The 144179-nt window shown below is 33.3% G+C and overlaps 13 protein-coding genes across 16 annotated transcripts; 6 read left to right on the top strand and 7 right to left on the bottom strand.

Annotated features, from left to right (window-relative positions):
• Positions 1-1476: 1476 nt before the first annotated feature.
• LOC134282598 (adenosine receptor A1-like) lies at positions 1477-2499 on the bottom strand. Its single transcript, XM_062765000.1, has one exon. It carries the CDS (start codon positions 2497-2499, stop codon positions 1477-1479), a length of 1023 nt encoding a protein of 340 aa, XP_062620984.1.
• A 13858-nt stretch (positions 2500-16357) lies between these two features.
• On the top strand, positions 16358-30234 carry LOC134282567 (arrestin domain-containing protein 3-like). 2 transcript variants are annotated; one of them, XM_062764970.1, is made up of 8 exons: positions 16358-16457; positions 20606-20734; positions 22689-22835; positions 23504-23727; positions 24154-24333; positions 24947-25129; positions 25532-25733; positions 27766-30234. In XM_062764970.1, exons 2-8 carry the CDS (start codon positions 20617-20619, stop codon positions 27903-27905), a joined length of 1194 nt encoding a protein of 397 aa, XP_062620954.1. In that variant the 5' UTR covers positions 16358-16457; positions 20606-20616; the 3' UTR covers positions 27906-30234. The 2 variants fall into 2 exon arrangements, with proteins under 2 accessions (XP_062620954.1, XP_062620953.1); XM_062764969.1 differs by lacking the exon at positions 22689-22835 and adding an exon at positions 22485-22631 and having other exon boundaries at positions 16367-16457.
• Positions 30235-34536: 4302 nt separating this feature from the next.
• On the top strand, positions 34537-36922 carry LOC134282522 (uncharacterized). The gene is made up of 4 exons (XM_062764924.1): positions 34537-35890; positions 36084-36230; positions 36339-36447; positions 36532-36922. Exons 1-4 carry the CDS (start codon positions 34537-34539, stop codon positions 36806-36808), a joined length of 1887 nt encoding a protein of 628 aa, XP_062620908.1. The 3' UTR covers positions 36809-36922.
• Positions 36923-43055: 6133 nt separating this feature from the next.
• LOC134282566 (protein fem-1 homolog B-like) lies at positions 43056-45269 on the bottom strand. The gene has a single exon (XM_062764968.1). The coding sequence runs from the start codon at positions 45225-45227 to the stop codon at positions 43323-43325; it is 1905 nt and encodes a 634-aa protein (XP_062620952.1). The 5' UTR covers positions 45228-45269; the 3' UTR covers positions 43056-43322.
• Positions 45270-46933: 1664 nt separating this feature from the next.
• LOC134282521 (arrestin domain-containing protein 3-like) lies at positions 46934-51411 on the bottom strand. The gene is made up of 6 exons (XM_062764923.1): positions 51267-51411; positions 49853-50002; positions 49140-49360; positions 48403-48582; positions 48021-48203; positions 46934-47176 (listed from the first exon to the last, which is right to left on the bottom strand). Exons 1-6 carry the CDS (start codon positions 51397-51399, stop codon positions 47072-47074), a joined length of 972 nt encoding a protein of 323 aa, XP_062620907.1. The 5' UTR covers positions 51400-51411; the 3' UTR covers positions 46934-47071.
• Positions 51412-56376: 4965 nt separating this feature from the next.
• On the bottom strand, positions 56377-60306 carry LOC134282563 (arrestin domain-containing protein 3-like). Its single transcript, XM_062764966.1, has 7 exons — positions 60140-60306; positions 59479-59616; positions 59049-59272; positions 57972-58151; positions 57544-57735; positions 57035-57155; positions 56377-56812 (listed from the first exon to the last, which is right to left on the bottom strand). The coding sequence occupies exons 1-7, from the start codon at positions 60255-60257 to the stop codon at positions 56685-56687; spliced, it is 1101 nt and encodes a 366-aa protein (XP_062620950.1). The 5' UTR covers positions 60258-60306; the 3' UTR covers positions 56377-56684.
• Positions 60307-66246: 5940 nt separating this feature from the next.
• Positions 66247-73270, bottom strand: LOC134282562 (arrestin domain-containing protein 3-like). Of its 2 annotated transcripts, none has more exons than XM_062764965.1 (8): positions 73156-73270; positions 71835-71987; positions 69853-69987; positions 69496-69719; positions 69214-69393; positions 68386-68568; positions 67624-67771; positions 66247-66881 (listed from the first exon to the last, which is right to left on the bottom strand). In XM_062764965.1, exons 2-8 carry the CDS (start codon positions 71950-71952, stop codon positions 66757-66759), a joined length of 1113 nt encoding a protein of 370 aa, XP_062620949.1. In that variant the 5' UTR covers positions 71953-71987; positions 73156-73270; the 3' UTR covers positions 66247-66756. The 2 variants fall into 2 exon arrangements, with proteins under 2 accessions (XP_062620949.1, XP_062620948.1); XM_062764964.1 differs by having other exon boundaries at positions 71835-71962; positions 73156-73235.
• A 2935-nt stretch (positions 73271-76205) lies between these two features.
• Positions 76206-80863, top strand: LOC134282565 (peptidoglycan recognition protein 1-like). The gene is made up of 6 exons (XM_062764967.1): positions 76206-76230; positions 78189-78522; positions 78645-78673; positions 78790-78981; positions 79081-79194; positions 79996-80863. The coding sequence occupies exons 2-6, from the start codon at positions 78224-78226 to the stop codon at positions 80202-80204; spliced, it is 843 nt and encodes a 280-aa protein (XP_062620951.1). The 5' UTR covers positions 76206-76230; positions 78189-78223; the 3' UTR covers positions 80205-80863.
• Positions 80864-82433: 1570 nt separating this feature from the next.
• LOC134282532 (peptidoglycan recognition protein 1-like) lies at positions 82434-91733 on the top strand. The gene is made up of 5 exons (XM_062764935.1): positions 82434-82505; positions 84886-85129; positions 85257-85448; positions 89177-89290; positions 90370-91733. The coding sequence occupies exons 1-5, from the start codon at positions 82434-82436 to the stop codon at positions 90579-90581; spliced, it is 834 nt and encodes a 277-aa protein (XP_062620919.1). The 3' UTR covers positions 90582-91733.
• Positions 91734-93185: 1452 nt separating this feature from the next.
• Positions 93186-101414, bottom strand: LOC134282559 (uncharacterized). Its single transcript, XM_062764961.1, has 9 exons — positions 101285-101414; positions 98752-98839; positions 97504-97739; positions 97074-97201; positions 96694-96875; positions 96181-96279; positions 95941-96089; positions 94767-95839; positions 93186-93582 (listed from the first exon to the last, which is right to left on the bottom strand). The coding sequence occupies exons 1-9, from the start codon at positions 101412-101414 to the stop codon at positions 93454-93456; spliced, it is 2214 nt and encodes a 737-aa protein (XP_062620945.1). The 3' UTR covers positions 93186-93453.
• Positions 101415-103291: 1877 nt separating this feature from the next.
• Positions 103292-114139, bottom strand: LOC134282561 (serine--tRNA ligase, mitochondrial-like). Its single transcript, XM_062764963.1, has 14 exons — positions 114119-114139; positions 112891-113166; positions 112727-112762; positions 112421-112498; positions 112064-112118; positions 109670-109733; positions 109398-109551; positions 108911-109019; positions 108463-108502; positions 108239-108326; positions 106925-107028; positions 104874-104967; positions 104009-104104; positions 103292-103517 (listed from the first exon to the last, which is right to left on the bottom strand). Exons 2-14 carry the CDS (start codon positions 113119-113121, stop codon positions 103335-103337), a joined length of 1332 nt encoding a protein of 443 aa, XP_062620947.1. The 5' UTR covers positions 113122-113166; positions 114119-114139; the 3' UTR covers positions 103292-103334.
• A 39-nt stretch (positions 114140-114178) lies between these two features.
• On the top strand, positions 114179-117118 carry LOC134282560 (BTB/POZ domain-containing protein 17-like). Its single transcript, XM_062764962.1, has 3 exons — positions 114179-114283; positions 114825-115180; positions 115427-117118. Exons 2-3 carry the CDS (start codon positions 114839-114841, stop codon positions 116519-116521), a joined length of 1437 nt encoding a protein of 478 aa, XP_062620946.1. The 5' UTR covers positions 114179-114283; positions 114825-114838; the 3' UTR covers positions 116522-117118.
• Positions 117119-117402: 284 nt separating this feature from the next.
• On the top strand, positions 117403-129856 carry LOC134282558 (lon protease homolog, mitochondrial-like). Of its 2 annotated transcripts, none has more exons than XM_062764960.1 (22): positions 117403-117909; positions 118167-118255; positions 118544-118663; positions 118823-118887; positions 121112-121228; positions 121623-121762; positions 121938-121999; positions 122173-122240; positions 122502-122560; positions 123073-123156; positions 123253-123384; positions 123871-123959; positions 124259-124397; positions 124500-124622; positions 124885-125028; positions 125290-125415; positions 125655-125771; positions 126454-126594; positions 126991-127156; positions 127261-127475; positions 128757-128921; positions 129346-129856. In XM_062764960.1, the coding sequence occupies exons 1-22, from the start codon at positions 117427-117429 to the stop codon at positions 129505-129507; spliced, it is 3006 nt and encodes a 1001-aa protein (XP_062620944.1). In that variant the 5' UTR covers positions 117403-117426; the 3' UTR covers positions 129508-129856. The 2 variants fall into 2 exon arrangements, with proteins under 2 accessions (XP_062620944.1, XP_062620943.1); XM_062764959.1 differs by having other exon boundaries at positions 117404-117909; positions 121103-121228.
• The last annotated feature ends 14323 nt before the right edge of the window (positions 129857-144179 follow it).

The following is a 144179-nucleotide window of genomic DNA, read 5'->3' as shown; positions in this document are numbered from 1 at the left end:
GCATTTTATACAGGTGAGGTACTTGCGTACGTTTTGATCAAAATTATTAAATTTTCACATGGCTTATTCTATTAACAAGTTAAACTTTTTATATTATAAGTAGTTATATTTCTAATTTAGTATATTTTGTAAAATTATTTATTGAAATTATAAATATTAGAAATAGATTGTTTACTTTAATAAAAAGTGGAAAGCTGAATCTTGACTGTCTTGGTTGCATTTTATACAGGTTGGGTAACATCTCCACTCCCCAACCATGGCCGCCGCTCTGGTCCACAAATTTAAAAGGAATTATTTAATAAAAGGGGTAACGCAATTGAGCCATCCTGGTACCTCCACAAGACAAGCGAGTTTACGCGAGTTCCAGTCAATGATATCATCTGCTTATAGGGAAAAACAAACAAAGAACAATTTTCCTTTTATTTTTTTATAATAAATGGTGGAGAATCCGGGTATCGATCCCGGTACCTCTCACATGTCACGTATGTCTTGGCGTAAAAAACGATGAAGTCAATCGTGAGTTCTATGTATTAAAAGGGTGTAAAACATGTTATAGATATGTGTGAAACTTTAAAAAAGAATTTCAATCTCCCATTGGTTCCATTTGGGGATAGGAAAACTATGGCATGAACCATTAATCGTGGAATATCCTCAATATATTTAAAGCAATATGAGATGCATTTTTTTTAAAAAATGTGATTTTATGATAAACTAGTATGTAACTAATACATTTATGATCAATTAGACTAAAATAAAGCAGAAGAAAAACTTCTATAGGCAATCCAATATACAGTTATATACCGGGGGTAATGAGAAATCATTTTTGAACAGGACGCCAATAATGTGATTTTGATTCAATTGAAACTTAAAGATAGTTCTTTCATCACAAAAATGAAGAACAGAAGTTTTTTCTGTCATTGTAATAGTTATTTACAATTTTGCAAAAAAAAAAAAAAAAAAAAAAAAGGAAAAAAAAAAATTTCCCATTTCCGACATCAAAGTTGCAGCTAATATTGCTTTAAACAACTCCTCTCATTAGTTACAATGAGCTTGGTCGTCAACGAGTCAAAATCTAACTGAAATTCAAAACTATAACAACACACACAATTACACAATACTGAATTCATTATAATAAAATGGTGTTACCAAGCAGAACGTAACAACAGGCAACAGATAATAAGTATCTCACATGATGAAAATAAACATATATATTTTATCGAAGTAATATGTCAGTTCTCAAATATAGAGAATTTTCTATGGATGTGTGATACATGTGAAAACCTTTATGAAGCATCAGTGCAACGATAATACCGCAGTATAGAAAGCTGGTGAAAAAAGATATTTATACCACATAATCGAATAATTCTGAGAAAATGGAGATAAAAAATGTTTAGATGAAACATACTCAACATTTCTTTAACAGTATTGTTATAGGCCCATGTAACAAACAAAAAAAAGTTACAGGAAAGACGCCACTCAGAGTGTCTTAATCATTTGCCAGATAGCTTTCCATTCTCGCCTTAGTTTTTCCATATTAAATGCATATATAAAAGGATTAACAACAGAATTGAAGCAAGAGAGTGTAGCGACAATAAAGAGTTGTTTCTGTGTTAAGGACTCAAAGAAAGAAGCAATAACCATAGGCCCGGTACATAATAAAAGCGCAGCAATGATAATTCCAATAAGCTTCAAAGATCCAAATAACTTCTGATTCATTTTGTTAGTCAGCTGTTCGCCTCCAGAGTTCGATGTGGGCCCAATTTGGTTGGAAATGTTCGACACCGTTGTACTCTGATGAGCATGCCAAGCAAACGTTCTTCTGTATCTTTGACGCATTCGGCAAATTGTTAAACAGTAAAATAAAATTGTCAACGACAACAGGGATATTGTCGTAGACTGAAAATAAATTGCCATAATAGGGTACCGATGGCCAAATACACACTTAAACTTGCAAAATGGTAATTTTTCTGCCACGTGACGTATCTGAACCATAGATAAATTAAAACCAAGAACAATCAGCCAGAAAAGGATGTAAACTACATACTTTCGGTTGTTCTGCAGTAACTTTTTATCCAGGTCAGTTGTGGATATCTTCAGGAAACGATGAAAACTTATGAGAAAAGTTTGGCAAAAAGAAAGTGTAATGCCACTGATGAACAACACACTGGTCATGACGCATGGTACATAATAGGTGGCCCACTGTGGCCTAAACAGTCGGATACCACCAACACACATGCTCAGTCCGAGAACAAGATCACTGACGGACAGACAAAGGACCAAATTGAGGTGTGTGTTTTGGCGAAGTTCTTTGCTGACGATCAGAGTTATAAAGACTAGTGTATTTAGGATGAAGGCAGTCCCTCCAATAAGAAATCCTACAAGGGCTGATATTAAATTTCTCTGTTCCTCATCCGTCCCTTGATTGCTCTCATTCCATGAAGATGCTTGCATACCATCCTTCGCTGTTTCATTGATTGTATAATCAAGACAAGCAGACATCCTATATTCGAAGAATTAAATTAAAGATAATCCAAAAATATATACATGTATATCTTAAATGATATGGCTGGATTTATATTTTATTGCCTTGAAAAGACTTGAAAAATAAAAATCTAACGAAATTTCTTAATAAAATTTAAGATATTCTTTACATACTCTGTAAACTCGTTGACTGGCACACCCTTGGTAAGACAACGGGCTAAAACACAAAGGCAAAGAAGAGCAGGAGTAGTTCTTCTAATCGCATTGTCGATGAGAGGGAGTATGTTATATACGTCTTGTGACTGTAACCCAATACATGTTCACAACTTCTATTGTTAAATTCCATTGATTTTTAATAACACGATACTAATAACAGACATTAATTCCCCACTGATTTTAAATAACATCTACCTACTCTTATATACTGACTTTTAGTTATTGATCAGAGGAAGGGGGGGGGGTCCATAATTTTACTGTTTTTTTCTCCAAATCAGCGGACCAAAAGCCAACCATACAAAGCACATGTACAAATTATGTTTGAAAAGATATTGACTGAATTCCTTTTACAAAATTTTTGTGCTTTAGTGAACTAAAATAAAGAATTTCTATGAAATGGCGAATGTGTTTACTAGGTCATTGAGAATATGCACCAAGTTATTAAATACGAATTAATGTATGTGAACCTTGCGTTATGTAATGAATATATTTTTTTAGATTTAAGTCTGTTGGAAACAACACCACGCACTGAATTAGTCGAGTTCCAAAGCACTTTATTGTAATGTAATAAAAGGCAATATATATTTCCAAAAACAACGAGGCTTTCATTAGACAAATTGATTGGAAAGCCTGTTCAAATAATACATAGATCACATATCAGCAAGGGGAGAAAAAAAGGCCTCTGTCAAGACTATAGTTCTACTGGTTTGTACTTATAACAAAGAAAGAGAAAAGTAGGTGTTGGGCTTGAAATTTGCAACAGCAATAAGTAAAATAGATTTCGTCTTTTTTTCTGCCAAGATTCCTTGATTTAGTTTCTTTTTGTGGCAAGATAACAATTAGACCACAACTGTAGGAAGAGTAGCATTTAAAAGAATTTTGCAAATATTTTAATTTTAGTTATCGTGGCAACATCATTCATCAAAATAAAAAAAAGACAATTATGTATCTCAGTTTGGTCTACTTGCATTATATTAAAATCAGAACAAAACTGTGGGTGGAGTAGCATTTTGAAAGTATATGGCAGACATTCCTATTTTTATTAAGCATGGCAATACCGTTCATCCAAATCAAACACCGATAAAAAGATTTATGTATCTTATTGTAGTCTACCTGTGTGCCAAGTTATACTGAAATCAGATCAAAACTGTAAGAGGAGTAGCATTTCAAAAGTATTTTACAGAAATTTCTATTTTTAGTAACCACGGAAGCACTGTTCATTAAAATCAGAAACTGATACATATGGCACGCCAAATCCACAAAAATTAGCAAAACATAGTTTCACAGTCGATAAACTAGGTATATCGGTTGTAAACTATAGTTTACGGACTGTAAACTATAGTTAACAACGTTAATCTATATTTTACATCTGTAAACCATAGTTAACGCGATAATCTATGTTTCACAACCGTAAACTATGCTTAACATCGAAAACAATCATTTTGCGATCGCAAAACATAGATTATCTGATAAATATAGTTTCACGATTTGTAAACTATAGTTTACAAACCGTTAACTATAGTTAACGATCTGATAAATATAGTTTCACAATTCGTGAAACTATGATTAACAACTCTTATAGTTTATCGGTTTACGATTGTAAACTATAGTTTACAAACGTGAATCTATGTTTATCAACAAAATCTATTGTTAACGCTTTATTCAGACAGATAAACTAAGATTAGCATTCGTAAACTATAGTTAACGACCGTTAAATATAGTTTTACAGATGAAAACTATACTTAACGAATCGTTAACTATAGTTTACGGTTTGTAAACTATAGTTTACAGTCGATAAACCTAGTTTATCAATTGTGAAACTAGGTTTATCTCATTTTTGTGAATTTGGCGTGCCATATATAATTAAAGAATTACGTATCTTAGTGTAGTCTACTTGTGTGCCAAGTTATGATGAAATCAGACCAAAACTGTGGGAGGAGTAGCATTTTGAAAAATTGTTCACAGACAGACAGCTAGACGGACGGACGACGGACACATTACTATTGCATATCTAGGACAGATGATACAAACGAAAAATGAATGTCTGGATTGGTCGATAGTTTTTTGGCCTAATTTCATTGAAAATGATGCAAATATAATGATGAATATAATGAAATTGTAAACCTTCTATGATGTTCAAAAGACTGCCTCTCTGAAACCATCCTTATTAATCTATACAAATATTTTTCACTTCAAATCCCATTTATGCGAAAATTTGACTAAAAATTTAAAAACTACGCGGTGAAACTTGTTCATTTTATTCATTAAAACATGACTCAAGTCGTTATTTTCAATTTTGTTGACAAAAGTTTGTTTGTATCATCTGTCCTTAAGCTCTCCTGGTCTCTGACCAGTAGAGCTAAAAACTAACCTATGCAGAAGACGTCGACATGGAAACGGGGTATTTTTTTTAAATAGAAAATCAACACCTTGCATGACTGCAAATCGACATTAACTCTGTACGCCCTTTCTCTCTGAATCTCTTTTGACATTATAAAACAAGTACTCTATAGATGCATTTTATTTCTCCGTAGCCAGTTTAAACATTTCCTGGGTCTATATCAGTTTTTCAGAAGCAAAAATTTATAGAATGTCGGAAAAGGAAACCCCTCTCTCTTTTTGAAATCATTTTCAAGGCCTTATTTGTTTGGACACTCCATATAAAATTTACGATAAATTTTCATAGAACTTCAAGAGGTAAAAATTCCATATTTTATAGGACAATAGTGTCCCAACACAGACCTGGATGAACGGGATTTTTCGATGTCAAAAGAGTTTTTCTCAGTTACACTTAGATCGAAAAAAAAGATATGTACGAAGTTGCGTCGCCTGGACAAACCATTGCTTACAAAAGCATTACTAATTTATAAAAAACAAATAAAATTTATGATTTGTTTTTTATTCTATAGATAGAAAAGACGATGCTCGCTAGGTATTTCAAAATTCACTAATGTACATGTACCTATTTATGACGCTAGTCCACGAATTTTTTGATACCCCCTCGTACATATGGATGTTATTTCATCCAAGTTCCTTTGAATCACCATACTGAAGTAATTTTCATAATAGTAATTCAATACTACTTATTTCGAATCAAGGCAGGTTTTTAACAAAGATTTTTTTTTTTCGAAAATACTATAACAGAATTTTAAGAAAGTGAGCAATTTACTTTACAGCATCTAGAACTCTCGATCAATCGGTCGGTCTACACGGTCACAAAAAGGAAGCATTCTAAGAGTAATAAAGTACATGTATACGAAGAAATAAAGTTAATTAATTTGCTTTCGAATTTCAATGTTTTAAGCTATAGAAGACGACATATTCAATAACGTGAAGAGTTGACTTGTACAAGCCAAAAGTCTTTCACAAACTTCATATTTTACTTATATATTTTCTTGATGATATAAGACATGCATCTTGTTGAAATTGAATTAAGCCGGAGAAAAAAATCACATGATCTGTTTAAATTTTTTTTCTGAAATTTACAGTTTATGTTTAGAGAAGGAGATATGGTCATTCAATCTGCTATAAATAGAATAGACATTAAATAATTTATATATATTCATGGCAAGGCTTGAAGAAGCTAACAATGAATCATACTGAGATAAGGAACAGTTTTCAAGATCAAAAGTCCATAAAACAATACAAAATAGGAGCAGAGCAAACACGGACCTTCAAAGCATCAGAGGTGGGACCAGGTGCCATGGAGGAGTCAGTATTCCCTGCCGACCGGTCAAACCCGCCGTGAGCTCCTTGTCATGATCGGGAATTAACAGAAAAATCCGTCATCAATTCAGTGTACATAAATAATGGACTAATAATTAGTATGAAAAAAGTCAGTCAGCATTTGACTCCATGAATAAATTGTATCTGCTGACAAGGTCATTGTATCGACCATAGAACTTGATGACTTTAAACGAGACTGTTGAAATTCTAGTTTCATCAACTTGTTTGTCAATAATTTACCTCGTTTTAGACATTGTTCATACGTAGAGCATGGTCTTGGGTATCGAATCAACTGAGATATATAAACTCCGTATACAGGTGATGAAGGTATTTTGCTGCATAAGTAAGGGAAGTTGACAATAGAAAAGTTAAAATCATCACGTTTATCATAGAGCTTGGTTGTTAGATTACCATTAACGCCTTTTTCAAGTAAAATATCCAAATATGAAACAGATGTGTCAGACTTTGTGGTATCTTGTTCATTTTTTGACTACCATCACGGACAAATACCAAGCAGAATCTTGAAAAATAGTATAAAATATAAACTCTTAATTAATCTTATTATACCTCTACTGATTTTTTTCCTATATAAGAGTAAGGCAGTAAAATGTGAATAATTCCCTAGAAATCTCAGTGAATGGACTAATTCCCCCGTGCGTTAGTTAAATGAGCTAATCCCTGCTTCGGAAGCTAGTTCCTCGGTTATCCGTAATCCTCTAGATTTTACTTTTGTATCGGTCTAATATGTTAATGGACTAATTCCCGTGCGTTAGCCTTGAAGCTAATTCCCCGCATTTCGTAATCCCCTATTTGTATCGGAATAATAAACCGTTAAAAAGTATATCATTGACGGAGTTAGCAAGATTCCAGTTCCCCTCGACCAGGACTATTTCCCTCGGCAGAAAACTAAATGTCAATCAAATCAAAGTCTCCAATTCCAGGCTACATTTCAGATAATTGACAGGGGTTTTAAGACCAGGTAAATGTGAAGGGGTGCTCATTTCCTCCTGCTTAGGTTTCATCAAGATTCCATAATGCGGAAATCATAGTATACCACAGGCACCTGAAGTATGGATAATACCCCCCCCCCCCATTTTTGTTAATGAAAAAAAATGTAAGAGTGTATAATACCTCAAAAATATATAATTTCCCCGTCAAACACATCTATATGTCGTTATATGCAAGCAGATTATACTTTTTCTTACGTTTAAAGAATGACCCTATTCGGTATAATAAATATATACCGAATAGGGGTCATTCTTTAATGAGTATACTGCTTGTATTAACTGTTTATGCATGCTGAAACCTTACATATACTACATGTACAAGTTTCATCAGGTTTCAGTTGCGGAAAACATTTGGATTCGAGGACACCTTTAGTTTCCGCACTTTAAGATTCAGTACTTAAACTTTGCGGAAACTATTGGTAAGCTTAAGTTTCGCTGAGTTTCAGTAATGTTTGAGCCATGCGGAAACTGGGTATTTTTTCATCCATTGTCAGAGCATTTCTTTATTCATTCGTATGTACCGGGGTATCTTATTTTCTCAAATTTATATTTAATTTTCTTCCTTATTTTTAATACTGAGCATATTTCTTCAGTTGAAAGAAGACCTTTTACACAAGTTTGTCATTTAAGTGTTTATAAATACGGTACATTTTCTACAAATCCGATTACAGATTGATAGTCTTTTGAGATTATTGGAAATACACGACTGAATCATGTAGATTTTTTTTCAAAAATAACACAAAACTTATCACGCAGGTGATTTATCATAAATACAAATAACTGCATTGTCATACCTTTATCGTTTTTTTAATTATTATATATTTGGTACACAATACAGTATTTTAGGTCCATCCCTGACACACAGACGCGTGTCCTATTACACACCCTGTATCCCCACTCGTTATTGCTAGCCTTCTTATTAAAAAAGTTGTTTAAACTCAATATCAATTTTAATAAGAAAAAATAGAACGTTTATTGTTTGTGAATATGTCCGATAAATCGTGTTAAATAACTGTATTAAAAAAAGATGTGTTTGTGAAACACTAATATGTCCCCGTGTGACAGCCTTTGGCGAAGGTTGAAGTTTCTCAAATACAATCAAACTCCAAGGTCAAATGTAACCCCAAGACGGAGTTTTTCTCAATAAATATACCTATATCTGTGAAATATGAAACTTCAAGCACTAACCATTAAACAGTTATGAATAAGGTTAAAGTTTTTATGATGAGGGCTTATATAGGCTATATATGTCTGCTGCCCAATCCATTTATGACTTTAATACATAATATTTACATTTCCAATGTCTTTGTCCGAGATAAAATTACAAATTGTAAATGTACTTTATTTCCCCATCAATGTATTGGCGCGGTTCCAGAAAAACCACGTGCAGGGCGGGACAAACAGCTAGACAGAAGCAGGACTTTGAGCACGTGGATTGGCGGAATCAAAACATTATAAATATAACGAATAACTGTCTTATTTTTCAATTTCATGACGATGGTCAATCGATTGGCTTGCTTGATAATTTTATGCATAAACGCCTTCGGCGTTTATGCAAATTATCACGCAAGCCAATCGATTGATCACATCATGAATTCGAAAAATAAGACAGTTATTCCTTAAATAAAATATGTTCAAATCAAATCATTTTTACTGTATAAGAAACCGATGATATTGTAATTAAGAATATATTTAGTTAAATGTGGCACAATTATGTCCCTAAAAAGAAAATAGTTTTATTTACTTCAGTATTTTGTTGAAACCTAATCACATACTTTATATCAATTTTAGCATAATTTTCAATAAAAGCCATCGAAGATTAAAAATATTTTAAAATTTTGAATCCGAGAATACCACAATATAAAGAGATTATATTTCTAGAAAAATATGAAAATTGTGTGTCCTTGACAGAAATTCAATGCCTTTTATCGTTTTGGTGATTTATAAACATTATTGGGTGACATACCTAATACCTCTGTGAAAATCAATGTGTAGTATAAAGGAATAATTCTTAGGAATGATACAAATTTCTTTACTAGTATTTCGAAAGAAAAATCACAATCTTGAAGTCATTATTTACTGCTTGTATTTTCTTCTAAGGCGTGATTAACAACTGAAGATTAAATTGATTCCTTGAAGGTCTTCAGAAATCATATTTCGATTTACAGACACGTACCTCTGAGAAATCATTAATAATATTATACACTTTTATACGAAAATCCGGGAGGCCAGTTCAAAGAAAGAAATACTTTTTGTGTTTAAAGCTATTCATTTTTACGCTTTGAGTTTGAACGGAATAGGATTCGGTTTGCAATCAAATACAATGTTACGGTAGTTTAAAATCAGTCGAAGCTTAAATATATAATTACGACACTTCATAGATGAACCGTTTCGTTTTGCGTCTTTTTGCAAAAATTTCCAGTATTCGAAAATTGTGGTTAAACATTGGCATCTTAAGACCCCCAAAAGGTCTTAAACAAATCTAACCCAAAACTCAGAATGATGCCTTACATCCCGAAATTCGCTTCTAGGAAAAAATTCTGAACACGTTCTTATTTCCGTGTGAAATGATGTAGCAACATGTATAAGTCATGATATTATACAGAAAATGTGAGAAAATATTAACTTTTAATATGTGTCCAGGACCCTTTATAAGAGATCTTTTAGGTTAAGACACGTTTCGTCACTTTTCGTTCTTAGTCTACCTTTGCTTTAACAGCCTATTTTTTTCTCCTTTATATATAAATTCATATTAGTAATTTATCCTTGCAGAGAGCGTTTGCCAGGAGGAATCTGATTCAATAAAGCTATAGAAAATATACAATTCCAATAGGTAACAAGCAAATTCAAAGAATTTGGTCCCCCGCTTTCGGTGTCTTTGTGGGTAAGGTTTCATTTTTTATGACAAATTGTCTCAAATATGAACGCAACATCATATGTCATAAAGAAATTATCACTGAAGTAGGATTTTTTTAAAAAAATAAGGTCAATCGTGAAAGTCAAGGTCAATAGGTCACAAATCATAGCATGCTTGGAAGTATCTTGTCACAGGTAATGCACATGAAACCCATATCTCTTCTCAAGATAAGGAACAAGATGTGTTTGTGAAACACTGATGACCCCGTATGACAACATAGCAAAGATTAAACTTTTCTTAAATGCAAATTGATTGATTATATAGTAAAAATGCGTAAATTCTTTGAAAATCTTCTCTGCTCCTGGTTATTCAATAAACTAACCAAGTACGTAGTTATGTTGAATAAGGCTGCCTCTTCCAAAATTGTGAATTTCATGGCCCCATGCCATGCCAGGGTCCAGACGTTCTGATGTTAGGCCGGGCTCTGTTGTTTATATAGTGAAAATGCATGAATTCTTTGAAAATCTTCTCTGCTCCTGGGTATTTAACAAACTAACTAGGTATATAGTTATAATGATCAAGAATGCCTCTTCCAAAATTTTGAATTTCATGGCCCCTGGGTCGGAGGTTCTGGTGTTAGGGCGGGGCTCTATATTGATTATACATGTATATTGAAATTTCATTATTTCTTTTAAAAATCTTCTTTTCTGCTCCTGTGTATACATACTAGTAGTTATGTTGAATAAGGCTACCTCTTCCAAAATTGTGAATTTAATGGCTCCAGGCTCAGAGGTTCTGGTGTTAGAAGATCTCTTCTCCTGTGTATTAATTAAACTAATGAAATGTGTACATAGTCATGAAGAGGAAGGATGCCCCTACCAAATGTGTGAATTTCATGGCCCCTGGGTCAGAGGTTCTGGTGTTAGGGTGCGGCTCTAATAATTTTATTGTAAAAATGAATGAATTCTGTTAAAAAAAACCCTTTTCCTTTGCTCCTGGTTATTCTCCAATGATCTAAGTACACATTAATTATGAAGAAAGGTGCCTTTTCCAAAATGGTTAATTTCAGGGTCCAGGTTTTTTAGGTCTTAAAAACAAGAGCCTGGGCCTTTCCATTTGGGAAAAATTAGGGACATTTTTTGAAACTGGGGAAAAAAATCATATTTAACATTTTTCTAAATAAATTCAATTAAGATGTGTGTTTTTTTTTCATTTGCAAAGGTATTTCATTGTCTTATCTTACATTCAGTCGATCAGTTTTTGGAGAATGCCATTTAGAATTTTTTAACTACATTCTTAATACTAGTATACATACTAGTATTACTGAGTTTGGACATTTGTTAACCATATTTGTGTGTTTCGATTCTCTTTTGGGAATTTCTTTCATGAATGACATTATACAGTCCCCCTACGACCCCTAAAAAAACCCTCGGGCCCCAGGGTCAGGGGCACTGAGGGGAATAGTCTGAAAATAAATTAATGCTTTGGAATCTGCTCTTTGGTGTTAATCATTTATGATAAAATACAATTTATGATAAAATTTCCAAAATTTTGAAATATGTGGCCCCAGGTAAGTGGTTCCTGTGGGGTGGGGTGCACAACTGGTTATATTAAAATGAAAATGCATTTCCTCTTTGATCTTGATTTTGATCTGGGTATTTTAACGAAACCAGAGTAAGCATGCTAAATGTGCTAAGTGTTTTGTTATGATAAGCAATGGCGCCTCTTTCAAAATTGTGAATTTCATGGCCTCTGGTTTAAAACACAAACCAAGTTCAATTGCTGGAAAGTTGTTACATGATTTTCATGTGACCTATAAGGCCCGTGGGCCTCGTGCGTTTAAACGCAATAAAAAATATTTCTTTCTCTAACCTGGCCTCAAGCACAGGTGCTTGGAGATGGGAGAACCCCCCCCCCCCCCCACCCCCACCCCACCCCGTGTTGTGTACGCCAAGGGTTTTTTGACTTTTAAAAAATAAAATATTTTTTGTAAAATATTCAGAAAGTATAACGGTTGAAAAATCCAGAATTTAACCTCAAGCATCTGTGATCTGTTCATCTGTAAATCAGACTAAAACTGTAGGAGCCGGGGGTAGTGTTCTGAATGTTTTTCACATATATTTCTACTTTATATAATAATTAACGAACATGATAACACGTTCATCGAAATAAAAAAAAAACGATGTACAGAACTGTGTATCTTAGTGACGTTTCTGGTATTTAATTAATTTAGACCAAAACTGTAGGAAGAGTAGCATTTTGAAAGTAGTTCACAGAATGTTTTATCTTAAGTAACCATGACAACACCGTTCATCGAATTCAAAAACCTACTTGTTAAAATCAGACCAAAACTGTAGGAGGAGTGGTACTAGTATTTCAGGCGCGGATCCAGAATTCTTTTTCCAGGAAAAATTTCCAACCAAGATGTTTCTTGACAAGCAAAAAATAAGGGGGGTATCCACAGGCGTACTGTCACAAATAATAATGTTATTGTATAGTAGAAAATTAGCGTACTGTATGAAACAAACGCCTGTGGTGGTATCGTTGTCTTTTCATACCAGTTTCACATACATCCGTGTTTTCGACGAGGGGTGCGGTTTTTCTACGGGGGGGGGGTGTTCCAAAGTAACTATTTCTTGGTTTAGAAATAACTCTGCAAATTCCAGGGGTTGGGGGTAGTCTGGAACCCCCCCCCCCCCGACCCCTCGTGAGATCCGCGCATGATAACATGTTATAGTACCATTAGTCTTTTACACATACATGCATATTTGATGTATTCCTTTTAGACAGGATTATTGTTGAAATCATTTATGTCAACTGCTAATTGTATAATTGTTTTGCTATTCATTGGCTTATCTTTTCCTTATTATTGTAACAATTTCATACTTGTCTGTTATGGGCTCTAAATTAGAAATAAAATGTTCTGTTCTGTTCTGTTCTGTAGTCGGAAAATAGCTCTACAGAGCTAATGTTTTTTGTTGATGTAGCCGACTTTAAATAAATATTATCTTATCTTATTTTGAAAACTTGTTTACAGACAGACAGACAGGTGGACAGCTAGACTGGCGGATAGACGACGGACACCTCTCGCATAAGCTCCAGTGCTAGGGGAAAAAAATCTCGGGAACTCGTTTATTTCGAAATACAGGGTCACGTTGGTTAATCATTCCTATGGAAGCCCGTAACATATTTTCTGAATATTCCTCTGATAACCCATAGGGTAAACATTCTCTACCATTAGTCTCGTTCAACCAGACCCTCGGCTGTCTCCGTAAATCTCCGACCACCCACTCTGCTTGTCGGAGATTTACAAAAGCGTCTGGTTGAACGAGACTATCTCTACCATCGGCTCATGAGAGAGAAACGAACGACAACTCTGCATGGAGATTGAGGGTAAAATTGGAGTTGCAATCCATAGTCAAAATTGTGTAAATGGCATTACACCTTAATTGACAAAAGTTCTATTCATTGGAATGCTGATTTATCGGTGTTCATGGGGGTCGGCCAATGTTATTCTCTTTAGACAAGTGGACAGACTTAAGGTACATGTATGTCACTCGTGAAATTTGTTAAATCAAGGATTTATTGAAAAGTTGACTTGTTTGCACTTAAAATTTAACTCCTTGGTTAATTACTTAAACCTTAATTATATTTTATCAGATGTAACCATGGCAAAAAATATGATCTTATTTTACGTAAAATATATTGAATAATATTTATTATTGAAAAAATCATGCAAATTAATGCGCGTAAATTATTGTGTGACCTTTTTGCACTAAAAAGTAACATATTTTGGGGTATTAACATCTTCGCTAGCCAAGGGTTTCTGATACGCTACTCTCCTCATTAACCCTTGGCATACGGTGAAGTCAAAAACGGGATTATTTTCGTCACATGATCTTGAAGCTCTCAGGTACGCACAGATTGCGTCATCGACAGAAATAAAGACGCATGTTTAAAAAAATTAAATTAAAGTTTTTTCAAGAATAATTTAGAAGCAATAATTGAGTAATGTTTATTTATTACTTATAGTACAAATCGGAAGCTTCAATATAGATTCTTAATCACATATTTAGAAGACATTGGATGACACCATAGCTATTCATAGAATTGCATGTTATCTTACGGATCGTTGTTTACTTGCGTTTTTCAATTCCGAGATTAAAGAGTCAAGAAGTATCCCGAACGCAAACATCGTCATTTACAAAAACAATTGATGATTGTTCGACATGTGTGTACTGAAATCCAATCAGAACTCTGGAAAAAAATCCCGATTTTTATGAACACCGTAGGCCAAGGGTTTATGAGGAGAGTAGCGTATCAGAAACCCTAGGCTAGCGAAGATGGGGTATTAAAAAACTAAATAGGCAATAAAACATTTTCTTAAATCAAGCTTTTTACGACTTAAGTGCTGACCAGTCACAAGTATTGAGTACTTTAAAATAATTAAAGAAAAAAATTGGGTCAGTGATGTTAATTTTGAAATAATGGTCAAAATATGTGATTTTCAGGCCAAAACGGTGTAAATTTTATATTGACTTATTTGACTTATCTTCATTTTTTAGCAAAGTTTGTTGAAGAAAGGTGTAAAACTTGTTCTAAAAATATAAATTAAGACCTGTATTAAATATTCCCAGCAATATCATAATGGAAAATATTCTCCGAGTAAAAGTATGTGAGGCTAAAGTTCCAAGATATTAAATTTAATAAATGTGCAGATTTGCAGAATTATCTGCTAAATATCCTTCCATCACAAAAAATAGTCCCTCACAAATCTTGCTTCGTTGTAGCTTTTTGAGCAGTTTTTTCGTTGAATGTTAAAATATTAACATTGTTGAATTAAATATGTTATAAAAATTGAATTTCAATAAATAGTTTTAAAGAAAGAGGTTCTGCGTGAACTTTTCCAAAAAGCTGACGAGTGACCTACCTTAAATCAAATTTCATTTGCATTATTTTTATAACTGCTTTGATACAGTCTGATTTTCGGGGGGGGGGGGGGGGGGGATAATAAATTAACTGATAATTTTTATGTATGGAAAAATATACTTCGACATTGTTATGTAAGCCTATTGTTTTATCTTTCTTTAGACCTGTAGGCGAAGAAATTGCATAAAAGAAATGAAAACATAATATCAAAAAATATTTTATCAACGTATATTTAAAAAAGTTAAATTCAAAAATCAAAAACCCGATTGGAAGTAGAAAAGATATTTTTTTAGTTTATGATTTAACCTAGCTAAAGGGAAAAAATTATACTTGAGTTTTTCTTTATTTAGAATTCATCAGTGATTCAGAAAATACTTGGAGTGTTATTATCCTTTCTTAACAAAGTTAGAGGGAGGTATTAGCTCTCCATCTTCGCTAGCCAAGGGTTTCTGATACGCTACTCTCCGTTTATGAGGAGAGGAGCGTATCACTATCAGAAACCCTTGGCTAGCGAAGATGGTAGCTCTCTGGTTGAAAAAAATTGGATACGACAAACCAGGTTTCTCAAAAGTATTGGGTTTCAGAAAAATACAGGTTTTAGAATCTAAAAATTCTATTTTTAGAGAGAAAAATAAAAGTAAAAATAATTTCAGTATGCCCCATAACGAAAATATTGCTTTACTTCTTCCTCCCTATTGTACTCGTGCGCAGAGGAGTTTGAATAAGTTATCATAGTTACCATATGGTCTATAGTACCAGGGAATGAATGTAAGTAGACCAAGAATTCTGATGCAATATTTTTAAATTGACGTCATTTGATTATTCGGCATTCTTGACGTTATAAATGTGACGTTATTTGACGCCGAAAAGGTTTTTATAAAAGTCTGTCCACTTCTCAAGAGAGAATAGGTCAGTGGTCAATGCAATGTGGAAACACTAGTAGTCCTTATCGAAATTCCGTCAGATTTTATTCCAAAGTGACTTATATATTTCAATAACCACTCATGGACTCGTAGCTGCAATAATGTAGCCCTCTCCCCCCTTTTTTTGGGGGGGGGGAGACCTCTCCAGAAAATATCAGATAAAAAAATCGGAGAGGGCTACATTATTGCAGCTACGAGCTAATGGACTCAGAACGCCTGTCGTTGCAAGTGCGATTTTCATATTTTGAGAGGTTTTTGTTTGTTCAAGGCTGCCGTAGAAAAGAATGTGAATCCAGCTGAAGGTGTGAAGGAAACAAGGTAAATTATCATGTTTTTAATCTTAAAATGGTTTTATGTGCCTTTGTCTGGATATATAAAGTGTATGAAAACAGAAGCCATAGGGTTAAGTTGAAGAAATCTAGGCTAGTTCAGGAATGCGTACAGAATCGCCACCCAGCATCTCGATCGATGTCTGTTTTGTTTACTTTACCTTTTTACCAGTGTTTACAATGAAAATTTGACAGATAGGCCTAAAGCAAAAGTAGATTATAAAGCAACCCAAATAAAAAAGAGTTCTTACATTGCAACTTTTAGGCTTTTAGGATGTTTTCAACTAGGCCTATATGGATATCAAAATTCAAATGCATTGTTTGGATAACTGCACTAAATGTGTGTGTAGTTTAAATTTAAGGCGAGGCTGTAAGCAGGCATGAATAATTAGGCCAGTTAAAGTATTCAGTCTCTCAAGAAGATGTAATTTGATAGTGATTTGATAGCTTTAGCACTGGCACAGAATTACTTTAAAATACAAATATTTTACAAATATTTTATTGGCACAAACACAATTACAGTAATTGGTAAAGGCCCATAGAAAACATAGTGATAAGCATGAAAATACAGTAGAACACAACTAGAATACAAACAATTGGTGTAGCAAATTATGTATTGTACTCATAAAATACCCCTTACCAAAATATTGACCTTCTGGCAACATCTTCTGGCTTTATTGCCGCAATATTGCAGCAACAATCTGGCAATACATTGCTGCAATATTGCGGCTATATCGTTTTTCGTATGTAAATTAGTTTTGCGGCAATATTGCCAGAAAGAGGTTGCGGCAATATTGCTGCAAATCATGACCACAACATTGATCTTCTGGCAACATCTTCTGGCATTATTGCCGCAATATTGCGGCAATATTGTTTTTCGTATGTAAGTTAGATATAAATTGGTATTTAATAGAAATAATGATCTATCAATCTAACAATTAACAAACTGTGCTGAGGAATATATAAGGCCAAAATAAAAAATACTCCTGTTTCCTGTCACCCGACCTACCCTACATTTTACCCTCCGACCCTGAAAGTTTTTATTACATTTTCATTTTTTGGATAACTATTTTTCTAAAATACTGAAGTTGACCAATGATATTTACAGAATTAATACATCACAAGTGTACAGGTTACCTTTACTTTATAAATCTTGATTAACAAACTTGCTTTGAAACTGTTAACATATCATTTTCTTGTTATTACAGTTATTACATGCTATATGTTCTGCATTCATTAAATTTTGAAAATAAAATTTTTTCTCAAAATAAAATTTTTTCCCTACCTACCGACCCTAATTTTTTTGGTCAGGGGACAGGAAACAAGAGTATATTTTATTTTGGCCTAACAAACAATAGCAAGCCACAGGGTCAATAAGAAATAGCTACTTCTGCTATTCTTTGAACAGATAGAAAATTATGTTGATCATCATAATGAAAATCAAGATATGTTTGTGAAACACTATGCGCCTGGTGGCAATAAAGTTTGAAAAAGCTATTTATAGCATATGGGTCACAGTCAAGGTCACAAGGTCATTGATCTTGGTGTCATTTGAAAGAACTTAATTAGTGGAGTATGCATACTAATATATGAAGTCTCTATCTCTTATAGTTCAAAATTTATGGCAGAGGATCAAAATGGCTATTTTTAGCATATGGGTCACAGTAAAGGTCAAATTGTCATTGACCTTGGTGTTACTTGAAAGAGTTTAATTAGTGAAGGGTGCATACCAAATATGAATTCTCCATCTTTTATGACTCAAAAGTTATGTCGAAGTTTCAAAAAATCTATGTTAAGTACATTGTATATGGTGACAGTCAAGGTCCCAAGGTCATTGACCTTGGTGTTATTTGAAAGAGCTTAATTAATGAAGGGTACATACTTAATACAAGTTCTATCTTTTATGGCTCAAGATTTATGTCCAAGGTTAAAAAAAACCTATTTTAAGGATATGGGTCACAGCCAAGGTGTCAAGGTCATTGACCTTCAGGTGTCTTTTGAAATAGCTTAATTAGTGAATTATGCATACTAAATATAAAGTCTCTATCTTTCATTAATTTTAAGTTATGATGAATATTCGAAAAAGCTATTTTTAGCATATAGGTCACAGTCAAGGTCACAAGGTCATTGACCTTGATGTCATTTTAAAGAACTTAATTAGTGGAGTAAACATACCAAATATGAAATCTTTATCTCTCATTGGTTCAAAAGTAATGGTGAAGGTTAAAGTTTACAAACAAACGGACAGGACAAAAACAATATGTACCCCCAATCTATCGAGACGGGCGCATAAAAAATGTTTATAGAAACAATATTAATATGCCACTGTGAAAATGTCCAGCAACTCTGCATTAATTTTCAAATAACATACTTTAATTCATCTTTTCCTGCTACTCTAGGATATATAGACATACAAGTCTAGTATGCATGCATCACAAACACTAATTGAAACATATATAATTTTTCAAATTTTATCTCCATTGAATCGTTCATCTCAAAAAGAATATTGGTTTTGACTCACCAAGTCTAATGATATGGAAACAGAGTACACATTCCTATAATTCTGCTTAAATTCTTTTTTCTAGTCATTCCACACTATGCAGTCTTACTACTCATCTTGACTAATCCCACTGTACACAATTAACAACTCTAATTAACTTGATACAAGTCAGTAATGAAGCAAAACATGCTTGCCTTTGAATTCCCTCCACTTTATTTAAAAAGAGGAAGTAAATGACTGAGCATGCTCAACAAATGGCTCATGGGTAATCCTAGATGTTGCCAGAAAGTTTTTTTCTGGCAGTATTGCCAGAATGTCACCGGAAGTTGTTGCAGCTAGCGGTGATATTTCATTTTTTCTGGCAGTATTGCCAGAATGTCACCAGAAGTTGTTGCAGCTAGCGGTGATATTTCACTAACCCAAAAAGCTTGTTTCTGGTGACAAAAATGTGTTGCCGCAATGTTGCCGCAATATAGCAGCAATATTGCTGCAATAATTTTACTTTGGTAAGGGACTATATAAATACATACATATGATTCAGTTCAATGTAGTTACTCATTTATAGCTAAAATATTTTTTCTTATATCAGATATTTGACATAAAAATGATGAGAATATTTTAAGAACCTTTTTACAACTAGTTTTCATCAATAGTTTTAACAATTTGTCATTATTATGGATTGTTTGGTTCAAGTTAGGAAAAGTAGATAGTTTTGTTTTGAATATGTTTCTCTGTGCTTCATATTTTGGACATAGCAAAATGAAATGTTTTAAAAATATAGCATTAATTAATTCTCTTTTACTTGCATGACCTAAAATGTAACTGAGTTTTATTAGTTAAATAATAAAATGATTTCTTAATTTGGTTGTTGGGAATTAATGTCGCAGCTGTTGCAGAAAAAATACATAACCCAGGCTGCATCCTCAGGTTTATTTAATTTGTTTCTGCTATAGCTGCGAATTGACCTGACTATTACATGTAACAAACATTTAAGAATGAAGACTACTCCCTGGAAAATCAGAGCTACTCCCTGGGACTACTCCCTCATGAAAATTTATTAGTAGTTTTAACCAATCAAAATGTTCAGTGGGCGGAGCGTTCATTAGGAATCTCGAGTCTGTGACCTCATGTTATAAGCAATGTAACTATGACATCAAAACATTTCGACATGCGATGTCAAAATCTTACTTGAATTCTAGCAAAATGAAGACAATGATAATTTTTCGAAATGTCAGTGAATATACTTTTTAAAAATAATTTAATTGTTTTAGGACACGATGCATTACTTATCATACAATCTGTTAAACTGCATGCATTTGTAAGTATATGCCTCTAACAGTGTTTTTTTTTTGATGTCGGAATATCTGGTAAAAAAATTAAATAACCTATGATTGTTTCGGTATAATAAATCATGCAGTTATGGAATGTGAACTCAAGAAATAGCAATATAAATTTATGGTTCCCCGAGGGAGGAAACTATTTCCTATTTCCCTCGTACCCATTCAATAACTGTATAATGTACTTATTAGATGAAATGTCTTGTATATATACATAAATGATGCAACAGCCATTGTTCAAGAAATCTATATATTGAACCAACTTAATTAATTTAAAGTTAAAATACATATCATTTTCAGGATATTGTAGAATGGGGAAGTTGAGAGCTTTCTACATTGAGCTTGAAAATCCCCAAGGGGTTTTCTTTGCTGGACAGATTATAAATGGCAGACTTGTTGTAGAACTGGATGCAGAGATGAAAATGAGAGGTAATGTTTTAATTCCAGATTTTTAAAAATAATGTTATGGTAGTAATAATTTTGTTTAAAGAACATCATTCATCTAAATTGAAGGAAAATTAAGCCTTTTTCCTTGAGGTGAAGCTTGCAGGGAAATACTAAGGTTTGCTCAAGGGAAACTTGAATCCTGCTGACCCTGACCACCCTGTTTTATCATTATACTGATACAAAATCAGAACAGTTTCAAAACTCGTAATGTTTAGCACCTGTTTTTATATGCAGTACAAATATAGAAATATAGAAAGGTGGAAATATTGATCACACAGAATATAGATAATAATTTTCATTAATTGAATTAAATGTCTTTAAAATGCATGTATCTGCAAGAAATAGAGCCATTTCCAGTTTAGCTTGGACTTTCAGTAAGGCAAGGCATTCTCAATTATACATAATTAATAATTAGATTCTGAAACTTGATATAGAAATTCGGGCAAATGCCAAATGGCAATTAGTGTATCGAATAACCAATAACATTGTCTCTTCTGGCAAAGAGGTGGAGTTTAATTCGTCTCATCGTTGTTAACAACAATTTAAAGTTCCTGATGTTATTAATTTCCTAACCAATGACAATCTATTCGCCATTTGACAGATGCTAATTTCATAGCGCCGAGAATGCCACACCTTACTGAAAGTCCAAGCTTACCTGGAAATGGTTCTATTATTATCCTACAGAATTGTACAGTCAACCTGATTGGTTTAGAGCATATCATGTGAGGTGTGACAATTTGTGATGTCTCCTTCACACGCAGGGTGACAACTGTTCATATTTGAATGAAATAACAGAGGTTTAAGCAAAATAACTCTTATCTATAATTATAAATGTACAAAATTGCTAAAATATGCGAGATCGGTAAACAATTAATTCGAATGATGACGTCAAAGTTGTGTGTTGACATATTTTAAAGTATGAAAACAGAGCAGAGTAGGGGAACACAAGAGGTTTGATTACTATTTTCTACTTTATTTAATTGATAATTTAGATTCTTCAGGATAATAAAACTATTATGGACTGTTTAGATGGGACATCACCAATTATCAGTCTGAGTAAAGTTGTCACCTGAGGGCGCTTGCGCTCTCGGGTGACAACCCTACTCAGACCTGATTATTGGTGATATCATCCTTCTAAACAGTCCATAATTGTATATTATATACTAAATATTTTACATTGTTAACCTCAACTGCATTTATATACTATCACAAAGTTATTGATCTACCTAGCTCTCACTGCACTTAACATGCTGATGTTGATGTCATCACAACAAGACTCTCTTTCCCATTTTAATTAGGTCTTGCCTCATAATATATAACTATCAGAACTTTTTTACAATCAAAAAAAATTATTGCTAGGAGCTTCAAACTGCATGAACAGCGATTTTCAGCAAATCCACAAATTATATCAAATTGCTCTTCCAGTGTTTTACCTATGTTTCAAAGTAAAGGTTAGAGATCAGTTGTAACAGGCTAGGGGCTAAGGTTTTAATGAACAAAATCCCTGCCGACTTAACCATTAAATTTTGATTTTTTTTTATTTCAAAGCAGCATTTGTGCCATTTGAAGAAAGTCAGTTTGGCCAGTAGCCGTTTCTTGGGGAAAATACTGCTCTTCTAGCTGTATTAAAAACTCAGTAAAGATCGATGCACTTGTAAACTAATTCTGCTTAAATAGCAAGGGTATATAGTGATCTGGGTTAAATATCGTACAATTTAATTTATTATTTCAGAAATAAGACTGACATTTAAAGGATTGGCTTACGTGCATTGGACTGAGAGACACAGTACAGGAAGTGGAAAAAATAGACGGACCACAACACGACATTACAGCGCTACTGAGAACTACTTCCACCAAATTGTTCCCGTATTTGGACAAGGTCTGAATGATTTATTGTCATTTTAATTACAGCATTTTTTATCTTATATCATTTCAGAAATAAGTTTGAAATTCAAAGGACAAGCTAATGTACACTGGACAGAAAGCCAAACAGTCTCCACAGGAAAAACTACAAGCACTGTAACCAGACATTATAGTGCATCTGAGAAGTACTTTGAGCACACCCAGCCTTTGTTTGGAAAAGGTGGTAGTTTGGAAGTTAGACTTTAATAGCGCTCATTTAAACCTTAAAAACTTGTCTCCGACTGTATCTCAGATAGTTTGTCACAGCTTGTTCTTGTTTTCGCATTTTATAATTTATATATTCTAATTTCTTTCTTGGCATAAATTGACCGATCTTAAACGTACATTTATGATCAATTTTTTTTACACAATAAAAGTCACATATTCATCTCCAGTTTAGCCCATATCAACAAAGTCAAAGCATGTAAAGTATCTTTACTGTGTTTGTGTTAAAATTTTTACGACCCTCCTCCTTGCATACACAAGGTGGAAGTATTGTGGTCCTACACAAGGTGTTCAAAGTTCAACCCTCTTTTTTTCTTACATTTATTTTTGGTTGTACATGTATGTACTACCGGTAGAAGTTTTTATGACACCCTCAAGATCTGCTGGACAGCCTAGACTGTGTAGTTGTTTGTCAGTCTGTACACAATTTTTTCAACATGCCACTTATTCTGTTATAGTGTATAGTGTGCTTGTTGTATTAGAATTCTTTGTGTTAGTAATAAGAAAGGACTCTGTGTATACATATGTCACTAAACGCTCCAACTGTTGTGGAATGTAAAGGATGGAAATCTATAGAAATGACTTAACGTCAACCTATAGACAATATGTTAATTTTTTCCACAGGTATGGGAATGGGTGATGATAACCGCTTGCCCCCAGGACAGCATGTTTATCCTTTCTCCTTCCAGCTGCCCCCAAATCTCCCATCATCCTTTGAAGGAGGAGTTGGTTATGTCAGATACACCATTAAAGGAACCATTGACAAGCCGTGGAAATTTGACCATACTACCAAGAGACCTTTCACTGTCAATGCATTGTTAGATTTGAACACACAGCCAAATTCAGCAGTATGTATATGTTTACACATTCTGTTAGGTGTTAATTAGTCAAAAGAATGCTTCTACATGATTTAATATTGTACGTGCATGTGTTAGATAAGGTTATTTTGGCATCAGAAGTATTGAACAAACTTGATATGAAATTGGAAATGGCATTTTACAAAAGGTTAATAAAGTATCAAGAATATGAGTAAAATATACTGTTACTTAATGGACACCATGTTGTTGGTGAGGGAAGGCATGTAAGAAATAGTACCCAATATGAGCAACAAAAAACATCTCAATCAATCAAAGGTTTTCACAGAGTTTCAAACTGTAGCTCTCTGTTTGTCTAGTGAATTTCCTTACCTAAAGAGCTTCACTTCTGTAGATACATGTAACTTCAAAAAACATTTTTTAATGAAATTAATTCACATATTTTTTATTTTTATTCAGTGTGGGACTCAAAACCAACAAAGTAAATTCCTATGTTGTCTGTGCTGTAAGTCGGGACCAATAACAGGAATGTTAAAACTGGACAGAGTGGGATATGTTCCTGGAGAAGCAATAACCTTCAACGCGGAAATACAAAACATGACCAGCAGAGTCTGTGGAACTCATGTCAAGCTATACATGGTAGGTGAAATACTGTTAAACTGACTGATTTTAACCTTTTTTTTTTGGGGGGGGGGGGGGTAATTGTTCCTTCTTTTTCAACAGTTTATAAAATACCTCCATCTGAAGGAGAGGGGGATACATGTACTGTTTTACCTTTTTGTGTCAGGGAGGGTGTGTGTGAGTCTGTCTCTCGGTCCTTTTCAAATGTCAGTCAAGGTTTTCTCAGCAATTACTCAATGCAGATGCTTTAAATTTTAGACCATTCTTTGTTTAGGCATGCAATATGGTGGCATTCATTTTTGTAAATCAATTTCTCGTTTATCTGTTCCTCTATCCATACCAAATTCTCCCTGCAGTTTTCTCTGCAACTACTTATTGCTTTTAGCACACTCATTGTTTTGGCATGCCATATGGTATGATTTATATTTAAATGAATCTGATGTCATCTTCCTTTTTTCTGTGCCTTTATCCATTCTAACTTTCTGTCACAGTTACCCCTACATTTCTATCCATTGGGGGCATTTGTGTTATACTCATTTTGTTTCTCTTTATGTACTTCTGATCAGTATTAATGATGTTTTTGATTAAATTTTTATTGTTTGATCTTGCCTTTGATTATACATATTTTTAGACCACTGTGTTTCATGCTACAACAAAATCCAAAACTACAACTTCTGAGGTAGCAAGAGTAGTCCACCAAGACATTCAGCCCGGGGAAACAGAAACCTGGTCAGGAGACAGGCTGGTTATACCCCCCTTACCTCCGTCATTCCTGGTGGGATGTCAGATTATCGACATCAATTACTACTTTGAGGTATTATGAAGTGATAATAAATAGTTTTTTAGGAAAAATAGTGTAAGCATGATGTTTTAATTAAATTGCTTTTTGGGAGTGAGCAAACAGTTCATTTTCTAAATGACATCAAGCATGAAGGTTCTTGATTTTTGGTAGATCAAAATTATTATCCTTTCACAAAGGAGTTGGAGATGAATTAGTTACTTTCATCAATATTAGTTACCAATAATATTTCTTCTGTTTTGCTTGCATTACACTTACTCAAACACACACAAAACACTGCATGTTGTCATATTACCTCCAACTTCCTTTTGGGGGGATAATTTTTCGATTAACAGAATAATTAATGAATCATATTATGATGTTGTAATATTACTTATGTACTTACATTGTACATGTAAATTCTTTATTTTGATTCAGTTGATTGTTGACCCCTCTGGGCCTGCCATAGACCTGCATGTGCCTTTATTGATCATCATTGGTACAATACCCCTTCGGACAGTTGTTCAACAGTATCAAGCACAGTATGGAATCTCTAGTCCTGCACAACCAGCATTACCTGCCCCTGGCCCAGCACCCTCTGCTCCCCCAGTAGGAGGCGCTTCAATAATGTCAGATTTGCGTGAGTATATTTGAAAAAGACATGGAAGCAAATCTAATTCTATGCATGTTTTTATTTTATATTTTATTTTTAGAAATAATGCAACTTTAGAAACTTATGCTTATATATGCTATAAAAGGCATTATTCAAAACACAAAAGCTGGTGAATAGACTGACCTATTGATCAATTTGATGAAAATATCAAGTTTATGCATTTTAATTGAAGATTTAAGTCACTCAGATGGCCTTTTGCTATCCGTTTTTGTCTATTGCCCTGTATTGTTTGTCATTCCTTAACATTTAAACATTTTCAGCTTCTTCTCCCAAGGTGCAAAACCAATACCAAGAAATTTTGGTGTAAAGCGTCTACACAAAGTATATGTATGAGTAAAAGGGAACATTTTGAATTTTATGGTCCCTGGGGTCTGAGGCTAAAATCTTCAAAAGTAATGACATGTTTAAAAAATTCTTCTTCTTTACTCCTTCAGACATCAAGAAATTGAACTGTTTTTCATCATGACAAAAAGCATTAAGTCATTTACCATAATTTTGAAATTTATTGTCTTAGGATAAAGAACTTATGTTTAAGGGAGGAATTTTTTTGTCATATATTGAAAATGCAAGTGTTTTATTTTGGTAATAAGCAGATACATTTAGTGTTTGGGAGGGGGTGTTTTGATTACAGTATATAGTGAAGAATGTTTTTAAAAATCTTCTTTGATCATAATTAGCAAGCAAACTTGTACAAGTAATACAAACAGTAATTTCATAGTTTTAAGGACCAGGTAGGCTTGTAAAGAATGGATAAATAAAAGCGAGACAAAATATTTTACCTTTGTACAATAAATGTTCTACCATGACAAAGAGAGGCCAATTAATTGTGAGGGAATAAGATGATTTTACTATTGGTGTTCATTTGTCTTTCTTAAGCTCATTCGAGCCAAAAGCTCAAGTTAGCTTTTCTGATCAAAATTTGTACATCCTCTGTTAAGTTGATGAGTAAAGTTTATACAATTTCATATTCTTCTCCAGAACCACTTGTTCAGTTTTAACCAAATGTGGCACAGAGTATCTTTTCAAAAGTTTTGGTTAAGGGGATTCAAAATTATTTAAATGAAGGACCTAAGACACCCTCTTCAAAGTCAAGATTGGACCACTTAAAAATCTTCTCCTCATGAATCATTGGGCCAGAAAAGATTAAACTTATATGAATGCCTCCTGAATTATTGTTTATTCAAGTTTGTTCAAATCTTTGTTTTGTTTTTTTGTTGTTTGTTTACATAACCATTGTTACACAATATGGGGGCAAGTACAGGCAAGTAAATATTTGTACTAAAATACTGGTACGTGTTACCAAACACTATACCGATTATTTTGTTGACCTCTGATAATCTCATTTTTTTTTGGCTTTTGGACACCATATTAATGTTATCTTTCAGTTTATTTAAACAATAAAATGCTTTCTTTGTTTGTTATTACTGGAATTAATGGAAGCAGCTGTTGCAGAAAAAATACATAACCCGCATAAGTGGGTTATGTAAAATTTTTTCTGCAATAGCTGTGACCGTTAATTCCAGTAATAACAAACAAAGATATTTTATTGTTTATACTTATATTTGTTTAAATAATCATTTAAAGTAGGATTAAAAAGATTAATTATAGTATTAATGATGCGAATGTCTTAAATTTATACGTTTCATTGATGGAACAGCCACTGATCAAGAAATCTGTACAGATGACATGCCTGATGTAGTTCATGCAGTGATTAACGCAATGGGTTTTCTTAAGAAATAAAGGAGAAAATATTCAGTGGATGTAAATATATATTGTTTTATCTCATACCCTTTAGTGTTGTGATATACTAAGGTGACTGTTAAGGCCCTTTGGACCTCTTGTAAGAAAACATGACAGTCATATAGCGTATATGAATTTCATTATCCCCAAAAAGTAGCATTATGAAAGAAATGCTGTCCAAAAGGTTCTGTCAAACAAACAGACAGGTACCCAATCTTTAACCATCATGATTATCTGATTTTTGATAACTTTTTTACAGCACCACCAAGCTACAATGAGTGCGTGTTTGGTAAAACTAACATCCGGGAAGAAGATGACTCGGAGCACACCAGAGGAGAGATGGACTACGCCCCAGCATACACGTATTATGACTGGTCCAAACAATCACAATTTAAGTAATTGTGTTCTTTGTACTACAATGGACCTTCAGATATCCGGACGCCAGATATCCGGATGCTTCAGTATCCGGACGACTTTTCATCGGAACAAAATTTTTTAATGTTACATTGTCTTGTTTAATTAGTAATTCAGGTATCCGGACGCTTCACATATCCGGACAAATTGACAAGGAACCAAAGCATCCGGATAAATGAGGCTCCACTGTACATGCATAATATTAATACAATTTACATGTATTAACTATTAATATTGACATCATGACTTGTGTTCTCTCAAGCACTGTATTGCTCATTTCTTTAGCGGTTGTAAAATTTGGCATTTTGTTCACTCAAAGGTATACCAATGATTTTTGGCAAAACTTTTTTTGGCAGACAGAGTTCCAGTACATTGCAAAAGAGTGGAATTTCATCTTTTAGATAAGTTTTAGTGTACTGTGTAATATATGTTTGAATACTGATTTACACAGAAGTTTGAGTAAATACAATATCAGATTAATTTTTATTGCTTATTCAACAGTCTCATCAGAGTTATTTAAGGATTTTTTATCAGTATTGATAATGAAGAGGGCAAATCTGGCAATTAAAATTTTAGTGGTTTACTACAAAACCTCTAAAGGTAAGCCAAAGGTAGCAGTCTCTGCTAAAAATGCCCCTTATACAGTATAATTTTTTTTCATTATTTATTTAAGACTGGTTTTAAACCTTAGAGTGTTAGTTTTTTAGCCTTTGTTCTAATGTAACCAAATCAATATTAGTTGTTGTTGTTCATGTATGCTGTTTAATTTAATATGTACTCTTTCTTACCTGATTTCATTATTCATCAGAAAAGGAGACATTTAATTCATAATTTTTAGATGACATATTTTCAACAATTAATAATAGGTAATCACTATAATTTATACCTCATGCAGAGAAGACACAAAAGTTCGTCATATTTCTTTAGGTACTACCGGGTAATAATCAAGGGCTATGTAAATTTTACCTTTAATTATTTTCATATACCTTTCCATATTCATTAATAAATTTGCATGTTAACATATATTTATCAATTTGACTCAGGTGCAAGAATATGTACAGCTGTAGATCACCAAATTTTTGCGACACCATTTTTTGCAAGAAAGTCGCAAGGTACATACATGTATTTATAAGGGTTATGTAGTGAGGAACATTTTTTCCTCCACAAATTCTGGTCATTGTTGTAAGTATAAATCTTCATATTAAATACATGTATATGAGACAATGAATTTTTTCAGTGGTTTAATTTACCAGTAATGTACATGAAAATAAATACCTTGCAAAAATAAAGTGATTTAAAGTGTGCATTGCATACTTTAAATCACTTTTTATTTTTGCAAGATCTTTAATTACCTGGTAGCATCTGAATGTAGTTAATAACTAAAATAGATTTTTTGATGATTGGTATCCAGCTATTTTCTTGTCAGCTTAATTATATCACCCCGAATGAAGTCGGGGACGACATATTGCGATTGTATGCATGTTTTTGTTCTCCAGGCCGTTTCTCGGAGATGGCTGGGACAATATTCCTGAAACTTTCCTCAAAGGATGATCACTGGTTGTAGTTGTGTTGTGTGGTCATTCAGTTTCAAAATGGCTACCGTTGCCATGGAAACCTGCAAACAGCGACGACTTTTGTCCGCGAGTGTTCTCTCTTGTCCCTTGAACATTCATCATGAAACTTTTTATTTTAGTGATTAGTTATTGTAGTTGTGCGATTTGCATTTAAAATTTTCAAATAATCGATTATTGCCATGGAAACCAGGGGAAAGTGAAAATTCTTGAACTTTGATTTTTAAATCAAAGTACTGAAAGGACTGATGGTTGTCCAAGCTTAGCTAATGGGTATTGTTTTATTGATACAAAAAATGAAAGTCTTGTCCAGTTCGGGGCGACATACGCTATTGCTTGCAATTATAGCAGACTTTCTAGTTTTGTCTTGCAATCCATACATGTAAGAACATCAAAAATAGCCAATTAAGTAATGATATATACACTGTATCAAACATATATTTATAGTGGTAATGACATTTGTAAAATTAAAATTTTCAGTTGGTAAAAAAAAAGATAATCTATTTTTAATTCAGAATGGGGAATTTCATGACTCCCTTTTTAGAAAACTGAGAGCCTCTTCTACTCAGGAGATGTTATATTGCCTTTACATGTATATGTTGTCAAGACTTTCTTTTTTACAAAATAATAACGGGTATATTTTATTAAGATTCCATTTATTGTCATGATTATCCTTCTGTGTTGTATTTATCAAAAATTTAATTAACAAGTAATGATCAATAAATCCAAAATGTTTACTTTTATATATTTTCTTTTTGAAAACAATATATGTTACTTTATGAATACTGTGAAATCACTTTTCATGGGGGTTAATTTTCATTGTTTTGGGAGCATGGATTAGAAACCCACAAACTACTTACTAGTACCTTCACAAAATTTTAAACTCCATATGTATTAATTACTACTAAACATTCTCCAGCCACAAAGTCAAGTACCCACAAACCCAATATTTTTTCCTCCAACCTAAAAAATTTGTCCCCATGAAAATACATGATTTTACAGTATTTAACAGCAGCTGAAACTGAGAACACTTAGTGTGTGGGTGCTGGGGTTTGTTTCATTATGTTTTACAACAGTTAGAACAGGTTCTTTTCCATTAGGATGATCCAACACACATTAAAAGTAAGAACTGGGCTTAAACAAATCAAAATGGAAATTCCAAAATCCCTCTCTCTCTGTGTATATTTATATATATATCTTTTGAGTCTAAGGCTCAACCGGAAGAACAGGCCTGTAATTGAGAACTTGAGGTAGTCCCTCATTTTTATGAGAAAAGTCTTGCATAGTTGTTTTACATGTAATTTGTAGTCAACCCCAGGCCCTAGGATCATGAAACAAACTTAGACTTTAGTCAAATTTTCTATCACCTATAAAATATTCATTAAGGATACACCAAAGGTTTCCAAAGGGCAAAATTTAATTTGCTTGTAATTCTTTTATTAACAAAGATAACATATTAAAAGTATATATCATTTGAAAGCTTGTTTAATTTACTATTTATTGATCCTAATTTAAATTTTCATTTTTATCTTATTAAAAAATTATTAATATTTTAATGTAATATTAGTGCATTTATATTTTATAAATCAACTTTTTTGTATTCCACCTCTCAAAGTCAAAATTTTGCCTCAATGTAGATTAAAGATTGAACTTTAAAACCGTATCTCAAATTTTTTATAAATCTTCTTATTCAAAAGTTACATCCATTTGTCTTTCAATGTTACCAGTTTATTAGCCCAATTCTACATTTCCACCAATAATTCAAGAACTGAGCAAGATATCAAAAATCTGAGATACAGTTTTGTGAACACACATTCTGGCCAATTTTCAGAGAAATTGGTCAATAAATAAGGGAGCTGAATCCTTTGAAATAATACCACCAACTGTCTGATCTAACTTTACAGTAGAGGGCAAAAACCCATTACACAACAAAGTCTGCCAAAGCTAGAAATATATGACGCCTTGGAGATTCAGCTTTGGATACCTGTCACTATCCATATTTCCTATGCATATTCACAAGAATGGGAGGTTCTTTTCTTTATTTAGGTGCTTTTAATGAAGTAAAATAGGTTCAATTCTGAATCGGAAAGATTTCCCGGCAAAATGGCAAGAGCTAAGCTCCACCTCCTATTTCATGGTCATTAGTGACCTGTTAGATCTCCTTCCCTAAATCTAGAGTCCCTGTAGTTTAATTACTGATAACCTCTGTGTGGCTAGTGAAGAATTTCCCAAATGGTCACAATGATTTATTGCTCCTTTCAGAAGCAGGCAGTTACAGACCAAATCAGAAGCTTCAATAACGGCACATTCACATGTGTTAGTGTTTATGTTTGATTATAGTTAAATAATTAGAAAACCATTTAATAATCAGCAAGAATTTTTCATGCATTAGAAAGCAGTGATTAGCATTGTTTTCTTAGCCAAAAAATCTCAAAATTGACAAAAATCTTGAAAAAAGCCTTTGATGTATCCTTAATTGAGGAATTTAATTGGAAATTCGCAGTTAACAACTCTTTTGAGAAGCAAGATTAAATAAAGTGCCCCGCCACAGCATGATACGCCCGTCAAATATTGTTCAATAATCATAAATTGGTTAGGATGCAAGAAAATCAGGTAGCCTTGATTAACAGATTGACACAGATTTCAATTATCTATTTTCCATTTCTTATTAGGCCAAACAAAAAAATAACTTTGTTTACTGTTACATGCTGAAATAAAATAGGGTCGGTAGGTAGGAATTTTTTTTTATTTTATTGAATTTTTTTATACACAAAATTAATTCACATGAATTGGTTGAATTACAAAACAGTTTTCCCATTTTATGGTGCCTTAATTACTGTTGTTTGGGCTTGTAATATGGGTGTGAACAATATAATCTTTCTTGCAAACTGCCTTACAACTCAGGGGTGTGCAATTACAAAAAAATTACGTACTAGCCCACAGGCTTGTAACAGCCTCATCAGCAGTAAAGTTACTAGCCCGAAGTGAAAAGTGACCAGTCCAAATATAGGGGCAAAAAATTGTAAAAACTAATATTGTAAAAACTTCATTGTTGAGAAAGTCAGGGTCCTATGCCATTCCTTTTAAAGTTGAAGTTTAAAACTTTTAACAGGTCCAGCACAATGTCTTGATTAAGCTATATGGCTTTATAAAGCTATATATCTTAATAAAGCTATTAAAAATAGCTTTATTAAGCTATTTGGAATGTGAAATATTGAAAAAAAATTCTTAAAAATAAAAACGAGAGAGTCGCATTATGAGTACTTGTCAACAAGTTCACCCGTGCATAAAAAATACTCACTCACTCAAATCAAAGTATAAAAGCGATGCGTGTGGGGCGCTGACCTTAATAAAAAGTTTGTTGTTGACACTGAAATAGTCCAGATTATGGGATTGAAGTGTTTCTGTGATAAAAATGATGAAAACTAACCCTCTGGAACATCAGTAGTTCAATTCCATCCTGGGCGCTCTACACCGGATATGCTGTCTACAACGTAGTTGCAGAAGAAACACGAATAACGGTAATTTATCCGTCATCTTCGTATAAAGTATGGAACCTCATTATCAATATAAATACGTCAAATGAATCGTTTGTATGAAAGTTAAACTAGTAATCAATAAGGGATAATTTTCATTTTAGAAGCGGAATAAAACATTTGTATACTAGAAATATATTATGTTAGTGCATAAATGACAGAAAATGCATAATTTATATAACATATTATTTTATCTCAAGGGAAGGGGGGGTGAGGGTTGGAGGTGTGTTACAACGCGAAATGTAATAACAATGCGGAATGTAATAAACCTTAATTATTAAATTTTGCGTTATTACATTTTCCGTCGATATCAACGCAAAATGTAATAACAAAACATTTAATAACACAGTTATTGGATTGTTACATATTGCGTTGTTATATTTTGCGTCGAGATTGAGCAAAAGGCAAAAATGCAAAATGTAATAACACTTTTTTTTTTCGTCAGCCAGCAGATTTAGTACAATTTTCAATAGTGTAGTGAACGATGAAAATAAAATAAAACAAAATAAAGATATATGCAATTTCTTTCAATTATTAAATTTTATAATATATTGCTTTAATTAGCTACATGTATTTAAAATCAGTTTAATAAATGTTTTAAAATCATAGGTATTGCAAATTAGAAACGTGCATCTGTGGGCAGGGTAGTTTGGGGTATTAACCAGTGTGCTTTTGTTTTTTATAGACAAATGCAATGAATTTTTTTTAAAAGGCTATTTATTTGTACTGGCAGGAGTAAATTATGCACTACGGGAAGGAATTTATTGAAAATGATATCAAACTGTTCAATGCAAATCAACAGCATTGCAAACAAGCAAAAACAAAATTCTCTCTTTCTTTCCATCCAATAATAAAATGGATTGTTTCTGCGTGTCCACAGAAATACAGTAATGAATATACAAAGTAAAAACTCCATCCTATCCCTGACCGGTTCATTTTTCGTATTCCCACTTTTTGAAAATCAGGTACGAAAAGTTAAGATTTCAAATGGGAATAGGTTTAATTTTTGTGTTAAAAAAATAATTGTTATTTTGTCAAATCCATATTTTTGAAGGAAATAAATAATATTTCTCACAAATTTCTGTCTTAAAATCTAAAAAAAAATACAGGTGAATCTAAGAGGGAATGTAATTAGTATAATTATATCGTTAAAACGAATTAACTATCTAAACGTCTATTGTTATTTGCAAGGCTTTTGCAAGTGGGAATAAGTGGAATTGAGATTTTTAAAAAAATTGGGAATTGAATAAAATATGTATTATTGGTTAGAAATTTAATAACACTATCAAAAATATGCCAATCAAAGTTAAATTAATTCTGTATAATTAAGTACATTGTATTCAATATAAATAAAATAAGAGTCATTAAAAGGATACATTTTGCATTGATCTAGACGCAAAATGTAATAACTCAAAATGTTACAATCCAGATTTATTACATTTTGCGCTGTAACAGAGGTGTTTGCAACTGGTATTGGTACAAAATATTTAATTATTTTTTTAGATAACAATGCCAGTTTGTAGCTGTAAAGAACATTCCAACTTTGCAAAAGATGTACCTAATAAAATATACAGACTCTCCAGCAAAAAATTCAAAACATCAGTTGTTGAAGGTCTTGTTAAAAATGGTCATCTGTGCAAAAGGGCAGTATATTTATGCACAGCATGTGCTGCTTACAGCGAGAAATGTTTAATTTCCAACGAAAAAGACGTAGAAAACAAACTGGTTGATCAAGTTATTGATTTAATTAAAAGCAACAACATCTCTGATGAGAATGTGATTAAAATTACAGAAGCTATTGGCAGTAGGGAAAGCAGAAAGATGAAAGACGATTTTAATGAAAACATTTTTACCCAATACAAAAATGTAGATTTTTTAACATCTGCCACTATTGATACGTGGATATGTGAAAGAAACAATGTCATCTCGTCTTTGTTATTGTCACTTTGTGGGAAAAAAATGTGTGACTTATCATCCACAGAAAAAACAAAACTTATATTTGCTATCGAACATTTGTACTCTCTCATATCTGCCAACATAATCATGCCATTTTCTTTTAGTTTGAATCTGTTAACATATTACATGTCAAACAGCAAAACAGTTTGCAACATGTATTCTTCTGCTCATCCCGCTGGGAGTTACTCTTCTGTTTTGAAATGGATAGAAGACCATGCAACAACTCCTATAAGCGTTCCATTTCAGCATGACTTGATAAGTTATTTTGATAACAATCAGGTTTTGGCAAGGAATTGGAGAGTGCGTTATGACGCCAAAGCTATTTTGAGCTATGTAACCACTGTTGTTCACTTTTTTCCCAATCCGACTACAGAGTTACAACTTGTGAACAATTTATCTCCCAGACATTGGTTTTATAACGTTAACATTTCTGACAAGTACAATGCTATTGTCGAATTCATCCATTCCTATGAAAATTTATTCAGATCATTACGTGAAAGTTTCATAGAAAGTAGGATAAGTTGTTTGTTACAACAACAACATCCAGGGCTGAATTGTACAGAGGACATCGTTTGTGACCTTTTGAAAAACAGGAACATGAAATTTTCAGATCACTCTAGAACACAGGTTGATGTATATTCGTTTTTACCACATTCACATACCAGTCCCCCAACTATTCAAATGGGAAATCCCATATCAGTCAACCCTTGTTCCTTTCAATCTGTTCAAGTTGTGTTAGAAAATTTAAAGTGCACTACTGGAATACCCGACCATAGACAGTGGAGTATAGTGGGATGTGATGGGCTCCCCTTCCTCCTGTCTCATAGAATTATTAAAGATAATCCACATCTTCAAGATTTACTCCTTCAGCCTGGACTGGGACATGTTGAAATAAATATGTCCAAAGGTACTATAGCTATAGCTGTCTTCTTATTATTATAAAATTGTTTACAAATTCAAGGAGCCTAAAAAATAAATCAAAGTATCTGTCTCTCTTTTCTTCAAATCCTTTGATTGCTCCCACTTTAATGCATGTTGAAATCAATATGTCCAAAGGCACTATCTATATCCATATATAATTCTATATATATATATTACAGCTGTCATAAAACTGTTATGGCAAGTGATAGGGTTAGATTTGGCTAAACTACTAGGCTACAGATCACCAAAAGCACTGCAGTCCTGCTTAGATGCTAATGATCATCACAAAGCCATGCAGTTTATTGAAATTCTTCTTTTCGGAACAGGTCTGTAAAAAAAATGACAACCATTTTAATAAATAGAAATGAAATCAATATATACATCTTATTTCTGTTTCAAACATAGCTTTAAATATAAGCATATCCTATTCCTAGGAGATGAATTATTGTTCCCCTACGTTTTTCATTGTTCGGAGAGGGAAATGGTACCCTCTGGAAAAGGGTTTTTCGACTGGTGTAAGGAAGTAAAGGATCCAAATTACATGTAAATAACTGAATATTATGAATTAATATGTCTATATAATAAAAGATTTTGTATTAATACACAGTTTACGTACATGTAATGCAGGTTCTTGCTGGAGTCCATATTTACCTATGCACTAGCAGTGTACATGTTTAGAGCCGGCATAAGGCGTAATAACAGTGACGTCATTATGGCCTCCAGACTGAAGTTTTTCCCTCTTTACTTTGGTGTGTCTAAAACAAACTACCAGCAAATCGAGCTATTAGACATCATCATGAGAGTATGTGCACCAACTGAAGTCCTCCAATTCATCCAGGAGCACGAGTCTTTCTCTCGTAAGACAGCATGCCCTAACCCCCAACTGCACAATAATGCCAAATGACGCACTTAAATACTAACTTTATTTCATGTCGATGTTGTAAGGCGATATTTGATTGGTAAATTTTCGTACACTTGATTTGATTGGGTAAAGAACTTTGCGTTTCGTTTTTTCCTCATATGCATATGACATATCATCAAGATGCATAAAATTATGGAGAAACTATGGACATTTTTAAATACAGTATCAATTATGAAGTTTTACCCAAAAATATTTGGTTACATGATATATAAATAAGAAATCCAGATTTAATCAAGGTTGTACGGGGATTTGTTCCAGTATTTATTCCATCCACCCTCAATATTTAAGGGCTAAAGGATGCATGCAATAAGACCCCTTTCTATTTTTTTATATTGAATCTTTTTTCATTCCTATCAATGAATGCAGGAAAATGATTAAAAATTTTCAATAAAATGAATATTTAGAATCTGGGAATGCGAGCAAAGGTGAGGGATGCGATTTTATATTGGAGGCGAAAAACAGACAGGCAAAGAGCTGGCTTCCCAGTGGCGCACCAAAGGAGAAGCATTGGATGCAATGTTGCAGAAATCTAGATAATCTCGAAGATGCAAGTATTTTGCAGACATTTTAATAAAATAAACATTAATAAAAGAAAGAAAACAATATAAAACAAAGTAGGAAGATAATTTTATTACAGAATTTTCTATCTATGGATAGGACATTTAAACTTTGTTTTCTTTAAAATGGCATTTGAAGAGAAATAAAACCCCATACACTGATCATGTACCCAATACCCACATCGGGCACGGTCACACCCAACCCAATGTCCACGTGTCTGTGTTGTCAAACATACATTACAAGTATCGGGCACTTTAGAAGTGATGCTTTCAGTTTGAGTGCATTTGCTTTTGTACACGGCTTTGTCGACCCTTCTCTTCTTGGCAGTCTTATTTGCAGATGATCTCTTTTCTCTTGATTCAGAGTTAGTACATGTATTAGGTGGGAGAAAGGTGGGTTGAGGAGATGGAAACGAAGGAGAGGGAGAGGAAAGAGAAAGTTGTGGGGAGGGTGTTTGTTCTCTGTTAGGAATTTCATGTACCTCCGCTCGTACTACAATGTTAGTTCTGATAGGTTGGGGTGATGGAAAAGAGGAGGTAAGGGGGGAAGTGGAGGAAGAGGAAGTGGGTAAATGAAAGGATGGATGTGAAAGAGGTTGTACTGATACAGACAGAGGGGATGCTGTAGAGGTAGTGGTTGTTGAAGAGGGAGGGAGTGCTGTAGAAGAAGGGGTTGCTGTAGAAGAAGGGGCTGCTGTAGATGAAGGGGTTGCTGTAGAAGAAAGGGGTGCTGTAGAGGGAGAGGTTGCAGTAGCGGAAATAGATGCATTATTTTTGTTAAAGGAAGACATCAAGTGTCGCAAGTCCTGGAAAACAAATCATATATACGAGTACATGTACATCTATATATCATCTTATCAATAAAGCATACACATAAAAAGGTCCTTATTTAAAAGTGTTTATATGTATATATATAAATATATATATATATATATATATATATATATATATATATATATATATATATATATATATATATATATATATATATTTTTTTTTTTTTTTACAAATTTCCATGATTATTTATACCTTTTCATAATAGGCGGAGGCATATACCGATCTTTTTCCGGATGAAGTTTTAATAATGAGAAGAATTTCACTCTTAGTCGTTTCGTGAAAGTTTTTTGCCTGCAATGGAAATTAAAAAAACACCTTATTTTCTTGCTTGTAAAGGAATTATTGGAAGTTGAAATGTATAGCTACAACCCTTCCTCTAAACGAAAATGGTTTCCTATTTAAAGTCCTAATTAGGTACATTTATACTTTGAAATAAGGATTTTAGATTGTCGTAATATTTAAACTACTCTTAAACATTAATCTGTTTTTACAGATTAAAAAGAACATCAAATCACAATTAAACATCAGAGACGGTATGTATATATCTTCTCTTCAGTTTTCTGAACATATTGCACTAGTCTAGCTTATCTAAAATGAAGCAAAAATCATTTTATTTTCATTTCAAACCATTAAATACAATTGATATATATTAAAGGTTAACCACATAACACTTAGCTGTCAGTTGATTGGGGGATCGTAAGTAATATGAAAGAGATATCTGCATGTATTTACCGGGTGTTGCTAAAACGCGGAACGGAAAACGGAACGGAAAGCGGAACGGATTTAACGGAAAATTTTTGTCAAACAAATAACATAGATTCGATATAAATCAGATCAAAAAGAGCAATATTCCTGTTGTAAAAATCATTTCTAATAAAAATTTATTGTAAACTATTATATATTCATGAGTCATACACACCCTCCGTGGAAAAAATGGTACGAAAAGAAATTTGCCCCCCCCCCTTCCATGAAATAGGATTTTCGTGTTTGGGCAAAGGACATATCCCCCTTTTTTTTTGCTTGTCAAATTTGTTGTATGTTGGAAATTTTTTACTGACCCCCTCACCACCCCCTCTTTCTTATTGTTTCCAATGTCAATGTCTGTAAAGACAAAATAACTACTTATGATATTCAGATTGTGCATGCTGTGTTGAATTCGCGAATCATGAAAGGGGGAGTGGCAGTTTAGGGGCCCACAGCCACATTAAAAATTTATTTTTAAACCTTTTGTATATTTTGAACACAAAAAGGGGGCAGACCTATTACAGCTTCTCAGACCTTTCCGATGAGTGGGAAAACAAACTCATTTTTACGGGGTCATTCATATACACCCCCCCAAACATACACACATATGTACCGCAAACAAACATAATTTAACTTCACTGAATGCTAAGATTCTGCATTTTATCTACCATATGAAAGTTTTCCAACTTTGTCTATCCAGAATTTAAATATATAGAAAGCTACTTTATTTTGAATAAAATTTTAACAACCAGTGTGTATAAGAGATGTTTATTCGAGCTTAGCGTAAAGGTTTGCTCTAAACGTAATCTTAATTAATTTTTTTTTTTACATTTTATTTCTCTTACCATGGTTCATCTAGATATCAAATATTAGCCCCCCCCCCCCCCCCAGTCATAACCTTTTCACTACGGAAATGTTCGTTCAAGTTGATTGACATCCTCACAATTTTTGTGAATGTAATTAATGTATATGTTAAGAGTGTAAAAAATATAGTACTGAAAGATGTTGGAGTTATAACTTATCCCCACCCCCCGAATCAAAAAATTGTTTTCTTTTTGTGTTTTATCCCTATCCCCCCTCCCGAATCAAACAATTGTCTTCTTTTTGTGTTTTTGCTTGTCAAATACTTTTCAAGTTCGTTTACCACCCCCTTTTTTAAATTCGATTCTAGGTGAATGCTATGTTAGCGATTTTCGTAAATAGAGACTGAGCATGACAAAATAAACTTGTATTTCATAGTGGGGGTTGAATATGTACAAGATGTATCGTTTATGATAAAATTCGTGTATTTTAAGTGATTTAATCCAAAATAATATGTTCCGTTTTCCGTTCCGTTCCGCTTTCCGTTCCGTTTTCCGTTCCGCGTTTTAGCAACACCCGTATTTACCATTCACAGAGGAATGGAGGAAATTCGGATTAGGAAAAAACGATCGTATTTTGAAGTAAATAAGTGAGGTAGTACTGCAAAATGGATAAGATTAAAGTGATTTAAGAACAGTTGGAGCATGCTGCCTGGAAAATTTTCATTAGTTGGAAATTAAATGGGAAAAAAATAAGTGAAAATACTGTTTGTGTTTCTCATGTATTACATGCATAATTTTAATTATTACTACCCCAAAAAACGGTAGCACCGGGCGTCAGGCGATGCTAGTTGCACACCCCTGCAACTGTCATGCAATGGTAAGCAAATTGCAACGAAATCGATGATGTAGAAATCGAACTCACTGGTTTGTTTCTGTACTTTCAATTTCGATTTCAAAGATGAATATAAAAGTTAAACTGAACCGGCCAGTAACTTCCGGATTTTTACGACGAAAAAAAAAAGTTTGGGTCGGCGATTAAAATTAGGGTCGGTTGGGTAACCGTAAACAAACATATTTTTTTGTTACGCCTTATACATCTCTAAGAGACTTACAGTGTAGGGATTGATTATAACAAATAATACTAGTGAGACATGACTGCAATTTGTCGCAAATATATAAAAATTGAAATATGTTTTTTTTTCAATTAACACATGTATAATTAGTTTTAATCATATTGTACAATACTAATTTAGTTTTAATCATACACTAAAACATCAATTTGTTTTAATTAATTACACCAATTGAAAGATCTTTATCTGGACTAGCCATCAAGAACTCTTAATTAACACAACTATGAGGCCATTTCTTTTTGCCCAACTCCCAAGAGATAAATTAAGATAGCATCTGCACCAGATCTAGAGATGCTCTTAGCTCCTGACAATAAACTCATTAATTTCTCTCTAATTTGACATGCAAATTTCTGCTATCAAAATTCTTCTTGACCAGTGCTTGATAATTAAACCCATGGGACAAACTGAATTCCTCTCAAAGCATAAACATTTGTTATAGATAACTGTAAAGTATATAATGAAAAAATAAGTTTTTACTTAATTTAACATTTTTTAATAAGGATACAACTATATTTTTACATTTTTTAGGATTATGAAATTTAGAATTTAAAAGACAGTTTTTCAAAAAATTCATTTTAATTATAGGTCACAGTGACCTTGAAATAGGCCGTGACACACCTTCTACTTTTGATGTATACTTTTGCCAAGTTTGAAAGCTCTAGGTCTAATAGTTTTCTAGTTATGAGCCGGACAGGATTTTTTCCATATTTTGCTATAGCATCTTTGTTGCGAATATATAAAAATTGAAATATAATTTTTTTTTTCAAATGAACACATATATAATTAGTTTTAATCATATTATACAATATTAATTGAGTTTTAATCACACACTAAAACATCAATTTGTTTTAATTTCATTACACCTATTGAAACATCTTTATCTGGACTAGCCATCATGAACTCTTAATTAGCACAAGCAACTATGAGGCCATTTCTTTTTGCCCAACTCCCAAGAGATAAATTAAGATAGCATCTGCACCAGATCTAGAGATGCTCTTAGCTCCTGACAATAAACTCATTAATTTCTCTCTAATTTGACATGCAAATTTCTGCTATCAAAATTCTTCTTGACCAGTGCTTGATAATTAAACCCATGGGACAAACTGAATTCCTCTCAAAGCATAAACATTTGTTACAGATTGCTGTAAAGTATATAATGAAAAAACAAGTTTTACTTAATTTAACAGTTTTTAATAAGCATATAACTATATTTTTACATTTTTTAGGATTATGAAATTTAGAATTTAAAAGACTTAGTTTTTTAAAAAAATTCAATATAATTAAAGGTCACAGTGACCTTGAAATAGGCCGCGACACACCTTCTACTTTAGATGTATACTTTTGCCAAGTTTGAAAGCTCTAGGTCTAATACTTTTCTAGTTATGAGCCGGACAGGATTTTTCCATATTTGGCTATAGCATCTTTATTAAAGGTCAGAGTGACCTACTTTTTGTGCGCGACACACCGTCTACCCAAGAAGTATAAGTTGACAAAGTTTGATTATCCTAGGCCTAATAGTATTCAAGTTATGAGGCGGACAGGAATGGACAGACGGACGGACGGACGGACACGAAGCCTATAACATAATACGTCCCGTCTTAAGACGGGCGTATAAAAATATTTTAATCTTGGTCTTCTCCACCTTTACAACATCTAATAATAAAATAAAGATTTTTACTTAAGCTTAAGATGTTTTATGATCCCAGGACCAGGTGACGCAGTTGTTAAAGCTATTGTATAAGAGTTGCAGGATTGATCCTCAACTTGCTGGTTCAAATCCCACTGTAGGATCTGATTTAGAGGATTCCTCACTGATCAGAGGCCCTATGTGCCAATTACACGTCAAGATCAAGGGGGTGGCATCTCATTACGAGTGAAAATTTTCAAATTTCAAAAATTTTTACAACTACTTACAATAGTGAATTATTTTATTCATGATTTTGTTTTCAGTTGTTCATGTTTTAACATTTACACTCTTACTGATATCATTTTATATATTAAATTATGATTAATAAAATATATAAGGTCTGAGACAATGAATCAAAAGTAATCTGCATAATTGCAGTATTACAAATTACATGTATACATTTAAAAAAAATGACATAACAACAAGGAAAAACTATGATTCCAATCTAATAATTTTCCCTAAAAAGTTATAAAGAAAAGATTTTTAAAATGATATGTCATCTATTCTCTTCTCTGGTGTGGGGGGTATATTTGTACTTTGACCATAAATATAAAACTGGTATCCTTTACCAAAGCGGTATCTCTGTAAATATCAAGTTGCAGTTTTATAACTAACTGTTTCTAAAAAGGAAATAAATAATGTATAAAACAGAAACAATTACAGTTAGTCTTGTTATTTTATATCAATCTGTTCCCTTAACTCAGAAAGATTTAATTTATCATCATGAATAATCTAGAGTTAGTGGACAGCTAAAAATTCCTCAAGGTAAGGTGGGATGAGACCTTGATAATCGATTCCATTGCTGCACACACACCTGGCAGCAATACACTTCAGAGAGAGGTGATCAGATGCCCTCAAAATTCCTGCATCCTCTTCCCTCTGTGCACAGTCAATTGCAGTTTTTCTCTCATTATTGCAAATGTCAAGATGAGCATTATTGTCAATTAGAATATTCATGGTATTGTGAACTTTCCTTGTATCAACAACTGAGTTCTGAGATACTAAAGCATGCAAGGGGGTGTTTCCCCTTGAGTCCTGTGCGTTCACTCTTGCTCCACATTTAATTAAAAGGTGAGCAACTTGACTGTCTGGAAATGACACAACATCGTTAACATGGAAATCATCCACATATGTAGAACCATCAACAGCCATATGCAGAGGTGTATAGTTATTTTTTAAGAAAGGATTTAATTTAAGAAAATGATACACAAGAGGGTACAGTCCCTCTAACTCTGAAGGACTGTGTTTGGTTTTTAAAATAATGACAAGGAGATATAAACAAGTATGGATATTAGTTTGATGTATCTCAATCAGGGAGTCTCCATCATCTTCACAGTTTGTTATTCTCTCTTTATCATTGGTTAGTTCTGCCATGGCATACTTGAACACTTCTTGGACACTGGAAAAGTTCACTTCTTCTTCTATGTGAAGCATTTGTGAAAATACTTGAGCAAATCTCAATAAATCCTTGGCGATGGATCTTTTATTTGTATGTCTCAATTTCATTGCATGCAGCCAAAGTAAGATACATCGGTCAAATCGCTTGTTATCAGCAAATACTGCACCTCGAAATATGATTGGATGAGGAACATCTGGGTTGTCAGGCCCAAGGATTCTCTCTCTGATTGCAAGTGATTCCATGTGCAGTGCTTCAAAATCATATTTGATAGCATTAAGTTCACCAAGTGTTTTGCATTCAATCCTACTGTTGTATGCATCTACACATGGATAGTCCCCTTTCGTAATAATATTGTCAGGATCACTGTATCTCAAATGCATAGCTTCACGCAGGTATAGAAATGCTTTCATTACATCATAATGTTCTTTATCGTTTGCAAATGAGGCACCAAGCAATTCAAAAGCATTAATCTTTTCTTCTTTGGTTTCAACTTTGGTGGCAAGAAATTCTACAAGAGCAGATTGTCCACATTCTGCAGCCACAAGTATTGGAGTCATTCTGTAGTCGTTAGGAATTTGTTTTCCATTAAATCTGACTAAATCTTGTACTACCTCGATATGTCCACATTCAGCAGCAAAATGCATTGCGGTGGCACCACAGTGCGCAGTTGAATCAGGGTTTGCTCCTTTTTCAAGTAAATACCGCACAACTTCGCTATGTCCTTTGTAACTTGTTATCATGAGACATGTATTATTATATTTGTTCGGTATAGAAATGTCAGCACCATTTTCAACTAAACACTGGACAACATCAAGTCGACCGTCGAAACACGCCGCACGAAGTGGTGTCGAATTCGTTTTCGTGGCATGATTGACATCTGCACCGTGTTCTAGCAAGAGCTTTACGATTCCAAGATGCCCAGCGCCTGCCGCGCACCATAGCGCAGTTGCGCCTTCTAACACAAATCCATCAAACTTTACAGTTCCTGTCTGTTCGAGATTTATTTTAAATTTTGAAAGTAATACTGAAACAACTTTCTCTTCTCCGTTTCTAGACGCAATGATAACGGGTGTTGTTATTTGTCCATTTTCACTCGTGTGGGAATGAAGCACTTCATCTACCAGTTCTTGATTAAGATTCCATAACACAGCAAATAAACTAATTGCTCTTCCATCTCTTGCAGCGGCATAGACTTTCTGTTTTAGTACATTTTTATCTTCTACCGAGTTTTCCTGCGAAGACATTCTCAAACCGGAAGCTTTGGGCACCCACCATTTGTTTGAAGCAGCTCGTACATAAATTAAGTCGAATAAATGGCCTTGAATAAATGCATACTGTAAAAATAAATAATTAAGTTAATTTAAGCATTGATTTATGATAAAATTTTGATAAAATTCATGAAAAATAAATTCTTTTAGGAAGAGCTAGATTATACTCATCAGATAGTGTCCTGACTCCTCTCCACACCAGTCACATCAACCCTTTATTGTCTAAGGGAGGTAACCCAAAGATAACAGGGAATCTGCTTGCTGAAGTTATTATACCCCCCGCTTGAAAAGTGAGAGGGTTTATATTAATCGGTATGTCTGTCCGTCCGTCTGCCTATCCGTCCGTCTGTTACGCTTTGGGGTACCCATCTCTTATCCGCAACTCCTCTCATACCACTGAAGGAAATTTAACGAAACTTTCACAGAATCTTTATTACATACTGCCATTGTGCACATCCTATTTTACTTTTTGATCTGATATATATTTTGGATTTTCCAGTGCAAAACATGGATACTGCCATTATATTCATATGGAAGGCGGGGGTATTATTTAGTGAGCTCATTGCTACCTCTAGTTTTGTTATATTTTATGTCTATTCACATAACTCAGTTCGGAGTCTTTGTCATGAATAAAAATTCGTAAATTGAGTAAATAATTCTCGAAATATCTTTCATAAAAATTCAAAATATATTTACATAGAATAAGAGGTGCTTACAATATAATATGTTATTTATTACATTTTTACCCGTGAAATACTGTAATTTATTCATTGAATAAAAATGATATCCTGTCACAGTGTGAAAGGATATCAAAATGATATCCTGTCACAGTGTGACGAATATCAGAAGTGCGGGAAAACTCTCGATTTCCATTCCCATAACGAAGATTGCTGTAAAAAATCTTCCTTGACCGAATATAAGATAAATGGAAATAAATAAACCATTCTGACAGCGAATAAAACTGTCAAAATTACCAAAAATATGTTGCTAAATCCATGTTTACAGTGTTTTCACCTCACTTAGCACACGTATGACGTCTTTTCAACCGCTCAACTATGACGTCACGAGCCTATGACTGTATTACAAAAAGACAGAGGCAAAGGAAAAATCAAAGAATTTTTTTTAAAAATGTAATAAACAGAAAATTTCAATGTTTTGTAGTTGAATATGGATTAAATTTATTTCACGTGTTGCACGTGAGACAAAATGGCATTTTTTCTTATATTTTCACTCGTGCTTCAAAGCACTCAAAAAATGAAAATATTTCAAATATATCCATTTCACGTGTTGCGTGAAATGCGCGCAAAATGACCATATTCAACTACAAAACATTGAATATCCTCTATTTATCTTATGAATGATTTTGAAAATAATTAGAAAAAGTATTTTGAGAATATAGTTGTAAGGGATAAAGAAATATCAGAGAAAAAGGTAAAGGAAAATTATCATATCATTCTACAGCCAGTTAGTAAGTCCAGAAAATCTTAACAAGCTTGGAATTCAACCTTTGTTCTTTTTTGACTCGGTTAAATTTACTGTATGTATGACTTGCACCACATGTGGATTTTGTAAAAATAAGTAGATAAATAAAAATAAATAAATAATCGCAAAGATTTCTTGAAGAAACGAATGGTTTATTGATGGCAAAATCAAACTCAATAACAATGGGGAAAAAAGGAGCACTATATCACTATTTAAAATTGATTTACTATTTTATAAATTCAGTATGAATCATATGGAATTATGGTGAATCAATGGCTTATATGAGTACTGGGAGTTATGCTCTTGTCAGGAGAAGTTTTATCCTCACAATATTAAATTCATATGTCAAACATTCCATGCGTCCCATAGCTAGGGATGGATCCTATTATCAACTTTACAGGAACGGTTAAGTGAAAAGCAGGCCCTGCAGGGTCTATCACCAACTGAAAAAGTAAGAAATGAAATCAACTCTACACGTAGACAAAAGAATTCAACTCTACACGTAGACAACTGAAAACTCTACACGTAGACAAATGAAATCAACTCTACACATAGACAAATGAAATCAACTCTACACGTAGACAAATGAAATCAACTCTACACGTAGACAAATGAAATCAACTCTACACGTAGACAAATGAAATCAACTCTACACGTAGACAAATGAAATCAACTTTACACGTAGACAAATGAATTTAAACAACTCTATCAACTCTACACGTAGACAAATGAATTTAAACTCTATACGTAGACAAATGAAATCAACTCTACACGTAAACAAATGAATTTAAACAACTCTACACGTAGACAAATGAAATCAACTCTACACATAGACAAATGAAATCAACTCTATACGTAGACAAATGAAATCAACTCTACACGTAAACAAATGAATTTAAATAACTCTACACGTAGACAAATGAATTTATACAACTCTACACGTAGACAAATAAAATCAACTCTACACGTAGACAAATGAAATCAACTCTACACATAGACAAATGAAATCAACTCTACACATAGACAAATGAAATCAACTCTACACGTAAACAAATAAATTCAACTCTACACGTAGACAAATGAATTCAATCTACATGTAGACAAATGAATTCAACTGAACAGGTAGACAAATCAAAGCAACTCTATACACGTAGACGAAAGAATTCAACTCTAAACGTAGACAACTGTAATCAACTCAACACGTGAAACCTCTCGCATTAAAGCACACTTCAATCGTAGGTATTCTTTTACATTTACAGTATTATCATAAAAGTAAAATGGAAATACCTTTAAGTAATGATCAATGGTGATAAGCTTGCATCCCTCGAGACAGGGCGGGGGTACGGGGGGTACATCAAACTCCTCGTCGTCCCACGTCTGGATTTCTCCGGGCATTACATCCTCATACTGAGATTTCTTAATCTCTGCGACACACACTTTCTTTTCTCCTTTGGCGTGGTAAACAGTCTCCTTAGATACAATATTAAAATACATTTACAGCAAATGATTTTTACATATTGTATTGTGAATAACAAAAATTAGTTACAAGTACGTGCCTTTCCCGTATTAGTGTTTTCAATTTAAAGTTTGCCATGAATTATGCAAAATTTCTTCGAGATAATGAATAAGTATTGTGACATTCTCATCTTGATATTCTGGTGGAACAAACCTTTAAAAAGACGACAGATACCCCACACACTCGACTAGAACGGTTCTGTATGGTAATATCAAATACCACGGGTTCCCCTGAGACGTAACCGGTTTTAGAAGTTCTGAGAATCCCCGTGATAGGTCCGGATTTACAGCACCAACAACAAACATACTTGAAATTCTGAATTTCTATTGATGCCTAACAAAAATAATATAATACTCATGGACTTTTATTAAAATTGGATATGGGCTAACACATTTTAATTACAAACTAATGCGCTGGATTTTCCCAAGTTAACAATTTTGTTACTACTAGGCGGAATCAGCTAAATCTAATTCATTTTTGCATTCGTTGGTCAGTGTTCGACAGGCTTTATGGCATTGACCAAATACTAGTAAATCAACAAAACTTGACTGTAAATACATATGTCAGTGCAAGATACATAATTATAATAAAATGTTGGTGATAAATGGTAAAAAAAAAAATACCCTTTCTGACTGGGTTCCCGTACACAAAAAATTTTCTGACCTTTGGGCCAAATTTTTGCCTTTGGCCTTATAGTTCAGGCAACTTTATTGTCAAAATTTAAATAATCTTTATTTATGGTTGGCAAACAAACTTGAGTTAACACAACCCTTTCACCCAAAATTAAATTTAACATGGTGTCTTATGTCCGACAAAATGTTGCCTTGGAACCCAATCAATAAGAACTTTTAATGAAAATATCACCCAAACCATGCCGTGTAGCCGTGTACCTCTGCTCCTGGGTACTTATTTAGGTCAACGTCGCTCACGACTTTGAATTCCTTTCGAATGATTTGATCTGTAGACCAAAAATTCAGATCTAAAATGGCCGACACCTCATACACAATGCTTCCAAATTTATCATTATAGGAGGAAGGTAGCATGGACGGGAGCGTGAAGGAGAAATGGAAGATATGTCGACCTTGTGGAAGCCAGTCTCCTGTATCAGCGACTGAAAATGATAACATCACTCAAAAATAAGATTACCATTAATTTAAACTGCAAGTGAAAGCGGAGAAAGAAAAACCAAATCAGTCTGTATGAATAAGGAAATGAAGACGTATTCTTTGAGAGTCATTTTCTATTTCGTCATTTCTAGTTACTGATTCCGTACAAATTAGATAATACCTGTACATGGCAATTTCGCTAAAAGTATACATCTGAAACCAGCGTCTGGAACCATCCTTGGGAAACGTAAGGTATTTTAGAGAAATAATATTTAAATGATTATACGTTATGATGAATCTTAGCTTAAGGTGGTGAAACGAAATGTTTTCGGTGATTCAAGACCCCGTTTTCACTGCAACTATGTTCACAGTACTTGATCCATCATTTGATATAGATAGAATAAATTTCAATATGCATTGTACAAAATGGTATTCATAATACTGTAATAAGTAAAATACAGACCTGTATGTACTTCATCAATATATAATACTAGTACCTTTGCCATATAGAGCAAGGGCGTTCCTGAAATAGTTTTCCTCCCCGTTGAAGTGTATGGTCTCTGTTTTCTGCTTTTGCCCCGGTCCCCCTGACTGTATTTTCCGGGTCCAGTGAACCTCCCCCCAACCAACACATTTCATGCGTATCTCTACATAGAAATAATTGATATAAAAAAGATCATTCAACATTTTTCATTTTATGCTGCTTTTTGAATTATGTCTACAGTTACTTATTCTGGAAAAAATAACATTTCAATTTTTAAAGCGCTTGGATTTTATAAAAATACATAACACACATCTCCTCCTTTCTTGTATGGGTACAGGCTTCCTTAAGTTAGGAATTTAGATATGAATGAAGCATTAAATAATGTTTATAGGTGTCGAAGTGTGAAGTAAGTGGTTCAAATGGACTTCTGGAGTGGATTGGAAATATAGACAGTCATGTATGATTTTTAGCTCCACTGCACTGAAAGCTCAAGTGAGCTTTTCCGATCACCTCTTGTACGTCCTTCGTCCTTCTGCCCGTCCGTCCGTCTGTAAACTATTCATATTTCAATTTCTTCTTTTAAGAGAACTACTGGACCAATTTAAATCAAATTTGCACAAATCATCCTTGGGTGAAGGTTAGTTTTTAAGTTCAAGTTCAAAGTTTAAATTGTTTAACTGATGTACCAAGCTCCCTAATAAGGGAGATAATCAAGAAATTAAAGACAAAAAAGTCGGTCAATAAGTAATCTTCTCCATTAGAATCACTGGTCCAGAAAACCCGAAACATGTGGAAGCATCCTTAGATATAGCACAAATTATGCCCCCATATGGGGTTAGAGTGGAACCATAATAGAAATTCCAAGTTTTACACTTAAATATAACTTATTTTTCAAAATATTCTTTTCTGAAACCATTGGGCCAGAAAATCTTAAACAAATCTTAAACATAATTGAAAACTTCCTGAGGTTATGTACATAGTAAATTGTTCAGATCATTGCCACTGGGGATAGAAAGGGGTCGCAATAAGTATTACAAACTGGCGAAGAACAGCAAGGTCAAAATTTCCAAGACGAGCGTTGTGGCCCATTGGCCTCTTGTTAAAATGGAAAACAGTTTTTTATTTAAATTTCAATATCAATTAATTTCATGATTAAAGATAAACTATATATATGAATTGAATATAAAAATCCCAACATGCATTTTCTTAGGTCTAAATATTGAATCTACGAGGAGGAAGTACAGTGTGTAAATGCAAAATTTACTATAACAAGGATCTGATTTTAATCATTTGGATGTCTTGTAAATTTTGCTTTGACCCACCCACCCCGTTAGTAAATTCAAAATTTATAACATGATACATGTTCGACACCACGTGAGATCTAAGAATGGTTCTTTGATGTTTATATGTAATATAGAAGTATTTACCCCTGACGTTTATTCCCGTGTCCAGTTCTATGATAAGTCGTCCTGTCACGTCTTGTCCTGGTTTGTATACAGCCCGTAAATCATCAAACTCTATCCTGTACACTCTCAGTTTTCCCATCATATATAGCGGCATTGATTGAATAACATTTTCTATATAAATAAAGTAAATTGATCAAATACACACATCAAAAATATATAAGTTATGGTAGATGTAGACGTTCTGGAAAATAAAATTTGATTTTACTTTGCCCTTATGATATTTTAAGGTCATTCTTGTTTCCCCTGTATGTAGATTCCTGTTGCTTTTGTTATGAGAATCTTCCAATCTGTGTTACTCTGGAATTGCTTGACGCCGGAAAAATTATTAAGATCTTCATTATTCCTTTTATAAACAATATGTGTTTGTCAGACAATGATGTCTCCTATTCTATTTCGAAGCTTTATGCAAAATATGAAAATCACAGCTCAGTTTACTCACAAAGTTACTCAAAAGTTCTGGGCAAGTTCAGATAAGTCTCGTTTGAGTATATATAACATTCCCCACGATAAATTATAGTCCAGGCTTTTTGATATCATTGACAGCTGCTTTTTCAATAAAAATGGAACTCGTTTATTTACTTACCTGGTCATTGGTCATTTGCAAAATTATTTTGAAAAAAAACCTCATTCTGATTGCACACACAAGTACTCTGAAGTCGACATAAAAAGATGCCTGAGTTTCTTATTGACAATACACTGTATCTATGTGGTTTTTTGAGACTAGGTCTTCCAACAATCTATTGGAATTTCCATGGGTAACATTTGCGCTCCGTTATTAGCAGACATATTTTTGTATTCATATGATGCAGAATATGTGCAAAATCTTATGCGTGAAAAGAAGGAAACACTTGCTGTGGCCTTCAACTCGACATTTAGATATATCGACGACGTATTGTCGATTAACAATGGTAATTTCCATTCCTATGTCGATATGATATATCCTCGTGAGCTTGAGATAAAAGATACCACAGAGTGTGACACATCTGTTTCATACTCTATATCTTACTTGAAAAAGACGTTAATGGTAATCTAACAACCAAGCTCTATCATAAACGTGACGGCTTTAACTTGTCTATCGTCAACTTCCCTTACTTATGCAGCAATATACCTTCATCACATGCATAGGGAGTTTATATCTCTTAGTTGATTCGATACACAAGAGCATTCTCTACGTATGAACAATTTCTAAAACGAGGTAAATTATTGACAAACAAGTTGATGAAACAAGAATATCAGCAGTCTCCTTTAAAGTCATCATTTCGTAAGTTCTATGGTCGATACAATGACATTGTCAGCAAATACAATTTATCATTGAGTCAAATGCTGACTTACGTTTAACATACTTATTATTAGTCCATTATTTAAACACTGAATTTTTCCGTTATTTCCCGATCATAGCAAGGAGCACACGGCGGGTATGACCGGTCGGCAAGGGATGCTCACTCCTCAATGGCACCTGATCCGAACTCTGATGTTTTGGAGGTCCGTGTTTGCTCTGCTCCTATTTTGTATTGTTTTATGGAGTCTGATATTGAATACTTTTCATTATTTCAATATCTTTCATTGATATGATTTCTCAACCAGCAAGAAGGCTAAGAATCCTTCAACACAGAATGATGATTTAGTCAGAATGAAATATATTTCTAGCTCATATATTTTCTAGTCGAAGTTGGAAGAGAGATCAAATCTCTGTGGTTGGTTACTGAATATACTTTTAGACAATGATATCAAACTGACGTAAACATTTATAAATTCTATTTGATAAGGAATCACATGAATATTGTAATTTTTACATACCCGCTCTAAAATTTCCTGATTTAACACAATAAAAACATAACAATAAAACTCAATATAGTCGCCAGTCGGAGATAAACGTTTCTCTGGGAAAAGTCACCTTTTTTCTCTGATACAAATGGAAACCATGGCCATTATCCAGAAACCCGCTTTACCTTAACATATTGATCAATAATTATAACTTTTCATGTTGATATTTTGCACTTTATTCACATCCTGGTATTGATTATATCCAAGTTCAGGAAAAACCTTCATTATACATCAAAATCCTAACAAACGTGCATACCTTAAAAGGGTATCAAAATTAATCACCGTTGTATAATCAAGAGAACATTGTTTTAATGATGAAGAAAAAAAAAATATGAAGGGCGGCATATAGAAGGGGAACATTTCATATTGAATTTAGATCTCATAGAGATCTTATCTTTCCAACTGTTTCCATTTGTGAACTGTCTCAGGATTTTTCTTTATTTATTTTTCCCCATTAAGTCATTTTAAAGGTGCTTAAACAATGATTTGCAATAAACATGCATTTCATCAATGAAAAAGTACTAACCTGTAGAACAATATAAATATGTACAGTGACTGAACATAAAAAAAGTAAGATGAACCTATTTACCTATTTTTAAATAAATTTCTTTATTTTCTATATTTTATGCGAAAAGCTTTTTATTTGAAGTTCAAACGTACACATGCACTGAATTACCTGATATATGACACATTTACAAATACTTATAGTTTAATCCAGAAACTTCAGTGTTCTATTCTTCTAATTTGGAAGATGCTGAATAAATTCTTGTCCATATGAAAAGGTCTGCTGTTAAGGGGGCGGAATTGGTACTCATGTGAAAATAAGATTATTTTTAGAAGAGTCAAACATTCTAGTATTTTGCATGACCTCCTAGCCTTCAGTAATGTGCAGATCAGTAAACACTCTTGCCTGCCCATATCATCACCGAACCTCCATTCAATCTGTCGTTATCAGAAATGAAACAATCGGCAAATCTTTTCCCCTTTGCTTTCCAAACAAGTCTTTTGTCATCATGGAAGTCAAAACAAAATCGAGACTTGTCTGAGAAGAGAACGGAACACCAACGCCATCATTGCAAGTTTCTTTTTTTGTCCACGGTAGTCCATTTCTGCGAGACTCTAGTACGACTGGTTGGCAAGTCTTGCGATTTCATTTATGAAGTCTTATTTGTTTTGAACTGTCTTAGTAGAAATCCGTCTACCCGTTGTTCTCTGAAGCACAGTAACAAGCTTACGAGCCCTTTGGAAGCCGTGCCTTGCAAAATTGGCCAAATAATGGTCCTCACAGACAGTCGTAAACCTTAGATGTCCCAATTTTACCCTTCTTTAACAGTTTCCTGCCAGTAAATTTTGGTTCCATCTGATTAAAATCAGATCCTTTGATCCGCTCACATAGATCGCTATACAAGGTTATCTGAAGAAACCATTCAGAGTCATCTCAAGATCCAATCAATGGTTCACTTATAAGAATTGAGAATTATCTCGGAATTCAGTTACAGAAGTGTAGCCCGATGATACACGAACGGACAATCGTGAGCAGGCTTCTGTAACCTTCCAAAAGAACGCCCATAATCTTTTCTGTACAGAAATACCGGTATAATAAGTTCTTGCTCTTTATTTTCACAAAACAATAAGATCTTCTCAACAGCTTATTTCACTTCTACATTCAATTTCCCGAATGTCGCTTCAATACAATCTCTCTGATTGGTCAAAATTTTAATGAATATCTTTATTAGAAGGGTCATCAGGTAACCCTGACTGGGATTTCTTTAGATCCTTGTGTAGCGATCTTCTGGTTTGTGGGTGGATCAAAGGGTCTGATTTTAGTCAGATTGCTTTCACATATTTATCAAAAGCACCTAATGTAAGAGGGAGGAGTACAACAGAACAGCTATTTACACTCCGTCATATCATAGAACAATGTACCGAATGGAACTCAACACTGTTTGTAAATTATTTTGACTTTGAAAAGGCCTTTGATTCCATTCACAGAGAGAGCCTGTGGTCTATTAAAAAGTTTTATGGTATCCCAGACAAACTGGTCAGAATGGTGAAACTCCTATATGAAGCATTTCAATATCCAGTCCTTGAAGACGGAGTAGAAACGGACTGGTTCTGGGTAACAACAGGAGTGAGGCAGGGTTGCACAATGTCTGGATTCCTATTTTCGTTGGTTATAGACTTTGTAATGAAAAGAACTACATAAACAGAACCAACAGGAATAAGATGGAATTTCACAATAAAACTCGAAGATCTAGACTTTTAAAAATTTCGGGACATCCAGCAAAACACACAGAGACTTAATGAAATTGCTATGCAGGCTGGCCTCATAATAAACATCGAGAAAACCAAAGTGATGAGACTCAACACTGACATAAAAGAACCATTCGATATTGATGGGCAAGACCTGGAGGATATAGAAACACTTACTTACCTTGGAGGTGTAATAACAAGGGAGGATCTGATGACGACATCACCAACAGACTGGGAAAAGCTAAGTCTCCATTTGGAAGGCTCAGAAAAATTTGGAGCTCATCAAAATTTTCCATCCAATCAAAAGTAAAATTATTTAACAGCTTGCTTCTTCGGTCCTAATGTATGGAAGTGAAACATGGAAAACAACAGAGAGAGAGAGAGAGAGAGAAAAGGAAAATTGACACTTTCCAGAATAGATGCCTTAGAAAGATCCTGAGAGTAAGATGGCAAAATGTCTAATGAAGAACTCCATCATAGAATAAAGACAGCTAGAGCAAGTGAGATAACTCTCAGGAAGTGGAATTGAATCGGCCATGAACTTGGAGAAGGACAACGGAGCAAGAAAGGCTACAGCTGGGATGGAAAAACTGGGCGTCAGCGGGAGCAGCAGCCAAAGACAGAGACAGGTGAAGGCAGTGTATTGGGGCCGTATGTACCGGCTGGCACGAAGAGGATAGGTGAGTTGAAGTGACCTATTTTAAGTAACGTTCTTGAATTTTTCTGAGTCTCCTGATCCTTTACAGTTTTTAAATTTATGTATTGAGTACATGTACTTCTAATATTTAACAAATAAAGAACTGGTATTTGTCTTTAAAAATATCAAAAGAAAGCAAGTTTTCTCTTGCATCGCCTTTCTCGATGGTTTGACTTGACTTGAATCTGGAGACGATTTCACCCTGAACATTTTTAGTTAAATTGGATTATAACATTTTTAATAATCAATTTAAAAATAGGTCAAAGTTATATACATATACATCTTCAAATGGTATTTTGAACTTTTTTATTTTATATACATGTATAAAAAAAAACATACAGGTAAATCAAATAAAGTCACTGCTTGTGAGTACATGTATTTCAACATCACATATACATGTACATACCCACATTATAAAGTTTAAAGTGAAATTTTGTTACTAGGAATTTTTATAGAAATGTAAAATTGATTCATATACATATTATTCCATATAGCAAGATTAAAACAGAAAAAAAAATTAGCCATTGACAAAAGAAAAATCAAATAAATTCATTTTTTTTCTTACACCTACTACTAGAGACACAGATATAAACATTTCCTCAACGCTAGGAAAACTTGTAAAACGAATAGCAAGGAGTGAATTCCAGTTGTCCGTAGATGTGTTCCTCTTCTTTTTTCTCATCTTTCTTGATGTTTGTTGGACCCCAGACGGATTCACTGAAGATTGGAGTAGCTACGACAGAAAGGTTCATTTAAAAATGAAAGGGTAAGATATCAGAACAAATATTAAATTTTTGAGGGTGTTAATATCACAAAAGAGACTTATTGTATAAATGAAATCAAGAATCATTTGAATTATTGCTTAATCTAAAGTACATAGTAATTTAAGGACCTTGTAAAACTAAAACATGAGAAGTATAGTGAACATTTTCGAGATATTGAAAATTGATCATACGCATTATCGACGACTCTGATTTTTGGTTCTGCTGTACCACTGATTGCAGTGGAATGGATCCGATGATGATTTCAACTGGGATATGTAACTGAGACGATGGTCCGTGTGGTTTGATAACCAGCTACAATAAACGTGAGAAAAAAGTCATTCACCATCCACAACTGCATATTCATTGTTTCCAAATTTACTATTCGCTTTTAATTGTTCTAGCACACGAAATATTTTCTATAAATGAAACATATTGAAATAACGAAAAGCTAGTACTCAAAATCAAAAGTCCATGGAACAATACAAATTATGAGACCTCCAAAAAATCGGAGGTGGGACCAGGTGCCATGGAGGAGTGAGCATCCCCTGCGATCGGTCACACTGGCCGCATGCTCCTTGTCATGATCGGGAAACAACAGAAAAAATCCGTCGTCAATTCAGTGTATATATAAGGGACTAACAATTTTTATGAAAAACATCAGTCAGCATTTGACTCAGTGATAAATTGTGTGTTTTCTTACCTTTACATGGTATTTAATGTCGATGATAGAGCAGCCCGCCAGGTGAGAAGGAGCCAGAGGAGGAATCGGAAATCTTTCTCCACTCCAAACCTCTGACTGACCCGGAGTCAAATCTTCGTGTTGAATACGGTTGATTAACTTGGTCTCAGTATATATTCTCTTTTTTGGCCTTACTGCGTTATATGTTGTGACCTTTCAGATGACAAACAGATTGTATTAAGACTTACAATCACATGTATATATTTTTAAGACGAGTTTAGTGAAATGCAAAGTATTTTTAAATGTTAGGATTTAAATTAATAATTATTGGAAATGATATTATGGAAATCAGTTTAGGTTTATTCTGGAGCAATGGTAAGCTGAAGTTTTACTTGAAGTATTGTACAATATTTTTAAGAAAAAAGTAATACAATTTAATTATTACAAACCATTTGAAAATCGGCAAACATGCTGCACACACGTGTTGAACTATTCTGAGCACTAGCTTCGAAGTAAATTGATTCCCCGGGAACATACCCGATTCGGTTTAGTTTTAATGTTCCCATGATAGGGCCTGATTTACAGCACAAACAGCAGAGGGTTTCCGAATTCTGGGCTTCTCCACCGTTCTTCAGAAAAGAAAAAAAAATAATATACAAAAAAGTTTTTAAAAAGACATTTCATGCAATTACGATTTTAATTTCTACAAAAGGTCAGAAATTAAAAAAAATAATGATGATCACAGAGATATGACACAGGCACTTGGTTCGGAAATAATTTTTCAACCCATTATAGTATAATAACAAGACAAGGTATCTGACTATGAATTACACGGAGTACCCCCTCCCCCAGAATCGCACTCATTTACACTTTCAGAGGAAATACACTTACAAACTATTTCTACTTATGTCTTCTACGATAATTTATCTACACAACCATATATGACATGCTTGTCTTTATTTTCTTTAGTCTCCGTAAACAGCATCACTTCTCTACTCGCTGGATGGAAAATTCGAACTCAACCAATTTGTCAGCAAATACAATTTATCATTGAGTCAAATGCTGACTGACGTCTTTCAAACTAATTGTTAGTCCATTATTCATACACTGAATTGACGACGGATTTTTCCGTTATTCCCCGATCATGACAATTAGGAGGACAAGGCGGGTGACGGGTCGGCAGGGGATACTCACTCCTCCATGGCACCTGATCCCATCTCTGATGTTTTGGAGGTTCGTGATTGCTATACTCCTTTGTATTGTTTTATGGATTTTTGATCTTGAATACTGTTCTTTATCTCCATATGTTTCATTCTTTTTGTTATAATGAATGTTTGTAATTTTATGCCTCTTCTTTCTATTATGTGTTTGAATGATTTTTAGTGGCTTTATGCTTATTTTTTTTTAATTATGTGTTTAACCTGGATGTCAGTGGCTTCTTTCTATAAATGTGTTAATCTTGTTGTACCTTTTTATAGAGTTAAAACCCCTGATTTATTGATCTGATTTGATACACTAGTAGTTACCGCAGCTGTTGGTTCCAGATTCAAGTCCAATGTCGATAAGACAGTGAAAGGTTGGACAGTGTGTTCATCATACGCATAGGGTCTGTCTATAATTCCTTCCACTTTGTAGCGGACGTATCCATGTTCCCCCTCGAAGGAGGAAGGTAAGTCAGGAGGTAGGACAAATGAGAAGGGGAACACGTGTTTTCCCGCGGGTAAACGGTTTTCATCACCACTTCCTAAACCTACATGTACAATGTAGATAGTTATCGTATTGCTAAGACTTAGTAAGTAAGGAATACAATATGCTTTAAAATACATGCAATGTTTAACATAATTTCTCATCATTCTTTTATCTGAAAACGGAATTTTTAAAATTGTAGCATAGTAATAGTTAAAAATAACAAAAATTTAGTTTTAAAAAATGTCATTAATCAAAACTTTATAGTACCCTTTCCAAACACTGGTATTGTTTTATCAAAGTGTTCCTCGTTTCCTGAGTAGTGCTTTGTTTTATCCATGCCGTCCCCACCATCTATATGCTCCGACCAAGCTACGTGGGTTTTCCCGTCACACTCTAATCTAATTTCTTGTAAAAAGTATGAACAAAATGTCCATTTTAGTAGTACTATGTTAATAATAAATGTGAGGTTAGATTTGATAATTGTTTTGCCAAAACATTTATTTCTCTTGGGAGTTTGCGATAAAGAAATGTGATGTCTCAGTCTGTCTGTCTGAATCTATGTCTTTTCATGGAATTGTTTCCAACTATAGATTTCACGAACAATACCATATCTGTTAATTTGTCTCAAGAAAAGACGATTTTCAACACACATACAAAAACTTCATTGATTTTTTTTTTATTTTTTGTTTACTAGTATTCTTCTGCTGGCTGGCCCAGGTAGTACAAATCAATGCGGTTATTGACCTTTTCAAGCACTTTCTAAACAGCGGTTCTTAATCTCCAGGAATAATTTAACTAAGGCAATTATTACTGAATATTCTTCAAATCAAATACACATTATATTTAGTTATCATTTGTGAAGGCAGTGCAAAATTACCACCTATATCAAATGAATGATTGAAAAAAGTTACAAAATTTTATAAAATACCCCGCATTTCCATTTCTGTTTCCAGTTCAAGGATTGTTTTTCCACTGACGGTTTCACCAGGTGTATATACACCAAGCTTATTGTCCAAGTCTATGTGGAAGGACTTCAACTTTCCCATCTTCTTCTTCAAGCCTTTAAGTATTTAAACCAAATCTTCATGTAAACATTTTTTTCTGTTAAAATGATTAAGAGCGTACATTGCAGATGATATATCATTGTATTTGGTTACCTTAATCGTTTTTAGCTCACCTGAGCCGAAGGCTCAAGTGAGCTTTTCTGATCACATTTTGTCCGGCGTCCGTCTGTCCGTCTGTCTGTGTGTCCGTAAACTTTTCACATTTTCGACTTCTTCTCAAGAACCGCTGGGCCAATTTCAACCAAACTTGCCACAAAGCATCCTTGGGTAAAGGGGATTCAAGTTTGTTCAAATAAGGGCCACGCCCTTTTCCAAGGGGAGATAATTATGAATTAGAGAAAAATTAATGGCATTTTTAAAAAAAATCTTCTTCTCAAGAACCACTGGGCCAGGAAAGATGAAACTCATGTGGAATCATCCTCAGGTAGTGTAGATTCAAGATTGTTCAAATCATGACCCCCGGGCCTAGGGTGGGGCCAAAATGGCCGACCCAAGTTTTACATAGGAATATATAGGAAAAATCTTTAAAAATCTTCTTCTCAAGAACCACAGGGCCAGAAAAGATGAAACTCAAGTGGAATCATCCTCAGGTGGTGTAGATTCAAGTTTGTTCAAATCATGACCCCCGGGCCTAGGGTGGGGCCAAAATGGCCGACCCAAGTTTTACATAGGAATATATAGGAAAAATCTTTAAAAATCTTCTTCTCAAGAACCACAGGGCCAGGAAAGATGAAACTCATGTGGAATCATCCTCAGGTACTGTAGATTCAAGTTTGTTCAAATCATGACCCCCGGGCCTAGGGTGGGGCCAAAATGGCCGACCCAAGTTTTACATAGGGATTTATAGGGAAACCTTTTAAAATCATTTTTTCAAGTACTTCAAAGCTATGATTAGTGATATTAATATGGAATCAGCTTCAGGTAGTGTAGATTCTAGTTTGTTCAAATCATGAACCCCTAGGGGGGTTAAAATTTACCCCTCCCCCCTCCCCCCCCCCCTCAATAAACTTTCAGTTCTGATCTGATATGTGCTTTTTCCTAGCCAATGTGCTCAGGTGAGCGCTGTGGCCCCTGGGCCTCTTGTTCACTTATCTATTAGAACATTTAATTCATAAAACAAAGTTAAATCATCTTTTTCAGAGCAAGTAATGAAGATAAAGGAACACAAAAGAACTCCGATAGACAATTTTGTACTTTAATGAAACTCTGTTAATAACACTGTGTTCAATTTATCCAATAATTGAATTTAACCACAGGCACCTGACGTTACTTATTTTTCTTTTAATAAAAAATATACACATACCCTTAGGTATGTGCATATTTTTTTTATTAAAAGAAAAATAAGTAACGTCAGGTGCCTGGGTATGTGTATATTTTTTTTATTAAAAGAAAAATTTTAAAGTAACGTCAGGTGTCTGTGAATTTAACCTCTGCACAAATTGCAGACTCGCTAATCCTCCAGTAAGAAATTAGTCCCTTTTTACGCATGCTGTTGGAAGTTACGTTTTTAAGAGTCATATATACAATGTGTATAAGTATGAAAATATATATGCTCAAGAAGCGAAAAATCTTACCTTTCTCAATCAAAAATTTAACCTTCCAAAAAAGGTCCTTTTGATAAAAGAATACAAGTATAAACACAAATTAATATCCATGCACCTTTTTAAACATATGAATTTGACATGAGATATACAGATTTATGAGTATCTAAATGCTTTAAGATCGAATAACCATTGTTTGTTGGGTTTTAAATTGATATCGATAAATAATTCAAGCTGCACATGGAACATTCTTTAAATAGAATTTGCGCTCTAATTATGTTTTCAAGCTTGACTAGAATATGATTACTTTGTACACATTTTCTGGAAGGTTCTTGAGTTTGCTTTTGAACACAGTGTGTAGATCTCAGTGTACGGTGTGTTTATGTGTACTTTACTTAAGGAATAACTGTCTTATTTTTCGATTTCATGATGTGATCAATCGATTGGGTTGCGTGATAATTTGCATAAACGCCGAAATTATGCCAATCGATTGATCATCGTCTTAAAATTGAAAAATAAGACAGTTATTCCTTATATTTACTTGCTTTGATTCCGCCAATCCACGTGCTCCAAGCCCTGCTTCTGCCTAGCTGTTTGGTTCACTGCACGTGTTTTTTTTTTTTTTTTTTTTTTTTTTTGGAACCGCGCCAATTATACATTGATGGGGAAATAAAGTACATGTACAATTTGTAATTTTATCTAGGACAAAGACATTGGAAATGTAAATATTATATTATACTGAATTTTTTATACAAATACATATAACAGTGAACAGTGCGCGCATAAATTCTGCGCAGTCGCTATTTTTTGGAATATCACCCGTCGTCAAGCACTGTTGACTGTTGCTGTGCTGGAGGGCGTGGCTTCATTATTCAGTGGGTAATAGTGTATTTTAACAAATGTTTCTCGACCAATCAGATTCAACATATTTACATAAAAGTATAATATATATTAAATATTGTACAACTTTCCACAGTGCTTGGAGGTTTCAGAAATATTAAACTCCATGTATTTTTTAGCAATTAATTTTGTTCTCTTTGTATTGTTTTATTATTTATGTATTTTCATTTTCTGTGGAAAGACCTTTAGCCTTTTCATTGTTTATTATTTTTCTTCTCTATTCTTATTTTTCTTCCGCTTTTTTTGTTTAAAATAAATATGCAAAAATTTTTGTTCATCGTAAAGGTCATTAAAAGTTAGAACAAATTTGAAACGCGTATGAACTATGACCGCTTTCCATAAGTTATTGCCCCTTTCGCAAGAAATGCTTGTTATCGCTACTCCTCCGAAACCGTAAACCATAGTCAGAATTTCAAACCTTCACCAATGTCTTGAAATAAAGTAATAAAAAATATAAATTATGTTAAACTTACTTGTTAATACTTCAATGAGTTATAGCCCCTGAAAGTTTTTGAATTTTAAAAATAATTAAATATTTTCAAAACGAGAAGTCGTAGCAACATGGGACTAACTGCATAAGATTCATTGACCTTTGATCTTAAAATTTATGTAAAGGTCAAAGGTCAAGGTTTAATAAATTGAGAAATTAAGCTTTTTTTATATCTTTTTTTTTTTAACATATACAAAGGTCTTAGCATCATTATTATGCACTTTTAAAACTATTTTAAAGATTTAAATCCATCCCTTAAAATTGACCCTATTAAAAGTTATTGCCCTTTGTGCGAAAAACCTTGTTATTGCTACTACTTCGAAACCGTAAACCGCAGAGAAAATGAAACCAATCACTGGCTAATGTTTTCAACTCCTTGAGGAGACTCTGGAATTTTTATTGCAAAATATTCGTTGACCCCTTCAATGAGTTATTGCCCCTGAAAATCTTTGAATTGTACAAATAATTAAAAATTTTCAAAATGAGAAGTCGTAAAGACATGGGACTAACTGCATAAGATTCATTGACCTCTGTTAATAAAATTTATGTAAAGGTCAAAGGTCAAGGTCATTCAAAAATTGAGAAATTAAGCTCTTTTTATATCTTTTTTGTCTTTTAACATATACTTAATGTCTTTGCAACACTAATACGACTTTTAAACCTATTTCAAAGATTTCATTCTTGTCCCTTAAGATTGACCCTATTAAAAGTTATTGCCCCTTTTGCGAAAAACCTTGTAATTGCTATTGCTCCGAAAAAGTAAATCGTAAAGACATGAAACCTTCACTTATGTCTTAATTGACTTTGGGCACAACTTTTATGTTCAAGTGCGAAAGGATCTGGTGACTCCTTGAATAAGTTACTGCCCTTTAATTCTTTTGTGCTTACCATTAAACCTTATAACTTTAAAAATATACGTCTAGAGACATGGGGTTAATTACAATGTGATTTTGACCTTTGACCTTGAATATACCTTGAAGGTCAAAGGTCAAGGTCACCTCTAAATTTTGACCTTTTTTCATTTTTTTTTCTTTTAAGCCATTCCTGGTTTCTTTTTGATGAAATTTAATTTTAAAGAGATAAATATTACATGAAATTAAAATTCAAAGAAGGTGGAAAGACCTCTTATTGTTCTATGAACAATAAGTCTCCTAGTTATTTATGTATTTTCATTTTCGAAGTTTCCTTTAGACTCTGTTCATTGGTTTGGTGGATTTTTCCACTAGGACTACGAACCATCAGGTTTGGTATTATGTTTAAAATAAATATGCAAAAATTCGTTAAAATGTGGTCCGCTTCAACCAAATCCGACACTTTTTAAACCGAAATACATCAATTAAACCTTTATGAAGCGCTGTTTTGGGTATACATGTATTGCCATTTAGTGTTTCAAATAAATGATATCAAGCATCCATATTGAATATAACCTATTCAAATTGGTGATCAATATAAATTCGAGCTAACTCGATGATAAGCCTATTCAAATTGGTGATCTATCATATATATGATCTGATCAGCTGATAATATGATATCGATCACCGTCAGTTAGACTTAATTATTTGAATAGGTAATGCCGCCTATTCAAAAGATACATAAGTTTATCACCTACTAGTATTCAAATAGATGATATTCTATACCAATATAAGATTTGATATTATAAATCCCAGAAAGGTGATTTTACACATTGAGTAGGTTATATAACATACTCGGATATTCAATTATCTCACGGTTAGTTTTGTGTTTGTACATCTGTAACTATGTTTCATGTCACAATGATTTTGTAGATCCATAAATTAAATACAAGATGCTAGAAACCAAATCGATAAACGTGAAAAAGACGAAATTTAAAAAAAAAACAACTTACCGGTTCTTTTGATATATGACGTTTTAAGTAATTCGTGACGTCATAAAAGCATTGAATGTATTAGGCCCTAGTATCCCCTCGCAATGAAGTTGGGAACCCATCACTTATGATATCTGCAACTCCTTATATACCACTTAACATTTCAATGAGAATTTAGTAGAAGTAATTATTATTTAATACATAATGTTATTGTTCACCTCCTGTGTAACATTTTTTAGGACAATATTTCGGGTTTTCCGTGACAACAGAGACACAAATTATCAAAGCTTTTGGTGTCCCTGGCAAGACGTACAATGGACAATAGATGATAGTTCTACAACATAACAAAGCAAAACTGCACATCATTAAGGTTGTTTTCAATTCTTTAATCACTCAAAAACCAGATCTTTTTTTCCTTTCTTTTATTCCTTGTATCAACAGATACATCAGATTAACATATTAATTACATACATATACATAATTGCCATGTAAACATATAGCACAATGAATTAACACTAGTATTGATAAATGTACATATATATACATACATATTATTGTGTTACATGTATCATAATATTAAATCAATATTATAGTACTTATTATTACAATAAATTTATTTTACTTTCTCGTAAATGACACGCTTCTCTTAAAAAATTATCCAAACCTCTTAATTCCCTTACATTTTGGACACTTAGGAATTGTATTAATTTATATACACTACTATTTTTATAATAATATTTTTTAATATATTTCTTCCTTAAATTTTCATATGTTGGACATTGTAAAATGAAGTGAAATTCATCTTCTGTATCATTTAGACTACACAATATGCATTTTCTTTCATTTCTATTAGTATTCGTGTATCTACCCCTTTCAATAAATAAATTGTGATCAGACATCCTAAACTTTGATATTATTTCTCGATTTTTAACACTTAAAGTTTTGTTAAGATCACTGGTGCATGACTAACATGAGGTACTGTATTCATATATATACAAACAAAAATAACAGTCAATGATCAATAAATAGACTGGTATATAAAAAAAGAAAAGAATGAAGGAAAATTATAATCTGCAATTTATATTTAATGGAGCGGACAGTTTTGAAGATTTTCTTCATAAATTTTGATCATAAGGTCATTAAATTTGAAAATGTAAGGATTTTTTTTTAAAAAAAATATCTTCTTTTTTTTTTGTCTTTTTTGAAGAAAATATTGCCCTGTCATTCTAAATAGTACTTGCATTTCATAATATAATTTAAAAAAATAGTAACCAATAGTTTTACATTCAAAAATGGTACATATTCTCAATTTTCTCTCAATATTATTCCATTTTCAATGTTCACAAACATCCACCCCACTTTAATTGAAATCAAATTAAATTGCTGATGGCCTTCATTGACCATGTGAATTTCTGAAAAAGTGAAATTACTTAGGTTTTAGCTGACAATTTTCTAGCTAGTCAATGTATTATGAATCAAATGTTTTAACTAGGCCTAATAACCCAATATTCTAGTAATGCTTACTCTTTTTTGGTGCATACATGTACATACAGTGTGAATAAAGAGATTTGATTTTAACACAAGTCATTAAATTGCACTGTACATAAGCTGCGAGGAAGGTACAATACAGTTTAATTGGAGGAAGACCGCCAAATTAGGCCTTTTAATGGTAACCTTGCTCCTGCAGTATAGTGATTTGTCCAATGTTTATTTTGACCAGTTATAGTACGTATAGGTGGGTGTAAAGTTTAGCTGTCCTTGTGTGTGTTCACCATCCCCTTCCTCTGTTATATTGGTGGGTCCCAGAATAGACTCGTTGTATGACGGGGCAGCTAAAATGAACAAGTCAATTTCATCTTATAGCAGCATTTGTTAAACAAGTCGTTTATAAAACTTCCAAAATTCAGTTGTTTAACTTACTCAAATTACAGAAATTTCACAATTCTAAAGAAAAGTCTGCATTTGAATTTATAAACAATCTAATTCAGAGAATCTGTGTATAACGCTTTCGGAAAAAAGAAGAGCATGCGTGGATCGGGGGTGTCGAAAAGGGGGGGGGGGTAGAAGGGCAGGCAGTGCCATAGGGAGTAATGGTATAAAGTTTAATTGCAAAAACTCAAAGTCTTCTTGAGATATCGCCTGGAAATGAAAGTTTACACACACGCGGTGTGACCATTGCTCTTTTGCCCTCAAAATCATTAGGGATCTGTCTTAAGCCATAGGGAGTTGTGTAAAATGTCACTGCAAAGGCTCAAAGGCGTCTCGAGATATCGCATGGAAACGAGTTTTACAGACAGACAGACAGACGGACAAACAGGCCGAAATTAATATCCCCACTTTCATAGGGGGACACTGACATAGCGATTTACCATCACAGTAAAACATTTGCCATTAACAGCAAGGGAGGAATAGTTCTATTTGTTGCATATTAAGTATTATATAATTGCGCCCATTCAATTACACAAACACATTCAGAGAGAGAGAGAGAGAGAGAGAAAGGGGGAGAGGGGGGTATCATGGGTATAGCGAGAGAATGATACATGATGAAACTATTCCTAAAGTCTTCGAACTTACGCATTGCGATTTCCGGTGGCGCCGATGGTCGGACTGATGATAATGTTTGATGATACTGTTGTACAGCTGAATGTAGAGGGACGGTCCCAATAATAATTTCAATCGGAACGACCAGGTCAAACGCAGGACCAGAGGGATCGATGATCAGCTGCAAAATAAGGATTAATTAACGTTAAATACACTGAAAGATTTACAAATGTATTATCTCATTCACTTATCTGCAATATGAAGAATTGACCAAATTATTAATCATCCAACTATGATATATTTACTTGATTTAAAATAGTTTATAATGAAGTTCTATGTGATTTAAAATAGGTATGATACGGAATGGGGCTCTTTTCAACAGTGTGGAAATTATAGGAGACATTACCAGAAGCAAAAACCGTAGGGCTGGCCTGTGCAACCAGTGGTTACATACGCTGTAATAATTATACTGATGACGATCGTAAGTTTCTATTGAATCGACTTAGTTTTAGTTTTTAACTATACTCAGTTTTAGTTTTTTTAAAAAAAATATGAATACACTAGTAATTGCAAACGGTTGACACTGGTATTGGTACTGGTATTGGACCCATCACAAGGGTCCACGAAAATGCAATAAAAATCCAAAATCTTGCTTTTTGATGACATCAAGAAACTAGCTTTAGTTAAATTATCAAACCATAGTTTATTAAATCCTAAAATATCATGGAACTAGTTTGCAAGTGTGGTCATTATTATGAAGTTTGAGCGACCATCAGCCGCCATCTTTATATTTACCTTTAAGTAATATCTTATGTCAATTATATTACAGTGGGTAAGGTAAGACGGGGGTAGAGGGGGTAGGATAATTCTGTCTCCACTCCAAACGTTCGTGTCTCCAGGATTAAGGTTTTGGTGCTGAATGCTGTTGATGGTTTGTACACTCGAGCGACTTTTACTCCTCGCATGAAAGACGGTTACCTTCAATAAGAAAAAAAGTTAATTTTATAGGAATCATATTTTTCATAAAGATAAAAATATCCCATTATACAATTTACAGTCCGTCTGCAAACTTTTTTCAAACATTTTGGACACATTTTCAAGAATCGCGCTGGCACGAAAAAGATCCCTCACTGCTCAATGTCATGTTCCTTGCCTTTGTGGAAAGGTAACCGTTGTGGCCCATGGGACTCGTTTATAAACATTTTCCCCGTGACCTTGATCTTGAAGTTTTTGCCTACTTTTGAACACCATAATTTCTGAATGGTTGACGCTTGGGCTTTTATATTTCACAGGTACATTGTATATCTCTTTTGCCAAGACCTTCCTTTGGGTACTAATATTTTTGACCTCTTTACCTTGACTGAGAAGAGTATTAATCTTTCACAAACATATCTTTCTTATTTTGCCAGGGCATCTTTTCACATTGAAATACATATTTCATTTTTAGACCATAGTTCAACGGTGATTATGATGGTTGACAGTGCGTTCTGATGCTCTTTACGCATGCCAAATATCACGAGCCTTGATTTTCATACATGTATGAGTGGTACCAATATGCAGACTATTCTCTCAACATTTGGTTGACAAGAAACCTTAATTCAATTGCATTTTTGAAGCCATTACCATTTCCAAGTTAGCAGACATTCCACATTCACGACCTGTCATATTCTGAGCACTAGCCTCAAAATATACAGATTCTCCAGGAACATAGCCCAACCGGTGTACTTTTATCGTTCCTACTATTGGACCTGATTTACAACACAAGCAGCACAGGTTCTTTGAATCTGTTGCCTCAGCCCCTTGCTACAAACGAAACATATTACAAGCTTTTTAAAGGTTGCATCACGGAAAAAAAACAAGTGTTCAATTATACATTAATTATAAAATTTTCCAGTAATAGCTTACTGAGGCTAAGGGTAGTTGGTTGAGATCTAGAGGACTTAAGACTGAAAATGCAAGAACTGTGTGATCGTCAAATCTCCATGGCCTGTCGATGGTACCTTTAACGATATATCGCACGTAACCATGATTCCCTTCAAATGAAGATGGTAAATTTGGAGGCAATACAAATGAAAAAGGAAATGCGTGTTGTCCTGGAGGCAAGGTGTATTCATCTCCACCACTTAAGCCTATCAAAGAAGTGAACAATTTACAAAGAATGTTTGGCTAAAGAGACAAGAAAATTAACAAAGGGAATTCATAAAATTACAAAATCAAAATATCATTCTAGATATTGAAAAATGTATTAAGGTTTTCTCTTACCTTTTCCAAACACGGCTAATTCAGTGTTGAAATAACATTCACTTGCTCTGTAGGTTACAGTGTGTCTGTTTTTACCAGACCCACGACTCTCTGACCACCTCACATTTGCTTTCCCCTCAAAAGTCAACCTGATTTCTGACAATATATATAATGTCACTTATAAAGATATTTGCAGATTCCACAGGATTACTATACATTTCCATAAAAAAAAAATTGGCACAGGCAAAAACGTTAAATGATATAGTCAAAAATTCTATTTTGTTGGAGATAAAAAGGGGTTGGGTGGATAAAAATCGTAACGGGGGGGGGGGGGGGGGAGCAAGCAGACTAAACATTACTAAATAACATATATAGAAAAAAACTTATGAGCTTTTGCAATGAAATCTCATAGCACAATACCCTATGGCTCAAAGAAAACCCTCCTAATTTTGAGGTCAAGGTTATAAATTCTAACATATCTGCGTGTAATACTTTCATTTCTGGACAATTTCTCAAAAAGCCTCTGAACTCTTGCAATGACATTTTTATACCCCGTCGCTTAAAAAGACCCTATTTTATATTGTGGTCAAAAGTTCAAAGGTCAAGGCCATAAATTCAAACATTCTATGTGTTACACTTTCGTTTATTGATGATTTCTATTAATTTTGAGGTCAAAAGATCGAAGTCTAAGGTCATATCTATATTTATCTATTCATTATCTTTGTAACATTTTGTATCCGTGCTATATCTTTAAATGTCTTTGAGCTTTTCCATTAGATTATATATCACGCCACTCATTATAGCCTAAAGAAGATCATCTTTGACTAAAAAAGTAAAAAAGTTCAAAGGTTAGGTCAAAATCATACATTATAAATAACATTTTTCAGATGATAACTAAGTATTTTATTATTTATTTTTTTTTTAGCTTTCTTCAATAAAATTTAATTTCAAAATGACAAATAGAAGACCCCAGTTAATTTTGAACCCATGTGACCTTAGACTAAGGTTTCAATTTTTAACATTAAGTTTGTGTGTAATACTTTCGTTTCCAGAGGATGTCTTCTCAAGAATATAGCACAGCCCCTTATGACCCTAAGAAGACCCCTTTTGATATCAAATTCAAACATTGCAAATATCAGATGATATTAACCATATATTTTCTTTTTAAATAAAATTTTATATCACAACTTCCTATGGCCTGATGAAGAAACCTATTAACTTTAAGGTCAGAGGTCAAGGTAATAAGATTCCGTCCGAGCAACACTTTTTTCCAAACTATATCTTAATACTGTGTGATCTCTTGGCAGGTTCCAGTTAATAATGTTAGTTTTTCTGCATATTTTTAAAAATGTAAAACTTAGATTTTCCACTGTAGTTCCACCCTACCCCCGGGGTCATGACAATTTAATTAGAATTTACTCTATCAAAGAATACTTTAGTATAAGTTTCAGCTTTTCTGTCCCAGTGATTCTTGAGAAGAAGATTTTTAAAGATTAGCCTAGTTTTCATTATATTTCAAAATAAATCTTTCATTCCCCACTTTTACATTACCTGAGAATTCTTCCACATAAGTTTCAGCTTTTCTAGCCTGGTGGTTCTCGAGAAAAAGATTTTGAATATTTTTCTTTTAATATTTTGTTGTTAAAGAACATATATTGAACATAGTGTAAAGAAAATTGAGGTACGCTATATACCTCCTGAAATACCCAGATGTCACTGTACTGACTAATATCACTACTTACATAGACCTTCTACTTGAAACCATGAAGAGAAATTGATAAATCTTTAGGGGGGGGGGTTTAATAATTTCATTTAGATTATAATTTCATTTTCAACAAGCACACATCTCTCCGTTGAAATTTATTGATAGAAAGTTTGAAGGTATGGAAATCTGAAATATTATTTTTTGAAAAAGGTACAACATATTTTCCTTCACATGTGATTAATTATTTGTGGATGTGATGATCTTTATTACGACAGATGGGCGTACGTTTTTTTTTTACCTCTCATCTTCATCTCGGACTCGAGGTCCACGACAGCCCTTCCGCTGACAGTCTGCCCCGCCCAAAACAGTCCCTGGAGATTGTCCAAGCCTATCTGAAAACCTCTCAACTTTCCCATCCTGACTCCGCTTTAATATAAATAAGATGAAGAGACTAAAAAGGAATTTACAGAAATAAGAAACTTGTCCACTACGTAGTTGGTATATCTAAAGCAATATATAAATAGCAAAAGAATATTTGTCAATTCACTTCGTATATTATTTTGCAATCACTGGCACAGTTTAACATTGCCCGGAGACTCTGCACATTCTTTAATCACTACGTATATTTGATTCCATTTCCTTAATTGAAAAGAATGGTAGGCTAAGTGTGTATGTAGTTTACCTTTGTGATATCTTGAAGAGAAGTATTATTAATTGAATACATATGCATGCACTGTGTGTCTAAATTTTGTTTTAAAGGTTTTTCAAAATAAAAATGTTGTTGAAGTTAAAAGTAAATGAATTAGGAAACCTACCGGTAATTTGAAGATGTCTGACAAATATATATAACGCTATATTTTTTTTTTCATTTGCATGTGTGAAAATTATTTTGTAATCTATAAATTTTAATTTTCTATTCTATCATATCCTATTTGTATATTATTTTGTTTTAATTTTTTTGTTTTCTGTAAATTAATACAATACATATGGATACTTATTCATTACAAATGAGCAATAATACAAGAAAAATCTGGAAAAAAAAATATACGCGATGTAAATGGAATTTATAGAATACAAATAAAACATACAATACAGATGAAAAAAAAAATACAATACAAATGAAAAATTATAGCATGATGAAAGGATGAGATTTTTATTTAAATAATCTGCGTATTTTTGGCAAGACTATGATAAATAAGCTTTTAGCCCGTTGTATTTATTTTGCAATATTTAAAGATTATCGATCGAGTGCTTAAAGGGATTGTGCATGGGGTATAGCGTGTGATTCGTTGCTTGGTACATGGAGTATCAAAATTCACTCTCGATCAAATTTTTCATACAAAGTCAAAATGATCCTGATAAAGCCGCAAGACAAACTTTTCCTAGTCGTTTAATTTTTTTAATATAGAATCTTGCATAGTTTCAACTTTTTTCACTGCTTCTAATGTTTATTTGTGATTAAACTTTAAATTTTGTGCAGCTTAAAGAAACAATGAACAGAATAGACATGCATATCTTCAATATATTAACGATTACCATGAAACAGATGTGTTTTATAAATAATAAACATTATTTATTAACGTTTCTGTGAACATTTTGTATCCGTCATGAACACTTACCTCAATTACGGAACTTTGATTTCAATATCCGTCAGACAATGTAGACTAGAAAGACCCCAAATTTCCCAAGTCTTTCAAAATATTTCTAAATATCAAAGACCTTTTGAGAATGATCGTGTACGTATTTCACAGTTAAATGTCTATGTGGAGTAATAATAGGTCAAAGGACTTTTAAACACGTACACATTTTTACCGTAATATTTTAAATACTCCAGTACACAAGGTTTAAAGTAATAGTGAATGTAATCTGTGTATCTTGTACATTGTTTTTGTATATATTGTACATGGAACCTCGTGTATCATTAATTGGCTTGATTTAATTACTAGTAATTGAACTTGAACTTGTAATCAGAATCTTCTAACTTCTGGTCTAAAGGCAATTTAAAGTTTGCAAAAATTATTTTATGTCATGAAATTACCAAACATTTTTTTTCTTCTGAGATAGTCTTCATGCATATTCTGTGGTCATTTAAATTATGTATTATTCTGTGGCTATTGAGTATTGAACGCCAAATTAACATACATTCAAATATTTGTACCTATCTTCAAATGAATTGTACCTATCTTCAAATGAATTAGAGATGGGTACAATTAATTCATAGGCTACCTATCTTTAATTCATTAGAAGATAGATACATTTGATTTGAAGATATGTACAAATGCAATGAATTGAAGATAGGTATAATTGATTTAAAGATAGGTACAATTGAATTGAATTTATCTTTAATTACTAAGATACTAAAATTGGAAATAATTACTCCCTTTATCATACGTCATTTCCGGTATATATTTTTGCACACTTATTGATACACATGTGATTTAAATAAGTATATTTGATGCTTTTTGCACATTTTGAATTTACCTTTATTTCTCCTTTCCTCCTCGGTGTAGTCTCTCTGTAGGTTCTGTGCGTTAATATGGAACACCAAATTAACATATATTTAAATATTTTTACCTATTCTCATATAATTGTACCTATCTCCAATTGAATTGTACCTATCTTTAAATCAATTGTATCTATCTTCAAATGAATTAGAGATAGGTACAATTCAATTATACCTATCTTTAATTCACTTGAAGATAGGTACAATTGATTTGAAGATATGTACAAATGCAATGAATTGAAGATAGGTATAATTGATTTAAAGATAGGTACAATTGAATTGAACGTGTCTTTAATTACTAAGATATTGGCAATAATAACTAGATAGTCTGCTATTGCAAGCAATAGCGTATGTTGCCCCGAACTGGACAAAACTTTCATTTCTTCATCCTTAAAACAATACCCATTAGCTAAGCTTGGACAACCATCAAATCGTATCAGTTCTTTCGGTACTTTGATTTAAAAACCAAAGTTAAAGAATTTTCACTTTTCCCCTGTTTCTATGGCAACAATTGACAATTTGCAATTATTTGAAGATAGGTACAAATATTTAAATATATGTTAATTTGGCGTTCCATAATTGAGATCCTTAGATAAGTCGAGGTTGAATCGCGCTGTACACACTAACACATACAATAAATAATAATAACAAGCAAATTCAAAGAATTGTGGTCCCCTGCTTTCGGTGTTTTTTTTTTGGGTGAGATGTCATTTTTATATGACATTTTGTGTCTAATATGAACGCCCTATCATAAGTCATCTATTTTGAAATTATCACTGACCTCCAAGGTCAAGGTCAAAGGGTTAACGTTCTTGGTATCCAATAAAAAGTTTTCTCTTAAGGATTACATATGTGAAGTGTGAAAACCCTAGCCCTTACCCTTCAAAAGTTATGATCAAGGTTAAAGTTTTCTCATAAGTATAAAAATTTTCCAAGGTCAAGGTCAAAAGGTCAAAGTTTTTGGTATCAAATTAAAGGTCTTGCCACAAAGAATACATATGTGAAATATGAAAGTCCTGGTATCTACTGTTCAAAAGTTGTGGCCAAGGTCAAAGTTTTTGAAAAGTAGGTCAAACTTCAAGATCAAGGTCCAAGTTCTTGGTATTCAATGAAAGGTCTTCTCACAAGAATTATATATATATGAAGTATGAAAGCTCTAGCCCATACCATTCAAAATTTATGGTCAAGGTTAAAGCTTGTTCATAAGTACGGAAATCTCCAAGGTCAACAGGTCAAAGTTATTGGTATCCAATAAAAGGTCTTGCTACAAAGAATAAATATGTGAAATATTAAAGTCCTCGTACCTACCATTCAAAAGTTATAGCCAAAGTAAAAGTTTTGAATTTTTGTGTAAAAGTGGGTCAAACTCCAAGGTCAAAGGGTCAAGTTTGGTGGTACCCAAAGAAAGGTCTTGTCACAAGGAATACACATATTAAATATGAAAGTCATGGCTTCACTAAATTTAAAGTTATGGGCAAGGTTAAAGTTTTTGTGACGGACGGACAGACTGACAGAGTGACGGACAGACAGACAGACGAATGAGATTTAATGTCCCCTCGCTTTCGCGAAAGCGGGGGACAAAAAAATTAAAATGATAATAAGTACAAATAGAAATGAAGAGGGAAAAAGAAAATACCCAAAATATTTATGGGTTAGTATGACAATATCTTTTTGTGTCTTGATCTGTTTTAATTTAAGAGGTGTCTAAATTTTGAGGGCAAGAAATCACGTGACCGGAAGTAATTTTTCATATTTGAGGTTACTTCTAAAACTATAAAACACTGCACATGTGGAATGAAGAGAAGAGCGTTGCTTATTACCAGTGTTTTTATTATCTTGATTGAGGATAATACAAGAGGCACTTGACGGTAAAGATAAAGTTCGTTTTTAAATGAATAAAGAAAGCTGAAGGAGTTTTTTTTTCGAATCAATAATGGCCTTTGCATTTAAAAACTTCGGAGTTTATATTTTGTCAAAGTGAAAGTAAACTATAAAAGGTCTTTGATTTTAAACAAATTAAAATATGTTAGAATAGTAATATTTTTAACGCTCTATTCTTATTGCAAAAATATTGCTCAGTTATTAACCATCAGATTATACGGTTTGGCCATTACAGTTTTAAAATTAGACACACGTCAGAAAAAATATTCTTTTGTACAAATACAAAATGGTGTACCAATTGTTCTTTCTGGTAAGTTTGATAATAATATCACCCAAACAATATTTAATCTTGACAGGTCATAATTTAATCTGAAATTGAGACTATATCTAATATTGAAATCATGCATTACTTAGTATATTAGAATTACATATATATTACTTGTAATGATAAAAAGTTGATCTTTCGATAGAAATAACCAAGCATTGAACTAAACATACAGCTGAAATACACCATTTATGTTAAATAATGTATTTACATGAACATTTTTATCTAATGTGTCTTTGCAATGTCTCTGTTGTCATCATGTATAGAAAAATCTTTAATAAAGAAAAAAACAAGGAGCCCACGGGCCTTATAGGTCACCTGAGTATCATGTAACAACTTTCCAACAATTGAATTGCTTCGTGTTTTAAACCAAAGGCCATGAAATGCACAATTTTGAAAGCGGCACCATTGCTTATCATAACTATACACTTAGCTTGCTTACTTTGGTTTCTTTATACCCAGAGGTAGATCAGAGTAACAAAGAGAAATGCATTTCCACTTTATAAGCAGTTGTGCATCCCACCTCACAGGAACCACTGATCCTGGGGCACATATTTCAAAATTCTGGAAATTTTATTATAAATTACAGTAGTTCATCATAAATGGTTGATTAATACCAAAGAGCAGATTTCAAAGCATTAATTTATTTTCAAACTATGTAACCCCCCTCCCCACCACAAGTACCCCTGACCCAGGGCCCTGAAATTCACAATTTTGGAAGAGGCAGCCTGCCTCATCATAACTATTTACATAGTACACTGGTTTAATACCCAGGAGGAGAGGAGATTTTTAAAGAATTAATGTATTTTTGCTATTTAATCATTAAAACCCCGCACTAATACCAAAACGACTGACCCTGGGGTCATGAAATTCACAATTTTGAAATATGCAGCCTTATTCAACATAACTATGTACTTGGTACGTTTATTTCATACCCAGGAGCAGAGAAGAAGATTTTCAATGAATTAAGGTATTTTCAATATCAATAGAGTCCCACCCTAACCCCAGAACCCCCAACCTAGGGGTCCTGAAATTCACAATTTTGGAAGAGGCATCCTTCCTCATTATACCTATATACATAGTTCACTGGTTTAATGCCAAGAAGCAAAGTAGAAGATTTTCAAAGAATTAATGCATTTTCACTACATAATTAGTAGAGCCCTGTCCTAACACCAGAACCCCTGACCCTGGGGCCATGAAATTCACAATTTTGGAAGAGGCAGCCTTATTCAACATAACTATATACATGTATTTGGTTTGTTTATTATATACCCAGGAGCAGAGAAGAATATTTTCAGAAATAATGTATTTTCATTATATAATCTATATAGCCCCGCCCTAGTACTAGAACCCCTTATTCTAGGGCCATGAATTTCACAATTTTGGTAGAGGACTCAATGCTCATTACATTCATACCAACAGTTTGACTGCTTGTTGTCCAGGAGTAAAGAAGAAGATTTTAAAAGAGTACATTAATTTTAGTGGTTTTGGCCCCACCCATCAGGCCCAAGGGGGAAGGCACCATGAAATTCACAATTTTTGTTCCCCTTTACCCATAGATGCTTTATGCCAAAATTGGTTGAAATTGGTTGAGTGGTTGCAGAGAAGAAGCTGAAAATGTTCAAATGTTAACACACGACGCACGACGACGGACGAAAACGGATGGCAATGTCACCCGAATTTACTCAGGTGACCTAATTAAAAGGCAAATTAAAATGTATTATTCAATGAAGATAAAATACTTTTTCTACTTAAAAGTTTTTTGTGAAAACATTCTATAAGTTTAAATGGTAAAATATATAAATATAAAACGAGTAAAATTACATTGCAACGACACGGTCTGTAATTCTGTAGCACAAAATTACAAAAAAGTGAACCACAGCAAATTGATTTGTGTTCATATAGATTTCTTTGATAAATATTCATCCTACTTTATTTTGCAGAAAACCTTTTATAAAGAAAATGTACAGCTGTAATCATGACGAAGAATATTATTACCACAAACAATTCCATACGGGAAGTGCATACAGAATTACTAGATAAACTTTTAGATTTTATCAAATATGACGGTGGACTTGATCGGTGGAGGTTATTTATTGGACGCATCACAGGAGCTCCGTATCCAAAAGGTGACGTGGTGGAAGATTTTAACACTCTGGAGGCAAAAGGACATTTGGCACCTGGAAAATATGATGAACTTTTAAAACATTTCGGTAAATGTGATCAAAGAGCGATCGAATACATCGAAGAGGCTCAGAAAAAAATTAATGAATTAAGGTAATCTACTAGGGTATTTTATTCTATGAAAACAAAAGAAATTTGATGTTTACGTGATGCATATTGTGAAAAGGTCTTAAAATGAAGAGAATTTATCGTATTTATTGTTTGTTTTATTGCAGAGAACATTTGAAAGACGTCGACAGTTCAGGTTGTTGTACATTTTCTAATAAAAAGGATAAATGAAAAACATGAGCTATTTATCCACCCAACTTTTTATTTAATACCCTTTTGAATAATTTTTCATATATATGTCATAATTTTTAGAGCCATTAATCGGCAGAATTATAAGTCGCAGTGAATGGGGAGCAACACAACCAGGGGGAAAGGTAGATAATTTACAACACATTCCAAGGTACGTCATTATATCACACAGTGGTCCAAACATCAACGCATTCACAGAACAACAATGTGCAGAAGAAGTACGTTCATACCAGACCTACCATATTTATAACAGAGGTGTGTAGACAGATTCATTCCTTCACTAAATAAAAATCATTCAAATACTCAAAAATAATTCTGAGAGAAATAATCATCAAGTTCGACTTTTTTTTTTAGGATGGTCTGATATTGGATACAATTTCTTGATTGGAGAGGATGGGAATGTATATGAGGGTCGTGGATGGGGTAAGGAAGGGGCTCACACCAAAGGACTAAATAAAGATAGCATAGGTATGTAATACGTTACAAAAATACAATAGGTATGTAATACTTAACAAAAATAACATAGGTATGTAATACATAAACAGAGATGGCATAGGTTTGAATACAGTAACAAAGATATCATTCATAGGTATGTAATACGTTAACAAATATACCATAGGCGTGTAATACGTTAACAAATATACCATAGGTATGTAATACGTTAACAAAGATACCATTTATAGGTATGTAATACGTTTATAACAAAGATACCATAGGTATGTAATACATTAACGAAGAAAGCATAGGTATGTAATATATTAATAATAAAGATACTATATGTATGTTATACATTAACAAAGGTACCATAGGTATGTAATACATTAACAAAGATGGCATAGGTATGTAATACATTAACAAAGATGGCATAGCTATGTTATATATTAACAAAGATGGCATAGCTATGTTATACATTAACAAATATACCATAGGTATGTAATACATTAAGAAAGATGGCATAGGTATGTAAAATGTTAACAAAGATGGCATAGGTATGTAGTACAAAGATACCATAGGTATGTAATACATTAACAAAGATACCATAGGTATATTGTTTCTATAGACCTTGCATACATATTTCGTATTCTTTAATACAAAAATTACGCATAGGTCTCTCCATTCCTTTTTATAACTATAGCTTTTGATATTTATTGCAATCAAACGATTTTTAAAAATCTTTCCTAAAAAAAAACACAACTTAATTTGTACTTGGAAATATCTCACTTATTGACTGAAATAAACATAAATTTCCAATATCTTCCTTTTTATCAGGTATTTGCTTCATTGGAAACTTTGATGAACGTCTTCCAAATCAGAGAGCACTTAAAGCTGCTAAAGATCTGATTCGAAGGGGTGTGGAAGAAGGCAACATACGAACTGATTTCATTCTGAAGGGACACAGAGATTTCAGTAATACTGCAAGTCCTGGAGAATGCCTGTATCAAGATTTGCAGAAGTGGTCTTTTCATCATGGAAATTGATATAAGTCATATCTAAAGAGATTACTCGGTATGTAATGTTGTTTCAAGCTACTATTTTGAAGTGAATACTTCAAATAAATTGACATTCTTTTGTACTTCCATGCAGGGCTTAACATATACATGTAACTCATTTACATAAAAAAGATTTAATAATTACAGAACAACGCCTTAACAATTCGGAGCATTGTAATATGAAAAAAAAAAACTGACGGACACACTCAAACATGGAAAAAGAATACAATATACATAAAAGTTGAATGGTCAAATAATTATTTGTTTTTCTTGGTGATGCGACCTATTAGGCGATAGCAATTTTGTATTTATAAATTGATTCACTTTTAACCTAGATTCGTTTCTTCGAATCGAAACATTTGGAAGGTCTAGACTGTTAAGGTCACATATGATGTCATATATTAGTGAAAAAATTGAAATCACAAAATTTTATCAAAATTAATAACATAAAAACCTACGACTTTTCAGCCCCATTTACAACCTTTCCCCTAGTTTTGTCATCATTGATATTATCCTGCTTTTTCAGAATGGAACTCGGAAATTTACTTACCTTGTCATTGATTATTTGCAAAATTATTTTGTTTAAAAACAATGTGCTTGAACACAAGAGTACTCTGAAGTTCATATTAAAAAGATGCTTGTCTTAAGTCTCTGATTGATGATATTAAAGTGGTTTTTGGAGATCAGGTCTTCCAATGCGCCCCGTTATTAGCAAACCTACACTCAACAAAACTTTTAAGTGTTCACTCAGATATTTGTATTTATTTAAAAACTACATAATAGAATGGTATGATATTTTCGAATTATTATAACCAATGAGACTTCTCAACAATTGTTGAAAGAAAATAAATGTGATCACCGATTAAATCCAATGTACCGTGATGAAGCTTAAAAACAAAAAATCTGTATTTTGCAGCAAGTGTTTTGTGTAATCAGCATCTTTTTTTATGACCATTATCAGTTTTTAGAAACTGGTTCAATTAAAAAACACAAAACACTGGTAAAATGTCAATTGAGGAAGAAGGGAGAACCGTTAGAGTGTTGATATCTTGATGATCCTTACGACACGTTTTTCTGACTTTCATTTTTAGTGTTTATTTCTTCTTGAGATTACTCTTAATGATTAACAAACTGTATAAATATCCATTTAAACACATTTTTCTATAGATTTTGCATCATTTTCATCGCCAACTTATCACAATTTGAAAGCTTTGAACAAAAGAATGATAGCACTTAGTGTACAAAACGTAGCCCCCGGTAAATTGCGCAAAACAAGTATAGAAAGTAGCCTAATGAGATTAATAAAACAATTCTTCTAATTCGCAACTTTGCAAAATTACAGGAATTAAAAGTGAGTAAAAATAAAGATATTTTTGTGTACATGGTCCGGTTTGCTTATCTTAGTCTATGTTGAGGCTTAATAGAAATTTCAAATAGCTAAATTTTTTATTAATCAGGGAATCTATTTTTCCGTCTGATACAATGACAGCTAAGACACATAGCAACCAAAGTTTGATTAGCCTATGTTTCTTAGTCAGCTATTATATAACTGAACAGAGTTTACTTCTATTTCTCTTCTAGGTGATTCATGCAATGTCTTTTCTGAACGCTTTTCTTTCGGATAGAGATGAGAAAATACCGCTCAATATATCTTGTGATGTCATTATATGGAGTATTGGAAGAATTTCTATTTTGGAAAACGTTTTTTCATTCACATGCTGGAAAGCACTTTTTGTGAAAAAAAAATCGATAAAAATTGCACAAACTTAAAGTTGATTGCACCCTACCTAAAGACCTTAATTAAACACGACGTCCTGGCTTTGAAAGTGCATGATTTATTTAAGGAATAACTGTCTTATTTTTCGATTTCATGATGTGATCAATCGATTGGGTTGCGTGATAATTTGCATAAACGCTGAAGGCGTTTATGCATAAAATTGTCACGCAAGCCAATCGATTGATCATCGTCATGAAATTGAAAAATCTGACAGTTATTCCTTATATTTACATGCTTTGATTCCGCCAATCCACGTGCTCCAAGCCCTGCTTCTGTCTAGCTGTTTGTTCCGCCCTACATTTTTTTTTTTGGGAACCGGGCCAATACATTTATGGGGAAATAAAGTACATGTACAATTTGTAATTTTATCTCGGACAAAGACACTGGAAATGTAAATATTGAAATAGACCCATCAAATAAAGACAAAAACTCTTCACATAATGACGGTTCCACTGCGGGGCGTGGAGACTGGACCTTCAAATGAGACGTACGGACCGAGGTCCCGTGTCGCAGTAGGTGCTGGAACAAAAAAGATCCCTCACTGCTCAATGGTCATGAGTGCGAGTACAGGTATAAATTTGCAGTCCTCCATTGGGAAACGGTGGCGTCTCCATATGAATGAAAAATTCTCGAGAAGGACGTTAAATAACAAACAAAACAAATGCACGTTATATAATGACATAAGAACGTCACAAAAAGACAAATGCACACCACCACATAAAGACAAAAGCACATTACATGATGATAAAAGCACATTACATAATATCAAATACACATAACATAATGACAAAATTAATGCACATCACATAAAGGCACACAAGTTATGATAAAAGCACATCACATAATGATAAAAAAGCACATCACATAATGACAAAAGCACATCACATAACGACAAAAGCACATCACATAATGATAAAAAAAGCACATCACTTAATGACAAAAGCACATCACATAACGACAAAAGCATATCACTTAATGAAAAAAGCACATCACATAATGACAAAAGCACATCACATAATGACAAAAGCACATCACGTAATGATAAAAAAGTACATTGCATAATGACAAAAGCATATCACTTAATGAAAAAAGCACATTGCATAATGATAAAAAAGCACATCACATAATGACAAAAGCACATCACATAATGATAAAAGCACATCACATAATGATAAAAAAGCACATTGCATAATGACAAAAGCATATCACTTAATGAAAAAAGCACATCACATAATGATAAAAAAGCACATCGCATAATGACAAAAGCGCATCACATAATGATAAAAAAGTACACTGCATAATGACAAAAGCATATCACTTAATGAAAAATGCGCAGGATTTTGCCATGATACGACAGTCCAGGCATTCCATACTTTTACGTCAGTTATCAGATGTTGTATGCGTTAACAGGACTCTCAACAACTGAAAATTTACCATGGAGGAAGCTGCGCAAATATGTAAAATGCTATCAAAATCACATGCATATTCCAGCTTCTAAGTCTTCCTTAAGCTGATGATTCTTTTAACGAAAGTATTTCAATGAATCATGACAACATTGTTCAATTGGCAATTCTCGGCTAAATCCTCTTAGTCTAAGTTCCATACAAACCCCTGATTGTTGGAGGAATATGCATCAAATCGATGCATTTCTTTGTTGAAACTACCTTTTAGTCTCTTCATAATTTGCACTGCATGAAAATTACCAAAAAAAATGTTTCCTATCTTGTTTAATTCCTCCTTTTAAATTTTATGCATTTGTTGTATCCTAATTCGGCATTAATTCATGTAACGGCATCATCATAAAAGTCAGCTAGTAATCTTTATATAGAATGCTACACTAACTTTGAATCCCTTTATCATTTTGGTCTTGACCATGCAAATCAGTTATTCATTGTTTTAGATTGAAAAATCTTTTTTTTTTTTTTTAAAATATTCAAAATCAATTTTTCTATTTGTTGTGTTTGATTTTTTATTCATATAGAGACGCCATCTCTTGCAGGTGGAATTTTTGGAACCTAAACTTTAAAATTAATGCCTTTAATATAAAAACACCTTATGAATAATTGTGTGTGGTTTGTATTTATTTCATATTTAAATGTTTATGTTATACATTCCTATGTATTTTTTTAACAATAACAATTTTTGCAGATGTAAAAATGAAAGTTAACTAAAAAGTTTTGGTTTCTACCAAAAGTTAGCCCTGTTTAAACAATAATATATTTAATGCATCTTTCGTATTCAATAAGCATATTTGATGTTTACTACCTGTATACAATCGTATGAATCGTAATACAACTTCAATATCAACTTTGGCCATCTTAGTTTAAATTTAGACACACGTCACTGAAATTCTTTTGAAATGGCGTTCAAATTGGTAAGTTATATCCTTTACAAATTATCAACAGATTTTAAATCAATCTCAAAATGTAAATTATATTTAAATATTATTATACAGCAGTTATTAGTAACCTTTTCATAACGATAACATTATACATTGTATCATTAACTGTATATTAAGCAATAAATTCCTCATGTGAAAGCATCCGAAAATACACGTTTCTAAGCCTAGCAATATTTATTCATAACTGTACCTTAACCTTGTAGTCAGGTCAAACTCTAGATGTTGTTCAAAACACAAACAAAAAATTAGTTACACTTTATAATGTGCATTTTCTCTGATTCAGAGCCATACAAAATCAAAGTACTGGCATTATTTTAAGAAGCAGGCATGCACATGCCAATTGATAAGTATTGTAAGTCCTTGACTTATTATTTTTGCTCTCTCTCTCTCTCTCTCTCTCTCTCTCTCTCTCTCTCTCTCTGTGTGTATATATTTAAATATATATACTAAAATATTTTTAACTTAAGTGAAAGTATTTGTCTTTTTTCCAGATACTTTTCTTAACAGTATTGAGTGCCATCACTACATTCTCAAACAGACATGAATACATACTACATTCTCAAAAAGATGTTTACACAGAATTACTATGGAAATCATGGAAATTTTTAGATTCTTTAAATCCAATATCCACAAAGGAATTTTCATCTTCTAGTAAAAATGACTTAGATATTGAAAAATTCGGTGACTGTGAGCAAGAAGAGTCCAGAGAACATTTGGAAAAAGTTCACTTTTCAGGTTTGTTATTCAAATCCTTTTAATTTAAATTTAAAAGAGAACAAAGCATTGAAATATTGATTTTGAGTTTTTGATGACTGGTAAATATATATCAAATAATTATTTTATCTATATACCGGTATTTTAGAGGTATTTAAGAGCAAATTTATACACCGTAATGAATGGGGAGCAATAGAGCCAAGGGGAAAAGTGAATGATCTACAAAAACTACCAAAATACGTCATTATTATACACAGTGCCTCTACTGAAAGAGCGTTGACAGAAAACCAATGTGCAGCAGAAGTGCGTTCATATCAGATCTACCATATGTATAACAAAGGTGTGTAGACAAATCCACGAGCCTTAAGATCGCTTTCATCCGGCTTAGATAACTTTGAGTAAAAAATAGTCAACTTTGTGATTGTTTTCAGCATATCACGGAGAGGAAATTTGAAATGAACTTTGGTGTTAATGGTGTTATTCATATTTGAATAAACTAGAATTTTTTTTTAATCATTTCACTCAAAAGTCTTTTTTTGGCAAAAGCGGTTCCAAACCTTTGATTTTTTTAACAACCCAATTTTTTTGCAAGTCGGATTAAAGCGATATTAAGGCTTTGGACATGTTGTTTCTTTAAATGCTTTTGATCCTTCTTTAGGTCACTCATGTGACAGAATGCTATCCGTTTTCGTCCGTCGTCGTGCGTCGTATGTTATCATTTGAACATATTCAGCTTCTTCTCTGAAACCGCTGAACAAATTTCAGTCAATTTTAGCATATGGGATCTATAGTTAAAGGGAATCAAAAATTGAAAATTTCATGGTCCCTTCCCCCTGGGGCATGAGGGGTGGGACCAAAACTAATAAAATTATTTGCAATCTTTAAAAATCTTTTCTTCTTTACTCCTGGACATCAAGCAGTCAAACTGTTGGAATGGGTGTTATAAACATTGAGTCCTCTACCAAAGTTGTGAAATTCATGACCTCAGGGTAAGGGGTTGTGGTGCTAGGGCAGGGCTATATAGATTATATAGTGAAAATGCATTATTGGTTTGACAATCTTCTTCTCTGCTACAGGGTATTAAATAAACTAAGTACATAGTTATGATGTGCAAGGACGCCTCTCACAAAATTGTGAATTTTATGATCTCAGGGTCAGGGCTTCTGGTGTTAGGGCGGGGCTCTATTGATTATATAGTGAAAATACATTGATTCTTCGAAAATCTTCTTCTCTGCTCCTGGGTATTAAATAAAGTAACTAAGTACATAGTTATGATGAGCAAGATTGACTCTTCAAAAATTGTGAAATTCATGGCCCCAGGGTCAGGGGTTCTAGTGCTAGGGCAGGGCTATATGTATTATATAGTGAAAATGCATTATTTCTTTGAAAATCTTCTCTGCTCCTGTGTACTTAATAAACTAACTAAGCACATAGTTTTGATGAGCATGAATGCCTCTTCCAATACTGGGAATTTCGTGGCCCCAGGGTTTGGGGTTCTGATGTTAAGGTGGGGCTTAATACATTGTTTAGTGAAAATGCAAGTTTTGAAAATCCTTTTCTCTGCATAGGCGTCGGAACCGGGCGGCTAGGGGGGCTTAGCCCCCCCCCCCCCCCCCCCCACTTTTTTTCCAAAGATAGACTTAGTATAGACATTGAACATCGCGGTGTAGGTTTAGCCCCCCCCCCACACACACACACACGCACACACTTTCCACAGACACGTTGTAGTCTAGGTTAAATTAATGTGGAAAGTGGTGTTGTTTGGAAAAAATTTTGGAAGTGAACCTACCCCCCCCCCCCCCCCCCACACACACACACAACACACACACACACACGAAATAGGATATTCGTGTTTGGACGGATATTTCCCTTTTTTTTTTTTTTGCTTGTCAGTTTTTTTTGGGGGGGAAGGTATAAAATTTTTTTTTACACTTAGCCCCCCCCCCCCACTTTTCAATTTGCTTCCGACGCCAATGCTCTGCTTGTACGTATTAAATAAACTAAGTACATAGTTATGATTAGCAAGAATGCCCCTTCCAAAATTGTAAAATTTTATGGCCTCAGGGTCAGGTGTTCTGGTTTTAGGGCGGGGCCTATTAATATATAGTAAAAACACATTATGTTTTTGAAAATCTTCTTCTCTGCTCCTGGGTATTAAACAAACTAAGTACATAGTTATGATGAGCAAGAGTGCCCTTTCAAAAATACTGAAATTCATGGCCCCGGGATCTGGGGTTCTGGTGTTAGGGCGGACCTCTATTGATAATATAGTGAAAAATATATTAAATCTTTGAAAATCTTCTCTGCTCTTGTGTTTAAACGGGTGAACTACCTATATGGCTATGACGAGCAAGGGCCTTTCTTCCAGAATTGTGCATTTCAAGGCCCCAAGGCCAGGAGTACCATAGAGAGAGGGGCTCAACTTATACTGAAAATGAATTGTTTGAAATCTGCTTCTTGGTATTAATCGAACATTTTTGTGCAATGTGTAGACCTAGGGTCAAGAGTTCATGTGTGGTAGTGATTTTTGCTGAATATTACTGATTAGTTTAAATTAGGGATGTTAAAATTGTCAATTATTGATATTCGAATATTCGTTACTAGTATTCAAATATATTCGAATATTCGATCAAATAAATACATCTTGCATTATATATAATTTATATCTTCATTCTCCTGTCAAGCGGTATAGGTTTTATGCCATTATTTTGGAATCAAAACTTATATAGAGTTTGGTAATTGCAGCACCATTATATTTTTTAAATTATCAAATATATGTCATTGAAGAGTATACATTCAAAACGTAATGATTTTTTTTTTTGGAAATCTCAAAGGATTCTTTGTATGTTCCAGATTAAGTGGTCGTCTTACTAAAGTCTACACACATAACTTCTACAAATTTATACCAAGAAGAACAATAATCTCCTGAATAAAAAATTAAAAGAAATCTTTTTTGCTAATTAATTTCCTGATAATGATTTTTAATGATATTTACATAAACAAGAGAACCGCGTGTTTACTGTAAAACTGTGTCCTTACAACAATACAAGATGACTTTAAGTACTGGACACTGTTATACAACTAATTAAGTGAACAAATGAATTAATTACTTTAATAGATACACTCTTCACACCTTTAAAGTATATGTAATCCAAGAAAAGAGTCTTTTAATTTTGTACAAACTTGATTAAATTTCTAATAAAACTTGCCAGGTTTTTCTCTCTTTTAAATGCGTGTACACTTTAAAAAAAAACGAATATTCGAATCATAAATTTATATTCGAATATCAGCTCATCGAATGAATATTCGAATATTCGTTGACATCCCTAGTTTAAATGCATTTTTTGTTCCCCTAACAGCCTATGGGTATTAAGTTACCAAAATAAGCACTTGCTAAGTGTATAGTTATGATGAGCAATTGTGCCTCTTTCAAAATTTTGAGTGTCATGGCGTCTAGTTTAAAACATGAACCAAATTCAATCATTGGAAATTTGTTGCATGATGCTCAGGTGACCTATAAGGCCCATGGGTATCTTGTTTTCTTTATGATAAAAAAAACATTTTTGTATTTCTTTTATAAAAAATAATCCTGCAGAGAAAATTTCAGCTTTTATGAAATTATTTGTCAGATTGACTTTCTTTTCACACTTTATGCTCGGTCAATATGATTTTCTATCAAGTCGATGTATCTATAGATGTCAACGGAGTGCAGAGTAGATCTTCCTAGACAAATTAAACATCGCGATATTCCCATTTCTGAAGCTTAAAGAAGACACGTGGTCTTGTCAATTATATTTTCGAAATTTCAGTTGGCACGTGTTTGCTTTGTTAATGTGGTTTTGTCCAAGGATTTCCTATTAAATGTATTAATAAATGATCGAGAAAATATTTGCAGATTAATTTTTAAATCATGCACTTCTACCATGTAGGAAATATCTGTCCAAATCGAATCAAACGGCTTTAGTTGATTTAAAATCAGAATATTCCAAAAAAAAATAATAGAAAAAAATTAATCTAACTCAACCAGTCAGCCTGCTAGTGGATGAACATATACATTCTTATTTCAAGGTTGGTCTGATATAGCATACAATTTCTTGATTGGAGAGGATGGGAATGTATATGAGGGTCGTGGATGGGGTAAGGAAGGGGCTCACACGTTAGGACATAACAAAGAAAGCATAGGTATGTAATACATTAACAAAGAAATCATAGGAATACATTAACAAAGAAAGCATAGGTATGTAATACGTTAATAACAAAGATGGCATAGGTATGTAATACGTTAATAACAAAGGTACTATAGGTATGTTATATATTAACAAAGGTACCATAGATATGTAATACAATAAAAAAGATGGCATATAGGTATGAAATACACTAACAAAGATACCATAGGTATGTAATACAATAACAAAGATGGCATATAGGTATGTAATACAACAACAAAGATACAATAGGTATGTAATACAATAACAAAGATACCATAGGTACATACAATAACAAAGATAGCATAGGTATGTAATACATTAACAAAGATACCATAGGTATGTAATACGTAATTAACAAAGAAAGCATAGGTATGTAATACATAATTAACAAAGAAAGCATAGGTATGTAATACGTAATTAACAAAGAAAGCATAGGTATGTAATGGGGAAATAACAAAGATACAATAGGTATGTTATATATTAACAAAGATACAATAGGTATGTAATACATTAACAAAGATACAATAGGTATCTAATACAATAACAAAGATACCAGGTATGTAATACATTAACAAAGATACCATAGGTATGTAATACATTAACAAAGATACCATAGATATGTAATACAATATCAAAGATACCATAGGTATGTAATGCATTAACAAAGATACAATAGGTATGTAATACACTAACAAAGATGCCATAGGTATGTAATATATTAAAGATATCAAAGATATGTAATACTAGTACTTGGACAAAGATAGAATAGATATGTATAGAAACCATAGGTATGAAATATATTAACAAAGATAGCATAGGTATGTAATATATTGACAAATAATACCAAAAGTATGATATGCATCATATGTTACCTTTATTTATGTTCTATAAGTCAAAATTACAAACAGTTTATAGTTTTCCATTTACTGATTTTAGGTTTAAATATCATTTAAATCAATCAGATTAAATCTATGTAAAATATACGGTAAAATGTCAAGTTTAACGAAAATCGGATTAAAACTATTCAAAATTCCATTGAACATTTTTTTACAGGTATTTGCTTCATTGGAAACTTTGAAAAACGTCTTCCAAATCAGAGAGCACTTAAAGCTGCTAAAGATCTGATTCGAAGGGGTGTGGAAGAAGGCAAAATACCGACTGATTTCATTCTGAAGGGACACAGAGATTTACGTCCTAATTTTTTGAGTCCTGGAGAATGCCTGTATCAAGGTTTGCAGAAATGGACTTTTAATCATGGAAAGTGATACTAGTATAACTTGTGCCGACAGCCGAGGATGTATATAATGTTTTTATTTTATTTTTTATCCATTGTGTTACAGAGAAAAATGAAATTAAATTATTAGAGCAACGTTAAAATGGATATTTAGAAGTCATACACACATCCATACACCCATTTGCATTTTAAATGAATATGGAGGTTGCTTCTCAAAGTAATCAGCTGGTCAACAATTGACTCTATCATATAAACTAAGTAACAAATACCTCCTCACATTATCTTACACTTGCTCAAAAATATTTTTCCACAAAATCCTTTGTTATTCACAATAAAACAGTTTTAAGTTGTTAATAGACATGCATCTTTCAATATTGTGTTTCGCTTTAAAATCCTGTAAATCACTTTTTATTCGCGAGAACTCTATTTTTGCGTAATTACGCGAGACAGTGTACTCGCGAAAATTTAATTCTAGCGTATAATAGTATTCCTTAGTATTATATAGAGAATTTACCACAATTCGTAAAAATATTGTCTTGCTCATAAAGAGTCAATGAGTTGACTTACTATCTCGCGAAAATAAGGTGTCGCGAAAATTTTGTGATCTACAGTACTGGTAGCTTAACAAACCAGTAAATGTAGGTATTTTTGGTTGTAATAAACATGAAAATATATATTGTTTCATATATAGTTTCATAAAGTTTTCAATGCTGATGTCCGTAGTAAGCGGTAATTCACCTAAGATAATATACTGCACAATGAATCCAACTCTTTTTGAAATCGTTCTGAATATATGTTACATCAAGTTCCTCCATAAAGATATAATAAGGTTACAACTGTCAAATACATGCAGTACAGATTTAGCTTCCTGAGCACAGAACTTACTTGTAAACGTCAGTAGTTTTGTATTGATTTTCTTAAGATAAGAATCTACAGGGAGGATCCCAGGTAGAATTCTATATTGTAGCCACTGTACAGAAGAATCAGAGGTAGTCTTAAAACAAACTTTTAAAAAATCTTTTACACATATACATGAACATGTATGTATCTATAACTCCATAGGGAGTTAAATCAACTTTGGAATTACTGTAGGAATTATATCATTTTTATTTTCATATATTGTGAATTCTCTTTGTACATTTTTCATAGTTAAATATATTTTCGTAATGAAAGAGTAAATGTGGTTGACAATTTTTTTTTCAAAATTGTTATATCTACCCGGTATTGACTTTTTATTTTTTAAAAAAATAGAAATAGCAGAAACAATGCTATCATACTGCTCTAAGTCTACATTAGAAATACTAAATTTTTGTTGGAAGACAGATTTTGATAGAAATTTGCAATCTTCAGACAAAAAATCTCCAATATTTTCACTCCATACTTTTAACTTTTATATCAATTTTCTATTGAGATAAAAGATACTACAGAGTCTGACACATCTCTTTCATATTTGGATACTAGTATTTTACTTGATAAAGACATTAATGGTTATCTAAAAACCAACCTCTTTGATAAACGTGATGACTTTAACTTTTCTATGGTCAACTGTCCTTACTTATGCAGCAGTATACCTTCATCACCTGTATATCTCAGTTGGTTCGATAAGAGCAATTAAGAGCATGTTCTACGTATGAAGAATTTCTGAAACGAGGTAAATTACTGACAAACAAGTTGATGAAACAAGAATATCAGCATTCTCGTATAAAGTCATCATTTCGTGTTTAAGTTCTTTGGTCGATACAATGACCTTGTAAGCAAATACAATTTATCATCGAGTCTAATGCTGACTGACATTTTTCATACTATTTGTTAGTCCATAATTTATATACTGGATTTCTCAATCATGACAAGGAGCACACGGCGGGTGTGAACGGTCAGCAGGGAATGTTAACTTCTCCATGGCACTTGATCCCCCCTCTGATGCTTTGGAGGTCCGTGTTCGCTCTGCTCCTATTTTGTATTGTTTTATGGACTTTTGATCTTGGATACAGTTCGCTATCTCTAAATGTTTCATATTACCAATAGTCGACTCCGTTAGACAGTCGTTGTCAACAAGCGTGACTTTACAATCTTTAAATTTTGACGGTTTGTGTCATGAGGGTTAAGTGCTTAAGTGGTCTATTTTACATCTATAAATACTAAATAGAACCTCTCTGACATTGATCACTATAAAATCCGGACAGATTCATGTAATTCACTTTCACACCATCAATCATCGACTAACGATGGCGCTGAAATGCGATGACAATGACTTGACTGTGTGATAGCGCGACAATGCGATGACGATGCTGTGATAGCATGATTGAGCGTTAGTAAACATCGCTTCATCGTCATTGCACCGCCATCAATGCACCACCATGTCATTGCTAATGTAACATCGCGATGTTTCATCGTGCCATCACATCATCGTCATCGCACCATCACTCTATCGTCATCACAGCATATCTTCATCGACATTGGATTGGCGAGTTACTAACGACCAAAAACTCAATGATGCGATGGAATACCCTTGTGCGGAGAGATTTCTTGTAAAATGACATTTGCTTAGTTTTCAAAACTAGGAAGTACCATAGTACCCGGAATATCACAATAAAACACAGCTTGTTTTATACAAGAAAGTGAACTGAAGAAAAACGACAAAAATATAGATTTTTAATATCTAAATTGCTTATATACATTATAAAGCCCACGTCTCAAGTATGGAAAGTAAAAATGTATAGTTAGGTACAGCTTTGTTCATTTATTTTTCAATTTTACAAACATGGTTTTCACCCCATGGCTGTTACCTTTATTGAGAGCATCAACATTGAAGGAGCAGCTTTACCTTCTCTGCTGGGAACCAGCAAATGCCGATTTAGGTCTGTCGGGAAGTTGTACCTGATCCGCTCCACTACTCTCCCTTGTTAGAATAAACCTCCGTACGTGCACTGGTGAATGTCTTCTTCGGATGCCTCCTCGTGACTGTTACAGATTTTTGTGCGAACGAATACTGTCCCTCCTGGTTTGGGAACTTTAAGATCAAAGTTATTTTCCTGTGTGAAAAAGAAAATAATCATATTTACTTTCTTCTAGAATACCAGGTATCATGTTGCTGCTATTGCAGTTTTCTTAGTTCATATGCATAGACAAGGGTTACTGGTTTTAATGAAAAAATGTCCCTGGGCTACTACACTCACCTGTATCACATCAGCTGACCCACCCCCCTTACTTCTATGTAAAATTATGCTACTGTCACCACTATGCATCGACAGGGTAAGGGTCATGATTTGATCAAACTTAAATCTACACTACCTGAGGATGATTCTATATAGGACGGTTTTCACCTTAGTTTTGAATTTCAGTAAGGCGCGCCATTCTCGGCGCTATGTAATTAGCGTCTGTCAAATGGCGAATAAATTCTCACTGGTTAAGAAATTAATAACATCGGGAACTTTAAATTGTTGTTGACAACGATGAGACGACTTAAGCTCCACCTTTTTGCCGGAAGAGAAAGTGTTATTGGTTATTCGATACACTATTGGCATTTGCCCGAATTTCTATCCCATATGTATTTCAACAGTGAAGGAAAGCTGTGTAAATTTCAGAAGCTAATTATGTAACGTCGACAATGCCACGCTTTCCTGAAAGTACAAACTAAACTGGTAATTGTCCTATCACTTTTCGTTTCTTTGTCATTTTAGGAGGAACTTTTTACACATGTACATCTGTATATGCTATAGTAAAACTTTGATAACTTATTGTGACCCCCACTAACCCCAAGGGGTTGCACTCTGGAACAGTCTCCCGACAGATTTGAGACACGAACAAAATCCACACAGTTTTAAGAAGTGTCTAAAGATTCATATTTTTAAGATGACTTTTTATCATTAATAACAACAAGTCATAGTGCCAAGTAATAAATCGGCAAATTCTCTTACATTTCTCAAGATATAAGTAACTCTTGTGGCATACGAACAGGTGGAGGAACAGACTGACTGACTGACGGACAGCAAGACAGACACCGGGTAAAGTGATTCCCAAATGTACATGTAAGGGTCACTCTGCTATACAGGTGACACAAAAACTCGTCTTCATCATACCAAATAAGTATAATTTTATCAAAGCGATATTATCTTTGTTCATTTTCCATGTAAATACAATTTTAATTTGTAACAGTTCTATTCCACATTTATTCACTCACGATAACAGTAAAGGTTCATTCTAAATTTGTACTCACGTCTCTATCATCTTGAATAGAAAATCTCTTTAGAGGTGAAAGCCTTGGTGCATCCTTGTTATTTGCCGTCTTTTCTAGCTTGTCACAGAAACTTTTAATCCTGTCCTCTAACCTATTAAGGTGGCCCTCGCTGGTCTCCCAGTCAAAATAAGCCTCGTCCTGTGGCACCTGAACCTCGCCTGTACTACCGTTAAAGTATCGCATATCGTTCATCAATTCTTCCCTTGCTGTGGCAGAGCAAACAATTCTGGACCTATTTTCATGTTTTTCGCGATGAAGATTATCTAACTGCTGAAAAAAATTATCGTTTTCACTTAAAATTATGTTGTCCCTTTCACCCTCTAAACTACCATTGTTGCATTCAGTTAAAAACACTCGGTTGTTTTCGGAAACTGGTCGGGTTCGCTCTTTCATTGATGTCATACTTGTCAGGCCTATGGCAGTGCGGGGTCGTTGTTGAACCTCTCGTCGGCTCGTCGCTCTATAATCACTGAATGGTCTGACAATGCTCAGTGACGGACTTAACAACTCTTGTTCAGCATTAGCCGTTTTCAGTTGCTTCATACTTCTAGCGACCTTTCTTTTCGGTATATCATACAAACTTCGCTTCCCCGTCTGCGGAACTCCTTTGGCCAGTTTGTTTCTGTGTTCCATAATTTCTGCTCTCCTTATTGTCTTCTTTCGGTAATATAGTGCATTGGGAACAAATGGTTCAATCATAGGAACTTTTCCTCTCAAATACAGATCTATCAACTGCTCCATCAATTGTTCCTTTTCTTTGTCTAACTCTGTAATCTGTTGGCGCAGTTGTATATTATTTTGTCTCCTAGGTAACTTTTCTTTTAACTTTTCTACAAGACTTTTTAACAGTGGAATTTTGGATCCTTTAGTTGTATGACAACGGCACTGTAATTTTTGTAAAGCCCTCTGACTTATTTTTGTGATTGTTTGTTGGTTTTTCTTTGCTACGAGACGATCGTAGTTCTTGGTGTCTAGTATCATAACAGTGGCATTAGAGTTGCAGATCACAGAACTGACACAAGAGTCAAGCTCTAGTGCCATTTCAACATCACCTGAAATTTAAACGATCTCATTCAAGAACTGGCCGTAACAATTGGTCAAACTTGCAAGTAATTTCATTTTTTTTTTTGCATTGCAGTAATTGGTTTCATACCTATCACATCATGTCTCTCAACGCAGCAGAGTTCGACACACATATTTCTTTGGCGCTTTTCTGCAGCTACATATCCATCTCGTCTACGCACGCGCACCTGCTGCTGGAGCACGTCACGTTCTTCTTCTCCTCTTGGCCTTGAATGTGTCCTTTAATTAATCAAGAGAAAATGTTATCCACTGGTTTACTTTACAAAGACAATCACATAATATATGATCTTTATTTTACACCATGTCTTACCTATTTAACTGATTTTGTATTGGTACAGAGTTTTGAGTGAGCAGATGTGAATACTGACTAGAATGCTGGTTTGGATTCATTACTATCTTTGCTTGTCCCCTACAATAATGAAAGATATATCAATACTGCATGTAGTTGAGGGTAACACTGAATATTTTTACCCTTGAAAACCATTGTAAACTTCGGGTGCGCTTCGGTTGGCATTCCTCAACTACATGCATTATTTATTATTTTGTACGGGATGTTTAATACAAATAAAGCTGATATATATGATCCACGCAATCAAACTTTTTAAAAATATCATCTGTCTTCAAGCAATGTTGACTGATGCTAAGTTCTGTAATTAGATCGGATTCGCGCTAGAGGGTGTGGTTTCATCCCTCAGTGGGAATCGGTGGGGGATTTTTTTAACGAATAATTTCAGACGAATCAAATTCACAAAAGAGTATAATATTCCAAAAGAAAGACAGTGGAAGACATAAACATCTACTAGTACACATAGACTGAACATACTGAATTATAAAGAGTAGCCCGGGAGGCGGATCTCCCTGCTTGACTATTGTAGACCCGTAATGGTAGTATTCCTTTCTCAAACTCATCTCCAACAGTTTCTTGAATTTAGGCGACCAGTTACTAAATAAAGGACACTTTTTGATGAAATCTTGTCTTTCCTGGTACTCTTCCTCTTGTTTTGCCTAAAAGAGTAAAATTTTCATTTTTTGAATTTAATCTCAAAGTTGTGTTCTAAAACATCGATTCTTCATACAGGTGATTTCGTACCATGCTATTCCTTACTACAGATTTAAATCATTCTGTGTTTAACAGTGATCAATGTCAGAGTGACAATATAGACACGGTCACTATTTAAATCTATTAGGTTAATCCCCCGGTACCTTCATTGATCTGTTGAAGAGTTCACGACTGATGACCAGTAGGTCGGTCTCCTCGTCCGCTAGTACAGTAGCATTACGTACTGAGTCCTCCGACATCAACGCTACCTCACCAAAACTTTTTCCTTCTTCTGCGTAAAACAATTGGAAATGTTTATGAAAGGCTTGAGTATATTCTTGGAAAATGTTTTATCTTGAAACTTTGTATTTGGAAAAAATGTCAAGTGTATTTTGTACATTCATAATTGATGTTTACACATTATTAAAGATTTTGAGGACATAATTAAATTATCTTGACTTTCATATTGTATCAAATTTCAAAATTATGTACTTTCTCTATCAAGAATAAATTGGTCGGTACATGTATCCACTTTTCCGTTACTTTGATCTCACACTCGAACTGCCTTTATTAAAAAAGAGGAGGAAAACATACCATAATGAATTATGAACTTTCCATACTTGGACCGGTCAACCACCTTCTTAACTCCGTTTTGTTTGTCTCTTTCTTGTTTATTCTTGCTGTCGTCTGCATCGTCTATATCCTCAGTTTTATCCTCCAGTACTGAGGAGTCTATCGTTTGATCGGTTTCGTCCGGCGGCGGAGCATCATCGTCTGATTTCTGGGTGTCGATGAGTACTGATGTTTTCCCCGTCAACATAATGAAGAAACTACAACAAAACACCAAATAATTCTACGTCGCATTCCAATATTGTAGCAACATTAGTATTAAAACAAACAAAATACCCCCTTATCCATACCAATGACCACAATACTGGGAATTATTAACACAGTTTTATACCACAGTGACTTTCGTCTCTCTAGAAGAAATTTTCGAGATCTTGTTCTAAACGTCTGAATCTCATTTTGCCTTTGTCAACTCTGATTTCCTATCCAGATTATTGATTTAAGAACTGGAAGAGTTTTATTTATTTGCAGCATTGTCAAATAAGTCAACAAATTAATGCCTTGATTGAATGTCTTTTTAAAACTTAATATCTCGGTGGAAAAGTGGTTTACTCAAAGCATTGGGGACAATAGTGACTGGAAAGGATTTAATGTTACATACTCTGGTGACAAAATTGAAAATATTTATAAAGAATTGAACGATACAATTCATGTTGAATATGGCATTATTGCAATAAGCGACAGCAATGACCCTACAAAACTGACACGCACCTTTTACCGTATAAACTGAATAGTTCGATAAATTCTGTATTGAATATATTATTTGTCATGGGGAAAGAACTATAAAAATTATTGCTATAATCTAACAATTGACAATATCAAGCTTGCATTTTTTATACAAGAAAATGGCCAAAGATTTAGTTTAAAGGTCTAATGTTCGGTAATATGAAGACAAATTTGGTTTGTATGAAGCCATCACAAATGTTTGTGTCAATCAATCGACTTCATAGACTTGCTTACGTATATTTTTAATAAGCCTTCTTTTTGGGGTTGATCATTTTTGACTTTCAACATTTGATAGAAAATCGCACTTTCCTGTGTAATTTGTACAATATAGCGATTAGAAATTAAATAAAATTCTTCTATTTAATATGTTCTTTTAAAACTGGATTAAGTGGTGTCAAATTAGCTGCAGATTTGTAGCGTTATGGTTTTATATATTTGTCTTTGACCATAACAGAGTCAACCTCCTTGGATCATTTTTTGTTGGTTTACCTGTTTCCCTTTTCACCCTGTTTTATGATAACGTCGTCTCGGAAAGCTTTCATGTATGCACAGTTTCGTATTACATCTGTCAAAACACCTACAACGAAAGGTAAAGTTGGGTATAATAACCATTTCATAAGAAATAAACAATGTAACTCTTTGATACGACAGGAAGAACAACTATGTATAATCATGAAATGGTTTCGTGCAGTTCTTTTGCGTGTAAAAATGTAAGGATGGTATGCACCCCTTTAAGAACAAGGAGGTGGTTTTGCAATTCACGTCTGGTGCTCTTAATTTTCTCATTATCTTCCTCTTTCACTCACTTTACTAAAAAGTTTGTTAATGTTTTAAAGGTCCTACACACATACACACATTCTTATGTTTTCATATCAATAAGCATTACTTTTAATAAGCATACCAGTCTTTAAAAAATTGGCCAGGAATAAACTATTAATACAATTTTTACCGATTTTTTTTTATTTAAAAAAAATTAATTTTATAAGGTTCAAGATTTTTTTTCCCACATGACGTTTTCATACGAAGCAGAAGAAATCTTGTTTTTCCTATCGTATATTATAAAGCTCACAAAGTATAACCACACAAGACTTAATTTTATCGGTCAACATGTTTTTTAAATCAAAAAATAGATAAAAAAAAATTATTTTCTCGAAGATTTGTCTCGAAAAAAATAATTAGGACTCCTGACAGTATAGAAGAAACATTAATTAATTAAACTACAACAAGAAATTGAATTAAAATAAAATTAGCTGATGTAGGAAAAATATTTTCAAAGTCCTTGGTATCAAAGTTCCCTTTTTTAGATTTGGGTCCATCCTTGCGACGATGACATTCCGTTGGGAAAGATGCTACAAGAGACCTATTGGTTACATTGCTTACCGGTACGTTCTACATGTATCTTTTTTGGACAGATATTTTACTTTATATGTGTAAAAATCTGAACCTCTAATGTGACTACAGTGGATATAAGTCACACTTTCTTTTTATTATTAATCAGGTATTTATAACTGATATTTCTATTTATGATGATCTTTTTAGGATCTAGTAGGATCTCACGGTGATTTAGACAGCCAACTTTTGTCGTATTTTTTTCTATTTATGGTGACTTCTCTTGACCATTTCATCCTTAAACATAAAGATTCTTTTTCATGTGTACTACTTTTTTTCCTGATCCTAGGGCCTAGAGAGGAATGGAAAAGTGTGAAAAGTAAACAACTAAAAGATTCATGTTTTTATGATATTTATCCTTTATGTCTCAAAATTTGATACCGAAATAGGTATAAAAGTTTTATTAGCTAGCATAGGCGTCGTAAGCAAATTGAAAGTGGGAGGAGGGCTAAACCAACAAAAAAAAGTAAGCCCCAATTTCCAATGCGTATATTTTGCCAATCTTTGAAAGAAAGCCCTCCCCCCGGTTCCGACGCATATGGCTAGTGCATCCATATCCATACATATCTTGTTATAATTTTTTTCGGCAAATTATAAACAGAAATTTCATGTGAATGTTTCAATAGATTTTGTTATATAAACATATTGACGCTATTCTAATTAAAGAAAGGTATTGATTGATCGAGGGATTACTAATAAAACAAAAGTCTTTGTCCAAGTCACAATCCCTGTGGGTATATGAAAGAAGGTTGGTGTATTACGAACAAATTTAAACGTGCATTCACAAGGAAATGGTGTTGAATCAACATAGTCAATATTACTCTCTATTGTTGTAAATTTACTCGCTAGATTAAATTTCAACAAAGTTTTATTGAGAAATATTGATACAAGAGGGAGGGCATTAGATGCAGTTAATATTTGAGAACCATCAAAATGTATACCCTATTCAACTTGATGATGTGTCCGACTGTGATGTCAAATAATGTGTATAAATCAGTTGGTCTTGACCAACACTCAATTAATGTTAATGTCAAATTGCAAAATTTTATAGAAATGAAAACCGATAGAGATATTGACAGGTATGTTTCTGATAATTAGTCATAATTTGTCGTCTTTCTTCAATTAAATCTCAATTATACTATTGAATACCTCCAAGAGCGCTCGGTTAATTCCTTTAAATTCTCAAAGAAGGTCACGCATATTCTGCAAAATATTGGCCTTTTAATCTTTTAAAGGATATATTCCAAAGACCAATTACACACAAAATCACAAGAGCCAAGACGTAATTGCGTTAATGACTGTTCAATGCAGATGAAAATGTTCGATTGGCGACAAGAGAGAGTCGATGTCTTGAATAGCCTATTTTCATTTAGACAGATTGATTTTTGATGTGTCAAAATTAATCCAGAATTGTAATAAAAAACTTTACAAGAAATTTGAAACATGATACTTTCAGTAGATAACAGTAACATTTATATTTTTTAAAATGCAGAAAATGCATATGGGCTTGAAATTTATATTTGTGCAAATTAATTTTTTTTCAAATAATGTGGAATAGCATAAGTATTAAATATTTCTGAACTTATTCAGGTTTTGAATATTTCTTTCTCTTTTATAATAAATTTATACTCACTTTTATCCAGATCCTTAAATAGATCGCTCTTTTTCCGTAACCATGGTAGCACCAACTGAATTTCTGCATCTTTCCTCTCTCTTGGAGGCTTAGAAATAACTTTAACAACTCGTTGTTGCATATGTGCCATTTTCACTCTATGACAATTTGGAGAATATCATTTAGCTCTTTTTCAGTAATAACGCCAGGTTACTTTGGGCCGTAAAAATTGCATAACGTTTTCTTTAAATTGAATAAACTCGTCCATTAAACTTTAGATTAGAATAGAGAAATCCTTGTGTTTAAATTGGTCAGATGTAAACACCATTAATTAAACAATCGCTCCACTTCACAATACACGCAACTTTCAGCTGTGGAAAACGAAGTTCAGGAAAACGGTCTGCGTCTTACAACATTCTTTCCTCTGTTAATAATTAACTCAAATTTCTTAATTTCTGATGTCACTGATTTTAACAAGCGCAAAAAGTGGATGTTTTCTGTTAACCCGTTTCTTCAAGAACTGTCATTTTTCTCCTGATACATATTACGGGAAGAAAAATTATCCCTAACTCAAACACCGCACGTGTGTGTTTTGTTCTATTCCATGTTTGCTATACGTACTATACATCACACGTGGACAGAAGCATATTTGGTTAGCTATTTAGCGGCTGTCCTCTCTTGGTACATAAACTGTGTATACAAGATTTAATGATCCAAAACTTTCAAGTGTTCGATACATAAATTCTAAAGACTAAAAACATGATCTAGAGAACAAAAAAAATCGTTGCTGCTCTCCTCCGGTTTATTTTTAGCGTAATCTTTCAATCGGGACTTTTAAAACCTTTATTGTGTAAATCAAGAAAACTTAGAATAATTTTGTTATGGTTACATTTAAAAGTTCACAAGAGAATGAATGGTCGCGACTATAAATATTGATTCTTCACAACAATATTGAGAATATTTTGTGTTCATGACCATATTGTCGGGAAAGGTGTTCATTTTCATGTCAAAGATTATTTTTCTTTAATTGGCCAGAAAAGTATTTGTTTAATTGAAAGGAAATATATTATTCCTTAAATAAACTATTTGCGATTTTTAAAGTGAACTTGTAATAGCTTGAAAAAATAATAAAAAAGAACATGACAGAGTCTACTTTACAACTAATTATTTTAAGTAGTTTGTTAAATGTTTCCTTTGCACAAAATTTTATCATCGTCTACTCAGAAAAACTGCCCTGCTGAAAAATGATAAATATACCTGACAAAAAAAATCTAAAACAAGACAAACAAGCAAATCCAAAGAATTGTGGTCCCTGCTTTCGATGTCTTAGTAGATGGGATGCCATTATTTATGGCATATTGTGTCAAATATGTACACTCTATCATATGGCACTCAAAAGTAATCACCAAAGTTAAGATTTTGAAAATAGGGTCAAACATGAAGGTCAAGGCCAAAGGGGTAAAAAAAAAATCCTAGTAAGCTCAGAAACATCAGGTAATGCACATGTCAAAAACGAAAGACATCTCTCTTCTCAATCCAAAGTTATAAGGACAGGTAATATTTTTGAAAAGTATGTCAGTCTTCAGGATCAAGGTCACAGGGTAATATTTTGAAAGGCCTTGACACAGGTAGTATACATGTGTAATAACAAATCCCTAACTTTTCTCTTTTAAAAGTTATGACCAATGTAAAAGAATATTAAAATTTTTGAAAAGTAGGTCAGTCAAACTGCAAGGTCATTGGTTCAAAATGAAAAGTAAATTTGGAATGGTCTTGTCACAGGTGACCTACATGTGAAATATGAAAGATCAATCTCTTCTCATTCAAATGTTATGAACAAGGTTAAAGATTTTTAACAGATGGACAGACTGACAGATGAATGAGATTTAATGTCCCCGCTTTTGCATAACCGGGGAACAAAAATAAAAAACCTTCGGTGCAATGTCATTATTTGACTCCAAAATTGGTCTCATAAATGCATTTGATAGTAGGAATGAGTGCCACATGAAAGCAAAAAAACATTGTAAATCTTGTAAAATATTTTAATATTCTGAGCGTACAAAAAAGCTGTCTATCTTGAGAACTTTCCCTGGACAAACTTGACCTTTCCTTTGATTGGTGACCTCTGTAGACAGGTTTGTCCAGACATGTAAGGTTGTAGGGCCTCCGGGATAGCTACACTGCCATCCTCTTGTTGGTAATTCTCAACAATCGCCATGATTAATCTCGGTACTGCACATGCTGTGCCATTAACCTGTATAAACAAAATGTTATAAAATCCAAATCCAAGAGGTCTATGTGCCACAATGCTCAACTGAGTAACTACACATGTCTGCTCTTCATTAGCAAATTTTTTAACTACATATTCCTTCTTTATACGTAAAAAAGAAAATAGATCACATATGATGGCTCTATCTGATATGAAGGGCTCGTTATGACTAAAAACATGTACTAATTTCTTGTTTCTGAGAAGAAGAATTTTAGAGTTTTTTTTCTAAAAATTCCTGAAAAAAATTAATTGCACATTAAGGCCCAACTCAAAGATGGTTGTGAATTAAACTCAAATTTTCATCACCCGAGGATTCTTCCATATAAATATGACTAAGCATTTTCAATCTTATTAGGAAGAAGATTTATATTTAAAAAAATCTTATATATTCCTATGTAACACTTTGAACATGTTTTTAAAAACGTGATACAAAAGTACATGTAATAGTACAGCAGGAGATTAGAACATTATCTTACAGTTTCAACATGAACAGGTCCTTCTCTCTCAGTATCCCTGTATTTGATGTTAAGTCTTCTGCTCTGATAATCTGTGCAGTTTGAAGCACTTGATATCTGTGGCACAAAAATAATAGTCTCTTACAAATGTGACAAATGTGAACTCTCTCTTTCTTTCTCTCTCTGTCTCTAATAAGCTAAAAAAATTCTGTATTAAGGAAATGTACTGTAGATTCCTTATTTTTCGCGAGTGTTTTTTTTTCCGCAAATTTGGCTCTTTAATGCCAAATCGCGAGAATTATAATTCGCGAAATAACGGTTGATCACCAGAATTTACATAGAATTCAGCACCATCAAAATGAAAGCAAGTAATAATTTTTCGCAAGCGACGCTTCTCGCGAAATTACGCGGAAATTAATTCCTCGTGTATAATTAGGAATCTACAGTAACACAACATATCCTGGTACAACCAATCAAAATAAGCAGGGTCCTGACATATCTTATAAGCCTCATTTAAGCACATTATCCTCATATCCTGATATGGAAATGAGAATTTCATGGGGAAAAAATGCTTCTACATTCATGCAACACAATTTTGATTTTTATTGCAGCATCAAGAACATGCAAAATTTTAAAACACATCATTAAATTTTTAGTACAAATCTAAATCCATTTGAAAAATTCAAAGGAGGCAACACCTTAGTACAAATACCATTAGATACTTGTTTTGCATGAACTTAGTATGTAAAATTATGCACAAACTGTAAATCACTTTTTATTCAAGAGAACTTTATTTCAGCGTAATTATGCAGGACAGTGTGCTAGCCATTCATGATTTAAACTTAACTATGAATTCTGAAAAAAAAACCATTCAAGGCTAACCTACCTCTCCCCAGAATTGTTTAGAAGGCATCCAAGTCTCTATATCAAACTTTCTGTAAGCAGGTGCCCCAAGTTCATGTGTGGGCATTTCAAGCACTCTGTAATGAAATGAAACAAGAAGTCTGTGAGCAACTGTTCACTAGTAATACCCCTGCTCTGATGTGAATATACACAAGTTCAATTAAGGGCAGATGCACAGATAAATAGGAAATTGACATCAGAATCATATAAAAATAAATCCATATGGCATGCCTCAACAAAGTATGTTCTAGAATTTCAAGCATCTGTAATGAGTAGTTGCTGAGAAGAAATGTGATGAGTAGTTGCTGAGAAAACTGCGACGGAAATTTGTTATGTATGAAATGGAAAGAGGCATGAATAAACAGGAACTTGACATTGGATTTGAACAAAAATGAATCCTATCATATGGCATGCCTCAGAGAAGATTGTTGTAAAATTCTAAGCATCTGTGATGAGTTGTTGCTAAGAAAACTGCAACAAAAAAATTGTTACAGACAGATGGAGGGAAGGACAGACACACAAGGGTAAAACAGTATAACCCCTCTCCTTCGGAGTGGGGATATAATAATCTCCCCATGTATTTACTTATAAGGCTAGAAAAAAATTAATCAATAGTTTCTCAGGCCAAAAAAAATCAAAATTCAATGAGGCAGGCAGGCTCTTTTTCTTTTTTTCTTTGAAGTAGGCTTAACACCTTTTTAAGCCATTTGTTTAATAAAATGATAATATCTACCATTTCTTAATTTTTGTTCTCTGGTATTGGTTATTATATGTATTCAACCTTAAATAATGTAACTCCAAACATTTTTATAAAAGTGAATTCATAAAATACTGAAAATTTCGAGGAAATGTATTGTTAGCTGGGCCCATTGCTCGTAGAGCAATGCCCGGCTTTTGCGACAGTGTTCAACCGAAAATGCTGCTTCATCACCGCCAAATTAAATGTATGCGTAAGAATATAGTACGTTTGCACAATCACCATTGAAGCAATACAAACACTGAATTAGACTTTCAAATTTAAAGTTATCTGAAATTGTCAAAAAATAATTATAATAAAATACTTTCTATCGTCTTCGACGATTATTAATTATTTGCTTAAAATATGCGAATGGTATTCATCAGGTATCCCTGTCAGCGTCATATTCTATAAATAAAGGTTGTAGTAGATGTATCAGGTTATCACAAATGATGGAACATATATTGACTTGATGTATGCTTTGATGCAAAACTCCCCGCTGGGGACACATCTGTGCATAATTGTTTGACCTTAATAATCTTGCTGCATCAGTGTTAATTTACTTCTGTTGGTATATAAGACCCCGAAAAAATACATGCGACAAATATTTTACACTGTTAAATTCTAGCTATATTTTAATTAATTTTTAAAACTTTTTAATGCTATATATGACATAGAGATATATAATTATATTCTTAATGTCTGAATCGGCTTGTTTTTAAACTGTTATCGCGGTCATAGTTCATTACCCTGTAAATGAGCCCGGCTTTCAGTACTTCTGAGTACTTTGATTTTTCTAATCTTAGCATGAAAAGGGGAATAACTCGATTTTCTTTTTCAACTTGGAAAAATAGAAAATTGAGTTATTTCCTTTTTCAATATGTCAATAAAATTGGTCCATGCGGCGGTGCCTGAGAAACTATTGATTAATTTTTTTTTGCCTAAACATCTAGTTTTTAAAAATTGTGCAAGATAATTATTCCATCTAAAAATTCAGCAAAGTAAATTGAAAGTCATCCTTATTCAAGCACATAAATAACTATAGGAAAAAAGCAAAAAGGTTGGATCAAGTCCCAATAACTAGAGATACTGTGAGCAATGAGCTCACTAAATGATACCCCCTGCCTGCAATATGAATATAATGGCAGTGTCCATGTTTTGCTACGGGAAACCCAAAATATAGGGATTTAACAATACATGTATATGAATCTGGTTTGCAAAATGAAATTCTCTTTCTGAATTGTTATATTAAATTGGAACTAAGTGTGTATTTATTTTTTCTTTAAATTGTGACTTACCTAAAATATAATCCTAAATTCAAAAATAGTTGTTTTTCTATCTCTAAAAACTCTTGTAGGAGATCATCTCCCTGTCCTCTCTTTGTAACACCAAACATCTCAACCTGTCAAAGTACATACAACAGTTAAATAATCCATATACGGTACATTTAATGATGTCATTTCATTGATATACATAATTAAAAAACTTCTATGACGTCACCCATTGTTATAAGTCTATGTATATATTACCTATATATTGAACCAGCACTAGTTGGATATTTAAAAGATCCAACTGGCCATCAGTTGGATATTTTAAATATCCAACTGCCTATCGGTTGGATATTCAAATATCCAACTGAGGTGCGTAAAACAAAAAAAACAATGAACAAAAGAGATAAAAACAATTTTAAAATGTATTTATAATGCACATGAAAAATAATAATTACATGTACTCCAAATCTGCCACACTATTAGAATTGATTTCCAGTGCACACAGAATTACCATAATTATGTCACATTTATCATATTTATTGTGTTTCAAATGCACTTCCAATGCTCACAGAAATAACAATTCCTCCGAATTTTGCACCCTTTTAGAAATGTTTTCGATCTCACACCACTTTTTGACACATAAATACATTTTCACCTTGAATCTTATACTACATCACTTCTTACTGCTGAATATTATTTCAGGGTCCGTTTTCAGTAAATCCCTTCAGATTATCTGAGATTCATCTCTGTTTCATACTTTTCCGGCGTACTTCCCCAAACAACTTAATTAACTGACAGCCAATCTATTTTTCGACACCGTTTTTATTGCAGATCTTTATATGGAATGTTTTTAAAGCAGGTTCTGCATAACACCGCCAATCTCTTTATCTGTGTAAACACTACTACAAGTATTGTTTGAATGGAACTCCATAAGAATCCAACACTTTTCCTCAAAAAACCATCATCTTATAATATATAATGACAGATTACAATCCTTTTATCAAATTGACATCAGCACCATGTAGTTTCATGCTCACTAGTCCATGAATGAAAGGGGTGTTCGATTAGACTATTGTTTTGTGTCATGGTTGGATATTTGAATGGGCTACATCCTATTGTATTACAGCAAAGTTGGATATTTGAATGGGTGAATGTTTCTTTGGAGCCCAACGTAGGGAATTTTTTTAAGTAAGATAAATAACTCGATAGTGTTGAATAGTTTAGAGAAAACATCCCCTCCTCCGGCCTTCGTCCCTCGGAGAGAATGTTTTCTCTAAACTATTCAACACCATCTCTTTATTTATCCCTTACATAAATACCTATATACTAACTATCACTTACCTTGGTAAACTGGTGGACTCTATAAATGCCTTGTTCCTCCTCAGTAGCTGAAACCTCTGCCCTGTAACATCTACTTACAGCACAAACCCTGTAAATAATTAATAGGGAGGAAATATAGATACAGATGTACTAGTAATTTAAAGCAAAGCTATCTTGTACTTTTCAAAGAATGGAAAAAGTAGGTACATGTACAAATACACAAACTCAAGTAAATACAAACTCACTTTTTTGGTAGATTTTTGCATATCTCATTCATAAACAAACCTAAAAAGAAAGTAAAAAGTTATTGTACTTATATGAAAGGCTAAAAATTTCACATCATCAAAAAATTATCAGTTTTTCATCCCCATTTAATGTTGCATAAAAGTTACTTAATTTCAGATCAGGGATCAGGATATCTGTATACATGTATATTATTGTTTCATATATATGCATGTGAAACTTGGAGTTCCATAAAGCACCATACATTGAAAAAGTGCATTTTACCTTCTATAATAAATATTTTACCTTCTATAACAGATATTAGAAATAGGAGTATACAAACAACTAAAAGTAGAGGAGTGTATTGTGAACTGTTAAGACGTTATAAAACCTTGTGTTTTCACTGGCATTGAAATCCACACTTTTAATATGAATTGTATGTGAACTCTAATTAAATATTGAATTCATTACCAGCAAGAGATATTTCTGATGTTCCTGCTAAACAGAGGTTGCCATGGTGATGTGAGTCTACTTTATAAACCTGGTTCCTGTCCCCTGTTGTCTTGAATCCACATGCTTCCTGGTTTTCAATAAAGGTTTTTAAAAAAAAAAACCAATCAAGTCTGCTGTGTTGATTTATTTTTTAATTTTCTTCTCAGACTCAAAAAGTGGTAAGTTCTTTTATAGCAGTGTTTGAGATAAACAACCTTTTGTTCTATTGAGAACTCTATTCCACGTAAATATTTTTTTTTTGCATCTTTTGAGAAATATAATTTTCATTTATGGTACATTTGTATTCAGAGATGTTTAATTTTTTATGCAATGAGCTCAGTAACTTACAAGTCAAAATATGTCAGTAATAAAACTGTAAAGCTTTAAGAGCACTGACAGTTGAGGACTTACTATAATATCAGAATTTAGGTGAAAGCTTTGACAGTACTGACAACAGAGGACTTACTACAATATTAGAATTTAGTAGATCTGGGACAGACACCAGGGAGAAGCCTTTGGGCAGAAGATGGTCCAAGGTATACCTAATCAGGGCCTGCTCCAACCTAGCTAGGTCAGACAGAAAGTAGTAGGTCCGTGGTCCTGTAGTGTGACCAACATCACTGAAAAGCAAGATGTTATAATGAGAGTGAATATCCATGGGTACAAAAAAAGTGTCAAAGAATTACATCTGGTATTCTCAGTTCTCACAAAATTCTAATACATGTAATATTTGAGTACCTTACTCTAAGAAGATTTAACCTCTGTCCAATATCTATCACAGACTGTGGTTGAAACGTATAATCTGAAAACAGAATTTCTAATACAGTAAAGGAGATGGTCGAACAAGATGTGCAAAATGCCCATAGCTTTAAAAGTATGAAAGTCATGTTTAGTATACACTATGTATTTAGAATAAAGGTAGGACAAACAAAACTTTTCTGATGAAAATTCTTTTAGCAACAAGAGGCCCACGGGCCTTATAGGTCAATTGAGTATTGTGCAACAACTTTCAAACAATTAAATTTGGTTCATGTTTTAAACCAGAGGCTATGAAATTCACAGTTCACAATTTTGAAAGAGGCACTATTGCTTATCATAATTATAGACTTAGCATGCTTACTCTATTTACTTAATACCCAGAGGTAGATCAGAATAACAAAGAGAAAATGCACTTCCACTCTATAACCAGTTGTGCACCTCATCCCAAAGGCACAATACCCTGGGGCCAATATTGAAAATTTTGCAAATTTTATCATAAAATAGTTGATTAATACCAAAGAGCAGATTTCAAAGCATTAATTTATTTTCAGACTATGTAACCCCCCCCGATCCAGGGAGGGGGCATAAAAATAACCCTTTTGCTAGATGCACCTTTCTTCATCATAAATATATATACTTGGATCATTGGCATAAAACCTAGGAGCAACAGAAAGATTTTCAAAGAATTAATGTATTTTCACTATGTAATCAACAGAGCCCCGCCCTATCACCAGAACCCCTGACCCTGGGGCCATAAAATTCACAATTTTGGAAGAGGCACTCTTCCTCATCATAACTATAAGCTTGGTTAGTTTATTTAATACCTAGTAGCAGAGAAGCTTTTCAAAGAATTAATGCATTTTCACAATATAATCAATAGAGCCCCACCTTAACACCAGAACCCCTGACCCTGGGGCCACAAAATTCACAATTTTGGAAGAGGCACTCTTGCTCATCATAACTATGTACCTAGTTAGTTTATTTAATACCCAGAAGCAGAGAAGAAGATTTTCAATGAATAAATGCATTTTCACTATATTACCAATAGAGCCCCACCCTAACACCAGAACCCCTTACCCTGGGGTCATAAAAATTCACAAATTTGGAAGAGGCACTCTTGCTCATCATAACTACTGTAGATCACTAAATTTTCGCTACACCTTATTTTTGCGAGATTGTCATTAACTCTTTGTAAGCGAGACATAATTTTTACGAATAGTTGTTATTCCCCTATATAATCGTAAGAAATACTTTTAAACACGAGAATTTAATTTTCGCGAAAGCATTGTCTCGCGTAATTACGCGAAAATAAAGTTCTCGCGAATAAAAAGTGATTTACAGTATCTCCTTGGTTAGTTTATTTAATGCCCAGAAGCAGAGAAGAAGATTTTCAAAGAATTAATGCATTTTCACTATATAATAAATAGAGCCCCGCCCTAACACCAGAACCCCTGACCCTGGGGCCATAAAATTCACAATTTTGGAAGAGGCATTCTTGCTCATCATAACTATGTACTTAGTTAGTTTACTTAATACCCAGGAGCAGAGAAGAAGAATTTCAAAGAAATCATGCATTTTCACTATATAATTTATATAGCCCCGCCCTAGCACTAGAACCCCTGACCCTGGGGCCATGAATTTCACAATTTTGGTAGAGGACTCAATGCTCATTACATTCATGCCAACAGTTTGCCTGCTTGATGTCCAGGAGTAAAGAAGAAGATTTTTAAAGATTGCAATAATTTTAGTGGTTTTGGCCCCACCACTCAGGCCCCAAATAAAATTCACAATTTTTATATGATTCACCCATAGATGCTGTATACCAAATTTGGTTGAAATTGGTTCAGTGGTTTCAGAGAAGAAGCTGAAAATGTTTAAATGTTAACACACGACGCACAACACACGACGACGGACGAAAACGGATAGCAATAGGTCACCTGAGTTACTCAGGTGACCTAAAAATCATTCCATTATTTTTTTTTTTTTTTAAGTGGATTATGGGGGTTCAAACCCAAGCACCAAAATATCTGAATGTTAGTTTTTTTTTCAAAGAGGCTGTTAACTACAATACAAAACAGCTCATAAAAAATACTGTAAATGTATTATATTTAGCATGTACAATATTTGGCGGAAATTGATTTTTTAACAAGTTAGCGCATATTTATAAGTTCTTATTAATGTACCTATGTTTAAGACATTAAGTGTTGTACTTAAATTAGCAGAAGTTTCTTTCTGCCAAAAATGCTAAAAAGAATACAGTGCCAAATGTAATACGTTTACAGTTTGCTTTCTTTGAATTTGTTCTGTTTAAAACTTGTCCTCTTGCACTATTTAAAAAGTTTGATTTTGATTTAAAAAAAAAAACAAACAAACCTCTTTTTGTTCCATAGAGCCCTTTACACTCTGCCACCTCCTCACTTCCTATTGGCTATAGAACAAAATACATCATAAAATTAGTAACATGATGATTTTACAGTAAAACCTGATTATAATGAACTCTCTTAAAAGGAAATCCTGGATATATCAGTGACAAACTTTTTTTAACAAATTCCATAAAAGACTTTCCACTGTTTCTGAATCTCATTTACTAGTATATGGAAGCAAAATTCAAAATTAAAGTGCCTTTCTTTTAGCAGAAATTCATGGTAAATATACTTTCAATTCTTCCCATTGAAGCTATCAAGACACTGTGATATTTTATAATGTGTTCAGTAGAAGTCAGTAACTTACAGATGCTGGAGAGGTTCTGTTAGGGAGCCGAGATGCTGCCTCATTTAACTGTTGTAGTGAAGAGTCTTTCAATGCAACCTACATGTACATTTAACAATTTTATGAGTCTATTTTTCACTTACAACATGATTCACATACCAATACAACTTTTGAGTCAGAATATTGCCATTAATGTGGTCCAAATAAATACATATATTTGAAAGAATTTTTTGTCAAAGTTTTGATATTATTCTTGTTAAAAATATTAATGACTTGTCATGTAACAAGCCATGCAAGTAGATAGAAATGTTATCAATAAGGCCTTACTTCTGTTTCCTTCTGGTATGCTTTCCACAATGAAGTCTGAAATAAATATACAAGCAAAATGTTAATTTTATTTGATATGATAAAGGTAGAGTATTTTTAAATATTTTGTCCTTTAAAAATATTGAATTAACATTAAAATGTATGTGTTACTCTCTTAAATTTACCACTTTCTCTATGTCTCCCACTCCTTTCCTGTTGATAATGTTTTCCTTTATTTCCTTCTGATTTTTTTCATCACATAGGTACTGCCAATCAAACTCTGGAACAGGGGGGTCAAATGACTGTGTCCATTCTGTAATGCTACTGCTAGAACTTAAAAGTCTGGTGAGGATTCTTGTTTTGCAAAATGTGAAGTCTTGGATAGAGATTCTTCTTAATAACTGTAAAGCTTTCATTTTAATCCATGCACTGGAAAACTTCTGTCAGTAGCAATAGGGAATCTGCACTTAATGAAAGAATATTTTGGCTATTGATTAAAAATTCATAAGATGGATTAGGAACCTATATACTCAGTATATAGGTCCCTGGATAGATGATAAATTTCATGGATTTCAGCAGGGACCTATATCAGGTCCCTGATTTCAGCTATGCAACCATTTCATACATATGCACATGTAAAGTGACTTATCCTGCCTCTGATAAGAATCTAGAAATTTCATTGGTTGAGAGCAATACTGCATTAAACGATGTTATGTTGTCTACCCACCTTAAAATTGCTAATGTGCCCCCTCCACGTGACCTACCCACATATATTAAAGTTTACCAACCACACATCATCAATATACTGTCTCCACGTGACCCCGCATGGAGCTTCATAACTGATATCACAATGCATCAGACGACAACAATGGATGCGGAACAATTTGCTTCCCTCGGTGAAAGCGATATATCGATACTATAAATATTTAGTCTTTTAGAGAACCATCGGCAGGATAAATTTGTTATGTAGACACTTAGAGGGGTAATATGGATTACCCCTCTAAGTGTCTACATAACTAATAATGTCCATTGTCCACGATTTTAAGTTAAACATTAATAATGTATGATAAATCATAATACATGTACAAGTGCCAGGAAAGGAGGAAATGACTGACAAACAGAACTGATTTTTTTTTTAGCTTCACTAACTTGAAATCCTTTTTCACATCCCTATTCAATCTAATCTCTGGTAGTAAAATCATCTAAGATTCTAATCTATCTTGCAAGGAAATGTAGTTTTTTCATTTCCAGAGTTATTCCCCTTGAACACATTTTCAGTAGATTGTAGAATAAAAGTAAGCTGTATATAATCTGTTATAATTGAACATTACAGTTATATAGTATTTGTTTTTTAAGTTTTATATGTTCCCAGCCTTTTCGTTGATAAATGATGTGTCCTGGCCTTAAAATTACCAAACATTTGATATGTCCTCTTCAGCCGCCTTATTTCCATGTGCTGAGTGAAAGGGAGGCAATAATGTAAACAGCCTTACTTCCGGTGACAGTAGACAACACGCAAAACATAAACAAAGAGAAAGTCAGCTGAGTCGAGCTTTGTGTTGACATTGAACAACACAGGTAAAGTATGCATTTATTTGTTATCATTTTGGTAGCAACATATCTAAAATATTTAAAAACATTAGCCCAATAACTGCCGAAGAGCTGTCATTTCGCGAATATCTAATTTATGCATATGTTGAAAAAATATTCTGATCAATTTAGTTTATTTATAACATCACAATAAAATAACTGAAAAAGTAGTTTTTATTAATAAGATAATTTTAAGTAAATGCTTTATAAAATTCAAAATGAATAATGCTGTATTTTGTAACATGTTTAGATAATTACTATTCCCATAATAATTATAAATTAAAGAAAATACATACCAGCTGCATGTATCTTAAAATTTAACTCAACCCATAACAATACATGTATGTGCAGCTCTATATAGCTTGTTTGTAATAATGTTATACATATGTCAATTCTCATTAGAAAAAAAGACAACCAGGATCTTAATTATAGATAAAAAAGATTTTTCTGAAAAATTAATGCAAATATGTAATAATTATAATAATTTTAACCTTTCCCTTTGTCATAAATGCATATTCTGTAATTTTAGCTGATTGCCTCTTAATGGCTGCCGGATTAAACATTGCTGGTCTACAGTTGGACACGGCCCCTCTAGCACAACATGACGGTGAGCAGGTGTCCTACAACTCCCGGAGTCAGATGTCTGTATCCATCCCCACCTCCCCCACCGCCCTCTCCCTGGCCAGCCCGGAGGGGATAGACTGCTACGGTAACGAGAGGCAGGTCCTTAGTGACCAGGCCAAATTCTACAACAATTCTACACTAAGTGACGTAACACTCGTTGTGGGAGGGAACAAATTTTACGCACACAAGCTCATTCTGGTTCGTTCCAGTGACGTGTTTGAGCGCATGCTGAGTGAAGAGTGGAGTGATGGTAGCAAAAAGGTACTCAACTCCAACTTAACAGTCATGTGTATGGTACTGTAAAATAATTTAAATAGTATCAAATGTAGATTTAATTTTATGGACTGCAATTTTTTCACTTATAATGTTGTTCTTCAAGTTACCCACATGTCTGCAAGAATAAGATAACCAAACTGGAATTTTTATCTGGTAGTTTCATAGTAATACATATTAGCTTCGTTGGTATAAACACACAAGCTTAAATGGATATAATAATTTGTTATTCAGGATCTTACTTTGACGGAGGACAGTATGTGTGTCAATGTCTTTCCACGATTTCTGCAATTCCTGTACAGTTGTCACATCAAACTAAACATGGACAACACACTGCCAGTACTGATTCTAGCAGACAAATACAATGTCACAGACCTACGCAATGTCTGTATCTCATTTGCATGCTCCTTCATCATCCCAAAACTACAGCTGAAAGAGGTGTTTCATGTTTGGTTCCAATACGCCACCAAATGTAACAACACTCGACTGACCAATTCCTGCATCAGAGCAATGGCGGAGAAGATGGACGATATCATCGGATCAGTGGAATGGGAAGATGAATGGGTTAATATGGACAATCTGCAACTCATTGAGTTTCTCAAGTGCTCAGATTTATGTATCAAAGATGAATTCCAGCTATGGAATGCCATGTTAAAGTGGCTGCTTTGTCCGCAGTTTCCAGCAAGAGCAGGAGAGAAGATTCAAGAGCTGGCTGAAATTGTGGCGCACATTCGTTTTCCTATGATGACGGCTGAACAGCTCTGTGCTGTAGAATCTAGTGAAGTTGCACAGAAGTATAAAGATATCTTCCAGAGGCATTTTCTTCAGGCTTATAAGTATCATGCTCTGCCTTTGACCAGTAGGGCTACTGTTAAAGAATTCAGTGGTCCTTGTTTCTTACTGAGAAACTACACAGATCTCAGATGGGACAAACGTTTTGTGATTCAGCCTTTCTCTGCCTGTCCTAAGTGTTCAGAGGTCAGCTTCAGGTTTTCAACGAGGGCTTCAACTTTTCCTCAGCAAACTTGGGATTGGGATCTAAAATGTCACCCAAAAGGATTCTCTTCAACATCGGAGGAGTTCAGATGTATACTGTATTCTAATCTTATTTTGGATCAGCCCCGCCCAATTGAGTATCTACTTTCTTTAGTGGGGAAGGAAGAAATTCTTCACTCTGTCAGTGGACGCAAAAATTTCTCCAAGACGAGATACACTGCTGACACTGAGATGGATAAGAAGGTATCTGTTGCGGAACTGTGCCAGCCGAATTCCCCTCTACTTTTGGAGGACTCTTTGATCCTGCAAATAACACTTAAACCAGTAGAATAACAACTTTATACAAAAATACATATATTGGGGGAACTGCAATCAGTGGTATAGATTTGTAAATTGTGCCAGAGCACAAAGACACACAGATGTATTGTTATCTTATGTTAAAGTTTAATATACAATAGTTAGAACAGATGTCTCAGTAGATTAACATAATGCAAAGCTTCTGCAATTTACAGAATGCTGTTAAGTGTTAATACAAAGTGTATTTAGTTTAACTGCTTTAATTTCATATTCATATTTCAGATGAATGTTATGATACTGGGATCAACATTCTTCTAATGAACTGAAGCTACATATATTATATCAAGTTTTAATATAGAGTTATGAAGAGATAAATGTATAAACTGATATCTAAAGCATATCTCATTATACCAGTAGTCCACAAAAAATTTCAGACAGTATTATAGAGGAATACATTTTATTTAGCTTATTGTTTAAATGTGTTATACAGATGTTATACAGATATTATCAGGTTTTTTGCAGATTTTTCTTTTTTAATATAACTTTGCATATAAGTTAATTTAATTAAGTTTGCTTGTGTAATATGTAAATGAAAATTGAAACATTAAATTTTTCTGTTTCGGTACTTTACATTGATGGAGCTTATTAAGCTAAATTACTTGCAATATATATAGAAGTAAAAATAAATTTAGAACAGCATGTATAGTGGGTTTTTTTTTATATTTTCCCTGAAACGTGTTTAAATTATTTGAAATGTGTTAATATAGATTAAAAATATATGAATTTTTCATCTTAAAATTAGCAAGATAATTTTGCATCTTCACTAGCCAGGGTTTCTTAATCAGAAACAAATGATTTTTCTATTGATTTAAGCTGCATTTTTTAAACGAATCAAACAGGTACGAGTTCATAAAATCTTGGGACCGGAAGTAGTATTAAAAATGGCGACCTTCATGCGAAATGTTCGCACATGTAACTTTAATTTTGGGCAATTACGAATAACTAGATTACATAGACATTATCAGTGTTTTTCAAATCCATCTCGACCAATTTCAGAAAATTTACAATCAAATTTTTGGCGCCATTCTTGTTCAGCCAAACTATCAAGGATTAACGAATCGACAGTTCGGAGATTTCATCATGTTTACAGTGTAGAAAACAAGTTATGTAATTCTAAAAAATTGTCTATTTGGAACAAAAATCTTTTGAAAACATGGAAACGAGCATCATCTGTGAACTGGCATTGCTTAAGAGCGTATTCAAGTCAACAATCTTCGGGGGAAGCAGAGGATGGAGAAACCCCTCCTCCCCAAGGACCCCAGTACCTCCCGACCCCTTTGACCGTACCGGATTACTTTCCAAGAGTGCCAGTATTAGCTGTCAACCGAAATCCTGTTTTCCCTAAATTTAGTAAAATGTTAGAGGTAAATATTTCTTTTCAGTGCATGCCAACATGTACATGTAGCTTGTATCCACAAGAGCACATTTTGTTGAATGTGTATAGAAAAATTTAAGTATCTATGTTCTTTTCATATTTAAAAATAATAAGTAAGATACTCTGTAAGTGAAAATTATTTCACATGGAAAAGTCCATGTGAAAATGGCTAGTTAAGTAGAATAAAGGTAACTTTAATGGCAATCAGCTGGTAATTTACCAATGTTTATAATTTTCTTTCCACAGATAAAAGATCCTGATTTAATGGATTTGTTGCGGAGGAAAGTTAAATTGAATCAACCATATGCAGGAGTTTTTCTGAAGAAAAGTGACTCGTAAGTTGTTTTTTTTTTTGGTTGCATCATGTTTTGATGTATCAAGGTCACAATACACATGAGCATCAGCAGATTTGTGGGAGAGAAAGAGATGCAACCTTGACTTGGTAGATGTTTACAGCTAGCTGGTATCTGTGTCATTCAAACCAGTATGTAAATTTTTTCATTGTTGAAAAGCCTGAATTCTGATTTGAAACATGCAGTGAATCAATAGATGGTAGGATTTACAGAATGTTCTAGAAGATGATGGTAAACTGAATTAGCAAATATTTACTATATCTTTTTTAGAAATGAAGCTGATTGTGTGTCCTCTTTAGATGATATCTACAAAGTGGGAACATTCGTCCAAATTGCTGAGTTGCAAGACATGAAAACAAAAATAAGATTGATTGTCAACTGCCACAGAAGGTTTGCTTAGTAGTGTTAATAGGCATTTATCTTAATTTGAGAAAAAAGAACAATAACAGTTTACTTTATGAATGTATTTTAAATTTATGATCTTTAGGTCAAATTATTACATAATTAATAATGAGCATAAAAATAAAAGTTTGTGTGTGCATTTTCTAGGATCCGAATAACTGATGTTTTAACAGAGGATGCAGAACCTTTTCCATCAGGGACAATTTCACCACGTAAGTTCTCAGAGCAGTATAGATGCCAGTTAAAATAGGTTTTGATCTTTGATGTATTGAAAGCATGCTACTGTATACAGCGAAATTTTCTCCCCTTTTGCACTTGTCACACGTGGGTGAATTTAAAAAGGGGCAAAATCAAAGTATACAGTATGATTTCATAAACAGAAATGGTACTGGGCAAATTTGTAAGCAAATGTAAAAGGGCAAAAATAACACTGGCCAAAAATAATCCTGTATACAATATTTAAATTAAAAAGAACTTGTAATATCCTTATATTACATGGCTTAATTGAAATAAATCCTATTGCATTTCCTCCTGGCAAAAAAAATAATCTATGTAACTAACAATTCAGACTCTGGTAACAAATGAAGATAGGATAATTTTATAAAATCATCTATTGGAATTTCAATTTTTTTATTGGAACAAACTACAGCCTACTCCGGATATATTGAAATTCAGGGGACCATGCAAATTATTTCAATATATCAGTAATTCAATATAAGCGAAATCGTGAAGCCGCCATTTTTACAAGGTCAATCCCAATCTAAAATAAAGAAGAACAAACCCGAACAAATTAATTTTGTCATCGTTTATCTATAACAGTTAACAGATTACAAAGAATATGAGTCCTTGAAGTTTTAAATATTTTTTTATGTCTGTTTCATTGAAAAGACAATCTTCGATTCACCCCTCATTATTATTCCCCGATCGCATTTATTTACCTTTTGGAGAAAATTCACAGACTTGAACAGTTACATGTAAGTACTGCTGAATGCTGCTTGTATTTCATCGTAAGTGTACTCGGGTTAATCCCTTAGTTATTTCGAATTTAGGCATATGAATTAATTAACAGTACACTGTACGTATTTAATTTCAAAGTTATGTTTTTTACCTAGATCTGTGGGGATTAGTATATTACGTTTAGCTGTTTAGCCTCAATATGTCCGTATTATATACGTGGATGCAAAAAATTGAACAGTGAAGAATTTTATTTCGTAAGAACATGCAGTATTAATACACAAATGTTGAAAACTAAATTATTCACACCTTTGTATATCAACTGCTCAATCAGGCATAATTACTGTTACCAACGGTAACGACAGCCGCCAGGGAGTACTTCAATATAACCGTTATTAAAACAACTCATTATCACCTGTGGGGACCGATCAGTGGCTTCAATATAAGCGAAATTTCAATATAACCGATTTCAATATAACTGTTATTTTAATGCAAAGAATATGAGAGGCAAAATCTGGGGATTTATTTCTAATTCAAAATAAGCGGAATTTCAAAATAAGCGAGTTCAATATAAGTGGAGTAAGCTGTAGATATTGATTATTTATTGCCTTACTTTTAAAGAAAATACATGTACTACATGTATAATTATTACAGTGTACATTCTAAAAGCCAGTTTTTGCAAGTATTAAGTAAATTTTTACCCTTGGATATCATTATATACAGTGGACCTTCAGATAATACTGATATCTGGACGACAGATATCCAGATGCTTCAGTATCTGGACGATTTTTCAGGGGAGCGGAAGTTTTTAACATTATTTTGTCTTGTTTAACTGGTAATTCAGGTATCCAGACGCATCACATATCTGCAGACAAATTGACTAGGAATCAAAGTGTCCGGATAAATGAGGCTCCACTGTAGTTCTGTTTATCATGTTTAAATGATGAAAAATATCCTCTCTGCTGATATTATTTCTTTTAATGTAAATTACTACTTACGAAATCATTTTTCTTACTTGTAAATATTTAATGTAAATAAGTCTTTTGAGATGGATTGTGCACCTGAAAAAATATGGCAAGGTAATGCACATTTTTCTGTTTGCTGAGTAGAATTCATAGTTTGGCTCAAATTACCTATTACCTTGTTACAGAATTCTATTTATAAAACTTGACAAACGGTTAGGCCACTGTTCTCTTGTGTCTATGCAGATTTTATAATATTAAACAGTTTTCTACAACTCCTAATATAAACTCATAAAATTTTGTGTTTATAATTAAAGCAAGGCTATTTAGTATGCATGTGTGTTATCAATAGCCACTGTATGAGCTCTTAATGAAAAGAATTTTGCTGCCATTTTTTTCTTTCTTGCAAATCTTGAATGTGTAGCATTCAAGATTTTAATATTCTTAAAATAAGGAAATATCATGTTTCGTTATATGGTAAATTAATTAATTTTTTTCATTTTATTGACAGTCAAAACAGTTCAAGAGAAAAATGACAGCAAAAGAAAAATGAAGAGGAGAAGAAATGGCAAGGCAAATAATGGCAATGGTGAAGAGAAAGTAGAAACCACAGAGACACTAGATGAACCAATAGCATGTATGTTGACACATTTATAACTATGTGTACTTTTGTTTTAATGACACAAAACATTTATTCAAGTATACAAGTTTATAGTGGAAAATAAGAGCATCTCGCAAAACACATCCTACAAAAGTTGTGCAAGGTTTATTTCATTTTTAAAAAGATAAGGTTCAAATAAAAAAAATTATGGTCAATTAGGATTCAGATTTTAGAAACTTTTTTTTATATGTAAATACAGCTAGTTTCTGAATCCAGAGACATTAACAGTTTGAAGAAGTTGTATCACACAATATACAGTCATACTCTTTTGAGAATTTTATAACATTTTATGTTACCTCGAATTCTTGCTCTTGCATGTGTACTGCTAAATGTTATAACATTAAGGCAATAAATGTTGTTACAATTGTAGCAATGAACACACCCACACCTCCACCCATGGGAGAAAAAATAGAGGAAGATGTTGCTAAAACTGTGTCTATGGATAAAATTCTGATGGTGGAAACAGAGAATGTCAAAGACATATCCTATGAGTACAATGATCAAATGAAGGTAAGATATATAGAAACAATTTTCAAGTTTTCAGTGTTAGATAACTGCTGAGTTTGATATTGCAAATCAGATATTTTCTCTCTGGCATAAATAACTGTTACTCAGAAACCCTCCTCATTCCAACAGTACTAAGTTTATTTCCATGTATATTTACGTTGCCCTGTGTCTTTTCCAGGCCACAACAGCAGCAGTGGTAGAAACCATCAGAGATATCATCTCTCTGAATCCTATTTACAGGTACTTGTACAGTTTATTATGAACATAGAAGAAGTAACTGCATTCAAATGATAGAACAATAATTTATAAATACAATCTGTTGTTTAATATATGTAAAATCATGAAAAATGTAATCTTACTGGCAAATACTACTCATTTAATCAAAAATACTGATTCAACACTGTGTTTTTCAGAGAAAATCTGGCCTACATGATTCAACACAACAGATTCAATGATAATCCAGTTTACATCAGTGATCTAGGTATAGGCATCACCATTGATAAGCTATCATAATAACATACTTCCTAGGAAATGATTTATTTATGATGACAAATTTTGAATTGCTTGGTTCTTACTTTGTGCTAGTATTACAATGTCAATAAATTGAAGGTACATGTGTACTACATATGTTATATTTGTTGACATGAATGTGAATTAAAACTTTAAAGTACTGTATCTATTACATTTGTTGAAATGTCTCTGACTGTTGTTAATTTGATGACATGACTCTGATTTCGTGTAGGTGCCCAGTTAACAGCAGCTGAATCCTCAGATTTACAGTCTGTTCTGGAGGAGCTAGATGTAAGTACATGTATAAACAAAAGAGGACAATAGTATCTACTGTCTAGTCAACTGATATGTAATACAAATCATCCTTTAATTTAGAAATGAGAAAGTAACTATGGTTATAATCTTGAAACAACCTGCAAGAATCACCAGAAATGCAATTTAGGAACATGATACAATGTGTGGCCAAACAGTATTTATCACTGTCTGCAGGATTTGTTCAGCCTTTAAAAGTCACATAGTCTGACCTATTTACAAATCTGTAGCATGTTTGTTTTTTGTCAGATTCATCTTATAATTAATGTTGTTTTCCAAACAAACCAGTCACATCAATTTTTTTTATCCATATTCAATAGATACATGTATATTATTGAGTAAAAAAATTATGGGTCTCAATCAGACTAAGTGACTTTAAATATAAAGTACCGGTATACCAGTAGTTGTTGTTCAGCTAGACAAATTAAAATCTGATAATATCTTTGTTACTATCATATATATTATGAATTTTAACATTGTTGTCTTTTCAGGTATCAGAACGATTACACATGGTGCTAACATTGCTGAAGAAAGAATTTGAAAGAAATAAACTTCAAAAGAAAATTGGCGAAGAGGTAATGGCAAGAAAGTATTGAGCATCTTCATGATTTGGAACTGGTTGCATTGAATGCTTACTGAATTACATTAACTAATGAATTTGTTTTTACAAGGTTGAAGAAAAAGTGAGAAAGCAACACCGTGATTTTATCTTAAGAGAACAGTTAAAGCTGATCAAAAAGGAGTTGGGTATGGAGAAAGATGATAAAGATGCCATAGAGGAAAAGTTTAGAAAAAGATTAGAGGTAAGTTGTGTAAAATACTGGATAAGTGTTAATTATGTCATGTTAAAAAAACCAAGTTAGACCAAGTTAACAGTGAATAAGGCATTGAAGATATAGAGTTACCACCTTTAATGATTCGGGCGGTGGAAATCAGCCTGGATAGCTCAGTTGGTAGAGCACCTGACTAGTGATGCAGGGGTCCGGGGTCTGATATTGGTCCAACCATACATTTTCTCCTTTCCTGTTACACAGCATTTAGAGTGTATGTTTTGTTGGGAATGATAATCAAAAAAAGAGACATCTGGTGATCTGTAATATTGTGACAGATATATGTATGTTCATTTGCTCCACAAAGATGTTTGATGATACATATGTACTTAAGTTTTTCATAAGTGAATTGGGTGAACAAATTAAGAATTTTAAATGTATGTTTCAATATTTGTATTGTACTGGATTTGTTGGGGTTTTTCTTAAATTTATATATTTTAATACATGTAATTTTTTCAGGGTTTGTCAGTGCCTGACCATGTGATGGAAGTTATTAATGAAGAACTGAATAAATTATCCATCCTAGATAATCACTCCTCAGAATTCAGGTAAATCATTTTTTTGTGAGTAATGTCTGCGAGTATTTGGTTTGAAAAATTATTTAGAAAATGTTACATAGGGTAAGTGTCACACTTCATGACAGTGGTTAGCTATTTTAATGTCACTCATTACTACCTGACCCAGCTGTTTTATGTCAAAGTCAACTATACTATGTACTAATCATTTAATTTCATGACCTGGTCAGGTATTTTACATCAGTTTGCTCTTAATTACCTTGACTGGCTTCCTGTTTTATTATATACTTGAGTTGGCTGACTGTATTATATCTTTCTCTATTTTATTTTAGTGTCACTCGTAATTACCTGGACTGGCTAACTATTTTACCTTGGGGAAAGTTCACAGAAGAAAATCTAGACCTGAGCAAGGCTAAGGAGATATTGGAGGCTGATCACTACGGCATGAAAGATGTCAAAGACAGGATAATGGTAGAGATCATTTGATCATATAAAAAAAAAACTATACTCAGTACAATTTAATAAATGTAAGACTTAGAGGTAAAGGTATGATTGTATTATTTTAATCTACAGGAATTCATAGCAGTCAGCCAATTAAAGGGATCAACACAAGGCAAGATTTTATGTTTCCAAGGACCACCAGGTGTAGGGAAGACCAGTATAGCCAAGTCTATAGCCCGGGCGCTAGGCAGAGAGGTAACTGATACTGATGTAAACTACCACTGAAACAATAAACAGGCTTCATTGGTGCAGTGCTTAAATGCCTATTTATTGTTCAGACTTCAATGAATGCTAGCAAGGAAAACTCTTAATGAACCTTAGTATGCTTCAGTATAAGAACTATCATCATGATCTTGGATAATTCACTTTTATAGCAATATTCTCTAAAGTCTTCCAGAGAATGTTTATTGGTGTATTTATTTGGGAATATTATCATAATTAATTTTTTATTTTGCAGTATTATAGATTCAGTGTGGGAGGAATGTATGATGTGTCAGAAATCAAGGGACACCGGAGAACGTATGTAGGGGCTATGCCTGGTAAAATGATCCAGTGTCTGAAGAAAACAAAGTCACAGAATCCACTGGTCCTTATAGATGAGGTTTGTTTTAAATACCTGACTTAGTAAAGGTCAGACATTCTGTACCAGATGTAACATTTAGTGTTATGTATGATTTACAAATTACGAACGCTGCATTAAGTGAGTGTCGCTAAGTTAATTATAGCGATATGGATGAAATTAAAAATTTTCAGTTACAATTTTTTGATTGCTATAAATCAAATTTTGGACACCTCTTTTTTCTTTAAATAAAGGAACTATATTGTATGTTAATTATGTTATATTCTTTGATCCATTCAACAGGTGGACAAGATAGGAAGTAACAGACTACATGGAGATCCAGCTGCAGCATTATTGGAACTGTTAGATCCCGAACAGAACGCTAACTTTCTAGATCACTTCCTGGATGTACCTATAGATGTATCCAAGGTCAGAATTCCTTCTGATAGTGAAGTTTGAATTTTCTATGCTGCTTTTTCAACATTTAAGAATTTATAGATTCCTGTGTGGTGTGTGTCGCACCTCATCTATTACAAGTAGCATACTTTGATTTAATGAACATAAATAGTGTCTGTGTACATCCATGGTACCTTGAATGTATTTTCAATTTTGCGACTAGTCATTCAACCTGTTTATTTTAATTTTATGCATTTGATTTACATTTCCAGGTATTGTTTATTAGCACTGCCAATGACATTGAAACCATTCCAGATGCATTACTGGACAGAATGGAAGTTATTGAAGTTTCAGGGTACATTGCAGATGAAAAATTCCACATAGCACAGGTTGGTTATTAAATAATACTTGTACTTTGCCAAGCATGTATTCACATACCGTAAATCTTGAAATTTTTTGTGTCAATTTATTTTTGCGAATTTGGGTCAAAGAGCTGTTGATTAATTTTTACGCTTCAAAATTTTGCCAATTGTCACTGGCGCTTAAAATAAAAAGCACTTAAGATATTCATATCAGTTTATGTTTCAAATTAATATGCACAGTTAGAATACCACCAATATACTTGCAACCTGGCAAGAAATTGCAGAATTGCTCCTAAACAATTTTGAAGATAAAAATACAAAAGGATTTTCACTGAAATGACTTCTAAATTAATTATAACAAACCTTTTAGAGGTTGTGTATGCCTTTTAACCTAAAATATAATCCAAAGAAAGACAAAAATATAACTAATTTTTTCAACGTTTGTTTTTTTCTCATCTAAAATTTACACGCCGTGTTTAAATTTTGGAACTCTCTAGTAAATTCACTGAGTTCCAGTTATCGCCCGTGTTGATACATGGTTAGATAAAATAACTGGTCTCTCATTCTTGGCAAAATAATTAAAAAGGAACATACCATCAGACATATATATGTACTCAAGTTTAACACAGATGATGAAGAACTTAAATTTGTATGTAATATAAGATTTATGATATGAAGTTTCTATTTTTCCATGCTTTTTATTTTAAAGAAATATTTAGTTCCACAAGCTGAGACCAACTCTGGAATTGGAAGTGAACAGGTTCATATAGCCGATGACTCCCTAAAGACGTTAATTCATTCTTACTGTAGAGAAAGTGGAGTCCGTAATCTTCAAAAACATATTGAAAAGGTAACTCCTCTCATCAAAGAATCAGTTCTAAATAAAATTTAATCATGGTTTAATATATTATTTTTAAATTATTCTTTCCCTGAATCATATTCTGCACACTGGTAGACCAGGAATGATTTAATTTTATTAATAGATGAAGTTTTGTTAAGCAGATTTTTCACAGCATACATGTTGACCTCAATTTTAAAATACATGCATATGACTACACATTTGTGAGTAGATTATTTACAATGAATCTATGAAAATTAGACGAAATTTTGTCAAGACTTGTTAGCTGATACACAATTTGTCCTTGTATAAAATGTATTTTTATATGATGTTTTAATTTTTTAATGAGCATTTCTTGGTTTTATTTCAAGATTGCTGACTTTAAAATCTGAACATTTCTTCCCCCAGATATACAGGAAGTGTGCCTTAATGATTGCCAGGAAGGAGAGTGAGAAAGTGGAGGTCCAAAATGACACCCTGCAGAAGTTCATAGGTCTCCCAATTTACCAGACGGACAGGATGTATGATGTCACACCACCAGGGGTTGTCACAGGGCTAGCATGGACCAGCTATGGTACAACTCGTGTCATTCAGAGAATTTCCCTGTACACATTAATGAAATGTATGTGAGTGGTTTTGAAAATAAACATTTAACCCATATTTCTTTGTTTATTTCAGGAGGCACCACATTATATTTAGAATGTGTAAAGGTCCCCCCTGCTACAGAGAAGGAGAAGGAAAGCCCTGCCTCTCTGAATGTGACAGGGAACATGGCCAAAGTGATGGAGGAGAGCAGCAAGATTGCCTACACCTACTCCAAGACTCTGCTGCAGGAATTGGACCCAAATAACGACTTCTTCCACAGGTCTAGTGTTCACCTTCACTCACCCGAGGTTAGTGATTACCGTACAGAAGATAGTGCCACTTTTTTTATCATTTAGTACCATTTAATAACAAGAAGAAATACTGTACAGTGGAGCCTCATTTATCCGGACGCTTTGGTTCCGAGTTAATTTGTCCGGATATGTGAAGCGTCCGGATACCTGAATCACCAGTTAAACAAGACATAATAACATTTTAAAATTCTGTTCCGATGAAAAAGCGTCCGGATACTGAAGCATCCGGATATCTGGCGTCCGGATATCTGAAGGTCCACTGTATAAGCAAAATTTTTAGCATGGATTTAATTTAGTCATTATTAGAGAGGGTGCTGAGATCGCTAAATTTGAATGTTGCTAAAAATGATTGCGTTTTAATTGTAATAATTTAATTCTGGTTGTAACGCTGTATTTGATTGGATAAAATATTTACTTCATATCGTATAAAATGGGTTGCCTACGTCATAATGACTTACGTCAAAAACGTATCAATCCGCCTAACGTTATATTCAAAATTTGTACAAATTTAAGTCATTTTGTTTGAACAATCATCTTTTTTTCTTACATCAAATGAATGAAAATTAAATTATAAGCAAATAATTTAATTATGGTTGTAACGATGTATTTGATTGGATAAAAAATTATTTTATATCGTATAAAATGGGTTGCCTACGTCACAATGACGTGCGTCAAAAACGTATCATTCCGCCTGACGTTACATTCAAATTTTGCACAAATTGAAGTCATTTTGTTAGAACAATAATCTTTTTTAGCTCACCTGAGTCGAAGGCTCAAGTGAGCTTTTCTGATCACATTTTGTCCGTCGTCCGTCCATCTGTCTGTCCGTCTGTAAACTTTTAACATTTTCGACTTCTTCTCAATACAGTGCTTCGCGGTTTATAAAGCGTAAACTGCCCCAACTCACTTTATACCGTATAAAATGGGTAGCTATGAAATTCATTCCTTAATGAATTTGTTACCCATTTATAACAAGGAATACTGGGTATAAGCAAAATTTTTAGCGTTTTTAAACCGCTTCGCGGTTTATAAAGCGTAAACTGCCCCAACCCAGTTTATACCGGTATGAAATGGGTAGCTATTAAATTCATTCCTTAAATAGTTTGTTTAGTGAGCATTTGAAAATCGCTAAAATTACTTCCCGCTAAGATTAAAATACCAGTTTTTAGGGACAAATCCCTAAATTTGTGTTTCACTAAAATTCCAGTTATACAGTAGGATTTATTCCATTCATCATCAAGTTTAAGTAAACACTTATCGTTTGCTTTATTTACATAGGGTGCCACACCGAAGGATGGACCCAGTGCAGGTATCGCCATCACTACAGCGTTGTTGTCCTTAGCGATGGGTCAGCCATGTAGACAGGAGCTGGCTATGACAGGGGAGATCACTCTAACAGGGAAAGTGCTGGCTATTGGCGGCCTTAAAGAAAAGCTGCTGGCAGTATGTATCATCTTCTCCTCATGACTTTATGTTGCTGTAAATATAAACACTTTTAAAATATCTTCATTTTTTGTTGTTATTGCTGAATTTGTTGGTTGTAAGATTTCTGAATAAGGTAAATGTAAATAAATATTAACTTTAAGGCACCTTCAGTATTAGTAAGCTGCACATGTGTTTTTTTTTAAATTCTAACATCTGCCATTTGTCTGTTAAAAAACAGCAATTATTATATATTTAATATAGGTATAATAAAGGGTATGGGTTTGGAATTTTTAATAGATTTTTTTTTGATTTGCTAAAGCATGAGGCTCAACCTGCAGCTTAAAAATTAGTGAAAACACTAACATTTAAAAATCATTTTACTTCTGTCTAGCCAAAGAAAAATATGAAAATAAGATTTTGTTTTTTCTGTGGTTTCTTCTAGGCCAAAAGAGCTGGGATGAAATGTGTGATATTACCAGAAGAAAACCGAAGTAAATTTGAAGATTTGGATGATGCCGTGAAATCAGATCTAGAAGTGCACTTTGTGAAACATTATAAAGAAGTATTTGACATTGCATTTCCAAAGGAACAAACAGAATCTTGATAGGAATGTTGAAAAACACAAACCTCAGAAAGTACTTAGATATCTATAACTAAACTAAATAGGAACTACGGAGTGATATTAAGTTCACTCTTTTACAAAGCAGTGATAATGTTCCATATTTATGTTATTGAGATTTATCCTAAGCAACATAGGAACAGCATGCCAAAGCAAACAAGTGAATTTATAAGCGACATTCAAAGTTGCAAGGGCTTTGTTATTGGAAAGATGTAGCTAAAGAAATTCACTCTGACTACAGAGTACAGACTGCAGTGTTTTTTGCCATGTTATTTATAAAACCTGTATACACAGGTATATGTAACTATGTTCATTAAATGTGATACAAAATCTACTTGACAGTGTCTTTCTCGTTCATTAGAACATTGAACCATTTAAAATATGGGGGGGGGGGGATTTCAAGTTTCATTCTTACCACCCCCGTATATTTATTAATCAGTTTTCTATGATAACGGTTTTCTAAATACTGGTAGTTCTTTGGAATTTTTGAGCATCCCCTTTGGGTTAACACAATAACATGACTACTCAAATACATGTACTGTATGTTATTTCACAGTTCTTTTGAAGTTTCTCCTTTACTCCTAATTCTTATGTGAAGAGTATAGAAAGGGGTTGGTAGAACATTTAATGTAAGAAAAAATCCAATAAAGGTACAATAATCAGAAATCAATTGTTTTGGAGGATATTTAAAAAAATGATTGAAACTAAGTGATTTTAAAAAAAATCTTAATTAGGAAATAAAAATTTTATTTAGGTTACCATTTGTAGAATTAACTTCAAGTGCCTCTGAAATGCCAATATAATTAATACATATCAAAATCTGTATTCCTTAAATTATCATCCCAAACCCTATGGCCACTGTTGCTGATTCTTAATTGTCATATTTGTATACATTAACTAAATCTCATTGATTTGATAGGATTTTATTTCTAGACGAACTTGCACAATTCGCGCATCTGTTCAATATCCCCCATATTGCTCTAGGATAATGGTATTTAATAGGAATTCTGATATGGCGTGTAGGTTTCAAGATCAAAAAAGCGGATTCTTAGCCGTTAGAAATAGGATTTATTTTATCTAATTGAGGACAAAACACAACAATATATCCGTAATTAAATTAGTATCACAGGATGTAAAATAGATTTGAAGCTAGTAGATCATTGGTCTCATAGGCAAGAAAACAGAGGACACCAAGTTTTAGAATTATTCCAGACTTTTCATCTAAATATTGCAGTAAACAATTTTGCAAAATGATTACTTTTATAATATTTCACAGCAGTTTTCATTTTGTTATAAATATTACATGTACTTTAAATATGTTTTTAATTTAAACGATTCAATGCAGAAGGCAATCAACTTTGAATTCAAAATAGGACAATTAATATAATATACATGTTCATTTAAATACCGGTATTCACGTTATATCTGGGCTATTTATACCAACTTCGGGAGTTATGTAAGCAAAAGAAGAACCCGGGAATCAATTTTTTAGATGATAACAGGAACATACAATAAAACGCATTGAAGTGGTAAAATTTTCCATTTGGATGAAACGTTCTGAGTCATGCTTTGACCGTCAATTATAACATAACGACACGCCCATTTCTTTAGAAACGAGAAAGAAATATTCGTCGTAATGTTTTAGGGCACCCCACTTTCCGCGACAAACAACATGAGTTACACTAAATTGAAGATTTTTAAATAAGAAAAAACTATATAGAGAGTCCCCGCTTTTGTAAAACACGCATGCACAACGAATTTGTACATAATTATGATTTTATCATGTTTATTCGAGTTAGCATAACACATGTATCGGTCGAACACGTGTGCTTACTCGGTGTTTATGCAGAGCGTCAATTTGATTGGCTACTATATTTATGGAATACCTGTTCTACAGGTATTTGATTGAATCATTTGACCGATTTTTCCTTTCTAAAGAAATGGGCGTGTCTTAAGATAGCTCAAAACGTTCCATCCAAACGGAAAATTTTACCACTTCAATGCGCTTCATTGTAATAATTTGGATTTTTTTTTTCAGTTTGTAGCTTTCATGTACTTACCAGCATGTTGACTGAAAATTTATTTATACTGTTTATTTTAAATCCCACCATAAAATGAAGGCAAGGTGATATATTGCTAACAACCAGTGTTGGAGTTTCAAATCTGAGATATTCATATAATTACATAATGAATCATAAGTGTATTTAAAATGATTTTGAATGGAATTTCTTGTATACAGGGACGTAGCATCGTTTTTGAAAGCGGGGGGGGGGGGGGATAAGTGTTACCTCTCTCAATTTTCTTAAATTAAAAAAGTCAAGTATGTGGAAAAAGAAAATTTCTTGCAATTCTGGTTAATCCTTTGTCCCACTCATCTGTCATAATTGCCCATAACTGAGTAAGTATACTAGTGGACGACCCCCACCCCCGATTTTCAACCCTGTGGCTTGTTGGACATTTTTTTAAAATCTATTTATTACACGTATCTATCATGTATACCGAAAGAAAAAAATATGAAAAGAACGTAAAATAATAGTAATGGTTCCCATACAAAAATTACCCACTTTACATTATAGAGTTCAGTATTCTTCTCACATATTGACATAGCTAAATCGATTTTTGATTGGTTGCAATTCTTTAACATTTAATCATTAAGGATTTCTTCTGCACATTCTTTTTACACAACATTTTAAAAAATTAAAAAGTCAATAGTAAAGAACAGAAATTGTTGAAAAATCCATAATTAAGGAAAGGTTGTCTTTTTTTAAAATCACACAAAGAATGATAACTGGTTCAGGCAATTTAAGTTAATTCATTTAGACACTCCCTAATTGCTTTTATGATCGAAACACATTAAAATTCTGAAGCCCCTTTGAATATTCCTTCACTGGTTGCTCACTTGCTATATTAAAATAAAACTGAACTTTTAAAGAGGATTATTAGGTGACAATCTGCCTGAGAACTATACCCGACGTTTAATTACTGTATATCCTTGTTAAAACCTTTCAAACCAAACTCCTCTCCTTTTCGAACCTTAGAGAAGTGTGTTTCAGGAATTTTTCGATAAGGAAAATCCAAATGTCAGTGTATCCAAGCACCTTGCATTTAGATCATCTTCAAGTCCAAATCCTAATTGTTCGTACATTGAACAATCGACTTCAATAACGTGATATTCATCTTTCTGTAATGTGTTAACTAGCTTCAAACGTGACAGGGAAAGACATTGAACAATCCTCCCATATAAATATATCGATCTTGAAATTTGTTTGAAAACCTTATTCTATGCTTTCGATGTTTTATAATTGTACAATTAACCGATTTCAACAATTCACAGAAAAACATGACAATTTCTGTCATCAGTGCATGGTATATTATTTTATCGTCTGCTTCCCAGAAACAAACAAATTTTAACTTATGAGAACGTGTGCTCAGCCTTGATGTCCCACTTAAACTCACGTTGCTGGTCACTGAGAGTGGGGTTTCTTGAAGCACTGCGGGGAGTATTTATTTTTCTTTTCTGAAAAATGCACTTGTCATTATACAATTCAATAAGAAAGACACAAATGTTCCATTCAATTTAAACTTTGAAAAGGCAAATGAATTTACTAGTTGCATTTTTATTGCATTTTTTCCAATACGAAATTAATGAAGTAAGTTTTTCTATCAGAAATAGCCACAAACTCTATTCTTGGCTTCTCTTAGCATGGTGTCACGAAAGAGACCTAACTCCGTGGAATATCTCTAATTTTACGAAATGGTTTTTATGCGTGCAATGTCAACTTAAAACCTTTTACATATGATTTATAACGAAGACTTTCTTCTCCAGTAGTTTATTATCTGGATGAGTATCGATTGTTTGAGAACATGCCTCAAAGTACAGGGTATATGCATCGTACCAGTGTAAAAAAGGTTCCCAAGCTTGTTTTAGCATGTCTTTTTTTAATCGTGCAAAGTTTATTTCACCTGTACCAATGAATGTAAACCAAAAAAAAATATCTACAGCTAAAAATTCCTAAATGAAAACAAAAGGTGATTAAAGTCATCAAAAATTTGTTAAATGAATTGTTATCAATTTGAATACTACACACTTTTTATCTAAATTAGGACTAAGAAACATGACATATATCTAAAACAAGTTACTAGTATCAAAGAAATCTTTACTTACCTTATCCTTACACAATCTGTAATATAATATTTATAATTAATAAGATAAATAAATAAAGTAACATTAAAGAAGTAAATAAAATCTTAAATCATACTAAACTAGACCCTCTGATTCACTGCTACTGGTTTTGATTTTATTTGTTTCAAGATAAAGTCACATCTGTACAAAACCACATCATTTCTCTAGAGTTTTTTTTTTTTTGCAAAATTGTTCTAGATCCTTGCAAAGGAGTTACACTGCTTTAGGGTTTTTTCAAAAGAGTTAAACTGTTGTAGGTCCTGTTCTAGGGTTTACGTGTTCTTGGTTCTTGCAAAAGAGTTAAACTGCTCTAGGTCCCTGCAAAAGAGTTAAACTGCCCTAGGTCCTAGCAAACGGGTTTAATTGCTCTAGGTCCATCCAAGGAATTACGCTGCTCTGGGTATTTGCAAAAGAGTTTAATTACTCTGGGTCCATGCAGAGGAGTTACACTGCTCTAGGTCCTTGCAAACGAGTTTAATTGCTGTAGGGTTATGCAAAGGAGTTACACTGTTCTAGGTCCTTGCAAACGAGTTTAATTGCTGTAGGTCTATGCAAAGGAGTTACACTGTTCTAGGTCCTTGGAAAAGAGTTAAACTGCTTTAGGCCTTGCTCTCTGTCCTTGTGAAAGAGTTAAACCGATCTAGGTCCTTGCAAACGAGTTACGCTCTAGGTCCTTTTGAAAGAGTTAAACTGCTCTACGTTCTGCAAACGAGTTTAATTGCTCTAGGTCCATGCGAAGGAAGTACACTGCTCTACGTCCTTTCAAAATAGTTAAACTGCTTTAGGCCTTGCTCTAGGTCCTTGCAAAGGAGTTTAATTGCTATAGGTCCTTGTAAAAAGGTTAAACTGCTCTAGGTCCTTGCATTGAAACACATGGAGATAACGAACAGTATTCAAAATCAAAAGTCCATAATCAAAATCCATAAAACAATAAAAGAAACAGGAGCAGAGCAAATACGGATCTCAAAAAAAATATCGGAGTTGGGATCAGGTGCCATGGAGGAGTGAGCATCCCCTGCCGACTGGTCACACCCGCCATGTGCTCCTTGTCATGATCGGACAATAACAGAAAAAAATCCGTCGTCAATTCAGTGTACAAATAATAGACTAACAATTAGTATGAAAAATGTCAGTCAGCATTTGACTCAATGAAAAATTGTATTTTCTGATAAGGTCACTGTATCGACCATAGAACTTACAAAATGATGACTTTAAACGAGACAGCTGAAATTCTTGTTTCATCTAATTGTTTGTCAATAAACCCACTTTGCCTCAGAAATTGTTCATACGTAGAGCATGCTCTTGCATATCTAATCAACTGAGAAATATAAACTCCGTATGCAGGTGATGAAGGTATATTACTGCATAGGTAAGGGAAGTTGACGATAGAAAAGTTAAAGTCATCACGTTTATCATAGAGCTTGATTGGTAGTTACCATTAATGTCTTTTTCAAGTAAAATATCCAAATATGAAACAGTTATGTCAGAGTCTGTGGAATCTTTTATCTTAAGCTCACTAGGATATATCGTATCGATATAAGAATGGAAATTACCTTTGTTAGTTGACAATACGTCGTCGATATATCTAAATGTCGAGTTGAAGGCCACAGCAAGTGTTTTCTTCTTTTCACGCATAAGATTTTGCAAAAATTCTGCTTCATATGAATACAAAAATAGGTCTGCTATTAATGGGGCGTAATGGGAATTCCAATACGTTGTTGGAAGACCTAGTCTTCAAAAACTATATAGATAGATATTGTCAATCAAAAACTCAAGCATCTTTTTGGTGTCAACTTCAGAGTACTTTTGTGTACAATCAGAATGATTTTTGACAAAATAATTTTGCAAATGACCAGTGACAAGGTAAAAGTAAATCGACGAGCTCCATTTTTATTGATAAAGCAGCTGTCAATGATATCAAAAAGCCTGGACCCAAACGAGTTTAATTGCTTTAGGTCAATGCAAAGGAGTTCAACTTCTCTAGATCCTTGTAAGAGTTGAACTGCTTTAGGTCCTGCTCTAGATCCTTGTAAAAGAGTTGAACTGCTTTAGGTCCTTGCAAACGAGTTACACTGCTCTAGATTCATGCAAAAGAGTTACACTGCTCTAGATTCATGCAAAGGAGTTACTCTGTTCTAGGTCCTTGCAAAAACTAAACTAAAACCTCAGGAGTTCGCAAACCTCTCAATTTTACCGATTTTTTTTTTGGTAAATAAAAAAAGTAATACCTGAAACAATTTTTATATTATAGGTATTACGTATTTTTATATAATTTACTGAAAGTTTTGGTTAAATTGATAGGTATGCAAACTCCTGTGCTTAAACTAACATTGAGTGGATTTAGATATATTGGAGTACATCTAAATATTTAAGATTGCTTCTTCTCAGGGTTATCATACAATCTTGAAAATAGATACAAGATTAGAGCAACCTCTCTCCAATAGCAAAGGTAATTGTCAGTAAAATCTAGATGAAAAAATATTATTGAAAAGTGTAATATTTAAAATTATTTTGCTTTTTTTTTTTATAACTTTTAAAGATCTAAACGTGCGTTGAAAATAATTGAATGCATTTACATAATTACAGGACTTTAAAAGAAAGGCCTTTTTTTAATTTAAGCAATATAACATTTGTTCATTGATTTAAAATGAAATAGCTTTTATATTCAATCGATTGTTCTCAGTGTCCATACATAATTTTTAGATTTTTATAACAGTAATTCCAGTACGCGTAGTGAAAATATATAGTATATACACATGTATAATCTTTATGTAATGAAGCGTACTTTGCACTTTCTTGAAGACATTAATTTACCAACTACTTTTTTTCTGATCTTTTTAATTGACAAAATACGTTTTTTTAAAAGTGCATGATTCATTAAATAATTATCCAAATGTTTATAAATCATGCTATAGTGCATTACCAATGGAAGCGCCTTTCACAATAAAACAGAGCAAAATAATGCAGGTACAGATTACAAGAAACAAAATATAGTGCAATTATAGGATACCGCTTCTTTGATTTTCTTCTGCTTTTGTCATCGGGCACTATCCATATTTGTTGGATCTGTCTATTATTCTAATACTGAACATACTAACAATCCCTTTATGAACAATAGGTGGGATGGTGTTATGTAGAAACATTAGGGCGGGTGTATCAGATCTAAGGGATGTCCTATGTATAGAATCATGAAAGAAAAAACAACTTCGGTTAAAATTAGTCATATGATATGATATTGGGTAATTCTAGGCTTTTTGTTTCACTGTATTCGATATGGTTTTAGATTTAAAATTGATTTTCTAACATCGAAATTTATCTCCTCCAACTAAATGGAAAAGAAATAGAGAAAAAAAGGAAAGGTTTGAGACAACTGAATGGATATGCTTGTTCGTGATATGCTTAGATAAGTAATCATGCTCACATGTGTAGTTTTTAAAAATAAACAAATTTAAAAGCAGAGCAAATACAAACTTCAGAAAACATATGAGGTGGATTAGATGCCACAGAGAGGAAAGTATCCTTTCCCTATCACACCCGCTGTGAACTCTGACTTGTTCAGGTAAACATGCAGAGTCAACATTTGACATAACTACGTGAATGCAACAAGGTCATATGTCGACTATGAAAATTGTAATCCTGTAGACTTGAAATAGAATTGTTGAGCAATTACTCGCGATAAGTCGATGTTCATTATTGATACCCATGTATCATCGTCTTATTTATCAGCAGCTCGTCTCAATATAGAAATTTATCTTCAATTTCTCTCAAAGTTTGCTGACAAACATTTACCAAATTAGTCATCTGGTAAAAAAAAAGTCAATAGTTTTTGGTAAATAAATTTTGTTAACCTTTTACATTTTCTATGCACCATAGCATGGCAAATAATAATATACTCATAAAGCTATATAAAATGCCACTTCATAAAATGCATTTTTCTTAGCCAGAAAGATTTCCCATTTTAAAAATCGATTACTCAGTAATATAATTTTTTGTCACTTTTCCAAAGAATGACAGGCAAACAAAGAGTTTTATCGTTCTTTTATCTTAAGATCAATATTTATGTAAATGTGCAAATATATATTTGGTTGGTTAACTAAATATGTCATTTACACTTATCTGGTTCATGTTCGAGAAAACAGAAACGTCTTCGATTTTTTCAAAATGCCTGGTCTAACAGTCTCTTAAGGATTGCCTCGATGGTAATAAAATGTTCACATTATGTTTTCTAGAGCATAAGAAATCACTTATTTAATCCTTTGGTGACTGTGTATTGATCAGAGCACCTAAATGTAAAAGGAAGTTAGGGCTCTTATGCACTTAAAACTAAAATAGTGTGTCATTTATTTAATATTTTAAGTTAAAACAGATAAGTAAAAGCTTTATCTACTCGAACGTGGAAAGATGTATATAAATTTATTATAGTATGGGAAAATTTACAGTTTATCAATGTGCGATCTATCTTGAGCTCAGAATAGTAAAATTTTCCTAAGGGCATTGACTATCGTATGTGATCAGTTCTTCCGATAACTTGTAGACATTTATGCTTGGAATCAGAAGTTTTACGTGGGAGCCAGATATACCACAGTATCCCAAACAGAGTATATCTAGTACTTATTGTCATTCGCATGCCCTTTATGTCCTACGCAGGAAACATCTCTCCTGAACATTTGTTCGTTTGACTTTGCCTCGTGAGATTCTTTAGGGGTATTACCAAATATTTTATTTTGTGTTCTAAATATCACACAACGAAAATATATATGTGTAGGTCATTTTGCTCTCTTGTGATGACCGTGCAAAAAATTGGTTAAAGAGACAAATATTTATTATTCGTGCGTTTTACCTTTCTTTGAATTTCAAATATTGTTTCCTTCTTACATGATTACGATTTCCTAGTGACAAGTTCACGAAAGAAATTTTGGGGTTAAAATATAAAGTCATAAAGCCTAAGGATAGATTGTTTATGCTCACAAGATTAGTGTATTGACCATAGAACTTGCGGAATGGTGATTATACACGAAATGTTGATTTTAATCAAATTGTTTGTCAATAGCTTGCCCAGGTCTAGAAGAGCATGCTCTTACGTATCAAATCAACTGGGAAATATTAGCATCTAAACAAAGAAAACTATGATTCTTTACAGTTTTGCAAGACTAGTACTTATGAATACGTCGTCAGAATGAAATGCCTCTCTTTCAACTACGTGTTTACGTATAGCAATTTTCATAAGGAAAAAAATATAACCTTAAGAACTAGACAGAGTCTTTTTATTCTCTTAAGAGATTTTTTTCCTAAGCTGTTTCGCATTTTAGTATTTTGTTCATTTCTTGCTGCAGTAAATCATGATTGATTTATATCTAAAGTAAAAAAGGAAATGTGTAGACTTCCTCATTCATTGAAACTTTTCAGTTAATATAGAAGTGAACACCCCTTTGCCAACTGGTCACATCCGCGTGGGCTCTTTATCATGACTGGAAATTAACAAAAAAAATCCGTGGACAACTCAGTGTGTAAATAATTGCCTAATAGTTAGTATGAAAATTTTAGTCTGCATTTGACTTTATGATGGATTGTATTTGCTGATAAGGTCATTGTATATACCAATATACCATAGAACTTACGAAATTATGAATTTAAACGAGACTGCATATATTCTTGTTTCATCAACTTGTTTGCAATATCTAACCTCGTTTAGAAATTGTTCATTAGTAGAGAAATTCTTCATTATAGAATCAATCGAGAGATATAAATCCCATATGCAGGTGATGAGGGTATATTGCTACATAAGTAAGGGAAGTTGTCGATTGAAATTTTAATGTCATCACGTTTATCATATTTAGCTAGAACGTGAGATTACCATTAACGTCTTTTTTCTATTAAAATATGAAATAGACTCAGTATCTTTTATTTCAAGCTCATTGGGATATCGTATTGCGATAAGAACGAAAATAGCCATTATTAATTGACAATACTCACCAGTACCTTCGTCGATGTATCTAAATGTTGAGTTGAAGGCCAAGTAGCTTTTCATGCATTAGATTTTCAACAATTTCTGCTTCATAAGAAGACAAAAAAATAGGTCTACTGATAACGGGGCGCAATGACCAATGGCGAGGAGGATTCATATTTATTGAAAAAGCAGCTGTCATCGATATCAAAAAGCCTGCTGGACTTCCAGGGGAATGGTTGTATATAAAGTTGAAAAGTCCAAAGTGTTGATTTTGGAAAAGTTTTGTGATTTCAAAACCTCCGAAAATTTCCTTGAAATTTTTAAGTATCCACATCTGATTTACACCACTTCTCGAAAACATTTTGCACATTTAACTGCTCTATTATTAATATTTTAGTGAGGAGTAAAGATAGGGGATTGGTAGAACATTTACTGGAACCCGCTATGCATCTTTGTTTGTAAGGATTTTATGAAATCTTGGAATCCATGGTCGGTCAAATTTATTTTGGCTAGGAATCTATCAGAAATATTAATTGGTTGTCATTTCTTCTTACTTTAAAGTACCAGTATGGTAGGGTTTTTTTGGTAATTCTGGAAAATAAATTGCTTATAATGTGCAGTGATGCTACAAGAATATGGATGCTAGGAGTACTAAGAGAATTGGTTACAATTTCAGTTGTAAAACATCTTTATTAAAAAAAAATCGATGCTTATATAAATTACTTTCGGAACTTAACGGTGTAATAAAATGTAACACAATTAAAAAAAAAAATAACTGTAACAGTTAATTGGTGAGATTGAGAAATTATTTCAAATAATTTTTTTTTTCTATGAATTGAACATGAATGTTCTTGCCAAAAAATTGTCACCTTTCAATGTCTTTTCTGCATTCAATGCTGAAACACAATTACACATTTACTGGAACAATGTCTTAATTGTTTTGCAAAAGAAAAGGATATATACTGATATTAGTATGATACTAGTATGTCATTTAATTGTATAGACCTGACAATGTGAAATTCAATTATTGTGATCTAAGAAACACGACTGTTTGTGTGTGAATGGGAATTAATTTAGTTAGTTGAGAAGAGAAATGCGACAATTGTAAATTGAGATGTTTCCTCTGTCCTTTCTGTATCATTTCAAATAATTTCGAAATAGAGATAAGATCTAAATTAGATCATTAGTGTTTTCTCTGAAATATTTATAAATGGAGCAAAATAAAGACAGATGGGAGTGAATGTTTAAAATAATGACTCTTTTATGTGTCGGAAAGTTGTCATATAAATTTTTGCACAGCATATTTCAAATATTTATCTATACCCACGAAAAAAGTTGGATTGTAACACATATAATTCACAGTCAAATAAGCTACTCTCTAGATGCATAAAATCCTTTTACATTGAATTAGACTTTTCTACTCCTTCCCTCCTTCTTAAATATATTTAATTAGGTTGTCTTTTTTGTCAACTGACATATATTTTCACATTGTCCTTATTTTGAAACACCCCTTCCATATAATTATTGAATAGAAAACTTAAATAACTACTTCTTCAATAAAAATGGAAGTCGGAAATGTCCTATCTTGTGATTGGTCATCAACACAATTACTTTATTAGAGACCACTCTGATTCTACACACAAGTTCTCTGAAGTTGATATTAAACGGATGGTGGAGTTTACAATTTAAGAAGTTTTCGGAGACCAAGTCTTCCAGCAAATTGATGGAATTCCAATGGACACTGATTGTGCTTCTTTTTTGGCTGACCTTTTTTTTTTTTATATATTTTCATGAAGCCAACTTAATTTCAAAAACTCTACATGGTAAGAGGAAAATCCTGCTGTGGTCTTCAACTCGACATTTAGATATGTCATCGATGTATTATAGATTAAAATAAATACTTTCATTTATATATCAATTAAATATATCCCAGAGAACTTGAAATTAAAGACCCAACAGAGTTTGCAACATATATTTCATATTTGGATGTTTAACTGTCTGTAGACAAAATCAAACAAGTCAAGACAAACGAGGCAGGCTAGTGACTGATATTTAAATTATTGGTTTATCAGGGATTTTAACAACTTCCTCTAAAGACAGCATTTGGTAAGTTCAATGATCGTTATAAAGTCCTCGTTTGTAAATATAACCAATCATTGGGTTGTACTTAGCTGATTTGTTTTATACCTACAGTTAGGTCTTTATTTTATATTGAATTTGACTACGGAATATTCCGTCTTACAAAGGGTTTTTAGCGGCCGTGACCCAATGACAGGGGATGCTTATTCCTCCTAGGCACCTTATCCCACCTCTGGAATCTCCCGGGGTCCGTGTTGATGCCCTCTTTATATAATTGTTTTTATGGGATTTTTTTTTATCAATTACTGGTTGTTATCTATACGTTTTTCGGATCACTATCAAGATGATGTGTGGGATGCAGGCTTGCTTTATTAATATGAACTTCACCGAAAGCCTGATATATAAGCCCTTTTTGTGAATTCATGGTCTTATCAAATGTCTGTTCTTTACTACGTCAATATTTATTCTTCCTTCGATAAAAAGCAATCGTCTACATATGATTAGGACTAAGGAGGTGTAGAAAAAGGTACAATAAATGTTTTGTTAAGTTGTTTGTACGTAGCTTGCTGTGTCGCTTTAGACGACTGTGGTATGAGTGACCATGGTCAAACAAAGAATGTTAACATCAAAGTTTCTTTTTTAAATCTAAATTGAAAAAGAAAACAAAGATTCTAAAAAAGAACATTTCAAAATTGTGATAGTAAATATCGAAAAATAAAGGGTAATAAATGTTTTGTAATTGTCAGTTTGCCCTTACTTTGGGTACCAACATGTTTGACTTCTTGACCTTGAGTTTGACCCACGTTTGCAAAATTTAAGCATACTTTAACCATAGTCAATAATTTTCCACTGTCGATCTAAGGAGTTCATGCGACAATTGTATATTCCTCCAGATACACATGTATGTCCTTACCCTGGGTAAAACATATTTTACCATGTCTAAAAAAACTTTGACCATATCTCTTGAATGGTTACCGCTAGAGCGTTCTTATTTCACATGCGTTTTCCTTGTGATAAGGATTTTTTGGGGTAATCTAACAACCAAGCTCTGTGATGAACGTGATGACTTTAACTTTTCTATCTTCAACTTCCCTTACTTATGCAGCAATTATATCTTCATCACCTGCATACGGAATTTATATATCTCACTTAATTCTATACGCAAGAGCATGCTCTACGTATAAACAATTTCTAAAACGAGGTAAATTATTGACAAACAAGTTGATGAAACAAGACGATGGATTTTTCCGTTATTTTCCGATCATGACATGGAGCACACGGCGGGTGTGACCGGTCAACAGGGGATGCTCACTCCTCCATGGCACTTGATCACACTTCTGATGGTTTGGAGGTCCGTGTTTGCTCTGCTCCTATTTTGTATTGTTTTATGGACTTTGATATTAAATACTGGTCGTTATCTCCATGTCTTGACCTTGAACTTGGAATGTGATTTTTAATCTTAGCCATAAACCGTCATACTAAGGTATAAGTTTTTTACAAACAACCTGTTACTACCTTTTTGTGTTAAGCTGGTGTTTAAGATTTTATTTGTCTCTTCTTATATATTCATCTATTTTATACCCCTTCAATCAAAGATTCGGAGCATTTAGTTTTTGCTCAGTCAACCTTACCCATTGTTTATATTTTATACAGCTTTTTAATGGCATGGGTTTTCAAACTTAATTTACTTGTGTATTTTTGTGAAAAGATCTTTTTTAAGTATAAATAATTAAAACCTTTTGCCAATGACCTTGTGTATTCCTTGTAACAAGGCCTTCTCTAGGGTACCAACAGCAATGACAATTTGACACTATCTCTCGAGTTTGACCTACATTTGAAAAAAAAAAAAAAACATTGGTCATAGCATTTAAAAGGTTAGTGCTAGAACTAGCATATTTCACAAGTCTCTTTCTTCTCACAAGACCATTATTAGGGTTTCCACAATTTCCATTGCATTTTAAATTTTAAACCCTTGCAATGAAGTTTGTCTTGTAGCTTATTATTTTTTTAAAAATTTTTCTACAGGTAACTCTATACCTCGAAGTATTATATGTTATGAACTCCTAAGTAAGTTTAAAGTTATCTTATTTAGATATTTACAAAAATGTCAGCATTTCAGCAATGAATTCATTTCCTTATTAATCTTGCGTAATATTCACATGAAATTGAATATCTATCAGTTTAATTGTAAGATGAATGACATTAATGGGTTTTTTGATAAATTTCCAGACATTTCCGTCACATCGTTTCTACAAAGCTTTTCGTTTCATCGATTTCAATTCAGTTTAAGCAAAATCCCATTACATATTCAATATTTTATGGAACATTGTCATTTTGGTATTCTCTACTGAACGGCACTGGGATATATAAAACCAACCCTTATAACAAAATTGACATTGGAAAAAAAAACCTTTTCTTTGGATTTCAAGGTGGAAGTTTGCATATGAG

The sequence above is a fragment of the Saccostrea cucullata genome, unplaced genomic scaffold (assembly GCF_032062105.1).
Source record: "Saccostrea cucullata isolate Sc308-1 unplaced genomic scaffold, CSIRO_AGI_Scuc_v1 ctg297, whole genome shotgun sequence".
Lineage (NCBI taxonomy): Eukaryota > Metazoa > Mollusca > Bivalvia > Ostreida > Ostreidae > Saccostrea > Saccostrea cuccullata.
This window is presented reverse-complemented; position numbering and strand designations above follow the sequence as displayed.

Bases quoted from the DNA above. Each gene is read 5' to 3' on its own strand.
- LOC134282532 (XM_062764935.1), top strand. From the start codon at position 82,434: ATGACGGTTCCACTGCGGGGCGTGGAGACTGGACCTTCAAATGAGACG. The intron at 85,130-85,256 runs GTTTGTTATTCA...CCGGTATTTTAG, and splicing joins GGAAAAAGTTCACTTTTCAG to AGGTATTTAAGAGCAAATTT. The intron at 89,291-90,369 runs GTATGTAATACA...ATTTTTTTACAG, and splicing joins ACATAACAAAGAAAGCATAG to GTATTTGCTTCATTGGAAAC.
- LOC134282561 (XM_062764963.1), bottom strand. From the start codon at position 113,121: ATGAAAGCTTTACAGTTATTAAGAAGAATCTCTATCCAAGACTTCACA. The intron at 112,763-112,890 runs GTAAATTTAAGA...TATTTATTTCAG, and splicing joins TGGGAGACATAGAGAAAGTG to ACTTCATTGTGGAAAGCATA. The intron at 103,518-104,008 runs GTAAGATAATGT...TTGTTTATACAG, and splicing joins GACCTGTTCATGTTGAAACT to GTTAATGGCACAGCATGTGC.
- LOC134282521 (XM_062764923.1), bottom strand. From the start codon at position 51,399: ATGCCGCTATATATGATGGGAAAACTGAGAGTGTACAGGATAGAGTTT. The intron at 49,361-49,852 runs GTACTAGTATTA...TATCATTTTCAG, and splicing joins CCTTGCTCTATATGGCAAAG to TCGCTGATACAGGAGACTGG. The intron at 47,177-48,020 runs GTATTTCCATTT...TTACTTTTTCAG, and splicing joins CCATTGATCATTACTTAAAG to TTGGTGATAGACCCTGCAGG.
- LOC134282566 (XM_062764968.1), bottom strand. From the start codon at position 45,227: ATGTCTTCGCAGGAAAACTCGGTAGAAGATAAAAATGTACTAAAACAG.
- LOC134282558 (XM_062764959.1), top strand. From the start codon at position 117,427: ATGGCGACCTTCATGCGAAATGTTCGCACATGTAACTTTAATTTTGGG. The intron at 122,561-123,072 runs GTAAGTACATGT...TTGTCTTTTCAG, and splicing joins CTGTTCTGGAGGAGCTAGAT to GTATCAGAACGATTACACAT. The intron at 125,029-125,289 runs GTTTGTTTTAAA...TCCATTCAACAG, and splicing joins CACTGGTCCTTATAGATGAG to GTGGACAAGATAGGAAGTAA.
- LOC134282563 (XM_062764966.1), bottom strand. From the start codon at position 60,257: ATGGGAAAGTTGAAGTCCTTCCACATAGACTTGGACAATAAGCTTGGT. The intron at 57,736-57,971 runs GTTTGTAATAAT...GTCATCTGAAAG, and splicing joins TGTTTGCCGATTTTCAAATG to GTCACAACATATAACGCAGT. The intron at 57,156-57,543 runs GTAAGAAAACAC...CGTTTATTGTAG, and splicing joins ACATTAAATACCATGTAAAG to CTGGTTATCAAACCACACGG.
- LOC134282562 (XM_062764965.1), bottom strand. From the start codon at position 71,952: ATGGGAAAGTTGAGAGGTTTTCAGATAGGCTTGGACAATCTCCAGGGA. The intron at 69,720-69,852 runs GTAAGAGAAAAC...CTTCTTTGATAG, and splicing joins ATTAGCCGTGTTTGGAAAAG to GCTTAAGTGGTGGAGATGAA. The intron at 67,772-68,385 runs GTAAATATAAAG...CTTATTTTGCAG, and splicing joins ACATAAGATATTACTTAAAG to CTGATCATCGATCCCTCTGG.
- LOC134282567 (XM_062764970.1), top strand. From the start codon at position 20,617: ATGGGGAAGTTGAGAGCTTTCTACATTGAGCTTGAAAATCCCCAAGGG. The intron at 20,735-22,688 runs GTAATGTTTTAA...ATATCATTTCAG, and splicing joins TGCAGAGATGAAAATGAGAG to AAATAAGTTTGAAATTCAAA. The intron at 24,334-24,946 runs GTAGGTGAAATA...ACATATTTTTAG, and splicing joins CTCATGTCAAGCTATACATG to ACCACTGTGTTTCATGCTAC.
- LOC134282559 (XM_062764961.1), bottom strand. From the start codon at position 101,414: ATGGCACATATGCAACAACGAGTTGTTAAAGTTATTTCTAAGCCTCCA. The intron at 97,202-97,503 runs GTATGTTTTCCT...TGTTTTACGCAG, and splicing joins AAAGTTCATAATTCATTATG to AAGAAGGAAAAAGTTTTGGT. The intron at 95,840-95,940 runs GTATGAAACCAA...TTTAAATTTCAG, and splicing joins TGAGAGACATGATGTGATAG to GTGATGTTGAAATGGCACTA.
- LOC134282565 (XM_062764967.1), top strand. From the start codon at position 78,224: ATGACGAAGAATATTATTACCACAAACAATTCCATACGGGAAGTGCAT. The intron at 78,523-78,644 runs GTAATCTACTAG...GTTTTATTGCAG, and splicing joins AAAAAAATTAATGAATTAAG to AGAACATTTGAAAGACGTCG. The intron at 79,195-79,995 runs GTATGTAATACG...CCTTTTTATCAG, and splicing joins ACTAAATAAAGATAGCATAG to GTATTTGCTTCATTGGAAAC.
- LOC134282560 (XM_062764962.1), top strand. From the start codon at position 114,839: ATGGCTGCCGGATTAAACATTGCTGGTCTACAGTTGGACACGGCCCCT. The intron at 115,181-115,426 runs GTACTCAACTCC...TTTGTTATTCAG, and splicing joins GGAGTGATGGTAGCAAAAAG to GATCTTACTTTGACGGAGGA.
- LOC134282522 (XM_062764924.1), top strand. From the start codon at position 34,537: ATGCCAGTTTGTAGCTGTAAAGAACATTCCAACTTTGCAAAAGATGTA. The intron at 35,891-36,083 runs GTACTATAGCTA...TATATATTACAG, and splicing joins TGAAATAAATATGTCCAAAG to CTGTCATAAAACTGTTATGG. The intron at 36,231-36,338 runs GTCTGTAAAAAA...TCCTATTCCTAG, and splicing joins AATTCTTCTTTTCGGAACAG to GAGATGAATTATTGTTCCCC.
- LOC134282598 (XM_062765000.1), bottom strand. From the start codon at position 2,499: ATGTCTGCTTGTCTTGATTATACAATCAATGAAACAGCGAAGGATGGT.